General features: G+C 41.0%; 6 protein-coding genes across 9 annotated transcripts; 1 reads left to right on the top strand and 5 right to left on the bottom strand.

Annotated features, from left to right (window-relative positions):
* Positions 1–17561: 17561 nt before the first annotated feature.
* Positions 17562–24157, bottom strand: RSL24D1 (ribosomal L24 domain containing 1). The gene is made up of 6 exons (XM_069025882.1): positions 24036–24157; positions 22076–22189; positions 20460–20532; positions 19696–19759; positions 19180–19265; positions 17562–17969 (listed from the first exon to the last, which is right to left on the bottom strand). Exons 1-6 carry the CDS (start codon positions 24114–24116, stop codon positions 17896–17898), a joined length of 492 nt encoding a protein of 163 aa, XP_068881983.1. The 5' UTR covers positions 24117–24157; the 3' UTR covers positions 17562–17895.
* Positions 24158–27507: 3350 nt separating this feature from the next.
* Positions 27508–58604, bottom strand: RAB27A (RAB27A, member RAS oncogene family). The gene is made up of 7 exons (XM_069025682.1): positions 58489–58604; positions 47908–48025; positions 35262–35435; positions 33616–33701; positions 32882–32985; positions 32056–32179; positions 27508–29859 (listed from the first exon to the last, which is right to left on the bottom strand). The coding sequence occupies exons 3-7, from the start codon at positions 35412–35414 to the stop codon at positions 29661–29663; spliced, it is 666 nt and encodes a 221-aa protein (XP_068881783.1). The 5' UTR covers positions 35415–35435; positions 47908–48025; positions 58489–58604; the 3' UTR covers positions 27508–29660.
* A 2041-nt stretch (positions 58605–60645) lies between these two features.
* PIGB (phosphatidylinositol glycan anchor biosynthesis class B) lies at positions 60646–69717 on the top strand. The gene is made up of 12 exons (XM_069026081.1): positions 60646–60943; positions 61045–61177; positions 61420–61537; positions 62178–62282; positions 62429–62559; positions 63160–63300; positions 63707–63758; positions 64179–64390; positions 65609–65673; positions 67456–67666; positions 68428–68608; positions 69223–69717. Exons 1-12 carry the CDS (start codon positions 60646–60648, stop codon positions 69352–69354), a joined length of 1779 nt encoding a protein of 592 aa, XP_068882182.1. The 3' UTR covers positions 69355–69717.
* CCPG1 (cell cycle progression 1) lies at positions 69706–91489 on the bottom strand. 3 transcript variants are annotated; one of them, XM_069026079.1, is made up of 10 exons: positions 91362–91489; positions 89737–89784; positions 87069–87140; positions 82521–82635; positions 81974–82053; positions 81566–81770; positions 77195–77449; positions 74083–74204; positions 71634–73042; positions 69706–70443 (listed from the first exon to the last, which is right to left on the bottom strand). In XM_069026079.1, the coding sequence occupies exons 3-10, from the start codon at positions 87126–87128 to the stop codon at positions 70266–70268; spliced, it is 2424 nt and encodes an 807-aa protein (XP_068882180.1). In that variant the 5' UTR covers positions 87129–87140; positions 89737–89784; positions 91362–91489; the 3' UTR covers positions 69706–70265. The 3 variants fall into 3 exon arrangements, with proteins under 3 accessions (XP_068882180.1, XP_068882179.1, XP_068882181.1); XM_069026078.1 differs by lacking the exon at positions 89737–89784; XM_069026080.1 differs by lacking the exons at positions 89737–89784; positions 91362–91489 and adding an exon at positions 91203–91222.
* Positions 91490–93297: 1808 nt separating this feature from the next.
* DNAAF4 (dynein axonemal assembly factor 4) lies at positions 93298–101005 on the bottom strand. Of its 2 annotated transcripts, XM_069025942.1 has the most exons (10): positions 100860–100921; positions 100454–100521; positions 100137–100284; positions 99641–99774; positions 98511–98751; positions 97624–97769; positions 96910–97019; positions 96044–96197; positions 94918–95023; positions 93298–93841 (listed from the first exon to the last, which is right to left on the bottom strand). In XM_069025942.1, exons 2-10 carry the CDS (start codon positions 100454–100456, stop codon positions 93732–93734), a joined length of 1152 nt encoding a protein of 383 aa, XP_068882043.1. In that variant the 5' UTR covers positions 100457–100521; positions 100860–100921; the 3' UTR covers positions 93298–93731. The 2 variants fall into 2 exon arrangements, with proteins under 2 accessions (XP_068882043.1, XP_068882044.1); XM_069025943.1 differs by lacking the exon at positions 100454–100521 and having other exon boundaries at positions 100860–101005.
* Positions 101006–106761: 5756 nt separating this feature from the next.
* PYGO1 (pygopus family PHD finger 1) lies at positions 106762–117274 on the bottom strand. Its single transcript, XM_069026074.1, has 3 exons — positions 117154–117274; positions 112659–112744; positions 106762–110886 (listed from the first exon to the last, which is right to left on the bottom strand). The coding sequence occupies exons 1-3, from the start codon at positions 117200–117202 to the stop codon at positions 109765–109767; spliced, it is 1257 nt and encodes a 418-aa protein (XP_068882175.1). The 5' UTR covers positions 117203–117274; the 3' UTR covers positions 106762–109764.
* Between the last annotated feature and the right edge of the window lie 26905 nt (positions 117275–144179).

Below are 144179 nucleotides of genomic sequence, written 5' to 3'. Positions count from 1 at the left end.
CAGCTGCATCAATGCACAAAAGATGCAAACATCTTCCTGAATATATCACAACACTAAGTTCTGATTACTCTGCAATCAAATTCACTTTAAAACCATATTTTAGCTATACATGAGAATAAGACTGTATGTGAAAACTCTCACAGAACTGCAGCTTCCACCACTTTCAATCTCCTCTCCATGGAAATCCTCATTCCTCTCCATTTGTATTCTTCTGCTCATGCTTTTAATGTTACTCTTCCCTTCAACAAGATTATCAACATCTTTTTCCAAGGCAAGATAAATGAGTATGATTGCTCTGTCCCAGACAAGGTCCACCAGCAATCACGCTATCTTTATAATCAAAATCACCAGTCAACCAAAATCTGTTTCCAATGAAATTGCACTTTTCTTTGATAAACCACTTTCTATTATTTTTATCAAGGTTTTCCCTGCTGATGATTTTGGCTGATATGTTTGTAATTGACAACTTGACACAAGTCAGTACCTTTCCCGAATATTAATGACACAGTCTACTCCCTAATCTTTAGAAATGTAATGCTAAAAGCATTATTTTTCCCCTCTCAGCACTCAGAGAGATAGTGTCAAGACTTTTAGACCTGATTTGCAGCTGCAGCAATATTAAAACTAAAGGAGCTTTGCTAAGCCTCACCTTAAGGTGGGCAAATCACACACAATGAGAGGATAACACTGGGCAGCTTTGACCAGCAGGATCAAGCTCCCAAAGATTACTAACTCGCATTTTCCATATTTACCATCAGGTTACATCAATATTCTCTTTCAAGACACAGGAGAAATTTCTTTTTTTCTCTAGTTCCTTGCCTCTTGCAAGCGAGATCACTCCTTACACGGACAGAATTCCTGGGGTCAATAGAAGATTTTACAGAGCATGCGAAACCAGGCGCCACTAAAGACAAAATATCAATATGAGTGGTATTTCTTTATTACCCATTCCCAGTTCCCATTTATCAGAGGACTGGTTATCTCTCCTCCTGTCCTCACTGCAATATACTTTCAGCTGTGTATTGTAAACAAGCAGCCAGGGCATTTTTTAGCTGTGTAATTAGAAGCCATTATTTTCTCTGTTTAATTTCTCTTTCTGTAAAATAGCTCCCAGTCATTAACAGACTGTAGTTATTGCTCTTATTATTGACCCTGCTGTCTAAATACCTATTCACACTTGTTATCCACTCCTGTTTTTTCAAATAAGAACCTTAATGAGGACAAGAATAGTCATTATCCCTACAACTGTGTATTAAATATTTCAAATATTTACAATTCAAATTGTAAGCAGAGAGCGAGCATAGGTTCAGAATCTTTTTTTAAAATACCTCCTTTATGACCCTGTGAAATAATTCAATAGTAATGATATTTTTGCAGTTACTAGAGTGCTGATGTTTTATAACCTCTGACTTACTTATTGCAGAAGGTTTATTTCCTCGGCTTATCTCCAAAATGGCTTTTGGCTGTTCAACAAATTAAAAAGTTGTTGTTTAAAAAAAAACAAAAAAAAAAATCAGCCCTGGTTTAGCACTAGAAATGTGTTCACAACTTTTTTTAAAGGTTGTTATTCCCCTCAACTAAGTATCATTACAATTATATAAAAACTGTATATTTTTTTCTCTGGTAAGCATCTCTTGATTATAAAGATTTCATTATCTTCTGTCTGTCACTATCATGGGGATACAGAAGATCCCAAATAAACAAAAAAGTGACCTCACTACTCTCAGTGTTCATGACTTCCGTCCCAGTTGTCCCTGCTGTGTCAGCCAGAAGAAATGCATCACTTCTCTCCACCCACCAGCACCATCCACCAGTGCCCCCTCTCCATGCTTGCTTTGTTTGCCTGTCCCTTTAGTAAACTTTGCACTTCAGCATTTTACCTTCTGAAAGAGGCTCTGTAGAGCTTGCACTGAACCAGCCTACCAGGCACCATGGCAGGAGGGCAGGTAAGAGCAACCCCACACTGGGAGGTCCTGGGAGGCAAGACCAGCCCAGTAGCTACACACACACCTGATGCACAGAGGCATCTGATCTTCCAGAGAAAAACCAGTTTATTTAGTACGTTCATAGTCTGGATGAGTATGTTGAGCCAGCAATATCAATACTGGATAAATCTAGAGACAGGATTGAATATTTCTCTTCAGTTTTTAAATCAGATATTCCTGGCAAAGAAACCCTTCACCATATGCTGATCTTTAATATAGAGGGGACTGTAACAGTAATATGTTCAAATAACCCAGTTACATTTGTTACAGGTTTTGGACAGCAAATACTAACAAGCAGCATTTTCTGCTTTGCAGACAGCCCTCCAGTATTGGCCTGGGGAACTGAAGAAGTAATTGGATTTATTGTCCACCAGAGCCCACACTGAGAACGTTATAATTAGTTATGAAGATGAAAATGTCTAAACCAGAGTACCATCTTGCACAGGCCTCTGTACAAGAGAGCCAAATCTCCTGAAGGCAGCTCATTTAAAATTTATTCACATTAGCAACACAGATGAAAAGTGCAGACAAAACTGTCAGTGATACCTGGCATATTATCCCATAAATTTACCTCCTCATTTGTAGGAATGGTATCATTTATTTTGGCTACAAGTCACAATTCAATGGAATTACCACTTCGAGACACCATTAAATTCTCCTTTCCTGCCCTTATTTAACCTAAATAGTTCAAATTCTCCTCTATTTTTCCTTCAACAGCAAAGGTTTTTGCTAGAGTCGAACCAGGGCATGGCACAAATATTACCAAAAAAAATTATTAGCTTAAACAGGTACATTTATAGATTCGTTTGTTTTTGTAAAAACGATTTGTACAATTCATTCCAATTCCTAACCTGGACAGCTCTTTGCTGACTCAGAAGCTTGCATTTGCAATGCCTTTCCAACTGATCCCATGCTGAAAATATATCTGTCCGGTATCAAAAACAAACAAACAAAAGCTGCAAAACAATCAACCTGCCTAATTTTATTGAAATTTCTCCACTAAGCTACCCTTGCATCAGCCAGGAACAGTTCTCTCTCTGAGAATTAGAAAGTAAATTCCTGTCTCAGTAACATTGCAAAGATGCCCTCAGTGCCATGCTAAACAACTCAGTAATAATCCAGGAATTTAAAGCACATTAAGCCTCGCTCTGAAGGCTATAATCAAGCAAGACGAGACATCTGATGACTCAGCAAATTAAATTTCCAGAAGGATTTGATTTCATTTACTATATTTACATCAACAGATGAGAAAATCTTAGAAGCCATAACACGGATTAGTGCAGTCTAATGAGGCCCACAACACAGGGGAAATCAAGTCAACAACTTACCTTCTATTTCCCTTATTTCAACCAGTTAATGCATTAATCAGAAAATCAACAGCATTGTTGGCAAAAACCTCTGGGGTTGAACATTTTGCATTGGGTGCACAACAAGTCCCGCAATGTGGCACAGCAAGTCCCACAATGCAGGAATGCAGGGCTTTGAGGCCCTCCTATCCCCACACCTCCAGCAGCTGGCTCAGTGTGTGAGAAAACAGGCTTCTCCCTCCTCGCAGGACAGGCAGCACCCACCAGGCAGGCAGAGAGCACCTGTAGCCATCCCACAAGCCAGGCAGTGAAGAAAGTTAATTTACAGCTTCATTCAGTACCAGAGGTTGCAGAATGGTAGAACTGAGATGAAAAGAAAACAAAAACTCAGGCTTTCATAATTTCTTTCCATTATGTCAGGTAAAAGTGCCAGTTCTTTTACTGCACAAAAGAAATCCCTGATTAAAAACACTCCAGTAAGGGTAGCCAGTACTGAAATTAAAAACATTAGCCAGGAGAGCTTAGGACTTGTGAAAGGCTCCAGCCCAGAAATCTAATCTCTTGCTGTAATGTACCCCAACTGAGTCATAGTCCTGCTTCACAAGGCAGAATCAGAACAATCCCTCTTCCCCAGCCCTCCATGCATGATGATGGGGATGTATCACATTCCTGCAATTATACAGCCCCTGGTCTTGTCCCAGTCCTCGGGTTCTGCAGCATCAGCAGCATTCTCAGAGGACCCAAACTCAGCGTGACAGCTTGCAGGCAGCCTTGTTGCCTGGAGATGGCATCCCCTCCTTCTTGTATCCTAAATAATTTCATTCTATGCCCTATCTACCCACAGTAATTCTAAGGGAACAATAAACCCTCATAGTCCATCTCCAGACTAGCCTTTAATTATGCAGTCACAATTCCTGCAGGGCTCTGCTCTTTAGTGCTGTTGTAGAAGTTTCTAATCCCTTTTTCCGTCCAAGTACACTCATCAAGGCATGGAAAGAATAAAGAAGAACAAGTTCCAATTAAAGCTTGGGGGATTTTTGACCCGACCAAACAGCAGACGTGCTTTGAGCTGCTGGGACTCTTCCCTCCTGTTTCCATTGATGAAATGGAGATCCACATGTGGAGACTGGCCAAGGGAGCACCCAGCAACCTGCTGGTGCAAAATGGTCTGAAGATTGTGTGCATCTAAGAGGCAGGGGTTGCATACACCTAATCTCTTCATCATAAATTCCTTAGTGGCCTATTCTGAATACCAATCAATGGAAAATATGGGAAGGAGTTATTTATATGAGCTTCTCAGGTATCAAACCAAGAAGCTATAGGTTCAGCACACGTTGGGACTTCTGACCCACCAGGCATCCATCAATCACAGCTTCCCCCCAAGAAGTCCACTGCCCTCAGCTCATCCCCAAAGAGCTGTTCCCTGTGTACAACATCAACCACTCCTGGTAGGACTTCAGTGCTGTTAGCAGGCTGTTTGAGAGACACAACCCCTGTCCGACCGATCACCACTCACTGTTCAGCCCCCCACCACTCCCATCCTGTCTGCATAATTAAAAATCTGTCACCTTCTGACTTGTCCAGCAACTGGCAGCTCTCTCAGGATAGTGCTCAGCAGACATAGGGCTTTAACAGATGGCAAGACAATGATGCAGTTCAAAATCTAAATGTGATTCCACATGATCAGAGCAGTGAAGATTTGGTAACAAACTCAATGGAAAACATTACAACTGTGGAATCAATAAGGCATAGCTGAAAAAATAAATTAAACGCATCCTCATACAGTGGGGAGTGGGTGTAGTTTGTTGAAGGACAAAAATAACAGGCTTACTTCTCCAGCTTGTTGCAGTTCCTGTAGGACTACTTCACATGTTTCCCATTTCCCTGCTAATGATGCAGCAAAGCAATATTGATCAGTAAATAGCTCTGCATACAACATACCTAGCACTGAGAATTAAAAGATGTAGTAGATAGATTTCATTCAAGTAGTTATGCTTCACATACCATCAGCTGTTTCTTGTAGAGGTAATGTACCACAGCTAAAAATGAGGACTAAAACAGTCTTAAACACCCTCTCATTTTGCACCTTGCTGCTTTGCTAAAAGTGAAAGCATGCATGAAAAGATTAAGTAATTGGATCATCTATCACCATCAATATCCAGAGAAGACAGGCTGAAACAAAAGACTAGGCAACTTCTGAGATCAAATCAGGATAACGCAAAAGAAAAGCTCAAAAATTAATTTGAAAAGTGCTATCAAGATTTCTTCTCTTATTTATGAGTTTGTTAACTCAAAAGTGTTTAAAATACCAGCATATCACAAACACTGTGCTTCCTTCATATCAACCTGCATGAAATTACGCCTTTGGTTCTTGAATTTTTTGATAACCAACCAGTATACCACATGATGGACAAGTACCTAAACACAATGTGAGGGATTCCCATAGAAAACACTAAAAGTGCATTACATATTTCAGCACTCACACCATTTATCACATCTCTCTGCCTGGAATTAGAAGCAAAGAGCACCACAGTGATTATTTCACATCCAGCTCTGGTGTTTGTTCTGCTGTCTGTCACCATTTGAGAGTGGCACTAAATCATCCAGATCATGCAACTGCAGTAAGAAAGTTATCATCTAGGATTTATGACCTATGCTCCCATAAAATCTTCTGGGCTATACATGAGGTAACTGAGAAAGTTGGCAAATGTAGAGATACAGACAAGTAGAGCACTGTGTCCTTGTACCAAGGGAAAGCCACATCATGCCATTTTAGATAATTTTAGTTTATTCAGGAATATGTTTCCTTGGAATAAAAAATTCAGGTCGACAGCCATGGACTTGGATTTCACTTGAACTCATTTTATATGGAGCTTTCAAAATGCAGCTGAAGTACTGATCCCATGTTACTCTTTCCCAAGATTTTTTATTACAATAGCACCTATGGACTAGGAAAGGATCCGACTCCACCATGCAAGGAGGCAGAGGGCAGGTCTGGCGCGACCTGCTGGGGAAGCTGTGAAGGACAGGGGTGACGGATGGAGCAAACAGCTGCAGGGCAGCAGAAAGTACAAGGGAAACTTCTTATTTATCGAAAGCTGTTGCGCAAGCTCTTACACAACTTGCACAAAAGCTGTTGCAGACGAGGGCTCCCTTGAACGAAGGATGGCCTCAGATACAGTTTGCTTCTTTCTAGCTCAAGGCACAACTTATTCGAGACAGACTGGATGCTATCCTTGTGAAATATTTAGCTCTAATTTCAAGACAGAAAAATAGCAGCAACAAGGAACCCCCATTACACAGAAACCTTGCAGCTAAAGGTATCAAACAGTGTTTCCTCCCCACTCCTTCACACAGGCCCACTGGCTCCATCCAAGATTACTGCTGATCTTCTGGATCTTGAAATTAGTTTATCAAAACTGATGGTGTCCCTAAAGTACTTTAGGGCCATGCACTCTGAAGGATTTGTCTCTTAACTGATCTCCCTGTCCACGTGTGCTCTGTGCTCCCAGGGCACTGGGGTAACATCAAAAAGCTCAAAGACTGAGGCAGGTGAAATAATCTCACTGAAGACCCACACAGAACAGATTACAAAATATTAGAGGGTTAAAAAAATTGTTTAGGTCTGTTTTGACAGAACTTCTTCCACTTCCCCATCACAAAAAATCTAGGACAGTTGATGCTGTAACTTTCCAAGTTTATCAGGTATTGACTTTCTGGAGCTCTTCATCCCTACATCCACCCACACTATCTACAGAACTAAAATTTGTTCTGCAAACTCTAAATCCGTAGAATATAAGTCTTTTCAGGGCACTATTCCCGATGTATCATAAAGGTATTTTCCATCGTCTCCCCAGCAGAAGCCTTAGAATACTATAGAGGAAAAACTACAGAAAAAGATAAATGTGCATGTGATTGAAAAAAAAGAACGGAGTTCTTTGTTAAGTCCCAAATTCAACAATGCACCTACATATGTGCCTAACCTCAGGAAGGGAGAAGGACTTGAGCAGCAAATTCAAGTCTTTGATGAGTTGAGTCCTACACACACACAGATTTCTTCCCTTTTCCTTTCAGAGACGTGACTTTTCTAAAGTTCCATGAGCATCTTCAAGTATTCAGCAGAAAAGGTTCAGATCACAAAACAAGCTGAAATAACATCAGTAAGGTAAAACTTTTGATAATATTTACCTCTGTTTAATTTTCAATGTACACAGAATGCCAAATCCTACTTGCTTTTCATATGCAATTAATCCTACCAAAATCCTTTGGGACTACTTCTGAAAGTAAAATGAGCAGGATTTAGTTTTTAATCCAACAGCAACAGGAAAGGAAAATATGATACAGTGTTTTATCCCCAGCAAAGAACGCTGGCACTAAACCCTCCTGAGTGAGTAAAGCTTCAGTGTGCATTCTGCAGCTAATCTGGCAACAGAGCAATTTTCTGTTTGTAATTTCTATTTTTGCCCAAATTACTATATAGAGACAGATGGCCACACCAAAGGAGGACAGTTCTGGAAAGAAATCTCCCTCCCTGAGGAATACTTCACAAGATCAGTCTGGGGACTGCCAAAGTAAGATCTTTTGCCAGGCAGCTAAATCACAGCACGCTAAACACCCTCAGGTTCTGGCTTCTGCATCACATTCTTACCTCCTAATAAATATAGCGCTGGAGGGAAAAGTGCAAAAAGACATTTCTGTGACTGAATAGGGCTTTGAATGCTAATGACTGGATGTTGAGATTCATTTCAAGTTTTTATCATCCAAGGAAAGCTTTTCTGACTGCATTTTCTGCATCGGTAGGAGTATGCCCTAGGTTACTGATTATCTGGGATCCCATCATCATGTTTTCAAGAAAGATACTTGTTTCTTTCAGGCTGCAACGGCTTAAGCAAATAAAGTTTCTAAAACACAGGTCATACAAATCTGATTTCAGTCAAGGGTTTTAATCCCCCTCATCATTTTCCACTGTATTCTGACACCAATTAACAAGGCCTTCCTTCTTTAAAATGAAAAATGAGGAATTTTGAGAATTATGTATGAAAATACATGTGATAGTATTGCAACCAATATGTTTTTTATTTGAATGCTGAATTTTTCTTCCTCTGAATTTTCAGTATGCAAAAAATGTTTTGGATCAACAATAAATTCAGTTTGAAAACCTTCAGGGTTGTCAGATAAGAGTAATTTTTCAACGGTGAGATGAAATCAAATGCTACTGTGATCAACAAGGTGAAGAGTTGACAGTTTTGATTAACTCAAGTTTCAGAATTAAAAATGGGTTTAGAATAGTGAGAGTCTTCTCACCTTTTCTTACCTTACTTGTTTTGCTTGTCTGCAGACTGAGTAAGACATCACTTCTTTCACGCATTCATACTTGGCTGAGATGCATTCTTCATAATCTTGAGGGCTAAGGAAAAATGTTTTAATTTACATTTTAAAATACCAGATTACATTTCATCCTACAAATCATAAAATCTGCAAGCTTGGAATCCCAAAGTATCTGTGCTAGATCCTCACTGAATAGCTTGGGAACATTTCAGCTCTTTTGTCCCGTGTCCCTAGTGATTATAAATAAAAGGCTTCCAGTGCTAAATTTGGTTGCTTACTAGACTTACACTGCTCTGTTAGGATTTCCAAATTACATATGCAGAGAGAGTTTCTGAAACAGGGCTTCAGGTAAAAATCACAGCTACAAAGTATTACTAGATTTAAGAACGAAAGTATTACCAGCTATTTAACCTCAGCAGAAGAAGCAGAAATAAGTAAGATGACCAACACCCTTCGCAATCACTTGATGAAACAACAGTCAACTTCTTATTTGCATGGGAGCTGCTTTATTCGCAGTCAGGTGCTTGGGGTCAGACCAACTGAGTCAGCCATTGCTTCATAGCACAGAGTTGGACTGGTATCATACTGGCTTCTATTGGGAACTCACATGAACAATTCCCTCAGACTTCCAGGAAACTGTCTCATGACTGAACCTGGCCCTAAAGGCCTTAGTCAGCGACAAAAACCCTACCCAAAAAAAGTAATGGAAAGGATGAATGAAAGGAACTCTGTTTGTTCCAGAGCTGGGAAAGTAAGATTAAAATGACATAAAAAATGTCCTGTAGAATTCTAAGATAAAATTAATTGCTGCAGTAAGCCTCACTTCAGTGCCTTACTATGCATGGAAAAGTTGGAAGAGACAGATGGTACTCCTTGTGATCAGGCAGACCATTTTACAGAGGACTCAGAAAAACTGAGCAACTTGAGTAAAATTACCAAGGGAAACAGAGCCAGGAATAAAACTCAGGTCTGCTGACTTGTAGCTGTCTACTCATCACTTAGCTATTACATGTAATGTGTGGGAAGGGAAACGGCATATTGCATTTAGGATGTCAGAATGTACTCCTACAAAGGTAAATGATTCATAAAACTCCATACCAGTGAACACTTTCCTGCATCTACGATCAACTATGTTTAAACATTTAAGACAATGGGACCACTCACTTTCAAGTAACAGTTCTCAAGAATGAAGAACATTCAAGGTGATTTTCTCTGCCTACTGAGAGTAGCTGATGCCCATCTGTTGAGACCTGTTTTGACAGAATTTAATTCCTTTGCAGGTTTTTTTTTGTGTGTTTATCTTTTTTATAATGCTGTCTATCTCACTTCTCTTAAAAAGCACAGTCCTAATCATGGTACATTCGGGTAGTCATGGACTTGTCTGTTCACTAAAAATTTAGAAAGAGAAAACATAGTGAATGAACTGGCAAATTCTAAATCTATATAAATGTGAACAGTGTAGGTTATTTTCTTTCTGCAAAGCATGCAGGAAAAAGCTAAGGATATTGAAAAACACAGTTACAAAAGAAACCAAAAGAAACCAAAAAAAAAGGAGAAACAGTGCAGACATAAAGGGTGCACCCATCCATATGTTGAATAGTGCAGAAATTTGTCATTGTTTCAATCCCACAAACCAGACAAGAAGAACAGATGTAAGAAGGAGCAACAAAGATGCTCAGAGGCCTTCCTACAGAGCAGGGTAAGAGATCAGGACCCTTTGGTTTAGAAAATAGGTAACTAGAGGTTCACAACACTGCAAACACTGCAAAGAGAATTAGTAATTAAGCTTCTTGAAATACTAGAACTACAGAAAACCCAACAGTGCCAAATCCAAATCACAAAGTTCTTCCTCACAATAACCAATTAAACAGAAGTATTCATAACAGGATCATTGAGAAATGAAAGTATTTCATTTCTCAAATGAAATGGGGGGTACAAAATTAGACTTGATACAGTCATAGAAGACTGGTTCACCGGAAGTTTCCAAAGAAATCCCTAAATTACTGACTGTTTGAATTTAGGAAGATAAACCATGGAAAAGGGCGCTCAGATGATGCTTTGTGATCCATCTCTGACAGGTTCTGCTCTACTGGCCATCACAGGTAGTACAAGGTTAAAGGGACTTTAGATATAAACCAGCATAAAGGTTCCTCTATTTTCGGTCTAAAGGCATTAAGATTTTTAAAAGACATTTCCAGAACTGGAATTAACAGGATTGTCATGAAAAGTAAAAAACTACTAACAGATTTTAGACAAGCCAATGAAACTCTTGTAGTGAAGTAGATTTAAATGACTGCCAAAAACCCCACACAGTCTGGCAGAAGCAGTTTAACAAAAGTTGGCTTATCCTTAGAAAACTGGAAGAATACCTGGTCCTTATATCACCAGGTTCATGTAGATCATTACACATGATACAATAAGAAAATTAATTGAACTGTGCGCAGACCATAATGATTACTAGAAAAGCTTGCAATATTGTTAATTCCTTTGTCTATCAACACAGGAAGCGGACAAATTTGTTATTAGAGGCCTACAGGTCTTTACCCTGCTCAACCACCTTTAGTTTGACCTAAGAATGCCTTCTGTGTTCACAGCTGGATGTTTTTAAGCAGAACCTGAGTTCTGAATATCTGCTGTAGAAATACTTCAAGAGCCAGTAAAAGCAATTTTCAGAAAGCCGTCTCCTTCCTCCTCAAAACAGTTGAATCTACAGAAGCTGTGAAAAGTGAAGAATGCTTCCTGTCACCTTTGTATCACAGCTTTCTGACAGCATCAGTAACAAAATCTGGCACACAATCTCCTCCCAAGTCAATACCAGACTTGGAAATAGACATCTGTGGAAAAAAAGCACAAGTTCTTTAAATGCAGCATCACAGTATTCCCCAGATATCCTGGGGATAATCTGTATGAGGCATCCCAAGCAGTAGCAAGGCTATGCCCTAAAGAAATCTGGATTAAAGCATGCTTTGTGCATAGAACATTCTAAATGTATTCCTAGCTCAAGGTTAAATACTGTTTCTTTCTAAATATCACCCACGAATTAGGATCACATTATGATATCTGTATCTTCTATTTCAAAAGAAAGATTTTCCCCAGTGATCCCCAGAAGCTGGGTACAGCTAATCAAATTAACCTTGAATGACTTTCCATCTGTGCCCAGCACAACTAACCAAACAGAGGAAATAGGAGCAGCCCGGGGGAGCAGCCTAGCTGGTTCTTTCTGACTTCTAAGCACATCAACAGTTTGTTTGGCTTATTAGAAGAAAAAGCTGTCTGTACAGCCAATCCTGAAGACTGCTGGGTTCAGGTCTGCCACCTTTATGTATCAAACTAAACCTGTATGGCCCGTACCACTCTGTCCTCAAGTTTTGTCAGGGAGTACAAAAAGCTGGGAAACACAGGGATTTGAAATGCAATCTCAATTTGCCCAGCGCTAGGAATGGCAGGCAATGGTCGTATGAGAAAACTATTTGGTTATTTCACTGCTCACCCCAAGCAGTTCTGCAGCGTCAATTTCTACAGCGTCAATTTCTGCAGCAAGGTTAAATGAAAAAACACGTCTTTCTGCTAGAGCTTGTGTAAACAGAGATACTGTAACCAACCTCACCTCAACACTAGGGAGAATTTCTGGCAACTTTTCATTTTATCCAGTAATAAGAAATCTTTCAAATTCTCTACTCAGGAATCACTTCAGTCAAATTAATTACCAAAGCAATTCTCTTAATTTTCAAGTTTAGTGCAGAGTGGAGCCTAAAGAAAACAGCTCAATTACCTGCAAACAAGATTTTATTTCATTAGGCAGAGGCGTCTGCCTTGATTCCCAGTGATAATTCGTGAATGCACAATATTGTTGCCTTATAAATAACACATCTATTTCTATTCAGGAGCCTGCTCCCCGCACTGAAACAATGTCACTAATAAATCTCACAGCTTGTAGAGCTAGAGCTGACATCCCCCCTTATTCAGTATATACCTTTATTGCCATACATGTGTATAAGACAAAACGTTATCCAAGTACTTTTTAAAGGTGAAGAAACAGCTATTTAAGAAACAAGAGTGGCTTCATCAAACTAAATATAATATGAAAAGTCTAAGGAGGGGAGGGAGAAGGAAGAGGATAACACACTAAAAACCCCAAAACCAGCAAAGAATGCCTTCCAACACAGCTACCTCCACAAATCCTTGTTCCTACCCCATCTCAAGTAATGCTGCTTGTTAACAGCAGCACATTGTTATTCAGAAGAGATCCTAGTTTAGTGCCATATGTCCAAATCACCGGTCCTGTCTGTGCCGAGATTTAGTAGGAGCAGAGCACGAGGTGCCTGCGCGAACAGACTTACCAGACAAATTATGATGATGATGTGTGAATATCTAATCAGAAGAACTATTTATGAATAACTGGTAGTGTTAAATTCCATTATACAGTCTCTCTTCTTGGCATTTACCAGATCTAACAAACTATTGCCATTTTGTGTTTGTACTCTATGCCGTCAGGAGCCTTTCTTCAAAACAAACTCTGATGGACTTGATCAGAACAAATGTGATAGTCAAAACCAATTTTTAACAAATGCTTTTTAGTTTCAGTTGCTGTCATCTTTTCATATAAAACAAAACCAGATATATAGATGTTTGGGGTTTTTTTTTCAGACTACAAAAGTTGGAAATGTGGATTTTAATAGCAATTTAGTAATTGTCTTTTTCTCATATTTCCTCCTTTCCATTTTTAACCCATCTCTTAGTGATTTCAAGTTAAATGCTGGCTTTTCTTTGAGGAGGAGTTTAACCTCATGCTAACATGTTTTGGCTGCTCCCTCACTTCCAGCTTCAGTTCCTTGTGCCCAGAGCAGGGGTTCCAGCCCTGCCCTGAGTCCCCCGGAGTGCCCTTTATGTGTTTTATCCAGTGTCACTCTCGATGCGTGACTGTCATCGTAACTGTTCAAACCCCAGCTGCTCAGGGAAGGTGTGTGGGGAACTGTCACCCTGGGAAGCCCGTGGCCCCCTCTGAGTGACGCCATCCTTAGAAACAGCATTCATGTAGGTTCTGTGGGATGCCAAGTTCATGAGGGAGGGAGAGCGGTGTCTGTTTCTGTGCTTTGAGCTGTGATTCAGATGTGGGCCCGCACAAGTGGAGGAGCAGTGATGGGGCAGGTCCTGGCAAGGCCCTGTCCCACAGAGTGCAGTCCTGAAGCAAAAGACCCCAAGGCTGCCCCAAAATGGCCCCGGTGCCTCCCGGAGAGCTTGGGAATCCCCTGCAGGCCTGTCCTGTTCCATGTCTTTATGCAGAGTAAGGCCACAAGATACTATTTTTTGCCTTTGGTCAGGGGCTGGTTTTGCAATCCATACTTCTTACTTTGGTTGTCTATGGAGGTTTTCTTCTCAAAGTTTGATCCTGAAGGAATGACTGAAAAAATGGTGGGTTTTGGTTTTGCTTGTTCGTTTTGCTTTTAAGAAAAAATGCAAATTCCTTCTTTCAGGCTTCACTTTCAGTCTTTCCAAGTGCTAATACAGTGTGGGAAAAGTGTAAAAAATTATACAGCCTTCTGTATAACCAAATCATGCTGAGCAGGTGCAGACTTTCTTCATAGGAAATTGGGCCTTCCCATAGTTTTGAGATTTTTCTAGTCAGAGATTTTCCTGATATATTCTTACTTCAGAGTAACAGCATGGTGGAGCCCAGCATACGTACAAGATCTGTCTGTGTGCAACACAAAGAAACGTAAATCAGTTCCACATGTTGACGCGGTCGTAGGTGTCCATGGCTGGAAAAGCAATAGACAGTTGCTAATAGGTCCAAAGGCTTATATCCCAGGAGAAGATATTTCAACCTCCAGGCTGTTCAATTCCTCAATTATTGTTTTGGCCTCAAAAATTCAATCTTCTTTACCAGCCTAACTTATTTATGGGTTGCACTGAATTGCAACCAGAGAGAGCAGAAAGCTGAAATAAATCAACCACTGATAAAATTGTTTAAGCCTTCTTGTTGGTTGTCTGTCTATTTTTAAATCTCAATTTAAAGAGACCATATGCAGAGAAATTTATTTTGTTTTATTCTTTCCAACTTGTTCTTGGGGGAATGATGGCAGGTCCTGCCTTCCCAAGGACTGGGCACAGGTTCAGCCCCACACACAGGAGACAGATAAGGGCTCCCCATTTGCCTATCCCCAAACTCCTCTGGCAAGCCACTATGTGATCTAGAGCTGTTCAAGTGGAAAGAGGAATGCGTTTCCTTTTTCATATTTGGCAGTATTTCCCCATGACCACCAGGATACTGCTCAGTTGCACATTTTCTCTCCAAGTCTTGTAAACAAAATGCAAAATCTAAAGTAATTTTCATCTTAAGCAAGCAAAGAAAGATCTTCACCAAAATGTCTCAAATAACAATTTCCATTAGAAATGTGGTTGGACAGCCACCCTTGTAAAAGAACCACCGCTCTTCTGCAGCTCAGCAGCTCCCCATAAAGATCTCTGCATGCAGTGGGTTATGCAGAGACGTGCAGAATGATCACCAGCCCCACATCATTCCTCAGCTGCAGCTCTTGCCCCCTCACCTTGTGCTCCAGTTGACAGTCAAGAGAATGTGACACCACAGCAATTAAATTTTTAAAAAAATTAAAATCACAAGAGCACCCTCTAAAAAGGTGCTGTAAGCATGTTACTCACGACAAATTTTGTAAACTCAACTACCTTCTACATACTACAAGGCATACACAGCAGGCTGCAAGTCTCTGCCTCCCAGAGAAATGGCTCATCTGGCAGAGCGTTCAGGATTTATGGTTGTAGTGTACTCCCCAAATGGCTCTTCTCAACTGCTGCACAATGACTACTTCACTTACAAACCTGCATAGGAAAGGGTTAATAATTCTACATATACACTTCCATAGAGCACAGAAACCAGTTAATTATTGCAGTTCATTTACAAATAGAACAACTACAGATATTATGTAATATAAATTATTTAAACTCATATGAAGTAAAATAATTTATATAAATACTAATTAACACTCAGTGGTGCTCATCACCTTCTCTGCATTGCGTTATTTCCTTCACTGTTTTTGGAGAAAGTTAAAACTCCGCACTCGCTGAACATCCCATCTTTAAAATTTAGTAAATTGTCTTACGTTACAATGTAAAATGTAAACAAAGTATGTATTCTATCACTATCTGTTAAAACCAGGTGGGGCAGTGCTCTTTATCTCTTCCATGACATCTCTTCCCTGGTAACTCCCTCCAGAGAAATATTTTTTCTGTTAATGGGCTATCAAGCCTCACCGCATGACTCATAAAATTACATCATCCCATTGGGAGATGCTCCGCCCAGGGGGAGGAACCAAGCATTCCTACCTGGATATAATCTGAGGTTTGGACCACCACTCAGCCCTTACCTACTGGATTCCCAGAGGACAAGAGCTACATAACTATCAGTGGACCTTCAGAGGAAGACCAGACCCTTCTACAGGATCACCACTTCAACAGAACCATATCTATCACTTCAGGAGGACTGCAGCCACCATTTAATTGGACTGCTACCACCACCCTGCCCAACAGGGTGTCAGGTCATATCCTGACCCTGTCACTTTAAGCCAGTGTTTCTGTATTATTGCCCTTATCTTAATTTTCCGATTAAATTTTAATTCTGATTTGGAATCTCTCACTGGTTTGCTTTCAAACTAGTACATAAATTTTAAAAATTATACGTAATAAGATTTTTAGATGAAGTATCCCACTTCAAGAAGGACATCAAATACTATAATAAAAAAGGCCATCCGAAAAACATCACATTTCCTGAGCTGAAGTGTAATTAGTACATTTATGTGAGGCTATACAAATCAACATGCTGTGAGTATCTCCCTCCACAAGCCCAAGCATCTTGGTGTACATATAGCACATATACACTGTATTTACACTGTACCATCTTAGTGATTTCAACCCATTGATATACGTTTTCTGGCCAACTTACCATATGCTTTTCAGATGGCATTTACATTACCGTTTATAGGGGAAATACTAATATTGGACACCTAAAATGCTTATCAGCCATCATCTTAACAGCAAATTTTAAATGATAGCAAAATTTTAATGTCATTAAAATAAGGAATTACATTTTTATTACTACAATTCTCACTAAAATACGTCATTCTCTAAGTACCTAAACTCATAAATCAAGAGAGAAAAAATTGAGTACAATGCCTGTTCATGTCACACACTCCCCAATGACCCTTACATAAGTTTAAATATAATTCTTGTCGGAACTACACAATACACACGTAGATGGTAGGTATGAGGGTTTCCAGTGATTGCTATAGTACATATCCAAGTTCGGAAAAGAACCACAAATTATTGTTTTTGAGGGTAACTAGCATGACAAGAAGCCAAATACTATAAACGCCTTTGAAAGTTTTCTTTGATCACACTGTTGCAGACAATTTTAAACTCCGACAGTTTAAAACAGTATTTATATCAGTGCTGACACACTGAATAAATACCACCACAATATGCAAAATACTTGTGATTTAGCAGCATCTTTTCCATCAAAATAATCCTGGGGGTCAGATAAACACAGTCTCAAGTGTGATTTATTGAACATCTCAATCTGCCTGATTAGACATTAGATTTGAATTTTGCTGGGTAAGGATGATGGCAGGGCCAACTCCAGAGTAGGTGATATCACCATTACTATTTTCCAAACCTAGGTCCTGCATCAATGTTAGCTTTGCCAGGTGTCAACTGCAATGGAATTCTGGGGTAGCTGACTTAAAAAGGAGATAAAACAAACACTATATTCTTCAAATTGAAAAATTTTCCCCAGGACAAGAATGAAAATAAGTCTGGACCACACCGGATTGATGAAAATTAATACATCCTGCCCAATCTTGTAATCATTAAGATAGATTTTTATCTGCTTTCACCACTTTGAAAGAACAACAGATAAAGTAAGAAAAGCTCAGGGCCAGCATCTTTTATTATTTATTATTTAAATTACCGTGGAAAAGTTATCCAGAAGAAGTGTAACTTTCCAAGGAACACGTTATCTTAAACAATAATGCTTCATTCTCCATCCTGCTGACAAGGTTTTCTCAAACTACAGAATTTTAAGTACTGCCTAAACTAGTATCCAACCTATTACTTTTCATTAAAAAAATAATTCAAATTGTAAATGACTGCTATTCATTAAAATGTACTTTTCTTCAACTGTAAGCACATTTCTGAATGATGTCAGGTGAGGCAGTAAGGAACTGTTAACTGCTGAAGAGATATAAATAGCAAATAAAAGCACTTTAAGAGTCTTCTTCCATAGGTATATCCTCTTGTAGCTTCTGCACCATTTTGTCCTCCAGCTGTTTTGGTGTACCTTCAAAAAAAAAAAAAATCAAATTCAACATGTTTCTCTAAACCCAAATAACTGTTTTTTCTTGAACAATATATGTGTCTATTACACGTGAAACAGCCTAAATACATTGCTTGAAGAGTTGTTTATGAGCAAACCCAACAAGCTCAAAGGTATTCACTGCTAACCTCCATCACCTCCTAAAACCTGTTTTAGCAGAAAAACTGATGCTGTTTATATGCAAAATCTAAAATGCAGTCAAACCTGTGTTTTCACCTGCTATGACAAACTGATACAGCTGCCAATACCTGGCAGAACCTTGCAAAGGACTATAAAAATTTATTACTTATTACAGATCAATGGCCTTCTCACATTAGTTTTTACATGAAGATTTAAGCCCTCCTAAATGCTGTGTTGGACAGCAAAAACATTAACTCTCAACAAGACGGCCAAAAGAAAAACAAAGAAAAAGAAAAATCCAAGATCTAGATTTGATTTTGCTCTCTGCCCAGTCAGAATTGCAGAGTACCAAAAAGGCAGCTGGCGTTTGACCAACAGATGTACCACACACTACTGTGCATCATTCATTTAACACAAGCAAAGCCAAACACAGAAACAAACACTTGGGTTTATTCTTTTGAATTCAGATCTTTTTTCTTTCCTCAAAAAAAGAAGGGGGGACAGATTAAACCAAAGTTTATATATATCTGGACAAAAATCTAAGAAAAACCACAGAACAGACTTTTAATTAATACCTAATAATGAAGGTAATTTTTATAAAACAAGAGCTAATGGAAACGTTTTTAACTTGTCTTCATTACTTCATTAAGTGTATTTTTCCAAGTAATTAGTTTATTTAAAATGTGACTTTACTGAAAGAACAGTATTTTCATGTAAGTTCTGTTACACTCAGTGAAGTACAAAAAAAGCTGCTCTCACAATTAACTGACAAATTCAAGCAGCAAAGTTGAACTCCTCTGTTTTATATCATTCAGTAGTAGAGCCTGTTGAGTTCAACCAACCAGTTCAAAGGGAAGACTTAGATAAATGTACTGGTTAACAAACATGCAGCTCATGGACCACCACATGTTTAGTGCAATTTAAAACACACAAAATAAGGATGAATGCAGGACTAGATAAATTAATTGTAAGACAAGTGTACAGGATTATTGATCTGTAGAATGAGTCATTCGTCCTAAAACTGTGCAAGCAAACCAGTAAAGCAAATTCTTACCTGCATGGGGAGCACGAAGAAGGTGGATGTTCTGTTTGACTTCTTTGATGTCTTCTGCCTTCTGCAACTCTTTGCTCTTCTTTAATCTGGGAAAGGGGAAAGCTAGATTTAATTACCTTCAAAGAGGAGATGTATGCTTTCATTTTAATGCATGGTATCTCTTGCTAAAGGTATGTATAGTCTGTAAATAACTATGATTATGAGGAAACAAAGATAAAAAATATTTAAAAACCAATTCAAGAAAATACTGGATACAAAATCACAAAAAAAATGCAGCACTGTACCAACTCCTATCAGAAATTTGTTTAAACTTAATACTCTGTACAACAAACAAGTTCTTATAATTGAGTGTCCAAAAGCTACATTTCCTTGGACAGCCAGTAACACAGAGTAGAGCCCACCAAAAGTATTTTACCCCATCCCTTGGATGACTGTGTATACACAAAGCAAATAACTCTTTAAAATTTGATCATCCCATTTCTGAAAAGATTGTCTTAACACAGAAATAATTCTCACCTGTTCATAATAAATCTGGCTTGGCGTTTTTGCTTTATTTCCTCCACTCTCTTCATTGCATCCACTGAAATAAAGCAGAAGTTGTTTTAAATGTGTTTAAATCCCTGCAGCAGAAAATCCATGCTATTTTTGCAAAGCAGCTCTACCAGTACTCCCATAATATGTAAATACCACAGGCAACTCTCACACTATATAGAGGAAGCTATTCTTTCTTCAAAGACCAGGAGGATAAGGGAATATTCTGTGTAGCAACTATGATTACTTGTATTTTACAACTTATCTATGCTTCCACTTTTGTGCCTACACATAATTTCTATTGTTAACCATCACTGCAAAAGACTACTTGAAAACAGATGGAAGTTACCACCTTCTCCTTTGCAGTCCTCCCATTTTATAGCAATTGATTCTATGAAACAAACTGAAGTGGAATTAGCACAAACATAGAAACAACCACATCAATGTAAAAGGCTTGCACTGGGAGCCTCTTCAAAAGCTGGAAAACCACTAAGGGGTTTTGAAGACAGTAATTCAAAATAAAGGACTTCGGGTCCTCTTTTTCTAACCATTTTCTGAAAAAAACCAATCAAATGAAACTCCACACCTGTTTACAACTCAAACCTCCTCCACACATTAAGAATTTGGACACGATTTCAGTAACTTCAAGCACAACCACTAGAAGCTGTCAATACTCAATGTCATCTTTTGAAAACACATTCACGATAAGTAAAAAATCCATCTTTTGTTTTTTTCCTAAAATGACTCACCAGTCTTGTTCCACAACTCTCTCTGGTATTTCACAGGTTCATTCCTACGTTTTTCAAATTCAAATGAATTATCCTGTATCAAGAAAAAGTAAATACAGACTATATGCAGAAGCATATCTATATCAATACATTCTTATTATAGCACTCACTCATTTAACTTCATATTTTATAGGATTTTTTCCCCCTTTTCAGAATCTCTGTTCTTAGATTTGAACAATCATTAGAGATAAATATGAGAAGGAAACCGAGTGTTTGACCTCAAAGTGTCAGGAGCCACAGGGATTTGTCTGAAAAGAACTATTTATCACAACGTCCCTCAGCTATTTTCTATTTAGCAAGACAAAAGAACAGAGAAAACCCATGCAGAATAGGAAATACAGAGTAGATTATACAGCTGGAAGGCAAAATTGAAAACCTGTAGAGTTGAAAGCATTTATTGCTGGACAACTATGTTCTACTCAACAGCTTCTAATTTTGAAATGGCTAAAAAAAAACCAACCCAACCACTATTTCATTTTAAGAATGTTGAAACAGTACGATTTGAAACTGTGAAATATTTCAATTGATAACTCTGGCATTTGGGACAGCTGCCATCCCCCAACTATGTCCCCTCATCCCCATGAGCTGAAGATGAAAAAACAGTTTCCTGACCTCTTTTATGCCAGACATTTAGCTTTATATCAGCTTTATCTGAGGACTTCTCCCTGCCCAGAGGCTGTTTTTTGTTGAGGTAAAGCAGAGTTACACAGCACTAAGTTCATGTACTGGCTTTATTCTTAAAATACATTATGTATCTCAAAATTGGAACATACTGTCACCTATTTAGACATGTATAAAGTAATTCTAAATTCAGTTATTTTCAAAGAGGTAATTCAACATAGCCAGAAACAACTCAAAAGCAAGAAACACCATTACTGAAGATGCTAATTAACCACGGCTTTTCAGAGTCACCTCAAAAAATAAAACCACATTCTTTCCCTTGAAAGATCCACAGAAGGCACTGTTTCAAAACGCTTACTAGATTTTTAATATTCTGTAAAAAAATAGGTAATTACGTCACAGTAATTCTTAAATTATTTAAGGACTGTCCCACAAAAAGTGAATGTTTAATATTTTCACCACTGAAGCAATTTTGGTTTGAAATTGCATTTGAGGTCTCACAATGTTTTGCAAACATTCCTATCTATGCAAAGACTGTTCCTACAAATTGTAAGCTTTTAAAGAGACTTCACAGGTAACTATTTCAGGGGTCTACATAGAGGTACTTGCTGAGGTACCTGGTAACTCGGATTATTTGTGCAGAAATATGACTATATGTACAGAGAGTAGAAGATTTATTAGTAGGAAAAAATGCCTTGGAGTTGGGAGCCACCACGTGTTACCAACAGACACCGGATACACCGGCTTCCATCCCGAAGTGGGAAGATCCAGGTTTTAATCAAGCTGAATGAATAGCTCACTCTCAAGAAACTCTCACATTCTCTTCCACTATCCCTCTTTTCTCGAGCTCATTTCATTAAATGACAATGCTTTAAGCCACCTAGCCCAGCCTGTCTGCCATGGGAAGAGCCATTTTAGTGTGCTAATGTAAAGCATGAGCCAGTTCAGCTTCTTACCACTGTCAGTTCTTTGCCAGCTGCTTTACGGAATGCTTTAGTCCATCTCATCTTTCTGGGATTTCGCTTCTTTTTGAAGTTTCTGTGGCATTTTGATTTGCAGAATCTAAATATCTTAAATAAGAAGGGGGTGATAATAAAGAAAAATCTTAGTCAAATCACATTATTCATGCCCCACTGCAAGTGTGATATCAAACACTAAAGTTACTCTAAAAATACTGCTCATTAGAAATTATATTCATCTTTCAAATGCCAGTATTTTTATAGAAAATACAGCTATTAACAAAAATAATTTCAAGCACTAATATTGTTTTGTCATTATAAAGTCATTTTCACAGCTGCCAGGGATAAGCATGAGTACTTACAATTAAGCTGATTGTAAATAAAATATACCTGAGTTGTGAGACTTATCATCTGCAAAAATAACCATAAAAACAAACCTCTAGTATGAATAAACAATTTTCTACAGCTGCCAGCACTTTTTAGATACAGTACCATCCTGAGAACAACAAAAAATCCTCACACGTCTCATACTGAATGCAACACACACACAAAAACATCTCTTCTCTGGGATGCAGCCTTAGGCCCCAAAGATTATCATGCAGGAGTCCTAAACACATTAGTTAAGTCCTGGACTGAATTTACTGAAAGCAGTTAAAGCATAATGCCAGAAAGTTTTAATTGATCTTTTTCTTTTTTTCCCTATTTTTCTACACATTCTACAGAATGCTAGACTCTTCACTTAAGAGTGGTCAGAATTACATGTTATTCATGAGGTTTTGAATACCCTATTTTCCTACAGCCATACTCTCCTTCCCATCTAAGTCAATTCTAAAGAAAGTTAATAGAAACTTTTAATTAAGGCAATCATCTTCGAATAACTTTTTTTTTACACTCTTCTACCACGTTTTTTCACCTCAATTTAGGCACACCTGCCATTGTATTTTGCCCTTTCATAGATTATCTGTTCACGACTAAGCTGCCACTGTGCTACCTTATCTAAAAACACATCCCCTGTGGCCGTTCTGAGCTCACAGACCAGTGTCAGTGCGCATCCACCCCCAAGCTCTCCGGAGCTGTGACTCATGCGAGCAGCACGGCCCGGCCGGGATCTGTTCTGACGTCTGGGCACGGGAAGGAAGCGATTTGCGCAAGCTGCGCTTCGCACTGGGGGCTCCAAGGCCCCGCAGCATCAATGAGGAGCGCGGCAGAGGCTGGAAAACTATACACAACATTTTGAATACAAACTTGTCAGCCCGGTGCAGAGCCCAGAGTGCCATGCTCCTGCTGTTCTGACAGCCTCAGCTGGGTGAATCACATCAGATCCCGGAGTCACAGCTTTTCCCAGAGCCCCACGAGGGACATGCCGGCCCTCAGCGCCTGCCTGCGGTGTCTGCTCAGAGCCGAGCACCCACCTGCTGCCACCTGAAAATTAAAGGATGAGGATTCTGTGTTCTGCGAAATGTATTATTTCTTACTAAAAACTGAAAGCAAATAATTCAGCCTCCACTCTTGCCGACGGCCATACCAGCTGCCAAATTACTATGTCGCTCTAGGTCCTTATATTTAAATATCAGTAAGACATGAATTTCGCAGATTCACAGAATAGTCAGAGTTGGAACGGACCCACAAGGATTACCGAGTCCAGCTCTTAAGTAAGTGGCCCGTGGAGGGATCGAACCAAAAACCTCGGTGTTCTCAGCACCGTGCTCTGATCAACTACACTCATTTCGGGCTCCCGTCCGCCCACACACACAGGCGGTGCGTGCGGACTGCAGCACGGCCCCGTGCCGACGGCCAGCAGCGACCCCGGCCCGGGACAGAGGCTCTGGCTATGAGCGCTCCGCGTGGGGCGCGGCCGGTGACAGCGATCCCCGCCTCACAGGCCGGGCCGGCACAGGGAACAGCCGTGAGCGCTGCGGGGAGAGCAGCGCCGGCGCCGGTGCCGGTCGGGCGGTACCTTGCAGTCGTTGCGCACAAACATGACGCCGTGTCCCGGGTAGATGGGCCCCGAGCAGAAGTAGCACTTCTCGATGCGCATGGCGGCGGCGGCGCGGGCGGAAGCGCGGCCCAGCTGACCGGAGGCGGTGGCGCGGGGCGGGCCCGGCTCCCGCAGCGCCACCGCGCCCCCTGCCGACCCCGCCGCGCGCCGCGCACCGCGCCCGCCCCCCACCGGCCGTGAGCGGGCCCACACGGGTACAAGGTCCTGATGTATGTTTGTAAAGGAAAAACTGTGTTCCAAGGGCGAGAAATTAACGAATCGGTACTAACATATGGATAGACACAGTAACCCAAGGAAGAGAAAGGGAGTTAGACGTAGATTTTTAAGTCTACAGTTGATTTGCTGTAAAATTCAGGCAACAGTTTTTGTGCTGTTTTCCTATCTGTAAAATCCAGAATCTAAGCAAAATTTGAAGTCCTGTCTAAAACCAATGGCTCTGCACACCATACAGGTACCTATTACTCCTTCTGTTCCCTCTCCTAGAGTTACTTGTTTATTGTGAAAGGTCCTAAATCCTAGGCCCTGTACCTTCCTGAAGTGTTTGGAATTGGAGGTCTTCTCCGTATTCAATTGTAGGATGCTGTCCCAGCTCTGAGTCTGAAATTTCCTCACCACATAAGTCTTTACCACCACAATCCCTGCTTCTCCATTTAAAAGAAATTAACTACCTGAGTATCTGGTGAAAAATCCATGTGCTGAATTGCATGTGCCTCTAAAGCAGTTTTTGCTTTCTGGTTTCTAGAACAACTAAAGAAATGCAGTCAGCTTGGTGCTGTATTAAGAAATACTGGAGGAAGAAACTAAAACTGCTTTAGCACAGTGCAGTCACTTACCTTATCAGCACTAAGGCTGTCTCCAATCTTTCTGAAAACCAGACCTCAGCCACATCTACTGCAGGAGATCCATGCTGGAGCCCAGGACTGTACAGGATGTTAATGACTCACTGCAGGCCAGAGCGCAGGCTCTGTGGCAGTGACAGAGGATGGCAACCCAGGTGATAACAGGAAATACTAAATACACACACAAAATCCAATTTTATGAGGGAAGCTATGAAGACAAGTTTACAACTAGAGGCAAAACCAAATAGTAAACAAGTTTGCTTAGGTCCAGGGCTGTTCTCCTTTTTCAGTTTGATTACTTTGAGTTTCCTGCCTATGCAATTTATTTTCCCCATGGGCTGTATTTATTTCACTTTTCCTGGCAGAGTCCTGTATTGTGAAGTCTTTGGTGGCTTCTACAATTTAAACACTTTGAATTACAGACTGCACCAATATGTCCAACAGAGAGGATGTAAGTGCACAGTGAAAATAAAAGCATTTACCATTACACTTTCACCCACATCTCCTTTTCTCACATCAAAGCACTAATCTCCTCTACAAGCCATTACGTTGTAGATTTGAAGTGCTTGTTCCTGACTAAAAGGTAATATAGATTGAAGGTTTCTGGTGACAGAATCCAGATTAATTATTAAAAAAAAACCAGTATGTACTTCTAACTCCATTAATAGTTATTCACAGAGAAAATTAGGTATCCAGATGAAAAACAGCCTCAGTGGAAGAGGAGATTTTGCAGCAAACCAAGTGGCTCATTTGTTTTTGACACAGATTACTACAGCAAGAATTGTTTCACCAAACATCTCAATACCTTAAGCTCATACACTTAAACTTATACATGTCACAAAACAACATAGCAAAGCTCTGATCAGCAAGTATTTACACATTTGTACAAGTTTCCTAATAGAAGTAAAAGAACTGTCATACATAGTCATATGAAGGAATGAACTGTCAGGAAAATGCACTTGTAGGATCAGCTTCAGAGACATATGATCCCATTAGGTGGAAGACACTTCTGGAGGTCATCTAGAGTAAAGCACTGCTCAAAGCAGAACAAATTAATACCAGGCTCAGGGCCACATCCAGTTTAGTTTTTAGTGTCTTCAAGGATGGAGATTTCATAACCTTCCTCAGCTCCTGTTCCAATTTCTGACCACTCTTATGGTGACAATCTATTCCTACTATTTAATCTTAATTTTCTAGAGAACTTTTCTCTCTTGCCTCTTTCCTATCCCTATGCCCTCTGAGATAGGCTCCACCTTCTGTGTATCCTCCCATGAGAGTTCAAGATAGCAGAAAGGTCTCCCTTAGCTTAAAGCTAAGCAAACTCTGTTCTGTCTCTTCCTACCCTTTGTGCTCCAGCCCTCTGATCCTGATGGCACCTACTAGACTCACTCCAGTGTGTCAATGTCTTTCTTCTACTGAGGTGTCCAAAACAGGGCACAGAACTCTAGGCAGTCTTACAATTACTGAAGATAAGGAAAGACTGACTTTCCCAATCTGCTGCCTTCATTTTACCAGTGCAGCCCTGGATACAGCTGGCCTTCTCTGCCACAGCAGCACTTTTGGCTTCTGGTCAGCCTGCTTTGGAACAGGATGCTTATCCCCTTTTCTGAAAAATATTTTTTCAGCTAGCGCTACTACATAGGGTTATTGCAGCCCAGATGTAATACCCAGTGACACTTGACACTTGCCCTTTTTAAACTTAATGAGGTTTAGTTCAGCTCATTTTCTTGCCTGTCAAGGAACCTCTGAATAGCAGCAATGTCCTCCAGCACATCATAACCTACCTGGTAACAGACACTACTCTTGATGGAAGCAGTTAGTCTGAAAAATGAGGCTACTTACCTTTGTAGAAGCAGTAAAGTTGACAAAATGTATAGTTTGATTCCCTTTGCTCTGAACATGTGACATGTTCAGATGAGCAGCGTCCTGAATGTCTTAGGAACACAGAACTGATGCCTCCATCAGTTTGGGCTTGGGCTCCTCCTGGCATCACCCAGGATTCACCAGGCCCTGTCTGACTGGTTTGGTCAGTGCAAGAGAGGGTCACCAAGAAGCATCTCAGCCACAGCACAGATCTCGGACACGTTTGAACAAAGAAACCTCACAACAAAAAGGGACAGTGCAGGACACAGACTGACATTGAACTGAGACAACAGGAAATGTTACAGTTCAGTTCAACAGTGCTGGCAAAGTTCATATCAGGAATGTTTAACTATTTTATATTATAATAAGAAATCCTGGGACAATCCATCTTAATGGAAATCCTTTCCAAAACTCTGTTCAATTACAGATCAGTGTCTCCATCTGACACTGAATGGAAACAACTTTTCTTGAAATAACAGTTTCTCATCACATAAGAATTCTTGTTTCTTTGTTTTTTAAAACCAGTACTAGTCTAGTAAGAACAGTGTAGTTTACTGTCAAGAACCATCAACTGTGATTTCTCATGAGAGTTTAAAAGGGAACAAAAGTTTTGTCACACAATAATTAAAACAGATAAATCCTATGGCACATTTCAAAGGCTGACATCAAAGCAATTTTATGCAGATCCTCTTTGTAAATAGTTACAAATAATAGGCATGACAAACATGGCAGTTTCAGTATTTAATATTTAATATCCAATTTAAACATAAGTATTCAAAAGGAAATATTTTTACACTATTTCAGTAGTCAGCTCAACAGCTGGTTGCAATAATCCTTAAAGTTTTCAGGAACTGAATGGAGCTATAAGCATGAAAACTCCCATTTTAAGTTAATGCATGACAAAGTTCCACTGCAACCCTCTGAAAAGCAAAGGGTTACATTAAAAAAAATTCAGACACTGAAGTACATTGAAATGTATTGTGTCTTACAGTACAGCTTCTTACTCTACTGGTCAGAGATGTGATGGTAACTTCAAAAGGCACTCTGAATTAAACTACAGTAAGTTCGGTCTACAAGCATTTTAGAAGTGGAGTAGAAAAAACCAACACCCCATACTCATATAAATTGCTTTTATTTCTGTCCTAGCCCCAGAGCAGTCAAATTATATTGCACTTTAAAAATATTCTGTGTAGGCTGTGATAAAAATCTAATATTTACACATGGTGTTTGTTAAAGAACAATGCATTACTGTGGTAAAATATTTTAAGAACCAAATTTTAACACTTATTCTTGGATTAATTAATATAACCAGAAGCTACATCAATATTTTTGTTCTTAGATTCTATTCTAGAAACATTTTTGGTCCTTCCTTCAAAAAATTTGTTATGCTGCAATTCATGTTCATAATTGGTATCAATACTTGCCTGAAATTGCAGTAGTTAGAATATTTAAATAAATAAATACATAATTTCTAAAGAAGCAATAGCTTTGGCGTTCTGTAAACAAGCTGCTGTGGAAGGTCTGTAACAAGACTCAATTTGGCATTTTATGACTTTAATTGGCAATACCTTACATTATACAACCTCTGCCAGAGTAGAAAACAATTTGGTAGGCACATCTTATAAATCAGTCTGGGCAAAACCCCCAAAAATACTGATTGTTTCCTAGGTCATATGAATAAATAAAAATGGTTAGAGTAGCATGATCCACTGAAACCAAAAATTACATTTATGTGATTCTTTGGGGGAGAGGAGGGGGAAGAAAAGTAACTCTATACTTTTTAAAATACAATCTTAAAGGAAATGAGCAAGCCATAAATGACTATATGATAACCAAGACGTACAGGACACAAAGGTTGGCAAAACAAAATGAGCATTATAAATTCATAGAAATACTGATTGCAGGACTAGTATCTTAGCTGCATCTCACCAGAAGACAACAATAATTCATTTTTCTCAATCCAAATTTGAAGAAATATTCTCAATCTGTGTTTGGTAGAACAAATTCAGTGCAAAGCACCAACTCTGATGAAATTTTGCTGACATCTAGGTTGCCCTACATTCCTGTTAAAACATGAGTAGGAACATAAAAGAAACATAACAGATGCACAGTTATGCCATTTACATATAAATTTATGTATATGCATGTTCTAGAAATTCAAATGTCAGGAGGTCTCATCAGCTGCACTGGATATATTTGATATAGTACAGTTGTAGTTTACATGTTCAATTACATGACATGCCCCAAGTGCTCTGTGTACACACCCCTGTGCTTCTCTGGAGCTTTTTATTCCGTACTGAATAGCTTCCCTTTGGTTTTCTGATGGTTTGGGAGATGGTTTAGGAGAGTAAGGAAAAGCTACCCACAGGCTTTTGTAGAAAACACAGGATGTGCTCTTTAAGATTGTTATTAATTGGTGAAATGATTAAATATTTCTGTTTAAAACCAAGAACCAAGTTGGTAATCTTGCTGTTAGGAGACACCAAGAGCTGTCACAATATCTAATCTAAATGCCTACTCTGTGTAGTTAACGGAGACTTCCAAGTGCAATTGAAAACCCTTCAATTCAGAAGCCTACCCTTTCTGGCTGCCCATAGAGATATGTTTCTGAATTTGGTAATGAAAATTCCTTTCCTCTCCTTTCTTCCCAAGGAGAGAATTAGAGGAACATCCAGTGCTAAACCAAATTAAACTTCTGTCCCACCACTAATAAACTGCATACCTTGCAAGTGAAGGTCAATATTGTTTGAGAGGAAGCAAATAAAAATTAGTATCAAGAATATAGCTCATTAAATAACTACACAAAGTGATTCATCCCGAAGTTAAACAGGTAAGCTGCGACTGTACTGTATCATACACATTAAACTTAATTGTAACTGGGCTAACAGCCACATCTGCCTTTTTCTTGCTCCTCATTCAGTTGTTCTGTAGAGCTGTGCCCATTGGAGCGCACCACCCCTTCAGGGATCCAGGATTTATCCACACATCGTTCCATGCGCTTCATAATGAGGTCAAGCAGAGTTTCAATGGCTTTGCTTACATTACTCCCATTTGCTGCACTGGTTTCAAAATACGGTATTCTGCAGAAGACAAAAAATATAAACTTACATCGCACAGTTGTCACTCATGGGAGAAAAAAAACAATGCAGGATTACTGCCACATACTTAGAAATCACACTAAGACTGTCACTGCTACTCCAGAGAAGAGAGACACTGAGTGCTCAGTGGTCTGAAATGCAAAAGAAATTAATGAAGAGGCTGACTGAAGGTAGGGCAGAAGGGCAAGTGTTAAAGGAGTCCACAATTTACAGAGGCACTTGTCAGTATGAGTTCCCAGTGTTGTGCTCCTGAGCTTTGTTTTTTTAAACTCCGTTCCATGCAAGAGATGCAGTTAGTCCAGAGCTCATGTGAATAGAAATCAGTAAGGAGAACACTTGTGCACACAAGGACAAAGTAATTGCAAGAGAAGGAATGCTGCATTTCTCTGCAGGCAAGGCAGTAAATACTCACAGTGTGGTACTCTTATCACTACAGAAGGTGACTTTCTTCTATTGACACCACAACTCTAAACTTTCTTACATAAAAAAAGAAATCTCAGTGCTCAGACCACTTTTTCTTTGTCAAAAGTTTCTGGCACCTTGGTTGCTAACGTACATTGCTTGTTTTCTTTATTGTTGTGGATCAGGATGTTCCACTGTGGGTCCACAGGCTGTGGCCGTCTTGGTTTTGTGCTCCCCACAGCATGATGCTGCAGCAGCTGCATTTGTGTTACCGCCCAGGAAACTGATACTGTCACTTCAGAATTTTAAGTATTTCTTACTTAACTTGCAAGATCTAATGAGTGGCCAAAAGTATCTTACTGTCTCTGTGCAGGTCTCTTGCAATCTGTTTCAAATACACCACATATCAGTACGAGTCCCTTCCACAGAAGGGGATGTTCACTATCTCACACTTTTGTTAACAGAAGACTGTTCACTGCTGCAGGATTTATCTTGCCTCCCCTCAGGAGAAAGTGACTCCTAGCAGCTATCCTGTCTCACCTCTACAGGGCAGAGAACTTTGTAACTGCCTACAGATAGGATGTGATCCACAACCTTGACTTTTAGCTCACTATTCCTAAATTAAGTCGCATTTTCAGACACAAAGATAAATTCTTCATAAATTATTTTCAGAAGTCACATGCAAAGAGATTTAAGATATGGTCACATGCCACCTGCTGCTGTTTAAAACTTATTGCTCCTTCACAAGCAGCTGGTTAAAGTACCAAATGCACTTGCTGTTGTCTGTGTGACATGGACTTCAAAAAAGCATTTTCACAAGAGACAGAAAAAGTGAGAAGGTATTACTGCACTAAACCCATTTCTCTCTCATAGACAGATTTTTTCTGATTTGCCTCCAATGATTTTTCAAGGTCAAGGCAAGCTAATTTGTGCCTAGCAAACATCATTACACAGCAGAAGACCGGCAGAACAAGGCAGTTTCACTGAGGAGCCAGTGTTCACACTATGCCTGTCTTGTGGGATTTACTTTGGAGTAGCTCTACTCTATCCATCCAGACTGAAGGTGGATTACTGGTTGGAGCACATCATTTAACTTTTTAAGTTTTCAGTTGAGAAGGAATCCAGTTCATGAGCTAGAAAATTGTTCCACTACATGAATTAAAAAACACCACAAATGCACCAGATGATTTCCTTCAGAAGTGCCTTTCTGATTCTCAGTGAAATGCAAATGTAATTCAAAGATGAGCACCATGAAAGAGTTAAGGGAGTATAGAAGTACAAATTAATATCTGACAGGAACAAAGATTTCACATACTTCTTTCAGAGACACATGACCTGTGCTTAACCAGGAAGGGGAAGGGCAAGGCTGCCCTGTCTTCCTACTGGTCTGGCTCAGTTTTCAGACTTGCTGGGAGCCTGTGAGAGTGCAGATGCCTCAGCACAGGTAAGAGCAAAGAAGTGACCCCATAATTCACCTGCCTCTCTAGCTAAATTCTGTCTCTTTTCCAGAATGTTTGTGAAAATTTGCTCTGTTTACTGCCAAGCAAAGAAGACTAGCCAATCTCCAGTGCCAGGATTATTGCAATACTAAGTATTTACTTGTAAGCAGTGCAGAAAATATTAATCTCAGACAGAAAAGAAAGATATCATACCAGCCAGTTAAGCATTCTAAAATGCTTATTCTCACAATAACCTTTCAGTATACAGAAAAAAAGCATTACAGAAGATCTCTCATTCTGCTCTAAACACAGCAACAATTGGAAGAAAGTTACTTACCCATATTTTTCTGCAAGTTCCTTAGCCTCCTCTTCCTTCACCATCCTTTGGTCTTCCAGGTCACTCTTGTTTCCACATAACACAATGTCTGGGTTTTCACAATATGCATGCATTTGTAGCTGACCTGGCAGCACCAACATGAAGAGGGGTCACAACTTACTGCCATACATACAGCTCCCTTGGAACACTACCACAAACCAAGCATGTTCCCTCTTAGCTCACAGGACTTCTGCAGTTGCACTGAGGGGCCAGAGAACAGGTGGGTTTCCACTGTCACACACCCAGAGAAAAACCCAGAGAAACAGAAGCCTGACACAGTTAGCACGGAAACTCATGTATTTGCAGCTTAAGGAGTTACACTCACTAAGCATCTACAGTGGGCTGCCAGGAAAGGATCTGCTCCCCTCTACAGATGGATGATGCAGTTTGGGAACACCTTTGCTGAGATATACCAGCCAAGTAACATTTGCCTTCCATTAAGTTTTGCTGACAAAGCTTCAGGTGAGTCAAAATACTTTCACATAGGCTTCCCACACACTTAAATTACTGAACAGCACCAGAGCCAGGGATAGGATATTGTCTCAGCTTGCTTTTATATAGGTTAAGATTCAAGTTCAGTAGGCAAAGCTGAATTTCAGGTGAGCCCTAGAAGCCATCACTAGCAGCTATTACAATTATGAATACAACACTTACATTTTTTTACTGAGAAAGCCATAAAACCCAGTATTTTAAGTTCTATTTCTCAGTGGGACTCCATATTTAGAAACATAACCCCCACTCGCCATTCCACCCACGTAAAGAAAGGAAGGAAAAAAAAAAGCCATACTTATCCAGTTCCTGACATTCAGAAAGCTTTGCTCATTTGTCAGATCAAAGAGTAGAAGAAACCCCATGGCATCTCTGAAGAAAGCAGTTGTCAAGCTACGAAACCTAGACCAGCAAAGTGAAATTAATTTGCTCATCTGACAAGTTACTTTGAAAACATAATTGCATCCAGTCACAGAAGAACTGAGGTAACTTAAGACTGAATTAACCAGAAGAAAATATTCATAGTTGTTTTGCTGAGGCAGGGACTGTGTAAGAAAAATTGCTAACATTACTGTGGCCTAATCAAGGCCTAAAGAGTCAAGGAGACTTGAGTGTGAGAGCTTTAAACAGTCTTCTACTATAAAGCATGCCTTGATCAAGATTCAGAAATTAAAACAATAATGAAATTCTAACTTAGAACAAAAATGTATCCCCTATACACATCAGTCCTTGAATTTAAAACTAAGAACCACAAGAATGCTAGTCTTTTGAGAGGCCAATAGAAAAGAATCCTTTGAGATGCTTTTACGTCTGACTTTCCCAAGACCTCAACATATCTACAGAAACTTAAGGAGAACCTTAAAAAGAAAAGCTTTAAAAGTATCTATATGTGTTGGCTATGAAAAAAAAAATACTAAAAAGCAAGAATTACAGTTTTTGTGTTCTACAGTTGTAAATTAGAGTTTAATGGGTATTCATATGGAACTTTCCATCACTGTTTAAGTAAGTTCACGTTGCCATCTTGAGTCATACCTTTCCTGCCCTGCAGTGTCCCAGAGCTGAAGATGGATCCTCTGCCCTCTGCCACCAACACCATCTGGCCCATTGGGTCTATACACCTGTAAAAGGTAAATTTGCAAGACTCTTACCAGTCCAGCTGCTACGGAACACAGAATAACTGACATTTAAAGTCATTAAATGCAGCAAAAGTAGCACTGCTGATACACAGATCCCAGTTACAACTCAACCCTCTGCTTTGTAAGACAAAAGTAGTATGAGATGCATTTTAATATTGCATCCAATTAAATATTTAAAAACAAGGGTAAGAGTGAAACTGCAAAAACAATACCCAATAGACTATGGACTCCAGACAGATATTAGAGCCATGAGACAAGATTAATTTCAGTATTTTGATTTTCTGGGTTTCTTACTACCTTACATCATATTCAAAATTAAATATGAGAAAGCAACAATGCAATCTGACAATGTATTTGTAGTACTAGCAGAACCTCATTTGCAAACAGAATATACTCAGAGATAATGACTCCTCTACTTAGCTGCCAAAATACTGCTGAAAAATTGCTGAGGGTAGATCTTATCAGATAACAGCTTATAGAGCAGAAATTGGATGATAAAAATAAAAGCTGAAGAGTTTGCTCAGCATGAAAATATAAATAAGGGCATCTATTAGTCTTGGAAGGATCAGATAAAAATAGATTAATTTCTTCGTGTTAGGTCATCTTCTTTACCTTCAAGTGTCATTGTACCTAAGATTACAAGAGTTACAAACGCATCTTTAGACATCCACAAATTCAGCAAGTTTATGTATTATAAGATTCAGGCTCTGAAACCTAAACCTTATTCTGAGTTATCAACTATGTTGATCAAGTAAACCACCATGTTTACAATCTCACAAAAGGAACAATGACTTATTCAAGAGACCAGTTTGGCATTTAACTAAGATATCTAGTCCTTGAACTATTGTGGTGCATATCATGCACCAAAAACCAGTCTGCACAATGCCCATTACACCACCCAGATTTCTGGACACAAGAAATCTCCAGGCTACAATGAAAGACATTTAATATTTGCACACAGCAATAAAAAGCTTGTACCAACTCCATTTCTCAGAGCAGTAAGGACCAGCACCCAATTGGTTATCATACTCTAGTGCTCAGCTTCATATCAAAAGTACATTTGCTTAATTTAATAACAATTCAGGGGTTGAAAAAAAGCAACCTTATATTTCATAATTCTTCTCTGCTAGTGGTGACTGCTTAGGAAGCCAGACCAGCTGCATGTACCATTTCATCCACATGTTTTAAAAAAACTGCATCTTTGTTTAGTTGCCATTTCAGTTCATATCCAGCAAAAACATTTTGCTACGGTTCAGTCCTTCCTTGTGAAAGGAGTTCAACAATAAAATCGCCACTCCAGGTACTGTATGCACAACTCACGGAGTAGACACACTCATCAACACCTGCTGGGCAGAAAGAAGTGGTTTCTTAGAATCAGCTCTTTAACTTTTGGGGAAATGGGTCTGTACGCAGCAATGACAAAAATAGCCATGTCAAATGAGGCCTTTCCCATCACAAAATTAAGCACACAGTAACACTGACTGCTGGCCTACACAGAGATAGACACCATTTTCAAGTAGCACACTCTTTATATGAACTCACCACTCTCTTTTCCCGAAAGTCAATGCCCACCGTTGTGATGAATTTGGAATTAAATTTGCCATCTGTATACTGGTAAAGAAGGCTGGTCTTTCCTACTCCAGAATCACCGAGTGCTAGGAACTTTATGAGGTAATCGTAGTCCCCATCAGACATAGTGAGAATTCAGGAGGCACCCTGAAAAGCAAAGCAAAAAGGAATAGTCAGTCAAGATGTCTGCCAGGACTACCTCTGACAAACGTTTAAAATACAAATCACTACCTGAACTACATAGCAGTGAGTGGTGGGGCCAGTTCTGTGCTCCTTTACACCGACTTCACTTTAAACTCTCAATTACACAAATTACCAATAGCAAATTCAGCTGTGACTGGAAAAGGGCATCTTTAGTTTTATTACATTCCTCTTACTGGAAAGGGAAGGCAACACAATTTTAACTTTGTCAGGCAAGACTGAAAATCAAGGTCAAAGTATTCAAGATATCTGGAACATGAACTGCAGAACTGTTTTTAATCCATATGGAAGCTTGCAAAAGCTACATAATTGTACTAGCAATGCAATACTGGCCACACATTCATTATGGCATTAGTAACATATGAAAAAACGTGATTTTTTTTTTTCCAGACTGTCCACTATATTTAAACAAAAATTACAATAATTTTCTATTAATAGCTATTTTTCAGCCTTGAAAAAGCTTTTTCTTGGTGCTGGGTTTTTTGCTTTGAGGAACAATTTTCAGTTTTTAAAGTTTTTATTGTAAGGCTTGTTCACCATCCAAACTAAATCTTGATCCTGAATTGACATTAAACACACACACACATTTTTTCCATGGCTTATACACATTTAAGAAATTTCCCTCTATTTTTTTAAAAATAATCATATTCTCTATAGTCTGATCTAAGTGCAGGAACAGCTAAAACGCATAACAAAAATCACTGGCAAATTTCACATGTACTAGAAAAGCTGGTGTTAATGCACCAGCACTTTCCCGCTGAGTAGCTACTGAGCCTCTCCTCCCCCAAAACAAACAGTAGAGAGCTGCCTTATGCTGTGTTCAAAGACATGAACATGAAAAGATAAGCCTAAAATAACCACTCTAAAAGCAACAGAAAACTGGAATAAAATTGCCTCTTCTGAAGGACAGAAACAGATGCCAAAACCACAAAAAAAATCAGATTATGAAATAAAATTTTAAAAGAGTAAAATCTGCTGTTTCAACTGTAAGTATTTTTGGAACTACTTGTAGCTTGAACTAGATAAAGTTACTAATTTCAAGTCCAACACTGCAGTAGTTTGCATCAATGGCAAAACACCAATTCATTTCTTGAATATCAACTCACAACTTGAGGTCTGGAACAAACTGTATTTCCAGTGTGTGGGCATCAATTGCCACCATTCAGCTAAAACCGTAACTATCTTTAAAGCTTCACCTTTGTCCTGCTCTTGGTTACAAGTCAGAACTGTGACTAGTTGATGTGGCCATAAGTGGCTTACTAAAAAGCAGACACTGGTCAGATTTACCCCAGATACTCTCCAGCTGAAGAGTCAGTGGAAAGCAGCTGACACTTTTTTTTTCCTTTTTGAAAAGTGTTGAAGTCTCCCTTTCCCAGCCAAGGCATATTTCACATTATGCCATCAATGCCAGTAAAAGCTCACAGGAAAGGGGGTTTAGGTGACAGAGTTCACACTCACTACTACACCACAGCCAGCTAATTTACTTCCTACTGTTGTGTTCTAACCAAAGTTTTGCAGGAGAGTAGAAGACTGAAAGGGAGAACCCTGCAGCAAGAGTTATCAGTGAGCTTATTACAAAATTGCACCACAACTGCAGGACTGCATCCACCATGCAGGTCTGAAGGAGCAGCATATTCAACAGGAAGCCCAAACATTGACATAAGAACATTTTCAGAAGAAACTAAGAACTCTGATCCGTTAGACACATTCACATGTATCAGCAAAAAGAATTTGGGGGGGGGGGTTTCATTTTTTAAATCCTCTCCCCTTTTGGGGAAGGAAAAAAAAGTAAAACCAGATCATCTACCTTGTAGCTCTACAAAGTCTTTCCATTGAAATGTACCAGAAGAAAGGGAAAAATATTTTAAAAAACAGAGCTGGATTTTTCTAAAGACTGCATTTGATTTAGACTTCCATCTCATACATGGTGTTTCCTTTGCCCTCAGATGCTCCCCAGGGGCAAAGAGCTGTGTAAGCTCATCCTCTACTCAAGCACATGTTCTTTCAGTCCCAATATCCCAAAATTAATTGTTGCTTTAAAAGACTTAGATGTAAATCTTAGGGCCAGTATATTACACAAAGACAAGCTTACTTCACACCTTTTACTATGCTGTCCCACCCGCACAGAGGTATTTGCCTTGTCTTGTTGGTTTTCTGTTGGGTCGCTATAGTTGTATAGAACATACTTTTAATAACAAGTACAAATGATGGTGCACCTAATCACTGCTGATTTATCATGCACCCTGTGCAAGACCACACAGAGGAAGGAAGGGCATTGCAGCTCTTCCATGGAGCTGTAGGGAACTGTAACAGTTCAGCTGCACCTTCCACTAGGCAGGACTGCATGAAAGCTCTGGCCAAAACAGAAAGGTCAAGATTAGGCCTCGGGGAAGTAAAACCTAAAGGTATTCCTAGTGTTATATCTGATTTGTAGAGTGTCTGTCGGGACAAAAATGCCACATCATTTGGCCCACTGAAACCTCAATTCTCCCTGTGGCTGGTAAGAAATACAATTTCCAAAGGACTGACAGAGGACAAGGAACCCTTCACAGGAAGGGCTTCTAAAAATGCCTTCCAAAGGATTTACTAGAGAAGGAAATTTTCTCCTTCGGTTTTGAAATGCACACACCCCTCACTGCACCCCATAATGTCAATCTATTATTCAAATATCTCGAGGGAGTGGTTCTTGTGAAACCCTGCACAGTTAACCTATCCTTGGAGACACGTAAAGAGCTATTTTCATAGCAGTTTCAAGCTTTGTCCTCCTCCCTGTACAAATATTTAAAAAGTGATCTCCACCCTCCACTTCTGAGATCTGCAGTCCTAGTGTCCAGACACATCCAGCTTCACATAACAGAAATAAAAATATATTTGTTGCAAAGTATATTCAAGCAAAAACTGCCGCTTAATTTTTAAAAATCATGGCCCTGTTACTAAAACCCCATCCCGTTTTTTTCCTTCCAATTTTGCTTTTTTTTTAATTAGGCTTTAGAGCTTCATACTTTCCAGTCTTTCCTTCCACATTTCTATACCTTGTATATTAGGAGAGTAGGAGGTAGAAAAGGAAGATTCAGAGAAAATTAATTATACAATTAGAATTCACCAGGTCACCAAAAGTAAATCATTCCCAAATCTTGCTTCTAAGAGTAAGAACTCCTTGGTTTAAAAAAAATTCACTGATGGATGCAGTTTTGATCTCCACATCAAGCCCTCCACAGTTTTGCCTGTTGTAAATCCCTCCTGAAATCCCATTCAACTCTGGCTTTGCACTTTGCCTGGTATGCAGATGGACAGGAGCCATGAGCAAGTGCTGGAAAAGCTCCAGTGGCCTCTTCGATGGCTAACAGGACCCCCACAGCCATCATTTGAGCTGTGCTTGTACAGCTGCTGCTCTGGAGTCTCCACACACACACACACACACACACACACACGCACACACACAGAGATCGTGCCTTGTCAAGAAGGGAGTCTCTGCAAATCAAGTGCTCCTCTTGTTCCCTGCATTTCCTAGTCTGAGGTACTTTCACATTACAGACATCAATGTTAACAGGTTCATATTTTTGCCTCTGGGACACAAATATCACAGCACTATTGTGTGACAAAACATTCCAGACTATGGCAGATTTGCTCCTGTATAAATTAAGGAAATTGGCTTGGCATGCAGGATTTCCCCCATGTAGTATGGGAATAGGGAATATGCTTCCTGAACTGGCCCTACACAAAACATGCAAATCCTGTGCTGCTACTGATGGAGAGAAGGATAAAGGAAGAAGGCAACAGAGATGAATAAATAAAAACTCAAGCCAAAAAAACAAAAGCATTGATCTGCAAATAAAAACATGTATACATACACACAGTGTAAAATTCAGGAAATCTGAACATGCCCCTAATCAGACAGTCCTCAAGCACACCAGTTTAAAGTAAGGTATACCACTTACCCCAGACTCTGCAAAATAAATAGCTAGGGCACACTGGAGATAGTACTTCCAGTAGGAGTACTTTTCCAGCACCACCTCCTCAGCACACAGCCAAGAGGCTTACGTGTCACCTGTTTGCATCCACGTTGATGGGTGCTCAGAGATAAAGAGGTGTGCCCACATCTGTGTCTAAGGAGGGTGCTGCCTCACTGCATGGCTGGCAAGCAATTATACAGCTCACATGTCCCTTTTATTCCTAGAGGAAAACAGCATTTTAAAGAGATTTGTGCAAGACCTACCTTGGAGCAGATGTAAAGTTGCTGCAAAATCACCCATACACCTTAAAACAATTCAATTGTTCCTAACAGAGGTTTTCATTCAAATATGCATTAATGATGGAGTATATGGATCACAGCTGTTCAGTTCCATTCATAGCTTTACATCCTTTACCTCAGGTTTGAGGAGAATACAGCAGTCTTTAATGTAAACTGTTCCCTTTCTGTTGAGGCTGCATGCTTGTGATTAGAGTTGACATGGGCATCGGGGGAAAATGAGTCCTAATCCCCCACATACAGAAAAAGAAGATACTGCAGGTCTCTCAGTGGGCAATAACGCATTTGCACAGATTTGATCATTCTGCAAGTGCACATCAGTTCATACTAAAATTTTTTTTCACCCAGGCACTACACAAACTTAAGCTTCAAGAGTGTTTTATGTGCCACTCCATCTGTTCCAGCAGAAAAACTGAGAAAGTGATCTGCAGAGGAATAAGCTCAGTAATCCTGTCACACCAGCATTGCCACCACACTACAGCAAGGCAATAACCACATTCCTGCTCGGTGTGGGCAGAGCACAGTGAATGGCCTCACCCTGCTCTGAGGCTCCAGCAGCACCTGAATGCTTGAAGAACTGGTCAATCAGACACGTGTCAGCTCTGTCCAAACAAGTGACAGAGACTTAAATAATGTTCCTGCTTAGTCAGCACTTTATTAGAAGTGCTGTGCTAAAAGCTGCCAGATCCTCACAAATGTAACAAACATATCATTTATATTTCATAAACTCAAGTAACTGCTGCATTGGGGGAAGAGAACTAATGAATAAGCACTTCACCAAAATGTTCTGAGCTGCACTATTGTTTTTCTTAGGGAAATATATGACCCGGCTTGCTTTAGTTTTGGCCAAAATGACACTTTCTGTGACTGCTGGGGCTTTTCTGTAGCATGAATAAGAAGAAAGAAAATACCCCTTGGTTACTTTCAATTGCTTTACCTGACATTTTACTGTTATGATGTTTTTAGTTTCAGCTGCAGAGAAATTTTAAGGAAGCAGGGTCAATGTCTAAGGAGTGCCTCTTTCTTGGAAAGATCTAACTAACTTTAAGGGTGCTCAAGATATAGAAGAATCTGCAAAATTAGGTACAAAAACACAGGCTGGGAGGCTTTAGCCTCCACTGATGTCACTTTCATTTGGCTGAAGGTGCTCTACAACCATTTTTCAGTATCGCTACAACTGCAGCATTTTGAGAGCATGAACTGATGGGCACACAAAGCACTGTGAGAATAAGCTATAATGGGAGATGCCAGGCACAAAATTATAATCCCACCCAGAAAGGGGGCACAAAAGGGAAGCAACAGGCCTGTAGATGTGGTGAGAACCTTGCACAACAGGCCAGGCAAGGGAGCAGCAGATTCTGGACTTTGTTTCCAGAAAACCAGGAGAAACTAGGAATGGAGAAGCTAGGAAATGAAACAACAGTTAGTTTTGCAACTGCTTTTGCATTTCAGCATCACCAACAAATAGGCAGCTGAATTTCAAAGGTTGTCTCAGTTACATAAATGAATGAAAGGCAGAATGGAACTGGAAAAAAATGAAGAATAAAAGCAGGAATGTTGGAGATGGTTGTCCAGTAGTCCCCATAGGGGAGGATTTTTGTGCAGTGTCAATTTCTGTGCAAAAAGCACAGCACCATCTCTATCCCCTCATCGGTTCCTAACATTTTCATGCTCCATGGTAAGGAAATACTGTAGATAAATAGAGATTTGCAACGCTATGTGATAAAAACAGTTGAACTCTCTCAGAGGACCTGTCACTCTCCTGGGAACAAGAGCTTTTGACTCTCAAGTTACCTCTTTGCACTCTCATCAGAAGCTGCTTTCAAGTTAGAGCAGTGAAGCAAACATCGGTATAAAGTGAATAAACTCCAGAGTAAACTGGGGAAAATAAAGCAAGCATTTTTAATTCCTTTAAGCAGTTCCATACTACTTACTCCATCTTCAACCATTCCCCTCTTCCTCTAATAAATACATTAAGACACAGTGGCTTCCAAGTTAACTGCCATGCTTTTTCACTAACTTATACATAGGAAATGCAGAGCATCCTCCCTAACATGACAATTCTGACCACTTCGGGACCCACCTCCTTCCTCGCAGCCTAACCTTAACATCTGGAACACATCACTGTACTGTACCTACTCTTCCCAGGATCAAGGAATTATGAATGACAGTCCTACACAGATATACACATTTTCCAACTGTTTCAGAAAAACAGGAGCCACAAGGATTTCACCCACAGAGTTGGTTATATTCACAGATGGGAAATATCCAGGAGTTTGACCACTCTCTCATTCAGCAACACTTTCAAAATTCAGAAGGGCGAGAAAAAAGAGCACACTTCTATTTCTGTCCCCAGAAATAGCCACTGAAGGGTAAAGGAGAAGATAATAAGAATCACATAGGATAATAAGAATTGAGTATTTCTTTAAGGAAGGGTTTGGTTTTCCAGGAGATAAAAATCTCCAGCAGATAAGCAAACACATGAAAATGCATAATAAGAGGAATAATTTAAAAAAAAAAAAAGTTAAAAATCTGAAAACTGAAAAAGGAAGCAGTTTCATATGTGCAGGTAGAATATGAATGAAATGGCATCTCAAGGAAAACAAGTGCACGTATTCATGCTAAAGAAAGTGTAAGTTATGCTCTGCCTATATGGGTGATTCAGTAGGCTGCAATACATATTAATCAGGCCAGGTTCTTTGTTTAAGCCCATTAAAGCACACACTGTAAATGGCCAGAGGAAAATATCTGCAACTTCTTTAGAAAAAATATAACAATATGGATATAGATATATTTCTCTTTCAGAAGAGGAAAGTTCTCAGCTACCTTCTACCTTATTTCATAGGCCAGATACCTGGAACACAGAAAATAATTCTCCAAGAGGTCACACTTCCAAGCTTATGAAGGATACCAGATACATCCTGCATTAGAGAGGAATAATCTGGCAAAATAAATTATCCTGATTAGGTCAGTTATAAGTCAATGGAAAAGGTCAGCTACCAGACACCTGAAGATACCTCCTAATCATTGTTAGATAACAGTGAAGACCACATAAATGTGATACAGACTATAAAGCTACGTCTTTTATCTAACATGATGTGGGCAAGCATACAAAGGGGTGAGGCAGGAAAGAACAGCAGGGCAGAATTTAATCCACCTTTTCATTATTTGAATTGGAAAATACATGGGTTGTTGTGGTTTTTTTTGTTGTTGTTTTTTGGGTTTTTTTTTGTAGGGGGTAAACACTTTTCCTTGCTAATCTGGTTGTTGATTGGAAGATACAACAAAAGTTACCTTTTTTTTCAGCAGCCACTGCCATTCTTTAGCATTATGGCTTTTCTGTAAAATTGAGATCTGGCCTAACTACAACAAAACTAACAGGGGTCACAGTATAGAGGATTTCTAACATTCTGTTCTTCTAGTTATTTCTTAGGAAGTTAAATGCTTTCTCATTATTTAGGTGCCATTGAAATATCAAAAAATTTTAACTCCATCAGAATTTTTTTTGAAAGCAGCTAATCACAAGGCATCCTGGCCTTTTGGAGCAGGACTAATGTGTCAGATCATAGTTCCAGCAACCAGTGAAAACATCCTGTTCCCCAGAAAATTCACTGGTTATCAAAGCTACTGACTGAACAACTAAGCCATATTCATTTCTAGTGAGCTGAAAAACTCTACTATCTATGGATATCAGGCATGACATAAGGAGTCATAAAAAGTTACTTGTGAAAATGTTTAATCAGAGGGATTTCTTAAATGAATCTAGCAAAAAAGGACAAAATAAGTTTGTAGTTATCTTTGGGAAAGCAAGGGAAACTGTCATTTAGAACCCTGTCCAGTAACTAGAAAAGGTTATTTCTTCTATTCCTCAAATCCAGCATCCCGGGACAGTCAGAGATGCTAAGCAAGGAAGTGGTACAAATAGACAGAGATGGAAGGATGGATCTAGATGGATAAAACTGAGACTCACAGCTAGCACTCACTTCCCCCAAACTTTTAAATACCATACAGTCTTGACAGAAGCACCCTTGCAGGTGCAGAGCTCACTGGACCTACCTGACATTGTGCTGCCATGGGAAGCCAGTCAGAGCAGTGCAGGCTGGCAGCAAGACACTTGAGCAGGACACTCAGGAGTTTGAGAGGTGGGTGTCAGCTGTGAATAATCTGCTCCTGAGAGGTTTCAAAAAGAAACTGAGCCTTTCATTTCAGAGTCTGTAATAGCTACAGTCTGAGAAAGAGATTTTTCAGCCAGTACTGTCTGAGAGAGAGATTTTCAACCAGTACTGAGCAGGACTTGTTTAATAAGCATGTTTGGAGATAGTGAGCATATGTGACGTATGTTTTATAGATGCAAAGGTTAGAAATAACTTGCTGAGAATACTCTGGCCATAACTTAACACCACGTCTACCTGAAATAGGCTGTATACAATAGGCCACAACCTGTTCTCTTTAGGAAGTTACTAACGTGCGACAGTAAAACAGAAATCTTCACGGAAATCTTCGTGTGACAGCAAGACACAGCCACCTTGGAGCATGCTTGTGTCTCAAAAGTATCACTCAAACTCTTCTAACAAAGCAAAGTTAAATGATGGTTTTTGAGTGGGGTTTTCTTTCAAGAATTGAAAGCCAAGCCCCTACTTCCACCCTATCCTCCATTTGAACAGCTCTGGAACTGCAGCACAAATTAACACTGCCCAAGCCTCCTATTGAGGCCCTGCAGTCTGCCAAAATACTCAGACAGTGCTTTGGCAAAATGTTGGTTTCAATTCGTATCCTAGCACAGCTTTCTAGAGCCTCAGGGAAGGCATAATTCAAAAGAAGCACTGATTAAGCAGGCTGAACTGCTCAACACAAAGCTTCCATTCAAAAAGCCTGCTGTTTTTCAGCCTGAGTTGCCAACAATATTTATCTCACTGCTCAGATCACAATCCCACATTACAGCATGAATTATAGTTAAATCCTGATACACAGCAAAGACTTCTGAGATAAACAGCGCAGCAAACCAGAATTTCTAATCGGTATTATGTAGGAATATATGAGCAAGGAAAGCAAAAAGCAGCACAAGTGTAATGCCACAGTTTGCCCATACCTTTCTTTTTAGTTATTCCCAGACAGAGGCAGGGCCCCAAGATGGCTGTAGAGTAAAACCCCAACTGAAACCTGGCAGCTGTTGCTAGCTTTTCCTACTGCAGATGCCTTCCTAAAGAATTCTTTCATAACATTTCATGCACACAAAGCATCCTCAATTTCACTTGAGCTGACCTACAGTAACAGGCAATTCCCTACCTCTGCCCTCAGAAGTCTTCAATTAAAATTCAGAATGGTTCTGTTTATAGCTAGTAAACGGCTTAGCAGCAGTGAGTTTAAGGAACAACCACCTCTATAACCCAAGTTCCAGAAAAAATACACAAAACTTTTCTATAAAAATAAATTGCCAGTCAGAATGCTCTAATTGACCCAAGCAGTGCAAGTTTCCTGTCAAAAACTGTGTCAGGGCAACACATATGCAGTTATCACACCACAGTGCATACAGACTCTGCTGTCTTGGCTTAACACCAAATAGAAACATTGCCTGCTCATGAAGAACTCAAAAATCTCACACAAACTGGCAAACCAATTTCATGGAACAATTCTACACCATAATTGAGAAAGGCATCAAACCTCTGAAATGAAGAATGGAATATAATGGGTAAGCAATATGAAAGAATCTATTCAGCTATACCCTTCTGAGCATAAGTCACAAGAAACAGATGTATGTAATGGTATTGCCCCCCCAAGAGTTTCTGTATGAAAAGACTCATTAAAGTAGGTGCTGGTGTTTCATCATCTACTAAAAGACTGGCTTTGGCTTGCAGCATTTGGTTTGATTTTAAATCGATGCATGTGATTTACTATAGAAGGAACTAAGAATCCAGTAATGAGATTGCAATAAAACAAATTAAGTATGTGAAAAAAGAAAATCTCAGTTAGCACTGATCAGTACAGCTGCAGTGCCTGTAAAGGAGCTATGCTAACTAACCCACTCACTCCCAGAGAATTTCCTCACCAAGATCCCAGTTCTTCTGTTTATACCAACAGGTGCATCACAATGTATCAAAACTGATTTTTTAAAAAGAAATTGTATCCCTATGACACAGTGTTTAAACAAAATTCAGAAGCAGGAACTACACCGTTTCCTAGTTACGAAGTAAAACATTTTAGACCTAATAAAAGTTACTCCTTTTTCTCCTTCCCATTGTCTAGAGCTTATTTCTCTTCTTCTACTAGGGTACCTTCCAGATCTTTTTCCATTAACTGGTTTTAAGATTTTTTGAGGTCATTCTAAGTTTTCTACAGTTTCAGAATTTTTGTTGGTCTTTTTTTCTAGTTTTTTTTCCTTAAGAAAAAAATTACAATTTCTCTTTAATGCCATTGTTAGTGAAATGCTTAAAGAAGCCCAGCTGAATTAGACTCCCAGTGTGTCTTTACCAGGTTTAATTACCAAGGATATTTGGTTTAAGATGCTGTTGTAAATGAAAGACATGCTGGAAACACGCAAATATACTGAAATTCAATGGGAGTATGGTGAGGGAAAGGGTGGCAGCACCAAATGCTAGCATATTGTTTTGTAGTGTACAAAAGAATCCCAATATTATCAAAATTTAATCATCAGATAACTCAGGCTATTAGAAATCACTGCACTAAAATGTGCTAGAAATAGTTTCTGTAACAAACATTCAAAATGCACATGTAATGCAATAAATGAAATTATTATATAACAGTAAATTACAGTGAAGCAGCTACAACAACCAATCCGTCCACACACCACAGGAAAAACAAAAACAGTAAGCCAAGCATCAATGTTTACAAAACCCTTTTCCCCAGTTATTTTATATAAACTTTTAATACACTGGGGATGTCTATAAGGGAACAGCAAGAAAAGAGACTTGTTGATCTACATTTATGAATTTCTCACTTCTCTCTCATAAACACAAGTCAGCTGGTGATGACCTGGAGGAGAAAAATCATCTTAAAACATTCTAGGCTAGACATCAAATAAAACCCTGGGAAAGCCTCATGACCTTCCCACAGGGGTGGAGGAGAATACTGTTTTCTGTTCTCTGAACAACTCCTCCTTGGTTATTTACAGTCTACAAAAACTGGACTTTTGATCCATGATTAAAAAAATGCTGGCAAACACGTGGCTAGAAAGGATGCCCAATTACAAAAGCGTGCTTGGGGTGGCATGGCATGACTCAGTCAGATGTGTCAGCCATATATTCTGAGTTTCTTCCAAAGGAGATACAAAACACAGTAATAACAGCCCATTTTCATATTGCTTTTACCATAATTAAAGATTCAAGTCATTACTATATGATTGAACAAGGAATGTGAACTAGATGAGCTCAGAGTTCCTTGCTATTCAATTTCTTTTGATAATTAAAAATAACAGACTGTGCAGCACACCATTTTCATTCCTTTTATCATCCCTTTAGCGAACACAGTAACAAACATGTTGGTGCACAATGCAGTTAAAAACCTCACTATTCTAAAGGACTACTTTATTCAGTGTAGTTTATCTTTAAATGCTAACGGGAACACATGAAGAAATAGAGGGGAAGAAAGTTCAAGCACTGCAACATTTAAAAATACTGAGTTACTTTGTTCAGCATTCTGAACCTTATTTGCACAGCCCACTTTACTATCAGGGGTCCAACTCCTCCTTCCAACTGCAGAACAAGCTTGACTTAACACAGAAGAAAATGCAAGCTGATGACTTGGGACCAGAACGGGCACCTTATGGCTACTGGATCTGGACACTGGTCACTGCAGTCATTCTATTTTGTTAATAAACTTACCCTGGTTTGTCTCTAAATCTGACTGATTTATTTGTGAAAAGCAATTACTTAATACATACCACAAGAGCCGCAATTTTGTCATTTAACCCCAAAGCCTATGTGTTACATGAGCCAAGCGTACACCCCGGCTTTACTTTTCCCTCTAGAACATGAGGATGCAGCAGTGCTGAACTCTCTCTCAAAATCAGAGTATTCAGGCAGCTTGTTAAAGTCCAGCAACATTGTTTCAAAGCTCTTAACGGAGGAACAGCTGGCACACGACAGTCAGCTCAAGGAAAACAATGTAATAAATCTCATGAAAATAAATGGAAAAGAAAAAGGGTTTACATACCTATGTTTGACAGCTGTGAATGGATCTGTAGTTTTCCAAGTGTGCTTCAGTGACGAGTTTCCTGACACAGCTCAGATCTCTTGAATACCATAGTCAGGCACAAAGAGCCATTTCTCATCTACAGGAAACATCAGCAAAGAGAGAAAATAAAACCAAAACAGCGTAGTTCAGACCAATAGCTCTAACATTCACAGGACATGGGAAGCTGCCAACCCCACACAACCACCCTCCCCACCTAATTACATTCAGCTGCTTGTCATGTGGTCTTGCTGACCGATCAAGTGATCTCTTTTCCCCCTTTTAAAAGTAAGCAAAGTAGCTAACTATATCTCCCTAAACCAGGTAACACACCTTGAGCTTTTGCATAAACTACTGACCCTCCTCCTTGTCATAGGGAGAGGAAGTTGCAGTGTGTGAATGCAACTTTTTCTAAGTATACAAAAAAAAAAAAAAAAATACAGCAAACACAATAGCCTACTCCACTGAAACACAGCAAGCACCAAAGTTCCCCAGACTGGTTTTATTTCCCACCTTTACGGACAGCAGAAAAAGTTAGTGATAACAAAATCGGCACAGATACCAGAGAGAGACCATGTGAGAGGGAGCTGGAAGGATTTGGGAGGACAGTGGCAGCTGTACCGTAGGACCTTGTAGGCATCTGTGTCCAGTCCTTTCTGCTGAACCACTTCTGATGGCAACAAGCTCCAAGAGATCGGAGTGATGATATTGCCAGAAACTTTCTGAAACACTATTGCTAAACCTGCAAGCTCCTGTCCCTGCACAATCCTAAGAGACACATGCAGACATTTTAAACGACTCCAAGAAAATAAAGCTACTGTTTTAACATGTAAACCAACTCTTCAATGAGTCAGTTTCCAAGGGCCTGTTAACACAGGCCCCTAAGATGCAGAATTCACATGTCTGCACCGAGGCACTCGCTGGATGGAGGGTCCTGCACTGGATCCAAGAGCTGAGACAGGATCTTCACAGCCCCCTGCAGTCCCACGAAACCTCTTCCCCTCTCAGACACCCCTGACATTACAGATGCTCACAGGAGAGGACTGAAAGGTGTGGACAAAGCAAGTTTTGCACTCACCATGTAAGATTTAGCAGATGTGAGCTTTTGCAGACAAGTGTCCTTGCACAATCCTTTCTTGTCTCAGTTTCTTTCCTCAAGCTGCTTCAAGAGCAGCAAAGAAAGGAAATTAAGGTGGTGTCTAAAACTAGTCTCCAATCTTATAATTTAAGAAGTGCTGCAGACAGGCTGCTACAAACTTTTAACATATGGATTCATCTACCAATAACAAAGACAGCTCCACATGCTTCTTAACTCACTTGTTTCAGTGTTCAACTATCTCGCCTCTCGTGAATCGAGGCAATTTTTATTTTCCTTGCCCTGGTGAACACCTAAGTTTTGTTATACAGAGCTGGAACACTTTTTATGCCCTGCCTTAGCTTTTTCCCAGAATTAACTAAGATCTATTTCTTTGACATTTAGTTACAGGTTGTAATTTTTAAAACTCTACCTCTTCTTGGTTCAATCCAATCTTCTATAAATTTCACCAGTTTTAGAGGAATATAAAGGACCCTTTTTTGCTCCTACATGCAATTAAAAAACAGAATTGCACTCAATTTTCAGCAACATTCACATTTTTAATCTTTAACTGCTTGCTTCCCTGATCAATACTGGTACATTTGCTTAACTGTGAAGAAATATTCAGACCACAAGCACCCTAGAATTTCTGGTAACTGCTCCAGAGTGCAGAAGGAGGAACAGGATAAGAAGTGTTGACAGACAAAGCAGCAACTTGTCTGCCATGTTGCAAACAGCCCTGGGGGGTGACTACACACACTGAGCACAAACGGTCTGTCTGGAAGTCTCAACCAGCAATGTAAATGGAGTTCAGACTCCTCCACAAAGTCACATGTTTGCCATCTTTAATGGAAAAACAATTCATAAATAACCCCCAGACTTCAGTGTTTTATTTCAGGATGAAATGAGGCTGCTCAACTTGCCTCTTACCAACTTGGTGTGAGGAACACCAACTAATTTTTCCTTCCCTCCTCCCAGACAAGGGTTTTATCCAAAACAGGAAGACCTTGCCAGAAAGGTACAGCTGAAATAAAGAGGTTTTCTTGAGGGTGAAGTTATGTTGATTTCAAACTGGAGATTTATAAACTGGGAAGACATCAATGTTTGGTTATTTATAGTCTCTGTTTTTAAACAAACACGTCAGCAGCCTCTCAGCAAATGCTGCACAGGCAGCTGAGCCAGCCCTGCTGTGGTGGCAGGAAGCAAAAGCAAACCAAGCAGCAGCAGCTGGAACAGGAACCACTGCAGGCAGCCCAAGGTGAGCCTTCCTCCCACTGCTACCCCAATCCAAGGGGGTTATAAGAGCTTGGACATCTTCTCAGTTTATGTAGGGGATCAAAATTACACCAGTAAAGTTCTGAAACTGTGAAAAGCAGTTTTGAAGCTCCAGCTCTACAAAGGAATAACCATCTATTTAGTTATTCAATATTCCTGATGTTTTTACAAGTTCTATGAACAGGTTGTATGAACAAAGTTATCTGAATGCATGGAATTCATGGTCTACTTGTAAAAATTTTCTATGCTTTGCAGGCCCAGGAATTTAAGAGGAAACTTGAGGAGTTAAACACAGTGAACAGTGTGGAGCATTCTTCATTACAAGCATCAGAATATTTGCCTTCATACACTCCATGCCCCTGAGAAAATTTGCAGGTGTCCAAACTGTCCTGTAGCAGATGTTTCTTCTGTAAGAAAAATGCTGATTGCTACCTGCCCGCAGAAATAAAGACATCTGCCACTGGAGAGAGGAATAGGAGAAGTGGATCTAGTAACAGCCCATTTCAGATAATGCTACAGAACACATCCCTGTTTCCAAAGCCAAGAGCTGTGCCTAACATCAATGTCATCTGCCCCTGCTCTGCAGTAACATGTCAATACCTCAGGACAGAACTCAAAAGACCTGAAAGGAGGAGATAAATTCCATATAAAGGATTTTTTCAGGGAAGAAAAGAAAAAAAAAAAAAAAAGAAACGACAACCCATACTCACAAAATCAGCTTTCACACCAGAGCTCCAGAACTGTAATAGCTGAACTTTGCCAGGACCAAATCATGAAATATCCCCTCAGTGATTAAAATAAAAGTAGGTCAGGCAGGCCTTTCTGCTACCCAAAGGCACACCTGCTAAATATTTAATAATATTACAGATTAAAGTAAAACTTTCATTATGTTCTTTCAACTGTAAGCCAATCTAGGCAATTTTAGTAATGGTGACAGAGCTTTCTTTCAGCATTGCAAGAGATAAAATATCAGTATATTTAAGGTCTGTAGCATTTCACCCGGAAAAGAGGTTCTTTAAAATAATCTGCTCCAAGAGAGGCTCTAGATAACTACCTTTCAAGAATTACCAGGGTCTCTTCAACAATAAAAAGTTAACAGTAAAATAATCAACAAATGAAAAGCATCAGCTTTGCTTTCACAGAACATCACACTGCCTAAAGACAGGAATCCTTTGCAGCAGCTGGGCACTCAAGATCAGCACTTTGAGAAACTTCAGACCAAACTCTGTCATCAGAAAAAAAATCAAAAGATTGCTTCCCAAAATAAGATTTATATATGGTTATATTTGGCCTCAGAAAAGATTAGTAAAATTATCCCAAACAAGCGACTTTAATTGATCTGTCAGTTCTGTTCAACCGCAGAATTTCTGCCTCTACATCACTTTCTGTTAATGCCCACATAGGCACAATCTATCCCAAGGCAAAGCCAAGCATAGATACCTACTCCAGATCTGAATCAGAAGGGGAAGGAAAGAACCTTTTAATACCTGAACCAGGTTCTCTCTTATTACAGGTCTGAAATATCAGAAAGAAAATTGTATTAAAAAATACTATTGTACAAGTCCTTGTATAAGATGTTAAAACACCAAGAAATGGTGAAAACAGGTTTATTTAAAATGGCAATAAAATGTGTATGAATAAACATGAGTATTTGTTCTTACTGAAATGAGCAAATGTGATCATTTTGCATGTAGGAAATGGTATTTTGGCAACATTCGCACTACTCAAATTACATAATCTGTACTCAAAAGAACATTTAATCTAAAGATGGATGGATTATTTGACATGCTACAGCTCTTCTGTGAGACTATGTTGGTTCCCATTTGGTAAGACTTATGAAGTGCGTGCCTGACTGCATGAGGAGAGCACCTAGAGCAGTACTGCATGAGACACCAGTGGCCCTGCGTTGGGTGAGAAGCTGTAAAAGTACACCAATAATCTGATGTCTCTATCTTCAGCCTGAAGAGCTACAAATCTCATTTTAGATCAATGATCTTTATCTACTTTAAAGGGTTGATGACTAAGTGAACTTTTTAAATTAAAAAACATAGTAGCTTTGCAGGAAGCTTCTGTCCCAATTTAAAGGAACATGTGCACTACAGCTACCTAAGAAAGGATTTTCAAGGTTTTACTATCCTATATTAATACAGCTTTGAAAGTGTCTGTCATATTTTTATTCACACTAAAGCTTGATTGATATGTGTTTATTCTTAGCACTACCTGATCCAACATGTTATTTGAAAACCAATCTCAGCAGAGCTGGGTTTTCTTTCCAGCACAAGAAGACCTTGTTCACATCTTTTCTGAATCTACTTAATACGGGAAGCGGTTCTTCATTCTCCTCACAAGCTGACAACAGTGCCTTTTACACTTTAAATCTGCCCTCAGGAGGAAAAATGGAAAGGTTAGTTATGTGAAATATGTGACAGACAGAGAAGTCTGCTGCTTCTGAGCTACAGCAGAGTATTGCTTCTGCAGTGTATTGTTCTTTGATCTTCCATGCAATGAAGCACATGAAACCAAATTAAACACCTGTGATGCCTATTTTTTTCTACCATTTCTTAAAGCATGAACACCATTAACATTACAGCTCCTTCATATTCCTAGTTATTCAGTGACTCCCCGGGTTAACTAACCTGACTGGTCGATCTGCCTTCCTTCAGGGTGTGCAGGAAGAATGAGTGGGCTTGGAAAGGTGGTGATTCTGCAGTACACTACCAAAGTAGGCCTTTCGGTTCCATTGGCCCCATTCCAGTCCCTGTGTGACTCCCAATTACTAAAAGTGCTACTGCTCCCATTCTGCATGCTCCCACAGGATGCTAGGCTGAAGAAAAATTCCCTAAGGCTCAACACACCACACTGGAGATTACGAATGCAATAATGACTTCTTGGAACAAAGCTCCAAATTTGCAATGCAAAAAACAAAGCTGAAATGAGGACATGCCTCTTAGCCTGGTTTCCTAAGGAAACAAAGCTCATTAGAGAAGGGCAGAGACACTGAATTTCTGTTATTTCTGCCTTCTCCCCCAACATTTGAATCTGCTGATCAGCTTTAACATTCCTTTAGAGAGGGGAAGAAGCCACATAGATCTGAACTTTCTCTATACTTTGTGAAAAAATGGCAAGCTGGGTAAAGGGATGAGTGGGATGCTGCCTCCCCTGAAAGCTAGCAGTTAGAGTTTCCAGTTCTGCAAGGGAAACCCACCAGCTGCCCAGGTCGTACCTGCTGCAGCACATACTGTGACAGTCATTCAATATTACATGTGCTTTCAAGCTGAATTTAAAAGACACCATCTATTTTAAAAAGCAAATCTACTATTAAAAAGTGAATGGAATAAAACCAGTGGAGTTTTGCTGAATTAGCAGTCCAGATTGAGGGGGGCAGGGGGGGCTGGGGGTGCTGTCTCATGTTTTAAAACCTACTAAAAAGCATGATTCTACTTTTGCAGCACGTTCTTTTCACAGACCTTCCAAAGCCTGCTCTGCAGCTCCTCATGACACACAGCAGAATCTCAGGCCCTGTAGGCTATATCCAAACAGACAATTCTAGAAAACTATCAAATAAAGATTTATAGTCACCTCTTCCATTTCACAGATAAAGAACATTTTAAAAACTACTACTTTACCAGCTCCAACTTGAGTCTACATTTATCCAAACTAAAATTATGAGAATTTTGCTATTAAATTCAGAAGAAACACAATCAAATCAGACAGTACTATCTCCAAACTCTGTTAACACCATCTCTGTACAGAGATGTCTATCCTGACACCGTTCCAAGAAAAAAATACGGAAAAAATTAATTATTAGTCAGACAGTTCATGCCCCAACAGAAAAGACCTGTCAAGTTGAATCAATGTTAGAGGAGAAAGTCAGTGGAGCATGTGCAGTTATGTGCACAGGATCTGATAGTGCTGCATGAGAAAGACTCTGTTGGAAACGGATGATACCAGCAGGGCTAGAACTAACCTGATACCTGTATTTTGGGTCATATTCTGTCACATATAAAGTTTGGTTTAGAACAAAACTAGCGGGGATGGGGGAGGAGGAATTATGATTAGCCTCTGCAATAAAAAAAAAACCAAAACAAGCCACCATAAAAAGACCCCAATTATCCTGCTTTTTGCTATAATTCACATTCTGAATGTTATTAGGCTTCCAAGCAGACTTGGAAAGCACCAGCCATTGGCAATAACTGTAGCAGCAATTCACCTCATGCAAACCTTGCATAAAACAGTTTCACAGCACAAGTAATCCCACAACTGTGAGCCTTGAGTGATTCCCTGAAATTCTCAAAATGCACCACCACTCCATGACAGTCACAAAATTACCAGCAGGGATCTCCAGGAGGAAGCTAATTTCCCTCAGCAACTACCAATATAAAATACTGTACTAGCAAGACTGGTGGAGACACAAGAGAAAAAACAGAAAACTTGCATTTTTTATTCATAGAAATGAATAAAGTTTTCTTTTCCCCCTACCCAACATACATGCTTTATTGGTCCTTATCACTACTAGCAGCCTTCAGTCTAGTCCAAGTATTTCCTCTCCCCAGTGATGTTACTGGAAAGAATTGTTTTCTTCCTTTCAGTTCACAGAGCAACCATTTTCCTTACCATCTTTGGGTGATAAGAGAACCAAATGAAATATTCCACAGTTAGGAAGATAATGAGCCAGGCCTTAAGACAGACTGGGCTGACTTTGGACAACAGCACTTCTCCAGAGAACCTTCATCACCTTCTAATGACACATGCTTAATAGAAGTATTATAAAAATTGTGCAACAGTTGTTTTCAATTTTGCTTTGCATTCTGCTGTTTCTAATTCAAACCTGAAAGGGGCTTACATACTTGAAAGCCTATCCTTTCCAACAAAATAAACTGCTCTTATAAGAGGCATTGCTTCTACTCTTGGAGCTCAATTTACCTGAAAGTATTACTCCAGATTCAGAGTTTTTATCCACTTTGCTATTTATTCCTTTATCCTGTTATCACCTTTCAAACCAATAGCTCTGCACAGCTGCAAAACTGGAATCACAAACTCCAAAGTTAATTTGGAATCAGCTGCATAATTTACTTGATGGGTGTAGCACTGTCCTTACACCCATACAGTGTTTTATTTGCATATAAAATATCATAAAATATTTCAGCAAGGTGTACTCCTTAAAGTCCTTTCATTCACATATCACATTGACACAGAGAATTATTGCAGAAGTGCAAATTAATTTTCAAAATACCCTTCACAAGTAAATTTTTTTTCAAAATACCCTTCACATAAATTTGACTTTCAATTTAAAAACATTGCTCACATATATAACAACTTCTTTTGTCTACTGCAAACCACAGATTTCTGGAAAATTTTTACTCCTGCTAAATTTGTATCTTCACTGGTGTTTTCTGCCCCTTAGCTACCTTATTACCAGTCTTCACATTGTCTTCTGGAAGTGCCTTTTTCTGACACGCTTTATTCTTACCCATTTCTCATCAGTAAAAGTATCAGACATAGGGAAAGAAAACAGTATGAGAAATGGGTTTGCAAACTCAGGAAAATATCACTGCACTGGTTTACATTTTGATATCATCCTCAGGGCCATAGAAGCAAGGACATTTGCCTGGAAGAACTTGTTAGGTCAGCTCCAGAGTGCTGAAATGTGCCAAAATGTCAAAAAGATTCCACCACCCAGTATATGCAAAACTGTCAAACACACCCCAAAGCATCCTCAGCCCTTTGAAGCCACACCAACACCAGAGGAAAAAAGTATGCTAGTTATATGCCATATTTTAATCTATATGCCATAAGGCTTATTAGACTGTAAAATAAATCACAGGCACTGAGACTACTTATTACTATAAATCAAAAGTAAATTCTGCTGTTTTATGTATGAAAACACAACAACGAAAGGCTGTTCCAGGAAAGAAAGTCAGGGCTAGGACTTATTCACAAAGCTCCACCGGAGATAAAAGGATCATTAAATCATTAAGTGATCTCAGCTGATTTAACATGGTTCAAGTTAGTCCTGCCTCCTGACAGGGATGCAGTTCTGACTAAGAAGAGAATAAAAGAAATGAGGAAAAGAAATCTCATAACCAGATGCTATACCCAGAGGAAGACTGATTTGGAATATATTTGTATGAATAGAAAAAAAAAGTGTTTCTGCTATAGAAAGCTGCCTTTTAAGTAAGAATTTATCAAACCATGCTGTACTTACACAACTTTTTTGCCATGTTTGAAGCCAGTGTTGTAAACTCAGATTGTATTTGCAGCACTGGGTGGTATCTACAAAACGGAGCAAAAGCAAGCTCCAGAGCACTATATATGCCAAGCCCAGAAAATGTTTATCTACAAATACCTAAGTAACCCTTTGCAGGACCAATCACAAGCTCAGAGTACAATAATGCTGCTTTAATACAGAAGGGAATATTTGATGATTAATTATTTAAATCATGAGTTTAAAACATTTTAAATGCAACTTAATTATTTGCTGGGACATCAACGGGGAAAAAGAGCTGTCATTCTTTATATTCCACCTCTAGTGCCAATTTTGCCTGTTTCTTTAAATTAATTTCTAACTACCTCCGTTGACTGTGACAGACTGATCTTAGTAATGGTGTTGATCTGCTAGATTATGCTGAAAGCTGACAGACCTATCACTGGTCATTTAGCAGCACAGTAGACACCTGGCAGAAAAGCACAACCAAGAATTCAAAGGCACACAGGGGTTACTGCACGTAATACTTATTTCTGTAAACGTCAGAAGCTATTTAAGAATTCCTTTATCTCACCATATCTTCTCTTTGAAAGAAAAGGAAATGTGTAACCAAGTGATAAAATAATGTGTTCCCATGTTTAACAATAGCGATAAAACAAACTTACAGTCTGGTTTTAGACATCTGGTCGCTGATGAGAAATTTTGTTAACTGTGAAAATAAACCAGTGTAAGTTGTAGAACACCCTCTCTCCCCAACTCCTTTGTGCAAGAAATGTTAAATTAGAACCCTGAACAAGAAACACATGAACATGCTGTTCTTTTTTCCATCTTTTTAACTTATGCTTTTGAGACATCCATTTAGCATCACAAATTCTATTCCTACATTTACCTAACATTTAAAACGCATATGGTAGTATATGCTTTTCCCTTGCTGGAAAATACTTGGAACACCCACAAAATTAGTAAAAAGTCTGTGACAAGAAAGAACGGCTGAGAGAAGATGTCTGTGTAAGATTAAGTTTCCAAGAAACCGCAGGCAGAATAGATTTCGTAGAGTTTCAAAGAAAAACCTGTAAGTATAGTAATACATCACCTTGCAGAACTAACTCCAAACACGTATGTGTTATCCTGATGAAAATCTCCTAAGCACCATCCATGAGGGAAGTTAGAGGAGTCATACAATCAGAAAGCTCAAAATATTCCTGATGCACCTCTAAGAGATAAAAATTGAGTGGCTTTGACAGTTCTAAGCATGTCCTTTATACTTTGCTAGCACCATTAAAAATACCACTTATATATCAATATACTCTAGTTACTTACAGAGCTAGGAAAATCAATAGGTGTTTCAGATAGATTTAGCTTTTTTTAGAGCCAAGGTCATCTAAGTGTAAATTCAACCCAAGCATTGCAAATCAGGCTGAAGGGCCCTTCTGAGCCTTCTTAGCAAGAAGCCTCCCTCAGACAAACATGCACTGTTCAAAAAGGAGCAACAGGTCTGTGGATACTCACATACAAGATTTAAGTCCTGGCTAAGCAGATATAACATTATTATAGCGCTTTCACAATAATTTACCATTTTTAAAGCCTTTTCTAAAAATTTAAACCAGACATGCAATCGCCTTCTCCTCTGTAAAAAGAAACGCACGCCTAAAGCGGTGGGAAAATTGCAGGTACTACAGCTGCTGCGCGGGAAGGCCCGAGTGGGGTTATTTGTTCGCATTCAGGGCAGCAACTGTGAAGGGAAGCACATGAGGGGCAGTTCAAAGGCCGAGGCTCCGAACATCTCGCTTCGATCTCCCGAGTGAGGCCCCTTTGTTAAAGCCCGGGTCGCTGTTTTGGAGGCGCGGGCCGAGTGATGGGGCGGCAGCACCCCGAATTCCCTGCCCGAAACACCGTCTTGGAGCTCTGATCAAGCCCTCTGCCGGCCCGGCCCGGCCGAGCCGAGCCGAGCCGAGCCGAGCCGAGCCACCCCGGCTCGCTGCCCTGCTCGCCTCCCCTGCCGCGTTACCTGCTCGCCTCCCGGCCGCCGGCACTCCCTAAGCCGCGTCCCGCCGCACCTGCCCTTTTTTGGTCTCCGACCGTGTCTTTTCCGTCAAGGCAACATCACTTCCCGTAAAGCCCGAGGTGGGGGCGGGTTGGGCGGCGCCGCCCCGGCGTGTCCCGGCCCCGCCGCAGCCACCTGGGCGGGGTGAGCGCAGCCCAAGGGCAGCACCGCGCGGTGCTCAGCGGCATTAAGCGGGCTGACTCTTCAGCTCTTCGTTCCTCACCTCTCTGAAAGATCCTGCGCCATAAAGTAAGAATTCATGAGAGGCGAAACAGGTTTTACGGCGAAAATGTGCCGTGCCTGGTTAATGCGCACCACTGTGGGTTTAATGAGTTCTTCCTGCCGCCTGCTGGCTGCCTGCCCTCCCCCGCAAGGGAAGAGTCCTCTTCACTCTCAGCAGCTGCACAATAAACGCTTTCAATCAAGCAGTTTCAAGAATTCAGCAAGCTGTCTTAAGCTGAGTTGCGTCAATAACCCTTTCCACCTGCATCACTTCAGACATCCTCTTTCTTTAGACTTTTCTAATTCAACTGCCATCTTTATGGACAATTCCAGTAGTTATATTTACAAAGGAAGTGCCTACTAGACCTGAACTACACCTCTTAAAAATAAGCTTTTCAATACATAGTGGTATTGTAAAGGAAGCTGTTGGAGTCACTGCAGTAGTTCAGTGTCTGCACTGAACTTTTGCGGCAATTTGTGGCATTTCCTCATAGAATCATGGAATAGTTTGGGTTGGAAGGGACCTTAAAGACCATCTAGTTCCAACCCCCTGTCATAGGCAGGGACACCTTCCACCAGACCAGGCTGCTCCAAGCCCCATCCAGCCTGGCCTTGGACACTTCCAGGGATGGGGCATCCACAGCTTCTTTGGGCAACCTGTACCAGAGCCTACCACCCTCACTGTAAAAAATTGCTTCCTAATATCTAATCTAAACCTGCCCTCTTTCAGTTTAAAGCCACTGCCCATGTAATATTATGTCCAAACAGCATTTACTGCACTCAACTGCACCTCCTAGTCCACCTTCTATTGCTATCCTCCCATCTCAGCTTCCATACCACTGCCTCCAGCTATCACATTGTTGGCTTAAATTACAAAGACACCCAGACAACAGGTTTCTTCCCACATTCTGTCCAAACAAGATTCTGTGTTAAAACCAAAACCTGACATAAGTTTGTCCCAAGATCTCCTGGGTTTGGCTTCTTTTTAGATTTACTGAAGTCTTGACATATCTACTGATCTGGTTTCCCCAAGTCTCAGATGCTGTTCTGTTGACTAATCCACACCTATTCCAAGAGCCATGCTGTCATCCTGAGTTACGCACCGAGGCTCTTCTCCAAGTACAACCCATTTTTCAGGCAGACTTATTTATTAAATATCCACTGTAACCTCACTCTGTCAGGAATGAAAGCTGTGCGTATGCACATGTGGTACGTGTGTGTGTACCTATGGCCAGGTCTGACTGTAAGCTAAGGATGAAAAAGCTGGGTGCAGTTCCTCTCTCAACCATTTGCACAACTGCTTTCCCAACTGAGCTGATGTATTAAGAACTGAAACCGTGAGAAGCAGAGAAAAATTGCATTTATCACTTGGAGGATCAGATCAGAGGCAATCCAAGAAAACCCATGGAGCATAACCACACAGGAGCAGCTTTCTTCTTCGAGTTTCCTGATGTTATATAAATTTAGATGTGAAATAGACTTTCAAACATTCAGAATGTCATACATAATTCAACATTCACGTCCCAAAGTCTGGTACCAAACACACAGGCACGCAGCTGCAGCTCCAGCCGGCGAGTGGCTCCAGCCCGTGGCCGGGCTGCAGAGGCGGCTCGGGAGGGACGGTCCCGGCAGGTGACGGTCGCGCCGGCTCCGAGCGGCTCCATCGCCCCCGACGGACGGGGTGTGCGAGGGCCGGGCTGCGAGGCGGTGCCTTGGAACGGCGACGCACGACTCCCTCAGGGCCTCTTGTCGGGCGCGGCGTCCGGCGGCGGCGCGGCGGGGTCGGCGGAGCCGTGCGGGGCCACGGGCGGCTGGAAGAGCGGCCAGTAGATGTAGAGCCCGCTGGCCACGCCGAGCGCCACGGCCACGGCCACGTGCTGCAGCGGCAGCCGCCCCCTCATGCCGGTAGGCAGCGCTGCCGTGCTCACGGACACGCGTGGGGCGCGCACAGCACGAGGCGAGCGCGCACGGACGGCGCGGACCCGGCACGGCTTAGGACCGCGCCCCAGGCCTCCGGCTCGCTACAGGGACCGGACGGAAGTGCCGGCGCTGTCCCGCCCCCCGCGGTCGCGCATGCCCCGGCGGGTGGAGGCGGCCGCGGCACTGTGGGAGCGTATGCCGGAGGTGGTGCGCCTCCGCAAGCGGCGGTCGGTGCTGTACAGCTCGGCCGGCGGGGCCGTCGCGCAGCGAGGCGCCGGTAAGCGGGGCCGGGCCGGGCCGGGCCGGGTCGGGTCGGGTCGGGTCGGGTCGGGGGGCAGCCAGCGAGGGACCCGTGACGGACCAGCCTCGCCCCTGCAGGTGCTGCCGCGCCAGCGCCGCTGCTGGCGCTCGCCCTGGCGCTGCGGACGCTCAATTGCTTCCTCGTTCAGACGAGCTTCGTCCCGGACGAGTACTGGCAATCGCTGGAGGTGGCGCATCGCATGGTCTTCAAATATCCTTCGCTTGCCGCGGCCCCCGCGCCCTCTTATCGCTGCCCGCGGGCCGGAGGGGACGCGGCCCCCGCGGTGCCATAGGCGGGGGAGCGCTCGGGTACGGCTTTCCATGTAAGTTGTTGGCTTGACCAGCAACAAACACCCCACCGTTCTGGCCCAAGCGGACAGAAGGTCTCGACCGAGATGTCTCGGGTGAAACTTTTCGTTTCAGTTGGTCATGATCTGTCCTTAATATTCATAATTATGGTTACCTGACTTGGGAATGGACAAGCAGCTTAAGGGGCTACTCGTACCCACTGATCTTTGCAAGCATCTACAAAGCATTACAGCTGCTGGCTAAGGATAATGTTCAGCTGCTGGTGAGTATAATCAAAAAATGCGCATCTGCTACTAAAATTCAATTTTAAAGCCTTGTATTTAAATACAGTGTATTTTTATTTTTGTCCAGGTAAAATGCAAAGCCTTGAGTCTGGCAATTAGAGATACGTGAGCACAGAGACCCCACTGACTTTGCATGGAGGCAGAACTCATTCATAGATCTCCAGTCACAGCGCTGATGCCTGTGACTGCAGAGGATTGATTATTCTTGCCTCCATCAATGTCTTGGAGTTTCATACTGATTGTGTTTGTAGCTACATCATAACTGTCCAGTGGTTCAGTTTTCCAAAGTGTTTAGCAATGTATATTTGTACTAAACTCACAACAACTAACTAACAACAGCTCCTTTTGATTTCTATTGGAGATGAATGGCAGATAATTCTACTTGCCATCTCTGAACACTTTCAGTTGAACTTTAGACATTCTTTTTTTTGGCAGAAATACTATCCTTACCCAAGGATCTTACTATTTCATTTGTTAAATTATAAAAGACTATAAAGAATATTCACTAATTCACTCTTTTCTTACCTGAACAGTCATTCAGTAATTCAGTAGTGATCTCCTAAAACTTGGAATTTAACTTGGTTTGTTCCAAGTACAGTTTTCTCTCTGCTTACACAGATCTGGGTCCCTAGGCTTGCACAGGCAATGCTGGCTGCTTTTGCTGATGTGAAGCTTTACTCACTAGTGCAGCACCTTGAAAATTCAGAAACAGCAAAGTTTGTGGTGAGTCACAGCCTTTATAAAATTATGCATGTTAATAAACACTGGTTCTGCAGTGTAAATAAGAGCAAAATTATAAGTCACACCTTGATGAATTACCATCTTCATTTAGGAACTTGTTTTAATGAGTTGTTCATAATTATTTTCAGTTCTTCTGCCAGCTCTGTTCCTGGTTTACATGGTACTCCTGTACCAGAACTCTAACAAACACCATGGAGACTATTCTTACCATTTTTGCTCTTTCCTACTATCCGATAAAAGGTTCCAAGATGGGGAACAGGTGAGAAACTTTTTCCTAGCAGTACTGATGATTTTTGGTTTGGGATGACACCAATCTACTGATACTGTTTAAAATGATAACTTTTTTCTTAACATGTAAGGCAACCAAAGCCCCCTCATTCATGTAGCAAGAGTTCTGTCTCATGGAAGGAACACTCTGGTATTCCCTCTAAATAATTTTTTAAGGTTATGTTATAGCTGGTATGTAAAATTAACTATTCCCCAGTTTCCTCATGCAGAGTGTGACTTTGTGGGAAGCTTTATTTTAAACTTTAAAGGACTGGAATATGTAGTAACTAGGGAAAAGATAATAAAAGCTTTTTTGGGGTCAGATATAGGTGAATTTGTGGTCACAGTTTTCTTTACCACTCACTATTTTAAAGTACGTGCCTCTAGAGAGCAACTCCATTGCTAACAAAGCAATTCTAGAGTTGCAGCCTTCCAAGCAAAACAGGGTTTCTGCACCCAGAGAATAAAAGTTACTTCCAGTATGAAAAAGTTTTGGCCAGAGACATGACAGTTGTTGAAATGTCACTGTCTCCAAAAGAATTGACCAGACCTTTTGATAAGCTTCTGGGTTTTTTATGTTTCTTCCTTCTAGCTGTAAATATTTAGCTTTGGTAGCACTTGCAATTGTTGTTCGTCCCACTGCTGTTATCCCGTGGATGCCTCTGGTCTTCAGTCATTTTTTGCAAGAACAGAGAAAAGCAGACCTTATCCTACAGAAGTGTATTCCAGTTGGGTAAGTTCTTTCTGAATTTAACTGGGACTGTGCACAGCTACATCTTAAGATTGGTTTTACCACTGCAAAGACAGACAAGCCAAAAAAGCTGATATCATGTAAATAAAAAAGAGAACAAATAGAGTCCTTTTGCAGAAGTTTAAGGAAGTGGCATGTTTTTTTTAAACTGTTATATGTGCTGCAAAAAAGCACTAGGAAAGATTTCATGATGGTGAGATATGAGCAGCATTCCAGTTTAATCTGGGATTGTGTCAAGGATACCAGGTGATGGCAAATAGCCACTGTACAAGGGCCATGAGTATGGATAATCTTAAAAATACTAGGAATAGGAGTTTTGGCAGCTATCTGGAGAAGATACAAAAGCAATTCAGGCAATATCAGTGCAACGAACTTTCCATTTTTGCAGATTGGTCACAGTAGGAACCTCTTTAATAATTGACCGTGTGTTTTTTGGTGAGGTAAGCTGTTTTAAACTTGACTTATTAGAAGAAGGTTGGGGTTTAGTATTTTAGCATTGATGGACGTTTCAGACTTCTCTGACTTTTCTTGTTTCTGTGACAGTGTCTGGCCTGTGATCTCTAACTATATCCTAAGCCACAAACCTTTCAACACTGACTTCTCATTTATTTCAAATGATGGAATGCTACATCAATCAGTCTGCTCAGTCCTCAACAGTTATCAGCAAACTACAAATCTACACACTTCTGTGATAATTGCTGAATACAGGAAATCCATGATGAGTCTTAGTGGAAAAAAAAAAACCTGAAGTAGGAGTAAAAATGTATCATTTAAGGCCAGCGATGACTGTAGTTCAGTGCAGCTGTTGGTTTTGACTTCGGATTTGTGTTTAACTCCCTCCTCCCCCCCCAATCTCCCAGTGGGTACTGGTTCAGCTGAACTTCTTGAAATTCAACGTGCTGCAGAATTTGGCAACGTTTTACGGCTCTCATCCTTGGCATTGGTACTTCACTCAGGGACTCCCAGTCATCTTGGGTCCCCATCTGCCTTTCTTTATTCATGGCTGTGTGCTGGCACCAAGAAGGTACCGCATCTTTCTACTGGCAGTGATTTGGACTGTGCTGGTGTACAGGTAATCCCTCCTAAGTAGAACTACTGCCTCTCACTGGTTGTGTTCTTTGCAAAGCTCATGTCCCCTCCAGAACAAAGCAGCATAGTATTCAGGTTAAGTGATAGAAAACTTGAAACTATTCAAATGCTCCAAGAAATGCAGTCAGTTACAAAACTGTTTCTAGAATTTTGTGTAATACTGCTTCTTGTATTGGCACCAATATGTATCCTTAGGAACTAATCAGACCTTTAAAGAATAAAATAATTCATCATGAAACGCAGTGGAAATTGAAAGAAAAAATCCCCAAACCAACACTCAAGCAGGTGTTTAAGCAAAACCAAAACTAGTTAGAAAACTGTGTTCACTAAAGGCCTGTTAATGAAAACACCATTTCATTTGGTTCTTTAAGGCATCCCCAGTAAGGTGAGAGGTTCTTAGACCTCTAAAACTTACTCCATTCACAAGTTTACACACAGCTCTTAACTATCATAAGGCTGTATGTCTCATTTTAAGCTCAGAAGTATAAGAAAAGGTAAGTTTTTTCTAAAGCATCAGAATTAACTGTAGATTAAACAGGAGAGACACTTTCAGACAAGAAAAAATACAGCAAATAAATAAATACAAAGCAGTAAATACTACTATACTCAAGTAGTAATAGACTACAGCAAAACAGCAGCAAGACCAGAAATGCCATTTCTTCTTACACTCCAGCTCAAAACTGGAAGTAGCTCTATTGGCTTTAGGGTTTTTTTACCTTCCTTAGTCATTTGATTCCCAGGACATGAGTGTTGCAATAATCCCCAAAAAAGCCCCAAAAGTTGGCATGGGAAATTGTGTAATGTTGTATTAGCAGGGGTGACTGTTAAATTTGCTAGATACAAATGGGCACGTGAATTTTAGCTTTTCATCCACACTATTTATTGTGTCTTATTACAGAAAACAGATTGGTGAAGTACTGGCTAAATTACATCTAGTTGTCAAAGAACCAGACCACTTAATTGTAGTAGCCAGGAATTTTTTCCAGTACTTGGTTTAAACTGACAAAATAATCTTAATTTGAATATACTTACTATGTTCTAAAAAAGTGACAACTTGGATTTTTATTCTTAACTGCTTCAATACCAAAAGCTTCTTAATACATGCACCTGCTCTTCGAGTCCTCTGTGCTCCTAAACACATTTTGTCAACAGAACTGAAGCATTTAACTTTTGTGATGTAGCAGTGTATGTTTTATTACAGCACACTGAGCCATAAGGAATTCAGGTTCATCTACCCAGTACTGCCATTCTGCATGATTTTTTGTGGTAAGCATTGGTTTCAAATGTCTTGCAACCTTATCTGGATATAACTTTTACCCAGAGAGAGACTGTTAATGGTTAGTGTAGGTATTTGACAAAGGATTCTTAGAATTAGCCTAGCCTTTTCTTACAGCTAGTTAAAAAGAGAAAGAAAAAACACGAGGAGCGAGTGACCATAGCACAGATAGAGAATCCTTAGCATGGATGAAAGCCTTCCTGCAAAAACATGACAACTGTGTCAGTGACTCCTAACTTTTCAGCATTGCCCCCTTAGAATGAATCTTTTTCCTTGGCTCCTTTGTAGTATTCCTCCACACAGTACTTTCAAATATGCCTGACAAATGCCTTTAATTATGCAAGAAAAAAATTAAACTACTCTTTTCAGATGTTACAAAGATTCAGATGTTATAAATAAGGATTAAAACTTCTGGAACATGAAGCTGTATAGCTTCAGTTTAAATACAAGTTCAAAACTGATGAATCACTGAACACTAGTTTTCTTTAACCTTTTTTGCTAGTCTAAACAAAAGTACATCTTATTTCAATAATTTTGCTCTCTGCTAATCAAATACGTAATGTCTTGGCATAGTTCACTAGCAGCAGGATGAACCCGTTCTACCTTACATGCAGAAATATTCCAATTAAACAACAAAAAATACTGAATATCCCTCAGCTTTCATGTCTGTAAGGGAATGAGGTCATCTATACAATTATCAATTCATTATCATTCAGTTGGACACTTAAAAAACTACAGAAGTTACTTCTGATAACTCCATGGTTACGAAGAGTCCTCAATTGCTCAAAACATTATAAAATAAAAGCAGAAAAAAAACCCCCACATAAATTTCAAAGTAATTTCCAAGCACACAAACATAAGCCAAGTGTGTTTCACAAAAGCAGTAAAAAAAATGCCCATAATAGAATGTTACCAATTTTATTTAAACCACAAACTAATTTGTGGACTTCATCCAAGATACAATTTGGCAGAACTGACCAACTGAAGACTAATTTAATTTGCTTGTTACTGATTTCTGGAACATGCCTTGTAGCTTGTTTTCTGTAATTCAGTACAGGTGTCACAAAGCTACATAAAATATTTTTCTCATGATACTGACAAGCACATGACTTGAAAAGGGTTTTCAGACTGGCTGCAACATGAAGCTGGTGTCTGTGCCACGTTCATTGTCTGTGCCATCTTCATCTAAGGGGCTTCTCCAACGATCTCCCCCGAGAAGAAATGCCTTTTCCCATTATTAGCTCCTTCAAGAAAAGTGCGGGAAAGCGGCGGTGATTGGAGATGGGAAAAAAGCGGAGGAATACGCTCTTTCAAGGCCAGAAGCTCAAACTTTAACAACAGTAAAGGAATGCTGTAGTTTTCAGCATTTTGGAGAAAAAGAATACCACAGCCATGCATGTGTAGTTACCATTTATTCTGGCTCTACCTGGACATGCATGAATCAGAACACATCAGTAAGTTGCCATATATCATTCATCCAAACTATTGAATGGACTGTTTTTCACTAGAAGAAATTAAAGAGACAAAGCACTTCATATTTCTGTATTTCAGGAGACAGATAGGGGCTTAAGATTTACCCTGTTAAATCCAAAAATTAAAAGGGCCAAGTCTAACCTTTGAATTTCCATTCAAAGAGTAAAAACTCAACACTGTAGTAAAGTATCTCAAAGCAAAGTATTGTTATTGACTGAGTAATGGTTTCCACTATATTAGGGTACTTTCAAAAATCTGTGAATTGTTTATCTCCCAAACTTACTGAAATGTTTTTATAGGATATTCTTTGAAACACCTGAAAGCATGGAAGAAATTTGCAGCAAGTTTCCTGCTCTTATCCAATTTACTTCCAGCCCTCTACACAGGCTTGGTTCACCAGCGAGGCACTCTGGATGTTATGAGTCACATCCAGCAGCTCTGCAATAACCCTCACCAGTCAAAAGCTTTTGTCTTCATCCTGATGCCGTGCCATTCTACTCCATTTTACAGGTATTAATAGAGTTAATAGTGCACTACATTAAAATCCAAACACTTAATCATAAATCAAGATTTCTTTTTTCCAAGGCTTAATAAATTGAGGTAGATAAATGTATACAGGAAGAGTTTTGATTTTTCATACAGTTAATACAAAGTGAATAGGGGACATAAGCCAAATGCTTATAGCACAGAATAAAATTCAGTATCTAAGCTTTATTCATTTTTGTAAAATAGCTTTGTATGAGGATATGCAGTAAGTCTAACAACTTCAAGTATGTCACACTGCTTCATTATGGTAACATTTGTAGCAGAACTAAACACTAATTGTTACAATCAAAATGTATTAATTTTACCTTTACTTCTGCTGCTAGGCAGTAAAGAAATGTAATTACAACATAGAGTGACTGAGGTCACGGCAAAAGGTTTGCAGTAGATCCTGGCAACTAAACAAAACGTTAAAGCAGATATAAATAGTGAAGCTGATATGGAAAAGTACCTTTTTAAGAAACCAATGTTCTGCAGATGCTATTTTTATTAAGATAAATGTATTTTCTGTTAACTGCTAACAACAGCGTCCCAGCAGTTTGGAGCTGAATGTGCTTGTTCTACATTGCTTTCATATGAAGTACTGAAGGGAAGAAACTACTACTGTGAGGGAAAAAATTTAATCTATTTTGGTTTTGGCTGAGGTATCTTTTAAAGTGATGAGTCATTTCAAATCTCTGATACTGGTCAGTTTATCACAAAATGTGTGGTTTTGGTTTTCTCCCTAGTCATGTTCACTGTCCTCTAAAAATGAGATTCCTTCAGTGTCCCCCAAACCTAACTGGCAACGAGAGCTACGTTGATGAAGCAGATGTGTTTTATTCTAACCCACTTGGCTGGCTGTGTAAGGAGTTTGACAATGATACGTTATTACCCAGTCACTTGATCCTCTTCAGTGTGCTAGAACAGGTATGGTAACTGCAAGATGAAACAAACTACTTCTGAGGATAAGTTACAAAATAAATTAGGGAAGAGTGATAGTTAAAATCTTTGAAAATTGTTGTCCACAACTTTTTAAACACAGCTTATATTAAAATTGAAGCCTCTAGTCTGTAATAAGAGTATTGATATGTTACAGTGGGGATAACATTGATATCGTTCCAGTAATATATATTTAATGTTTACATATGCCCTCTCCTCTGTGCAAATTCTACGCACCGCAAAGTAATGTTTTATGGAATTCTTCTCAATCTATATTAAAACAAATGTGCCATCTGTTCCCAGGAACTGCACTTTAAAGTAAGGAACAATGAAAAGCAAAACCACCTGCAGTCACAGTACCTTTTAACCCCTCAAATCTTTAACGAAGATCCATGCACTCAAACAACGGTGGCTGGTGAATATCCACACCGGACAGAATCAAACAGGATAGGTACTTCTTTTTCTAGCAGGCTTTCCTAAAATAAAGGATAAAGCTTCCCAGGGACAGTTGAATTGATGGTTTTCAGGAGACTTTGGAACACTATTGTTATGCTTCCAGCTGTATTTTCTTACTGTGGAAATTAATTTATGTTCATTTACAGGAAATATCACCATTTCTAGCTTTAAGGGGCTATGAGAAAACAGTCACTGTCTTTCATACTCATGTACCTCAAGGACGAGTTGGAAGCCACATCTACATCTACAGGAGAAAAACTGAAATGAATCATCCCTGAAGATCAGTGTCTAAGACCTGAGACCTAATGAGATCAGTTTTGCATAGCAGTAGCTATACTTAGAAGACCTCGTACTGCAGAAAGGAGAGAGCAGTGAGCCTGAAGCTGGGGAAGTCAAATCAGAAGTCCCATTAGGCAGCCAGTGGCTGCCTGGAAACACATAACCCTCCTCCTGAAGGCAACTTCAGTAGCAGTAGGGCAGGGTGGGGTTGCTGATCTTCCTTACAACACTAGAAAACATTGGGAAGACCAAAGTTACCATATGAATACTTAAGCAATAAAATACAGACAAGGGTGGACCATTTTTATGGAACTGTACAGCAGTGCTAAGTTTGTTTTATAAATAAAGACTTTTACCCACAATGTCTCTTTATTTTTCTTCTACAATATGCAGATATGCAAGACATTTCAAGTGTTTAAATCAGCACACTGATTAGAATGTAGCACAGCAAATTCTTCACAATTCAACAGGCTCTTGAACCCCCCAAAGACAGGAAGCAAATATAAGGTTACAAAACACTAGCAAATACATTACCATGATGTAGACCTATTTTTTGAAGGATGAGATGAAGTTAGTATATCAAACATTGGAGTTAGTAGTTGGTACATTATGCATGGCTCAAGCTTTAACTACTCTAATGGAATGCAATTAAGCATATTTTTCATACACAGGTCATTGCATGCCTAGTTTCTGCAACAATACTGCTGGCACCCAAACTATCTTCACTTCCAAAGAACAGTTAAAGCAACGGTACAGAATATGCAAATTAGAAAGCCTGACTTCTGCCTGTTAACAAAAATATGTAAAAATCAAATTATTCAGAAAAAACCTTGCATCTCACTGCTTTGTTGAAAAACTATCCGTTTCCAGAGAGTATGTGAATTTTAATCTTATTTTTAAAATAAATTACTTAATATTTCGGATCAAAGGGTAGTTGCCCCAATTCTATTTCAAGATTTGCCATGTGTCTTCCATTAGTGCGACCATGTTTATGCCATTTACCTTCTCTTTTATTACGGTGTTGGTACTTCTGAGCTTGTTTTTCGTGTCTGGAATTTTCAGTTTGTGTAAAAAGTCTTTTAGGTCGACTGCAAGGAGTAAACAAAAGCTTATTACTACTAAAAGCATTTTGAAACACAATTACATTTTCAAGTACAGCTTTTAACATGCTGAGGGTTCAGGGAAAACAAAATTAGTATTAAGGAGTCCTTTAGCTTGTAAGAAAAATAGGGGAGGCATTTGTTTGTTTAAATCATCAATAAGATGGTGTATATAAAAGAAATGCTTTCTAAAAATAAAAATGCAGCTGCTGTCACAAACGTCTGTATAACTATCAGTAAAAGAATTTGAAATGGTTTTTCTGCAATCTGAAATTCTCACAAATTAGATATTTAAAAATAAAGTTCATTTAACAGTAAATTAGGAAGATGGGACTATAAATAAAATCATAAACCTTATGTGTTTGCCAAAACCATATTAAAAAGGATACTGGATAGCTGTTAATAGGACTGTCACCCTCATGGTTCAGTTTTCAATAGGAGAAAGTGCTACCTCACGTAATATTTAGTAACCCTAAAGTAGTTAATACTTCAGACTTCCAGCTGCAGTAAAAGGTATGAAATGATAAATAATGCAAGTGTAAATCTGTAAAGACCTGAGAACACCTTTAGATCCAGGAAAGGAACATAGGAAACAATCCACACCAAGGGCCATTGTAAGCAAGTCTGAACAAAATTTAGGTAGGGTCAGGATCTGAACTAAAGCCTGCTGTGTGATGAGCTCTGCTCTGGGCATACAGACTGACCCAATATTACACTGATCTACAGGAGAGTAGTGAAATGTATATGCCAGAACAGGACTCGGAGACACCTCAAATATACTAAAAACCTCATTCAGCAAAGAACAACAAGGAAGTCCTAGTTAATTCTCCAAGAGAGTTGTTCATTCCATCAGATGGGCAATCAGAGCTGTTCAGTCTAAGGAAATCCTACTGGCAGTTACAGTTTTCTAAAGAACCCAGCAGAAACATCAGATTGTGCTATGTACACACACAAAATTTATATAAAACGTACTACAGATCCACTTTATATAACACAATCTAATATTGCCATTAAGTCCTTCAGAAATTCTTTTAGCATATGTGAGTGTATATATATCTACACACACACACATACATACGCACACCTGCTCAAAGACCATCCATTACAACAAGGACATTAGTTGTCTTTACGAAAACCACTTCTTTGTGTTACCAAGTTCAGGAAACGTGGAAACAAACCTGGGTCCATACTGGGGTGAATTATCATGATGGAAGTAGTATCCGTAGACATATTTGTCCAAATCCTCAAAAACCTTTTCATTATTACTTTGGTATTCCTTCATATCTTCCAGGTAATCCTTGACATCATTAACAAAATCAGTGAACAGCATCTGGTCGTGTATAAATAATCCATTATGAAAAAACTTATTGATGAAATTTTCTAGTTCTCTCCAATGATGAAAGTTATGTACAACTTGCTGCAAATACTTTCTCATTAGCCGATTAAATTCATCCACCCTGATGGGATCCGAAACTCTATTAAAGAGACCAATGAATTCTTGATGAGCGCATTCAAAAATACCAGAGCAGCCCTTTAGGGCAAACTGACGTTTTCTGTTACACAAATGATCATTGAGACATTTCTGGGAATTCGAATCTTTTTCAAATGCTGTAAAATGATGTTTTCTTCCATTTCTGGATTCTTTTGGCATGTGAGGTCCCCTGTAATGCATGTGCTTCAGATTCTCGTAGGAGTTATGGTCTCGGTAAAAAGTTCGAGCTTTCTTGCTTGCCTCATATCTTTTATCACTCGATGACTTCTCCTTTTCATCAAAGATGTTTTTTGTGGTATCTTTGAAGTGTCTGAACGTAGACTTTACAGAATCAGAGAATTTTTTCAAGTTTTCTTTCACTGCTTCTTTAGCCTGCTTAATCTTTTCTTTATGGTGTCTTACAAACTCTTTTGTGGAATTTTTCATAGCGTCAAAAGTTTCTTTAACTGAACCAAAAAACGTCTCCTTTGATTTCTTTCTACTCTTACTTTGCCCTTTAGCACCTTTCTTTTGTCCATTTTCATTAATTTCTTCTTTTTCAGTTTGGTCTTTTGCTTCAACATACAGCTTCTCCCATAAGTCAGAGCGTTGTTGCTCAAAGTTTAGCTTTTTTTCTAGTTCTACCAGTCTTCCTCGCAGAATTTCTATTTCTTTATTTTCTCTTAATGTCTCATCATCATCAGTAGCACTGTCAGGTGTTTGACGAGAACTTAACTGTTCTAGTTCTTTTTTCAGAGCTTCTGTAACATGACGTTCTTTGTCCAGTTCTCGTCTTAACATCTGTGCCTCTGCAAAGAGTGTTTCCTTTTGCCTGAGAAAATTGCTGTTTCTTTGCTTTTCTTCTTCCAAATGCTCCCTTAGTTTCTGATTTTCTATTACAATAGATTCAGTGCTACTACCTTTATCTTCTAAGTTTCTAATTTGTTGTCTTAGCTTCCTTAATTCTTCCTGAAGTGAGGCCAAAGCTTTTTCTTCCTTCTCTAGAGATTCTCTTAAGTGCTGATTTTCTGCAGCAAGACGTTTTTTTTGAGAATCAAAGGATTTCTTCTCCACCTCAGTAAAGGTCAAACATGTGGCAAGATCTCCCTTGAGTGACTAAAAGAAACAAAAAGAAAATAAGCAAAAATACTACAATGAGAATTGAAATACTAGCTAGAAAGATGAAAAACCAAGGTAGTCCAAACAGAGCTCACTTGTCATTTTGGACGCAGTAAAACATGCACAGCAAGATGCAAAAATAGAGCTGGTTTGTTTATCTCAGTTCAGTTTGTTTATCACACACTTTCTTGGCAACAAAGACCATGTGAGAAACTCCCCCTTCCAGCCAGAGGTCATCACCCCTCACTTGAATTGATTTAACTAGCTAAAGGATAGTCAGTTGGGTACATGAACTGCAGCATCTTAAAAGGAAATCAAAATGTGCATGTTTGCTGTTGATTTATGTTCAGCAAACTGGATTTACAGATCACAAAAATAAATTAGCAGAAGCAAAGGTATTTAGCAGTTGGGGCAGAAATTCACACGCTGATTTTGAACCAAATTTGTTGCTAAAAACACATGTTCATGTAACTATATACTAAACAAAAAAGGAGCTCCCCAGTCTGTTGGCATCACTGCTCTAGAGCATACTGAATTAATACTGAATTACGTACAAATGCTGCTAACAGCCACATAAAAGAAACCTAAAAAAAAAGACACACAAAGCACTCCCTAATCTTCTCTCTGGATGATGTATCAGTAAAAAATGAGAAGTACAGGTTAAGTATTTAAAAAATTAATAACCACTGATAATTTAGAAAGCAAGTTCACAAAACCTGTAGGTTCAACATGTTTTTACAAGCATTTTCTATTTCAGCTGTCTTCATCAATGACAACCCAGCATTATATCACAAGGAAACAGTCTCCGTGTCCAGATAACTCCTAGACTACAGATATAAAACCCAGTATGTTTAAACACGTTCCAAGAGCAAATTCAATCAACATAAATCTTTGTCAAGAATTCAGGGGAAAGTTCTCTGAAAGAACTTACTAAAGAAAAAAATTTCATGGATTTGTGTGAGAAATTAATTTCACTTTGTGTAAAGTACACACATAATGATAGAATTATGCAATGACTTCCAGCTAAGCTCACCTACCCCCACTTTGTGGTGCACTTGATCTCCACGCTCTTGTTGGCACCGGTAAAGGTCATCTTTCATATCTTTTAATTCACGTGTCTTTGTCACCAGCTGCTGCCGTTTCTGGATCTGCACTGTACCTACAAAGATAAAAAAGTTTCTTTCGATAGACTAACTTACAGTAAGCAGTTAGAAGAACAGAGGAATCTAAATATCATCTTCATTCTCTCTGCAAATTCAAAAGCCTTCCTACCTTGCCATTTCTGCCTAGTCCTTACCAGTAACAATTTAGCTGTAGCAAAATTGTTTCTTCCAACGATAAACAATTTCCCAGACCCAAAAATTTGCTGCTATACTGTTTTTTCATTAATAAAAATAAAGCAACTTTGGAACACTACATAGAAATAAGTTAGATCCAAACCAACAAAAGTTATGCAAGAAAGAATATGTGTGACTTCTTTGTAATTTTTTTAGTAACATGCAAGTCAACCAGGATAAAAGGGAGGCTGTTGGTCCATGCTTTATCCACTTCAGAACTACAACCTTGGCTGTTAATTGAAGTTACACGAGTAAGAGGGTTTTAGCACAGTATTTAAATTTTCATGCAGAAATACAATCATTACGCACTGCTCGCAAAGCAGCAAGTACTGCTGGCCCTGTCTTGTCCTTCTTATCCATAAGCAAAGGCTGCAGAGTAAGCAAATATCCTGTTTTTCAATTGTCAGACAAAGGCTGAGACACCCTGGTTTTCAGAAAAAGTATCTTCGCTGCACTAGACACCGATTCTTTTTGTCAAGAACAGCTTCTTGACTGGTACTTCCTTAACTATACACCTGGTCTCTAAATTCTAATGCTGATGTAGTTTTTATGTATTTGCTTTTAAGATTCCCTTGAATCAACTCTAGAGAAGAAGGCAACAGCAATTTTTAGGTATTTCTTTCAAGACCAATGGAGCATATTCAGAGTTCTATTCCTGTATTTAAAGGCAGGAGAAGATGTATTGTTAAACAGAAGAAATACTATAAATACACTTACAGTGATGAATGTTTTGTGCTTTTTTAATTTTTATTTAATCTATTGTCAAGTGCGACCTTCAAAAAAGACAGTTGTATATTACACCAAGTTGAACTTCAATAGTTCAATTCACCTAAGGGATGGCAATGTTTTTACAGCAACAATTTTAAGTCTGCAAAGTCCTAGTAAACACTTACTGGAACCATAGATCCCTTCATAAATGAAGTATACTGACAGTAAATTTGGTTTTAGTATTTATCTTTTATAGATACTTTTGAGGAAGCCCATTGATCCTAACAATCTAAAGCCTGCATCTGAAAAATCATCATTTAGTGTTAAGGGTTCATGTTAGGTAGAACCTGAATTACAGAAAAACACTTAAAGCTCTCTTTCTCTCCTTATTAAAAATCATAATTTAGGTAGAGTAAGCAAAAATTACATTTAGCAACACTGAAGATGAACATACTGAGGTGCCCTTCCTCAGTAACTGGTTTGTGTTTCCAGCTGGTACTCTTAAGTCACAGTATCCTTCAGATTCTTTAAGTAACCAATCCAAATCCCTAGCATTATAGCCATAGTTCCCCTTCCGGTTTCTGGTTAAAGAAAAAAATTAAATATCTTAATGTCCATAAGGAGACATTTTTCTGGCAAGGACTTTCTACCCTAATTTAAGCTTTACCTGTTAACCTGAAAAGTTTGCCCTCTTTCAGTTCTCCTTCCTAGAGCATCATAGAGCCAGTTAATTCAGTTTAATACTGACTAGGATACACTTACTGATTCAAATCTAATCCTAGTTGCTTTCCACATCTCTAAAAGGCTTAAGGGCGTCCTGAAACTCTAGCTAAAAGAAAAACACTATCCTGATATTGACCCAAAGAAAGTAATTTTATAAAAAGTAACCCTTTCCAATCCTCTTACACGACAATTAGCCTAAAATTAGAAGATTGCTGTGGGAAACATTCATTCCAGGCGGAATCACAAAAATACGAAGTAGTCCTCTAGGAAGACGAACTTTTGTCTGCAAGTTTGTGTTAAAAAAAAAACCAAACAAATTTAAGGAAGACAGAAAGCAGGACTTGATTTCCTTTCTAGTGGTAGAAAGGTAAGTGATCACATAACCATGAAAAACTTTCACCTGAAGAAGCAAAAACTAAAGCTACAGAGTTGCCTTCTTTCTGCTGAAAATGCTGCCATCTGTCAGCAGTGATGACAATTTTTATTTAGAAGTACAGATTCAATGAATGAACAAGTGAAATCCTTAATAAATGTATTATCCTTGGTCCATGTTCAGAGTGGTTTTTTTTCATCCACAGATCTCCAAGTTCTTTAAAAGGATTGTATTATCATTAACACCAACCTAAACACAGTGCAGTGATTAACAACTGAAATCTCAAGTTCCCACAACAAGCATACAGACTGGTCTAGTCATTGTGTTCCTCTATGCCTCCAGCATGCCAATGTTCACCAACCAGTTTCCACACCAACTCCTACTACCTGCTGTAGCTGCTAGACAAAAGTGTTTGCGTGACTGGACTAGTCGTTCCTATAATCCCACATACATCAGCAATTCTTGAGACTTGATTTATTATTTTATTTTCATAATGTAAGTACGCATACATATATGGATGTGTGTGTACACATACACACGCGTGATTTAAAAAGTAAATCTGAATGCAAGCACAGTACATCACTCACAGCTCTTACCTTCAGGTTTACCTAAGAACAAAAAAACAATTGGGATCAAGTGAAAATTAATATAAATCTCAAAAGAAGTGCCAAAATTTAAATCCCTAACAATTAGTCAACACCAAATCCAAAGGGAATGATACTCCCCATCTCCAACTAAATCGCATTTTATAAAGGCATATTTTCATATAAAACTAGAGCTACTCAGGAAAAATTACTATTTACCACATTACTATAAGAAGCAGTGTATATTAAATACAGTTGCACTGCTGAAGGACCTCCCTCTATTACCAATAAAGCAGCAGTTGCTTTCTCCCATTTTTAGGTTTAGGTAGTTAGCAGAGAACACGGAAAAATATTGGACTCACAATAGAACAGCATTTGTTAAGCAAGATGTGGACTCTGTGTGTTCTGCTTTCTCTGAACTCACCATAGAAGTGTCCGAAGCCCATGCTGATGGCAATCACCAGTGCCAGGATGATGCACCTGTTCAGGCCACTGCTGAACTGGCGCTTGTGCTGCTCCTCCCTGGGCGGCTCCGGCTCGGGCTCCGCCGGCAGCCCCCCCTTGGGCTCGGAGATCGACACCCCGTGCTTCCTCGGGCGCCGTTTACGCACTGTGAGGCTGGACTGGCTGCTGGTTTCATCACTGCTGGACTCATCAGGGCTGGCCTGAGATGAGAAAACTGAAAAGCAACATACACCAGTGCTTAAAATGCATTAATTATTGTGTTAAAGAGCAAATTGAGTATCAAAATCCATAGTATTTATGTAAAATAGATTTGGCGTTTATCTTTGAGAACATTAATAAAACAAAACTAAAATTCTCAATGTTATCGTTTATGCTGGAAATTACGAGAAATACGTGATCTCCAAAGTTAAAAATCAACTTTTTTAAAAGTAAATGATAGAAAATTAAGAAATCATCACCAAAAAACTGTACGGCACTTCCCCATACCTTATCATTCACTCATTACGAAGTGTTTCAGTCAATCCTGCCTCCTAAAGCATCTACATGTACTGCCTCTGAAAATTCTTGTGAAGTAGAAAGATTAAGAATTCAGTTTTCCTTCTCTTGCAGCTATTAGAACTGAAATATTTAATAACAAAAGAGCAACATAAAGGCTTGCTAAAAGAAGGCCTCCTAGAAGACAGGCATGGTTTTGTTATATACTCTCAAAAAACTTCATTCTGTGACCTACATGCAGCCTCAGACAAAATTCCACTGAAGTTACATTAATGTAGCTATTAGAAATATTCAAAATCAAGATACAAATTTGTTTAAATATGCAATTTTGTTTCCTTTTAATATCTACCATATACTATCTATTAACATCTTTACCCACCTTTCAAAAAAAGCCATTTTCAACCACTACTGCACAGGAAAAGAACCACTGAAGTGCTTCTCCGTTCTTTCCCAACACTCTTCTATTACCTGACTGAAGTTTAGGTAAATTGAATTGGACAAGATTTGAGATAAGAACAAATTCTAACCTTAAGAAAATATCTTTCACAGAATTTTTGCAAAATGGTATTTATTATACCATTTGTATGTTCATGTTCCAATGGCCTAAGAGCCACATACTCTAACCAGGAAAATAACAACAGAGCTGTAATTGCTTGTTTCTATTTGTACAAATGTTTGCTGCACATTCTGTAAATAAATTTATATAATCCAGTATATAAGTAATTATTATTTAATCTCCCTCCTTTAAAAGAATAATTTTCAAGTGCAAGGTAAATATCAAGCAGAAGCAGCAGTAGGGTGGAAAAGTAGCTTTCAAGTATCTACATTCTCTACCTAATTCACATGTCTGGATAGATTCAATGTGATCAGCGAAGCCCCCAGACACGACAAAGTGCTCCTGGCTTGGACACTAAATTTGCTGCTCACAATCACAAAATGCTAGTGCCCCTCCTAGAAATACAGTTGCCCATTCTCATATCAGACATCATTACTCAAAATGTAAAAATATAGAGTGACTGTCCTTGAACAGTTCACAACTGAAAAATCATCTGTTTGAGGAAAGCCATGCACACATCACTGAACAGACAAGAATGCCTAGCAGTGCTAGGTATTACCTATAAAATGCATTACCACTTAAGATGCTTCACTTAAAATAAATTACAACTTGATAGAAGTGATTGCATCAAGCCCAGAAAAGATTATCAATTAGTATCTGGAACACGTCTAATTTGTAACTCCATGGACAAGCAGCATGTCAGATTATGAAAGACAACTTCCTCCCTTAATAAAAAACTCCCTTTTAGTCAATTGGTCAAATCAGACCAACCGAGCAGACTTTGCAATAAAGACAAATCACTTAAACAGCGACTTAGACATGCAGACATTTAAATGAATTGATACAGCTTAGTAGAGAAGGACACTATTTTAATCATTTAAGCAGATGCATGCTTCCCCAATCTTGGAAAACAAAGGCAAGTTTTCAGAATGCATTCCTAAAATGCAGAGGTCAGACATTATAGAGAAATATATAGGACAAACTTAGTAAGAGGTGTTACTCTTGCTCATCTGCGGGTTTTTTTAGGGTTTTTCAACAACCAAAGAAGCTAACAGACATGGAATACAAAAGTGGTTAAGGAACAAGCTGCTTCCAGCTGAATGGGAAAATTCTTTGATATACACGGGACAACAAAGAATAGGAAAGGAGAAAAGAAAGACAATCAAAAAGAAAAATGCTGTAAGACACTTAGAGCCATTCATAAGCACTTACTGGCAAGCTGTCAACAATTATAGCAATTACACTTTCAGGCAAGAATGACACTACCTTACAGCTGCTGTAAGAATTCAGTACAAAGCTGTACTCTAACAGTACCAGGATGGAAAGGACTACAAAGGAAACAAAGTGTGACCACAATAGCAGTCCAAAATTCTAGCTTCTGCTGTGATTTTGTAGCGTCAGAGCTACACTAGAAACCAGATGAAGCCAGTTAAGAACATGATTTTCCTTGACATTTCTGCACAGACACAGCTCAGATACAGTTCACTGCAGCATATGGGCACTTCTGCTGGCTGAACGTCATTCACGAAAGCAGTATTAAAACATCTCTGTTTGCATGATGAAGACTGCCTAAACAGGAATTGGTTTGCAAATCAAAGTGGCAGAAAATCCTTGTAGAACATTTTAGTATCTAAACTAGGAAGAATCTGAGGCTCATCGTTTTCCAACACAAAAGAAAACTCAACAGGAAGTGGATGGCAAAGATTTCTGTTGCCACATTTTGCCACTGCTAAAACTTTGGCATTTAAACTAATTGCAAAAGTACTCCCGACATTTTCCGCAATACTTGATCAACAGAATGCACAGTACTAAAAGTCATGCTGAAATCAGCTTAAGTTAGAAGGAAGAAATTCTTTTTGCCAGTCACACATAGGCTTGGAATCCAACAAGAACCATCCATTTAAACAATCAAGCACACACATTAAAATGTATTACAAACCTTACTGATGTCTGTTCCAAATCTACATGCAAGGTTAACATCTTTTTAAAGAAGCACATAAAACACTGACAGCTTAGCCAAGTTCTTCAGTGAGGATTGGCTTTCATCATCTGTCGAGAATATGACTACTACAAGATCAAGTCAGATTGCTACTAAAAATTGTAAGAACACTCCATGCAAGCCATAAGCAATCAGCTTTGCACAAGCTGATCAAATTTAATCACACCACCTTGGAAAGGAAGACTGTGAGACACATGCTCTTTCACCTCATTTCCCCATCCCCTTACACAACCAGGAATCTTCCACAGCTTCTCCAGCCAACTGACTTTTGTGCACAAAAACATAGAGGGGAAAAAAAGGCACTTTTAGAACTCATCCCTACAAGAAAAAAAAGTCAAGTCAACTAAATCTTAACTTAAAAATTAAGTCAGATCCCTCAGAAGACTTAAAGAAGGCAACATCTTTGTTACAAATCTTCACTGGTTATAATTAGATGCTAAGCTGTCACTTTCTGTTTCCAATGGATACTGTACAGACACATGAACATTTAACGATGCTGTATGCTACTTCTAGGATAAAACAGTATTTTAGGTAAAATCCTGCCTGTGTAATAAACTTAATTTGAAAGGTAAAAATTAGCAATACAAAGGTGTCACAGAGAATAAAGAGAACAGAAAAGATTACAAAAAAGCAGCAAAAAACAATTATAGAGGAGGACTAGAGAACTAGAGAAGAGCAACAAAACAGGAAGTTTTTTGTTTGGATTTGTCGGGGTTTTGTTTATTGCTTTTCATTGGACAAATATTCATATCCTTCCTCCTGAATATGATGCATTGCTTATTTCAGCCAAGTACTGGGTGTATCTTAAATATATAAATACATACTACATAGCTATGAGGGTGGTACAAAGTTTTTGAAGTTATACTGCTTAGTCCTCAAGGTGCCAAAGATCAATTTTCTCCCACTTGCTAGTCATTTTTGCCAACTCTATATAAAGCCCAAAAAATGCCAAGAGAAAACCAACAATTATTCTATGAACTAAGAGTAATTTTAATTCTCCAAGATATGCTACAAATTAACTTTCTAATTAAAATAGTGAACACTTAATGTGAGAGATTGTTTTCAAATTAAAAAATTGCAGACATATATTTGGACAAAATTGTGGAGTTAGGGCACCTAGATTTTTCTAGAGACTGCAAATACTTGGACATGTACTCAACAAGACCGTTATTTTTTTTCCTCTCTCCACAAAAAAGAAGGCTCCCTAAGCAGAGATTGGTTTGGTTTTTTTTCCTGGTGACATTTTTGCACACAGTTGCTTAGGAATTTATTGCTCTTACCAGTTTCCACATGGGAAAATGCATATTGACTGCTAGAGGAGGAACCCATGTTAAAATCCTCTGGACTCTGAGCTTCACCATCAGCTGGAGCTTCCTCCTGACTCTGAGTTTCTTCTGGTTTTGGAGCTTCAAGTGTAACAATGTCAGAATCATCGCTAATAGTTCCAATGCAGGACCCATCATCAGGAATTTTTTCTTTGTTTCCCTAAGGAAAGGGACAATATGAGAATTATTCAGACACATAAAACATAAAGTAATTAAAACAAACAAACAAAAACCCAAGAATTGTTAGAACTTTAAGAAAGGAAAAAATTGTGTCTTTATTTTAATGCCTTCAAAACATTTCTTGCCATTGATGGATGGGGCTTATGGAAGCTTCTGAATAATGTAATCTGTAATGTAATTTACCTCTGCAACTGTCTGAGTTTGCTCAAAACCAGATAGAGTATTATCTACTGCTGGGATCTCTTCATCATTGTTGCACTGAGCTAAATGAATAAAAAGATGAAAAAAACAAGCAAACAAACATGGGATTAAAACCAGTAACCACAAATTATGCCCACGTCCATATAATATTAAAATACAGCGTCACAATGTTATTTTTTAGGAGTACAAGCATTGACAGTTCCTTCCAAATTACTCTTATTTGATCTATGACATTACTAGGGAATACTTCTTTTATCAATAACACTTCTATAAACTATCTTCCAGCAACACCAGTGCACACCGTTCTATAACACATCTAAAGTATGGACAAAATGAAAGATATTCTACTAATTTCACATATTTCAGGAAAAAATACTCTTATAAAGTTGATGATTGAATATTTTCCATAACACTGATGAAGCAAATACTCTGACAGAGGTCCACAAAATATATGAAATACTAATTTTGTGCCAATGCCATAACAAATATTTACTTGTTTCATGAAACTGCTCCTCTTTTAATATCTTACCCTGCAAATCAATTGCTTGCTCCTCTTCTTGCAAAGAAACATATTCTTCTGAAACAAACTCATGGTTATCATTTGTGTTTCCATTTTCTGAAGTCACTGTCTCTATGTCAGAACCCTGAAAGTGAAGAGTTTAAATGGACATTACAGTTATTGGGGTTTCCAACAGTAAAAGCAGGAAGAAAGGGTTACAAAGAAAACAATATTAGTATAACAAAAACAGAACCTTTAAAACTGAAGACAACTTCGATCAAAGAAAAGCAAGTGAACACCAAGTAATTAACTAGAGTGAAACGAGTGTTAGTGTGTAATACTCATGACGGAGGTTAAAAAAAGTCAGAGGAGGACAATTCTAGGGGGAAGAAATGATGGCAATTTAGGCATTAATTAAAAACTACACCAAGTATTTTAAATAACTCTTTTTATTATCTTTGTTAGACCTGTTTATTAAATGGTATTTAGAGAAACAGAGGAGGTTTTGAATATGGGATCTAATTCTTGCTCCCAGGTCCATCTATTGTATGCAAATACACACACCCTCCCAAAAATATAACTTTCAAGCATACCAACATGAGTTCAAATAAATACTATTCCCAGGAAAAACTATATATAACTTTTCTCCATATCAGTTCCTGACAGAAAATTTGCAAGGCTGTTTATATAGTACATCTCTGACATCTCAAAAACAAATCTTTGAAAAAACTCTACACTGGATTTCTGTCCTTAATTCAGAAGGGACCCCTAGGTATTAGTCAGCTGCCAGTCAGCAACAACACCAGAGCACAACAGGAACTGCAGATAAACAATGCCAGGAGACTGCAGGGTACTAAAGGCAAGCAATATGCTTGACAATTCTAAATATTTAATATTTATATTGTAATTTTTGTTTAAAAGAACTGATTGGGCATCATTAAGGCTATTAGCAAACTATAAACACCCAAAACATAACTGAAAAATGCTAAGTGACTCTGATCCATAAATAACTTGAGCTGTTTTTGTAAACAGAGATAGTTATTTTTGCAACAGCAGGTGTGAAATTACAGTAGCAGCAGTACTTCCAGATCAGTTTCCCTGGATGTCTCATTTCAGGACTCAAGCAAACATGTATGCTTTTGTTTTTAAGAGGAGCCTGTACCTCAGGTAGATGCCTCAAAAAGAATTGCGTAAGATACATTCTATAATCATGCCACAAAGTTGTGTTTCTTTTTAAAAGGCTTCAAAAATTAACTGCTTTGGTAAGCTGTTAAATACTTTGTATCTTTTTCTCTTTTTAAACACCTTGTATCTTTTTTCCTTTGACTACAAAAGTATCACAATTTTAATTTCAAGTGTTTAGCAGAAGTTCACCTTTCATTAATAAGTAACTTATTAAAATCTGAGTGGAATCTCAGGAAAGAAAATATGAAGTTATTTGGGGTTTTTGGCTTGATTGGGTTTTATAGATAGGTATACAGATTTATTATGTGACAATTGTTCTCTGGTGTGATAGAGCCACTACTGTAGTTTCTTAAATTGTGAAGAAGAAAAAGAATAACAAAGTTTCAGTTTGCCCAAGCTCCACAGGAAAAAAAATTCAGGAGCATGGCTTAAAACAAGTCTACAATTTTAGCTAAAATCCCAAGAAAACGGGCTAGCTGAGTGTGGGGTATGCCCAGCCCCTGCCCTGGAGGGATCTCTGCTGAGATAAGAAATTTTGCAATCGCCCCAGCAGGACGCCCTGGAAAGGCAACCACTTCTTTGGTCACAGCGAGAAAAGACAGACCCACAAGCCTTTAGGAGACACTATGCAGATCCTTTGTAACCCATTGGTCTTCATCCATCCCCTGTATCCCTATAAAAGCTAAGGCCTCTGCCCCTGTTCAGGCACCAGTTATTACAGCTGGTGATGGGGTCAGTAGCTCTGACCCAGGAAAAGGTGACCGGTCCGGTCCTGAAAGGAATCGCCTTCCCAAGGCCCAGTGTCTTCCCTCAGCTGCTGGCCAGGAGGGTCCTTGCAGAGACTGTCAGCTCTTTAGTGATTATCAGCTCGTGATTCCAGCTCAGCTCTGCAGGGCAGCCTCCAGGCCAAGACAGACCAGAGAGAGAGACGAGAGGCTCATGTGGCTGGTTCCGCACGGAGGTAGCTTTATTGTTGGTCCCCTCCAGCAAAGGGGAGAGCCAGAGACGAGAACCCTCTCTGACAGGGGCAGAGGTAAGCCATCCTTTTCTCAAAAACACACAGTCAGGTGTGAATGCATGAACTCTCTGATTCACTTCATCAGATGCTGGACCTCCCTCACTATTCCATTTCAGCAATAGCAAGAGGTCAAGAAAAGATATTATCACCTCCCTACCTTCCTACACAAAATTAGCAAGTCCTTTCTTAGTAGTCCAACAACGCACAGCGCTGCTTCTCTGTCCACAGCACACACTGAGTCCAGCACACACAGCTGCCAGCTCCCTGCAGTCACAGCCTGGACAACAGCCACTTCTTTCCCCCCTTAACTCACTGGAAAACAAATGCAGAAACGGATTCCACTGTGCCATCATCCATACAGTCACAACAATATGTGAGAAAATAGTACTGCAGTACTCCAAATTTGTCTAACCCCTAGTTCTACCCCTTTCCTGAACACCCAAATCAATTCACTGAAGTACACAGAAGTCCATGTCCCCCCTCCCTGGGTTACAGCTGTGTGAAGGTTACCTGGCCATCCCATCCATTCTACTTTCTTCATGCTCAGATTCAAAGCTGTCCTGCCAGAAGAATGCTAACAATGGCAGCTCTTAAACACCAGTGTTTCTCCCTTTTTATTTCACTGAATCAGGGATAAATAACTGGGAACACAGAATCTCTGTGTCATCGAAATCTGTTCTGCTTTGGCTAGACAAATCCCAGCCACCCTATAATCTTGTGTTATGGTAACTTATTTAGACTGCATAATTCATTTGCAGTTACAGTGTAAAATAACCATCCCAAGAATGAAAATAAAGTCGGTACTTCACAGCTGAATAACTCAACTGCTGAACTCAACTTCTAAATCCTTTCACTTTTATCTGAACTCCATGAATCCAGCACCCTGTACACTCTTGCAGCCCACTTGGCCTTGAGGAATGGAGTGCATGAGTCTTCTGTTTCTTTTGGTGACAAGGCTTCCAACTTGTCATCCAGCCAAAAACAAGGAAAAAAAGTTTGAATCATCTCTTAAATACCACCTTGCAGCCAAGAGAAATGAAAGCATGGCCCAATATTTATAAACATGAAACTGTATCTCTTGCACTTGTGACACAGAACTATTGAAACATGAGTACAGTCGCAAGTTTGTAATAATTTGGTTCTGAGTTACCCATTTTCATTACAATCTGCAAAACAAGGGAGTGTGCAGTGAAGGACAACTGATCACTATGCATGATCTTTAGCCATTTTTTCCTGCTTTCCTCCTCTGAAAGAAACATGTCAACTACTGTTCCTTGAAATTTTTTCTGGGGCAGGCAACAAGTAGATGCAGGCAATACCTAAGTGTCATTCCGTGAAAACTGTCAACCCGTTTGTCCTGAGGATTCTGGCTCAATAGCCTCCTCAGTTTACAAGATAATGCTAAATACTTAAGAACCAAACCAAATGAGCAAACCAACTCAACCATCCTACACTCACACATCAGCCAAGATCTGAAGAGATAGAAAAATCCTCAGGACTAAAGGAGGAAAGGATACTGGACACCCACTCTACCAGGTAGGGCCTCGCAGAAGTTCTGAGGAACTCAGGCCCACCTTGTTCACTGTGGCGAGGGGAAGATAAAACATTCACCTTATCTAGATTAATGTGTCTACACCTGAGCAGGCTGTTGAAGGCACCATTACAATCACCACAGTCAGTGGAGTCATTTGATCAAACCTAAGTGCTGACCTTGACATAAGACTCCTGCTCTCCAGACTCCACTGACTGCATTGATTTCATCCATACAATGCAAACTTTGAAACCAACATCAGATCCAGACACCTAACCTGTTATAGTCATGGAATGTACACTTGTCCCTTTCCTAGTTTTCTGCAAGGAAGACTATTTAAGGACAGAGGGCTGTTCCTGAACAGCTGCTGCTGAAACTAGGATCAGATACCTCAGTGGTAGAAAAAACTTGGGGAAATGACGGAATCATTCCCTTCTGCACAAGATATTTTTCCTGCCCATTATTGCAAACTTTGTTTGTTTTGGTGAGGGTACAGATTTATAAGGAAAAGAAGAAATATATTAGCAACAACAGTTACACAGAATCTTAATGTTTTCAGGCAGGATGGAACAGAGGAATGCATGCCACTAAAATTCTACCAACTCTTCAAAGTAAAACCTTTGCAGAAAAAGAATTATTTTAAATATCAAAATTTATACCAACTATAGTAAAAGTATACATTTCTTAAAATAGTAGTTTTATGATTTACTTGTAAGTTTCTCTTCTATATTCTCTGTTGGTATGCAAGATCCACACAAAACAAGAATTACTAAGCTGAAATAATATTTTACTGCATATAGATAGCCTTAAACTGACAGAATTTTACTAATGTGAAACTGGGTACCTCATGATTGATGACAGTCCAGCCGCAAGATGAATCACTGTCACTGGAATTTTCAGACATTTTCAAAGCACACTGCAAGTAAAAGCAGACTCTTTCAATATGCAAGACACACAATTTCACCACTCTATTGAAAAGAAAAATAAACAGAAGAATGCAAATCATGATGCTACAGAACAATACACTAACACACAAACTGTTAATCTGGAATTGAGAAAAAAAAAAACAGAATAAAAGTTGAGAAAGAAAATATATTCTTTTGTACTTATTTCCTATTATCTTTTTTTGTACTTGGAACAAATACAGCTTTGCTAGGTACATACCTATTTCAGCCAGCCAAAAAGCTCTTAGACTAGCTAGACACACACACACACACACACAAGGTAAGTCAATAAATCAATAATCAAAGTTAAACAATGATGCTATAGACAAATTTTAAGATGATTCACAATTCAGTACATGAAATAATTTCTGTTTTGTTGTATGCATAGAAACCACAGTTTATTCAAGAAAAACACTGTGCGCAAAAACAGTGCTTCCTGCTTCTTTCGCTCCTTTCAAATACACCGATTCTGAGGAAAATTGAGAGAGTACCTGGCAACTACAAAAACAGAATGAAAATAACCCAAAGTATAAATTTTATTTGTTACAATACTACCAGCTGACTGGTGGCCACTTTCAGAAGAGAACTGTCCAGCTGCAGTTGCCTGTTTATCTTTTCTCCTTTTTATCAGGAATTTACCAGGAATACAGAGTATTCATTATCCCCGCATATTCAGATCAATTTTTCAAGTCCTTAACTAGCAGAAAGACTTTATAGAGAAGTTTAATATATTTCCCGTTCCTTGAAATAAAAATATATCAAGTTGCTATATAAGTAAATTTATTATGGATTCACCTTGGTTGAAAAAATTGTCCCAAAACGGAACAATTTCCAATTGATTGCATGCTATATTATGCATCAACATAATAAAACAGCCAAAGAAATCATGTTCAATAAAGCTTTTATCATAGAATTTCAGACACCTGCTTTATTTCCCATTTAGTTAATTCCAGTAAGAACACAGAGGAAAGCACCTATGCATTTAAATTTACTAACTCTCTACTTAATCCTGTCTTTACTCCCCATTTCTTAACACAGAAAGTATACGTAAAACTTTGAAAGAGAACATCTAAATACACCAGTGTGGCTAGAAATTGGCACAACAAAATATAAAACTTCCAATTCCATTTAGCTTTCTCATAAAACACAGTAAACATGTGTCTCATATCTCTGCATTATGGTAGTTATTGCATGCTTTTCTAAAATAAAACCTTTTTCTCATCAACTTCAACGAATATATTTACAGTTCCTCTGTAAAAAAAAGGCAATGGTGACAATCACAACAGTTTAAGCACAAATATTCACTATCAACTTGGGTATCAAACTTAGAGAGAAACTGAACTTCTATTTTTTTATAAAGCCCTACTTTGAATATAGTTGTCATTTTCCTGTAGATATTTTTCTTCCTTCATTACTGCTTTTCCTGGAATCTCAACCAGGGAATGTCAGGTTGGGAGGGGGTGGGAAGAAGTCTATTTTGGTTTGATTTGTTTGGTTTTTTTAAATCACACTGCATATGAGGATCAATTTATTTTTTAATCTTGATTTATTTTTAAATCATACTTCTTCAATCATCAAAACAATAAATGCCCAAATGGCAAAGACTAAGTTCCAGAGTTTACATGTGACAATGACATCTGCTTACTGTCATTAATTATTCTGACTTTGACCAGGCATCCAGCAGCAGCAGCAGCATTCCTTTCACAGGAAGGTAACTACCAGCACCAGAACTCATCACCTGTGAGAAACATCACTGGCTACATTGCAAAATCTGAAATGAATTCCTAAAAGACAACTTCAGGGCACCAGTACAGTTTGATACAAGTGCACCTACAGATTTTGAAAGCCCAAATTGTAACAGCAGACTCTGTGCTGGACATTGCAACATCTCTCTTCCTCCAGCTAACTCAGCATTTCACCCTGGGCCCTGGCTAACTCAACAGAAACACCATCCCTCTCTCCAGCCACTCAACAGACTGAGAGGTAACTGAGCACTGCGTAAACCCAACTGTATGTTCCGTTCTGAACATACAGCCATGGGTTTGGGTTGCACATAAACATGTGTCTTCCCCTCCCAAACAAAAGCTTCAGGACCTATGTGGGTACCAACATCATCAAAATACATTAAAAAAGCAGAGAAACAAGCAGACAATCAATCATCATTTTCTATTACTTGCTTGTCTTGATACATGGCCGGGAGTAAAAGTTATTTATTTTTTATTCAACCAGACTATTACACTAATAATGAATATTTAGTTGCATTCAGGTGACAAATCACAGAAATTAAAAAAAATTCAGTATTAAGAAAAATAATGGAATAAAAAAAAATTACAAGAACACCAAGGTTTATGGTTAGAACTGCTAAATTTAGCCAAATTGTGACTGATACATAGATAGTTTGGCATCAGACTGAAGGGCATCTCTACAGTAAATGTATTCCTCTAGGTACATTCAGCAAACACGCATGTGTAAAAGAGTTATCAAAATTAATAGTAAAAGAGTAATCAAAACTAATAACTTAGTTCTCAAAGATCAAAAAGACCTAAAAAGTTTTAATTTAAAAATTACCTAGGTACAACGTTCCTAAACTTCAATCATCAGCTGAACAGCTTATTTCTGTAAAAGATTAATAAAACGCACATAATCATAACAAAACCCAAGGTCAAACTCAATCCCTTAAGTACACTGAAATACAGACGGCTAATTTGAACCCAGCGGCTAAACTGACCCACTCACACAATCTTCTCCACTAAGAACCAGCAGGCTTTTCCAACCAGCCTAAAGGAGCTGGAAATGTTGGCACTGTCCTCCTGAATATAACTTTTTTTTAAAAATTGTTTTCAGCAGGAATTAAAAAGTCATAAAGCCTTCAAACTTCCTAACAAATCGAGATGACATGAATGGGTTCTAGTTCAATAACAGCAGGGATAACTGGAGGACACACTAGAGTGTTACACATCTCCTGCACGTCAGGCCAAGCCAGAAGGAAGGACTGGGGGAAAAAAAACCAGTCAAAACCACACCCCGTGGTGCACTGGTTCTGTATGCTCACTACATATCTTCATTGCCACTACTGACATCACCTTTTTAATTTCTGTCTAGACAAAAAAAATATCCATTATGTTCAGAGTTTGATTTGTATGTATTTGGGGAAGGAAGGCAGGAATTCAAAAGCGTGAACTGTTTTCCTATCCTTAGTGAAATGTGAAGCAGACGTATAAGGTGTAAAAGCTTACAGACATATGTATTGTTGATAACATAATACCAAGTTATCCCAGATATGTATATAAAAATAAATCTGAGATACCACATCCTATTTATCCACAGTGAAGCAGAATAAATACCAGTCTCAAAAAGAACCACTCCAGTCTAAACAAACCCTTGAGTTCTATCCTCTAAAAAGAGGATTTCCTAGACTAAAAAAAAAAACAACCTTCAATAAGCATTAACAAAGATGAGTAACAGGTGCCAACAGGAATATGAGTATGTTCTACAGAGTTTGCTGTGCTGTCATTCCAAGTAAAAACTCTCAGTTCTCTTCTACAGTCGATTCTTTGTTGCACAACAGAAATAAAAACAGGTTAAGTGCTATTACACTTCAGGGTTCTCATGGACGTTTATTATTTCTACTAAGTGGTAATTTCTTCCTCTAAGTAACATTCTTCCCTAAGAATATATTTAGCAACCCAAATTGAATACAGAACATTCCCCTGTTACGAAGGAAAGACAAACGTGGCTTCTAAAAGCCAGACTCTCCCAAGGATGGGCATTCCCTGCTCAGTCCCTACTCCTTGTCTCGCGCAGGTGTTCCTGGAGCGCACCTGAACCAGAGCGCGGCTCGGCGCCAGCGCAGTTGAAGCGCCAGGACACTATGAAACAGAACACCTTGCATCAGCCGGCGAGGCAGCGGTAGATAATGACAGAGAAGGAAGTTGGCAAACGCCAGCGGCCGGGGCCGGCACGGCGGACCACCGCCCGGATCCCGCTCGCCCCCCCCCCAGAGTAGCACTGCCGCTCCGCGCGGCCCCGCTCACCCGCTCCGTGCACCAGGAGCGTCCGCCCCGGCCCCGGCGCCCCAGGCTCTGCCCCGCTCCGGGCGGCCCCTCCCCGCGGCGGCCGCCGCGCCCCCCGGAGCTCCCTGCGGCTGGGCCGGGGCAGGGCGGCCACCCCCGCGAGCCGGTCCCGCCGCCTACCTGAGCGCGGCCCCCGCGGGGACCGGCACGGACGAGGGGCCGCGGCCGCAGCCGCCGGTGACGCCGTCACAAACAACCCGGCCCGGCGCCTGCGCGCGGGGCGGCGCCGCAGCACCCTGGCGAGCGTAGTCCGCGGCCCGGCGGCCACAGCGCCTAGAGCGGCCCGGGAACCGCAGCGCCCGGGGGACCACAATGCCCAGCCCACCCCGCGGCCCGCCCGCCCCGGGCACCGCCATGGCAACGCCGCGCTGCCGAGCTCGGGCCGAGCGGCCCCGCGGCCCTGGCGCTCTTTGTGCCGGGTGGAGGCTGCTCAGAGGCCCCTTCAGCGCGGGGAGCGTTGTGCTGGTGTAATCAGGGGAGAGCCGGGCACAGGGGCAGCCAGCTCTGAGGAGACGCGCTCCGTTACATGGCAGTAACGCTTGTACTAAGGGAAAGGAAAAAACAAACAACCACCACCCACACCTTCACCCCCCCCCAAAAGCCAACCAACCAACCAAAAAGCCCCACCAAAGAACACTCCAGAACATGCCCCTCTCCCCCAAAAAACCCCAAAGGTGCTGTATATGGAGGACAAATCTTTGATTCTTCTAGTCTGAGGTGGAAAAACCTCTGATGACTGGGAATTAACTAGTTTGGAAAGTCTCCCCAAAGCACAGGCCATGCTGCTTCAGGAGAAACTGTCCCAACAGCCACTCGGACTGGGGGTAAGGCAGCTCCTACCCCCACCCACGCTCCTAGACCACATCTCATCAACAGGCATTGTACCAACAGAGCAGGTCCAAAATCCCAGAGATTTAGACCCCAACAGTGCTCTGACACTGGATCAAAAAATAAATGGGAGATGACAACAACAGACCTCAATTAATAAAGTCAATGTCTTACTCAAATTTTATCTAAGGTAGCAACTTAAATGTCGGCTTCATGCCTTACATGACTGAGAAACAAACAAAAAAGCCCTCACTGCGCCTCTGAAGAACAGCAGGTTGTAACTGGCTCACTCAGCAGCACTAAGGGAGGTACAGAACAAGAAGTATTTGTCATATGATAACTCACTCCCTGCAGAGGAATAAAAATAGAAATAAAAATAAAAATAGAAATAAAAATAGAAATAAAAATAAAAATAGAAATAAAAATAAAAATAAAAATAAAAATAAAAATAAAAATGCATGTGAACATGAGTGAGGAAGCACAGTCACCTGGACATTTCTTTAGGGCTCCATTTGTCATATTCCTGTATCTTAGAAAAAAAGGTCAAAACTAAATCAAATCACCCAGTCTCACTCTATTCTTATTCTCATTCATATTTTTATTATCCATACTAATTATTTCTGCCACACATATTAAGGTATTTTCTATGCTCAAGATTATCACTAGTGTAGAAATTGATGTAAATCTCAAATTTTACCATCCTTCATAGTCATTATGAGTCAAATTATCACTGTCCAGTTTACTAAATATGGTCAAAGTGTTAAGTTCCTCACTCTCCACCCTGCATGTATTTCAATACACATCTTGAGCAATATTTGCTCTGACCACAAACAGTTAAACTTGAAATCCTTTTCCCTGTTAGTTGAAAGGTGACTAAAATGGGTTGAATAAGAGGTACTTTTCTCCCATTGGCAGTGCCTCTCGTCCTTAGCCCTCACGTCCCCTCCGTAATTATAGAAAACAGCCATATCTGTACGTATAGCATTACACTCAGCTGAGGCACTCAAACTGCTGCACTGCCCTCCTTCCAGCTGCTATAAAAAAGGTATTTTCAGCCCCCTCCAGTGCAATGCAGTAGTTATCTGTAGGAAAACAGGGCAGCAGCTACCCCAGACATTTCTGACTCACCTCAGCACTTCTCTCAAGGCTCAAAGTAAAACATCTGGAAGCAATGCCTGCCACCTTCTCCCTGTTCCAACACTATAAAATTCACACATAATAACACATATCTGCATAATAAATACTTTATTATAAAGACAGAAATCAGTCATAAATGGTATTCAGGAAAGAGACTGATGTAGAAAATTCAGAAGTCTGCTAAAACTGCTATTGAAAGAAGTGTAGTTGAAATGGTCCCAGTTTGGAAAGAACATTTAACAAAAAGGAACCACTTCAAGTCAAGGGTTTCAGATTGTCAGAGTAATACAGATGCTTAAAAAAAAAAAAAAAAGACAACTTTGTATCAAAACTATGTAAAATATATCTAATCATGTTTATAATACTATACTTTCCAATAATAGTAATTACTATATCCAATCTTTTACCAATTTTTAAGTTCCAAGTGAAGCAGAAAAATGTCTAGATAACACACACTGAAGAGAAATAAGATTCCTTCTGGTGTCCTCAAAGGCATCAAAGAATTTCTTTATGTTCTTTCTTTAATTAAAAACTTTGCATTGTTTCTTGAATTAGATGTCGAATCTTCTCAGCATCTTTTTCTATATTTTTATTTTTAGGATCAATCTTGAGAGCTGCTTCATAATCCCGGAGACCTAATATAGATACATTAATAAGAATATCAATCAATAATGCAAGAGCATCCTCTTTAGCAACTAACAGGAAATAACTACTCCCCAGTCATATGCATAAAGTATTGATCTTGAAGTTCTTTCTTAAGATGGAATGAGAATGACATTAAGTTTAACTTTGTCAGTAAATAATTTATATTTTGTTTATCTTATTTCACAAAACATTTTAGTGGAAACACTCTACTACATAAACATTTTCAGGTTTTGAAACATGAAAACAGAGCCTCTTCACTCACGTACATATACACCTATATATATGTGTGTGCATGAGGGGACTGTTCTAAAGTGTTCTACAGAAGAGAGAAAATGATACTGTGTGAAAATAAGAAAAAAACAAAAGACATGAACTGTGAGAACAAGAGTTTGGGGGGGAAAATAACAGATCATGTGTACAAGAAGTAAAATCATGCTTAAGTCTTTTTTATCAAGTTTCGAAGTGCAAATGAAGCCTAAAGGGATGACCAAGTGATGCCTAAGTAGAAAAAGGTAAACAACGGCCAAAGCTTAGTATTTCAACACTGACACTTTGAATATTCTTCAATTTCTATTATCAGCTTTCACTTGGAAATTTGCTTTACAAAACTCATCTGAAGCTCTTGAGGAACTCAACAGGGACACTGTAAATTCAGGTATTTTCGCACAAAGGACATGTACTTGATGAATCGTACCTCTCAGCAGTATGGGTTTCTTACCTCATTTTACAAAGATGTTACAAAGCACTTCACAAGTATTTTAGAAATATTTCAGGTTTTTTTCATTTCTTCAGTGGAAAAACTCCTTAAATTAGGAGTGCAGTCCATTTCCTCCAACTTATAAAGATTTTTCTAGTGGAATTACAATTATCGAGTAAATTAAAAAAAAAAAAAAAACTACTAAAGAATGTGGTGTAAGGTTCATAACAAACAGACACAGATTGTATAGGCCTTCTTCAAAGTCACTCCTGAAAACATAAAGGTGTGAACAGCCTCATTGAGCTAAACAGAGTTATGTGTATGTCACTATAAATTCCTGTGCATGTTTTCATAGAACGAAGGCCTCACCTTCAGTGTATAATTCCAGCTGACAAAATGCTGTTCCACGTCTCACATGGGCTTTCACTCGAGCGTTCTCGTTATCAGGAACAGGTGGTGTCAACAGTTCTAGTGCCTTTACAAAGGAGAACACCCAAAAGTATTTATAAGTAGATTTTCAATAATTTGGGGTTTTTTTCTAATTTATAAACACTTCTCTCACCTAATTACTGTTATTATACAGTAACATAGTAACTATTCAAACAGAAAAAGAAAATAGCTATTCAAATTTAATTATAATGGCTTATGAATCTGGTCATTAAGATTTGTATCCATCACCCCGGTTTGCCAACTACAGTTACATTGCCATGGCTAAAAAGTGACAAATACCATGCTAAATGTTTATTGCAGTCAAATAATGTATTCTGTTTTCATATATCATATTACATACCATGCTATCAAAAAAAAAAAAAGGTAGTACTAAAAAAGTACATGTGTTTTAGTAGTAGTTACCAGAAAGAACAGAAACAAAACCAAAACAAACCCCAAATTTCAAGACTCAAGTACGTATTAGCTCAAAAGAAGATAAATATTGGAAAAATTTTCCAGACTATTCTGGTGCCATTTGAGATCATTCCTCTCCTTGCACAATAACAGCTGCTAAAACATCAGGACAATACAGCCCTTCTTTAAAAATGTTTGGTTTGTTGGAAGTTTTTTAAGGTATCCTGCTCATCATCACCACTTTTTTTTTCCTTCCAACCAAATGAAGCACACCACAACATAACAGAAAATGTTTGTGTATACTTTGGTTTTGTTTTTCTCTGCTCCAAGTTGTGGGTTTTTTCAAGTGTACATATTGCCACAATATTGTTATCTTTAAAGAAACATACTAGCCAACATATGGCCATTTGTCACAAACGTATGGAAACCTGGTTTAGGTTTTATTTTATTGTCATTTTGTTTTAAATTTCTGTAAGTTCATTAATCACTATCAAATTTTAATATTTCACCATGGCTTCATTATATCAAGTTTGAATTTTAAAATTTTGAATTGCACTAGTATGTATTTACAGATCTGCTTAAAACAGAACCATCACAGTAATAAATCAAATTAATCTGTAAGGTGACAGCCTGAGGTCCTGGATTTTTATACCTTAGAGGAATCTTCGATAGCTTTGTGTAAATTTCTCAGTTTAAGGTGGCAAGCGGCACGGTTCAGGTACAGCAGGGGAAGTTTATTGTTCAGCCTCACTGCGAGATTATACGCGTTTACAGCCCCAAGGTAGTTTCCCATTGCAAACATTTTGCTAAGTATTAAACGAGAAGTGAAACATGCACTTTAAAGAAGGGCATAAATACAAAATAAACACCTACTTATTGTTAACTCATTTTCAAAAATTTGAATTTTTAGCGTATTTTCCTTTGAAATGCCCCTTTATAGACTTTTCTGAGAACGACATAGCTGAAGTTCAGTGCACCTTGACGCTGACAATATAGCTGAGATACACAACAAAAATAGTCACTGCTTACAAGCAATGAAGAACTGTAGGAGTGGACACATTTATTTAGACACAGGATTAATTTTGAAAGCTTTGTATATCTGATTATGATTGCCTAATCAAACCTTTCTGTATAGCACAGCTATATAAATAAACCAATATTTGTATCAAATTCCTAAAGCTTGTTTTAGACAGATGTTTAACCTCTCACTAAAACAGTACAAATGAAATTAAATCCACCTAGGTATGATAGTGCATTGCCTCAACTGTCTTCAAAGATGAATACGCATAGTGTGTTTACAATGATTTTGTTCATCAAGAGCTTCAACAATTGCATCTCATGATTTATCAGATTCTGACCCCATAAGTTGTCAATAAAATCTCTAGTACGACTGCCATGACTACTCTAGATGGTCACCATCTGCGTCTAGGATAAACAGAATATACCAAAACTAAACAGCAGACAAACACCATATAACTAATTAATTTTTAACACATCTTCAAGCGGAATGCAACTTACTTTCCTTTGTCCTTTAACCAATCTGTATTCTTCTCCTCTTCTTTTAAATCTTCCAGCTCAGATAAATCAGAATTTATTCTTCTTCGAGCTTCTGCTTGTTTATGTAGCCACTGTAAATACAAAACGTGCAAGTATTACTTCTGAAGCAAAAATGCAAATCCAGAAAAGGATTTTATTTTCATATCTTCACTCATATTTATCCAAAGAATTCTATTGACCACATATTTTGGACAGAGGGAAATATTTAATAGTATGCAATACGAAAAACTTCAAAGTGTCCCCGAATATTTTATTACCAAGAGAAGTCAGGTTACCACATCCCTAATACATTTTTGTTTACTTGTTTGTTTTGATCTTTCAAAATTACTTTGTGTTCATTGAATTGAGCTCAAAAGAGCTAACTGTGAGCTTCTTTTAAGACAGAACTTAAAGAATCTTAAATACAAGAGTTAAGATATTTCAAATTTTGTACTTCAAGGAATTAAATAAATATTGCTGCCTTTTCTCCCCCTCCCAAAAAAGCAACAAGTTATTTATTAATCTGCACAACCACATGGTGAAGATAATTTTTATATAAAATTGTTTCTTTATATCTTTTTTTTAAATAAAACAGTCTTCCTTGAAAAATAAGGATATTGCACAGGTAACATTCCTTGGCACAGATACCATTTTTTTCAATCTTCTGAATACACAATAAATAATTCCCCACCTTACCTCCTCCTCCTCTGCAACACGAGATTCTCGCAGAGCTGTGGGAAAAACTCGTGGTGTAAAGCTGACTTTAATTGTAGCCGCAGCTCGGGGAGCTGATAACTGTTCTTCCTGTAAATTCTGTGAAAATATACTACAGGAACCATGACCTATGAAGAGAGTTAGAGCACTGGAAATGAAAAATGAAGCAAAAGACTTCTCTGATTTTCTACCAAAGTCCAAAGTACATCTGATTTAGAAATGTGGCATATTAGAATTAAACCTTTAATAGCTTGAGAAAAGTTTAGACTTGTTCTTTTGAAGGGAAGGTTCAAAGAATGCTTCTTCTTAGTGTAGCCAGTAAATAAATGGAATGAAACAGCATCTGTCACAAATTAAGTTAAGCTCCTCTTACACCTCTCTGTTGCTTGTGTGATGCTGTGACAGGGCAACAATGAGAGCTAAAACTAGCCTATCAAAGCAAACAAACAAAAAATTAAATGTCTTCTGTCAATTTAGTTGCCTGAATTGCCGTGGAGCCAAGACATAGGACAGAGAGAGCAAAGGGAGATTGAATGTTTTTATGAAATTCAGCAGTTAGGTAACTTTGGGTAACAGGAACCCCACTCCCAGAAAGCCCGCATTACACTATCAGAAAGGCTCTCTGATTTACTTTTCTAAAGCTTAGAACAAAAACCCACCCTTGTATTTCCAAAGACTTAATCAAGAGCTAAGAACTCATGTGCTTTAGCTCAATAAATTGCCTGCAAATAACTATTTTAAAATAACTGCGAACTACAAGAACTGGTTCAGTAAGGTGGAGACAAAGATAAAGGATGCATTAGAAACATCTAGGAATAAAGTTATACCTACACTTTAAAGAATTATAAAGTACAGTTCGATTATACAACCTTTTGTGGATTTGAGTCTGATCTTAGAAGTTCCTTCATTGGGAATCCTACTTTTGTTCATTTTTTCATTTTTTCTCTCTTTTAATGGCTTTATTTCTTGATGTAATTCCTCTTTTTTTTGTACGCTCTTGTATTTATCAGCATATTTTTGTTGGTTTTTCCAGAACTCCAACTCTTTAGCGACCTTCTGCCGCTCCTTTTCTTTCAGATCTTCAATTCTTTTCCTTTCTGCTTCCTCTAGCTATTTGAACAAAAAAGCCCTATGAGATACATAACATCTGATAATACTAACATGACTAAGTTCAAGTTACCATTATTTTCCCAGTTTCATATCCCAAGCATAGTGTAACCAATAATGTGACCATACAAGCAGAGTTAATTAAGATGTTTAAAAATGACCGTGAGAGTAAAGATTTCTGATTAGCTTTTAGAAATCTCATTTTTTCAACTATTTTACTAATAACCCTAAGGTACAATCCAGGAACACTCAGAAATAAGTTTAACTTCTAAACAGTGAAAATCCTAGCCATGTTCCAATGTACATCTCTGGAGTATAGAGACATGCAAAATATATGCGATCATTTTAATACACTGTTTCTTATTTCTCCTCTTCTCCTTGAGATTATTACACATGCAGAATAGGTACAACATTGCTACTAAGACAGTCACTAACTGTAGCTCATTTTGGTCCATATTGCATATACAATCCTAAAATTTTATTGCATGCTTCAGAGAAATACTTTGAACACAAGTGAAGTGACCAGACTTTTAACATACATAAAAATTTTGAGAACGTATCTTAAAATGTACATAAAAAGCAGAATAACAGAGATACAAACACACAAAACACGAAAAACAGGAAGTCTGATATAAAATACAACAACAAATAAATAATTTTTTTCTAAATCAGTGTTTTTCATATTGCTAAAGGTCTAAACACCTGCAAAGGCCACAAAAGACCTTTATTTGGTAATAAATACATTTTAAGTGCAAAGAAATAACAAGGGTCACCACCACTATATTAAAAATTGGTAGTTCTTGTATTTTTTAAGGTACATTTAACAAAGCATCTGCCAGATTAGTTGGTAGTTGTTTACATGTATGTCTTGTAGAGGTCTTTCTAAACCTACCTTCATTGTGGCCTCCAAAGCATACTTTTTGTGTTCCTGTTTTGTAATTTTTTTTGTTTCTGTCTCCTCTTTTGCCTTTTCTTGGGCTTTTAGAACAGCATTCTCTCTCAGATATTGTAGTTTTTCCTTGCCAGCTTAAAAGAATAAACTGTTTTAGTCACTTAGGCCTGGAGTTCTACTGGTATGTATCATGTTAATGAAAACACGATTTCTTCTGCTAATTTGGCAAAATGCAACACGGTTAAAATTCCACAAAGCAGTGTCTACCAAGCCCATGTCTAGAAGAGAAAAATTAGGATTTGCTTACACACAAAATGTTTTACAAGAAATACTGTTTTATTTCATACATGCTAGAATCAGTAGGTGTTCTTTGTTCTCACATACTTTGTATTTTGAATAATGAACAACAAGGTTGAACCAAGCAGATATCGACCAGCAGAAGTTTCACTGTATGGGTTCCTTACATGCAGGCTTATTTTTAGAGTAGAGAACTTACCGTCTGCTAGAGTTAGGGAATCCCACATGGCCGGTTCTTTTTTATACAAGGTGAAGAAAATGTTTCCATTTCCAATCTTTGCTGTGCTATTTGTGTCATCAATGGGAGCATATAAAATGGCTTCAAATAAAAAGGGAGGGATGCTTACCTATAAAAATATAATTTGTACTAATATTTACTATTTTAAATTAAGTCTCACATATTCAAAACAGCACAAGCATATGGTAAACCTCAAGAAACAGATACTATTGACAGAACTAATCTGCCTTGTATCCACTGTGGAGGTTTGCGGAGGCCCAAAAAAGGTGCTTCCTTACCATTAACGGTGAGGCGTCACAAAGTAATATATTTTATTAACGAGATTTAAAAAGTTGGTTCTTCAGCACTGCAACAGAAGCCGTGGATTTCAAATTTAGAAATATTATTCACAGTATAAGCAAAGGTATTAATTCAGTCAATTTGTGAGAGTAAAGGCAGCTGGCACCTCGAGTAGCAAGAGCATTAGTAGGGAATGAGCAGTGGTAAAGCCATTATCTGCCGCAGGACGGGCGTTTAACAGCCTGCAGCACAGAGAGGGAGATTATAAAAGATAAAGGGTTATGAACTTCAAGAGTTGCCACGGTGTACGGCGTGCGTGCTTTTGAGCAGGGTTACGCAGTAACCCCGCGGCCGCGGCCCTGCGCGGCAGGAGGCCCATGAGGCGAGTGGGGCGCGGTCGCCCACCTTCAGGTACTGCTCGCTGCAGAAGATGTTGGCGGGGGTGGCCCGGGCGCCGCGCAAGGGCAGCGAGAGGTACACGGCGGTGAGGGTCTGGCGCCAGCTGTGCTCCCGCAGCCACACCGGCATCGCCGCGACCGCAGGAGCTCCCCGGGGCCGCTGCCCGGCCTCAGCCGCCGCGGCCCCGCGGCGCACGCCGGGAGCTGTAGTCCCGAAGGGCCTGAAGGCCGCGGGCCCGGCTCTGGCTGTCAGCGCACACAGCTCAGCACAGCAGGAAGGAATGCAGCTCGTGTCATCCACATACTTTTCTACAGAAAGACAAAGTGCTGGCACTGTAGGATTTCTGGCAAAAAACTATCAAAAGTTGAGGACGGATTTGATCGATACACAGAACCACAGAATGGCTCAGGTTGGAAGGAACCACAGCGGGTCCATCCAGTCCAGCCTCCCTGTTCAAGTAGGGTCATCCGAGAGCACGTGGCAAAGGATTGTGTCCAGATGGTTCTGGAATATTTCCAGTGAGGAAGACTCCACAGCCTCTCTGGGCAGCCTGTACCCACACAGAAGTTCTTCCTCAGTCCAGGTGGAACTTCCTGAGCATCAGTTTCTGCCTGTTGCCTCTTGTTCTGTTGCTCAGAACCACTGAGAAGAGCCTGGCTCCATCCTCTGGCACCTCCCTTCAGACATTTATACACATTGGTGAGGTTCCCTCCCAGTCACCTCTTCTTGAGGCTAAACAGGCCCAGCTCCTTCAGCCTGTCCTTGTAAGAGAGATTCTCCAGACCCTTGATCAATTTGGTAGCTCTCTGCTGGACCTGCTCCAGGAGCTCCATGTCTCCTGTCCTGAGGGGCCCGGAACTGCACACGATACTCCACGTGTGGCCTCACCACGGCTCAGCAGAGGGGCAGGATCACCTTCCTTAACCTACTCAGGCAATGCTGGCACTGAAACTTCCACGTGTCCCGTAAAAATAACTGGGTCATACTGGCAGCCCCATGCTATTGCTGAGCAATATTGTCTGTTGTACTGTCTCTGCCAAAAACTCAGGAGGTAATTTGCACATTACCACTCCACGTTTCTCAAACAAACTGTAACACTGTATCTGCCAAAATAAAGTCTAGCATATTGAAAGCAACCGCTTCTGGAGAATATGGCCTGAAAGATGAGCCAAACACAGCTGGATAAAAATGCATGTATGTTTGAGTTCCTCAAAAGTACACAATTAGCTAGAACAATTAGGAAAAATCTAGAACCAAAAAGTGTAGTTTTCCCTCTTTCTTTTAAAATATGACCAAGAATAATGGAGTTTAACATGGCACACATTAGCTAGGATTTCTGATGTGCATCACTGAAGATTTAATTTCTATGTTAAGATTTAATTTTTATGTTCTATTACTTATAACACACAGCAATATTCAAATAGTAGAGGTTACTTTTAAGTACTGTATATATATATATATATATATTAAACTGGGTATCACAGAGATTTAAAATCTTTTCAGAGCAAGAAATCCATCATAACTCGTATGATTTCTGGGTTATTCTTCACCCTCGCTCACCCACATCAATATCATCTGGAAGAATCCTTGCACAGACTGGAATATGAGAATTGAATGAAATTCTTCTTTCCAAGAACATTCAAAGTACATAGCAGCAGCAGATGGAATGCTTGTAATGTATCAGTAACTCAAAATCTCTTACCACTCCAGAATGAAGCTCTAGTGAGCCAGAACGCATCCTTCAGTTATGGAGAGTTCATTCACGGATGGTAAAGCGCAGGTCTTCTGCCTTGGTCACCCAGGTGTAATTTTTAGTTTAATCACAGAGAATACACTGAAATGAAGCACCTTAGTATTTATTCCTGCTAGAAGGACTACACCTTGCATACATGCTTTACAAAATGGGGGATAGTTATGGTTACCAGTATTTGGTCTTCTCAAATTACACAAAAGAGCTCCAATACATCAACCATAAAGTCTATTTACTTAAAAGCTACATCTGCAATGCAAAGCTTGTAGGAGACAGTAAACATCACTGACACATTTTTATGTCAAAGTAGCAGATTTAGCTGCTAGAGGACACAAAAGAGACTCAGCAAGGTCTTGGATCAACCTTAAAAGTTTTGAATTGATATGTGGTGCAGAAACACCACCTCTGTCCCACATACTCCACACCACAGCCTTACCTGTGAGTAAGCACTCTCACTGTGACACACTCGCAAAATAAACAAGAGACACCCATGCATAATGGTTCTTCTGCTGGCACTAACTTTATCGGTCAAAAGTTTGCAGTGCAAGAAGATAAATTTTTCCATTGAAAATCTGATTCCTAAATTCCATCTCCTGTGATATGAAGGATGCAGATTTATGTTCCAGACAAACCTTAATAATATTAATATTCTGGACCTTCCAGCTGCCTATATACACATATATCTGTTCCGGGGTTATTTCACTTCTAATGGCTTCAGAAGTTTGAATATATGTGAGAAAAAAAAAATCCTTTAAAGAGCTTACATTTTCTTATCTTTAATTATTAACCTTTTTTCCTCCCATCCCTTCTAAATTCTCTCTCATTTCTCTCACCCCTCCATATCTTTTACAAATAGCAGAAACATTTTATGAGACTCTGTTTATTCCAACTAACTGTTTCACATACGTGAAATGGCTTGGGACCATCTATATCAGTTACTTTTAAAAATTATTGGTAAGGCAGTGATGTGGTATGTGTTTGTTCTGGTATTTTAATTAACAGGAAGAGCTTAGTAATTTTATAAATTTGAATAAATAATTCTTTGTATAATCATTTCCCAAGTACAGAAAGTTATTAAAAAAACATCTATTCAGGAAAAATGGTGCTTGAGCCTTCCCTCCCATCCTGCAAGGAAAGAATTGGGGCTGAAGGCACAGGACCTCTTCCCATCTGCTTTGAAGTTATTGCTGATTAACACCTTTACAGAACAGCAGAGCTCTCCAAGAGAGGCAGGAGCTGTATTTTCTGATCCATATGACCTCATGCTGCTCCTTGCAGGATTACACCTAATCCAAATGCATTCTCAAAGACGGAACATTAGAAGAGTCCATCTAGGCATTACATCATCTTCATAAAGTCAACAGGCAACTTCCCCTCAAAAATTATCTTTATTTTAAAAGAAACTGAAACCAGACAACAGAAAGCAACAAAGTTACATACAGTGCTGGACAAAGTCTACCATATACATGTTTCAAGAACACTTGAATCAGATTCTGATGTATGTTCTTCTAAAAGGTAAAAATATCATATCATTATTAACAAAAAAAATAATTAAATGTCAACAATCTTAATCAGCTTATATTTTGCATTGTTTGGATGGCAGTAGATTGGTAACTTGTCTTTTTCTACTCACTTTTAACTCTAAAAGGAGAATGTGGACAAAAATTTCCCAGTTAGAAGGCCCACAGCGCCTGCTCTAAAGGCCACAAACACAAACTTGGAGGAAAGACCACGTTTTAAATAAAAATCCCTAATAACTTTATATCATTTCACATTTCAGAAAAAAAAAATAACAAGAAAGAAAAAAAAAAGGAAAGAAAGAAGAAGTACATTAAGAGCTTGCCCTCCTTATATGGAAGTCCAGGTTTAGGCCATTCTGTAAAGGAAAAGATGAGTGTCTAGGAACAGACAGGACATCTCTCATAACTCCAATCCCAAACTGTCTTCAGTACAGCAGTTCCTGAAATACAGTACACCAATCTCCAAGTAAAACGGTGGGATTGGATCAAAAAATTATTTTGAGACCGTTTGTTTGAACGTGAAAAGGAAAATTAATCACGTATGGTAAACAATGCAGAAATAGGTATTCCCTGTGGTGTTGGGATAAGCCATTTCTAAACCAGGAGACTAATAAGGGTGACACTGAAAACCTTAAGCTAGAGGCAGCACCTCTAAGGGCCTGAACACCACTCACAACTAATTACCTCAGAACTGATGACACACAGCACTAGGCCATTAAAGGGACCTTTCTTTTCTTCTACATAAAGCATAAGTTATCACCTCCATATAAAGAAGTGAATGTGCATAACTCAAGATGTAGTGTAGGATAGTTATATTGCCTTGAAGAGTTCTGCTAAGTACACTTAGTTTCCAATTTTAGGGAAGAGTTTATTCTAACATAGAAAGCTTCTGACAAAACTTAGCAACTGCAGAACAACTTTAAAATACATCCAGTTCTACATCCTCCTGCATATATCTAATCTCATCCAACAGACAAAACAGTTATATGCCTTCTAAACAGAACAAAAAAATCATATGTTCTGTAAAACAAGTAAAGAGCGTTAGAATAGAATTTTCACACCCAAGAGCTGATTACCAAATGTTCACCCATTTATCAGTGGATAATATTAAGAAATTCACATTAAGTAAGGGCAACAAGATGATAATGCATATCAGTGCTGTGTGTTCTGAAAGGTACTCAGTTTTAATTATCATGAATGGCTACCATCTATCATACCTCATTCTATGCAAGATACCACACCAGCTACCAATCCGTAAACAATAATATTTCACATACTTCATAGAGTAGCTTAAAACACATCATGGTATGAAATAATTTGTATTACATAGTAATTTAATCCCTGGCCACAGGGTTAATGTTGGACAAAGTCTGGAAACTTTTCCAATTTGAATTACATACATTAACTTTGTCACACACCACAGCACTAATGCATGTATTACTTCAGACATGCTCTAATTTAAAATCAAAACAAAAAAGTTGTTGCAAAAATACATGTCACCAATGTGGAACACATTCAAGATTGTATAAAAAGTACTGAACTGATATCCCAAAACAGGTATATTTAAGCAGTACATAAGGAAAGATTAGTTTTAATATGAAACAGTCATTTAAGTCACATACAACATGATAAGAAGCATGACTTCCTTTTTTTAAAATGCTACACCAATACTTTTACTGACAGGTAATGTTTATTTATAAAATGAAAGGGATATATTTAATGCAGATGCGTTACTGTATTAAGTTGGAATAAAGACAAATGTTAAAAAGGTGCTACAGTTTAACACCACCAATTTTGTAAAAATCTCAAACCATAAAAGCACTTCACTTGCAAATATCTCAGGCCCCAAACTGCAAACACTTTAAAACATTCTTGACTGTGTGCATGCAGTTTCACTGACTTCATTAATTCTCCCATGCTTGAAATAAAGCCTGAAAAATGTTATTACAAAACTGGTTCTTAGATTAAAAACTTCAGAGGTCATAAAGTATAATCTTCTTTAAGCGGCCCCCAAAATTATATTTTTGTTTTAAGTAGAGCAAACTTCATTACTTTGCTCTAGCTTCTTTCATCTGAAGATCTCAAATAATAACTAGGCCTCTAAACAACCTTTGGAAGTAAGCATCAGGTCCATCTTCTGAAAGAAGAGACAGGCACAAAGAGTCAACCTGCTTGTTTCAAGTTGCAGAAGGAATGACTAAACCAGCAAGAAACAGAATCTTTGCTACCTGCCCTCTAGTCTGTATACAGCACTGTCACTTACATGTTTCCTGATTTAAAATTGGTCACTAGCAGAGAAGTACACAGTACCAGTACCAAAGGACAGTAAAATCCAATTTATACCTATTTATTTCAGCCTAGGGGGAAAAAAAATTTGGGAGCAATAAAAGGCTGCATTTCTGTCCATGACCAGAAACTATTTGAAAAGGACACAGGCATTTCCCATAAAAATGTTAAGGTTTGCAAGATTTACAAAATCTTTGCAATATTTTTGGTGTGCAGCACCAGTACAGTCTAAATCACCAGTAATGAAAGAAGCGCATGAGAGTTCAATACAAATTGTTTCATAGAGAGTATTACAAAAAAACTCACCTACTCTAGTAAGCCCTCCCACCCATCCTCCCTCCCACCCATCATCTAGAACTAACTTCTAATGCTAATCAGCTGACATTTTCCTAGTACCTTACTAATTAAACATGACTGCTGTTTTTCCTGTGCATACTTGAACTACTACTAGTCAATACATGCAGAGAAAACCAAAATATAACTGCTGTCTAGATAAAAAGTTCAAGTATGCCAAGAGCATATCAGTAGGGCAAGCATATTGGCTGGATGACTTCTGGAGATCCTTGTCAGTCATATCTCTAGGATCAGTGCGCTAACAAGCGTGGGGTGGGTTTTTAATTTGTTTTTATTTGATATAATTGACATTTGCTAATGCCTTGAGCTTACAGGTTAACAAATGCAGAAAATTTACCAGGTTACAAACCCAGTATAGTACCAGTTTAGAAAAACCTAAAATAAATTGTTAGAATAAGTTTCACAAATAAACAATTTAAGGCCTTATAAAATGATATTCCAGTTGATTTTAAGTTTTTAAGAACACCCTATTTAAATACTAATATCCTGATTAACTTCATGTTGGGTCGAGGAAGAGATTAAGAAATACATGGCTATTTTAAATACAATGTCCGTTCCAAAATGTTAAAACATTAATTGGACTTCTGAGAACAAGTGCCCCAAAAATCTTCTCACAAGAGGCATGGGATGTGGGAGTGGGAAAGGTAACAATATCATCACTGGAGCTTTTGCTGAATTTTCACTGAGCAAGATTTTTATTTCATTTACATTACTGTAGGTGTGGACCAGCTCCATTACATTCACAGTGCAAATTGTTGCAGAGATTAAACCGATTCCCAGAGGAACTAATCTATCTAAACAAGGTTTGGTTTAATCGCTACTTCAGGTACCAAAAGCAAATTCAAACAGTCTGTCAGTCATTAGGAAAACTACTGAAGAATAAATCTCTAACAGAGGTTGTTGCTTGTTTGTTTTTTTGTTGTCGGTTTTAAAATCACACCTCTAACACAACAAGATTAAGTCTAGTTAATGTAATAAATTAAAGCTACTAGGGATTAAAACAGAAGCTCTGGATCTATCTTACACTTTACATCTCCATACAAGAAAATTCTCAAGATATGAAATATGTCACTTACACTTTAGACATCATTTTCTTTTTCCTGAAGAGAGGCAAGCCAAAAAAAAAAAAAAAAAGGCAATACTGCACTTACACAGCAAAACTTTTCACTTTTAAAATAAAAGTGAAAAGTGTGCGTAGATCCGCACAGTATCTTCCAGGAATGTACCACAGTAGAGCCCATTTAAAATCAAACATCACGGTGAACTATCAAACAGGCCTTACTTTCATTCATTAGCATGGCTTACCATAAAAACTACCTCTTTATTAGATGACTGTATTCTCTATAAACTCCTATATCCCTCATCATCACATACCTGAAAAATTTATCACATTAAGGAACTATGACTAGTACCTGTGAGCTTGACATATGATTTAATTGCTGTTTAAAGACTGTTTCCAGAGCAGTGGTACATATTACAAGCAGAAGCTGTTATTACAGTGCCTCTTTTTATTAATTCAAACCAATATTTCTCTCTAAAGAAACTTTTTCAGTTGCGCATGCAACTGTATCGCACTGCTAAGGCTGAACTGTTCAAGGCTAGATGCTTCCCGACACTCAAAAAAGAAGGGGAGTTATTTTTGAGATCAAGAATAAGATCAAATTAGCCTTATTAAAATAGAATTTCTTAGCATCACACAAGAAGCTCTAGTGCCATTCGTACTTGTCAGTAGGATATCAGGTTTAGCAAAGGAGCTAAACTTCCGACTACTTAGTTCTGATGTGAGCAAAACTCACCTGATATTGCAGCTGTATTTTTTTTCTTCAGCTTAGATTTCCCACTCCCTCACTGAAAGACTGGCAGAGGCAGTGGTGGGAATTTAGTTTTAAGACTTTGCTAGCCAAATTATAATGCAATTCAGAGCCTGTGCAGAGCACACTCCATTGCCTTGCCCCCTCCTTCATGCCAAGTGGACTGTGTAAGCTCAGGGTGACTGAGCAGGCTGTAGCTGACAGCCCTAGAAGCTGGCCAGGACTTTCCGTGCACTAGTTCATTCACAGGTCTCAGGCAGCACTGAGGCAGGAGACTGGAACCATCAGCGAGAAAGAATGAGAGAGAGGTGCATGACTGCACAACCGTGACAGATGCACAGACTGTATCCCAAGGTGTGCCCTCAAGATAAAAGAATTAAGGTTATATGTGCAACCCTAGTTTTGGCATTCTCTAGATTTAAAGCAGTGGACTTCATAAACTCGATCTGTTCTTTTTCCAATTTAATCCTAGTTTGCAACAATTTCCAAATAATGCAAGACCTAGCGAGAGCCTTCAGCAAGTAATTGCTGAGAAGTCAAAAGACATTATTGCCTTTTCAAGGAAACAGAAATGTGTAATAGTTAGCAGGTTTCATTGTGTTACTAAGCAGGAATTCATGATTTTTGAATGGCACATTAATGCTTTCCTTCAAAAGTAGGAAAAAGCATATACAAAATTCTCTTTATTTACCCTAAAATAACAACTATTAGTACTGCACATTCCTCCATGTCATCTCCACTATATTCAGAGAAAGGCTAGCAAGAACATCAATAACAGACATTCACGCCAAAAGAAAAAAAGAAAGTAATGAGTACTTGCAAATATAGTACCATTAAAACCAAGCACTAGATGCTAGTGTTAGTTAAAACATTAATACACACTAGCAAATTAGGGCTATTCATACAGGCACATTTTTCCTTCAATAATATTGTCAGCGCTCACCCTACTTCCGATCAGTTGTCAGTTACAGTTTAATCAGAAATAAAAAAATATTCCATCCTGTAAAACATTTGGACACATAAAACTTAAGAGTACAAAAGCTGAGATGAAAGTTTATGAATGAAAACAAATTACGGAAAAAAAGATGACAGCAATCAAACACAACTGATTGTCTGCAGAAAGTGAAGTACCCAATTTGTAACTGAATTTTCGTAGCAAGTATTTCCTCCACCAGCATCCATTCAGGCTGTCAGCCTTCTGTGTTCAGTGCAGGCGGTCCCGCAGTCTCTCTCGTGCGCATTAACTGCACGTCCTTGTCAGCCATGCAGGTGTCACAGCCCCACACTGCCGATGCCTCTGCTGTGAGAAGGCCATAGGCTGACTCTGTCATGCCTGTACAGATCCGATGGAACCATTTTTGACAAGAGGCTTCACACAGGATGGCGTCCTGGTCATCATTGACCTCGTGTGTACAAATTCCACACGGATAGACTGGTTCAGAGGACGAGTGCCCATGACGACTGGGATGGAGGGGTGTTTTGCTGCTCTTTTCAGAGTTGCATCCTTCAGCAGTACCTCGAGGCTGGCGGGACTTGGTTTGAGTCCCATTTGAGTGGCCAGCATTGGTGTTATCAGCACTATTAGAATGGCTGTTATCCTGATCTACCACACTGTTTCGAGTAACATTCTTCAGGTCACTGTTACCTTGACTTACAATGTCCTCTGTCCTGTGATGATGCTGATGAGCAGCAGTGTTCTGGCTGGATGCTTTGCTTGCACCTTGACTAAAGTCTTGCTTTTGTGCCGATGATTTTGTCTGGTTGTATGCATTTGGTGGAGGAACAAAAGAATGGTTTGACTCTAGCTGAGAATTCGGAAAATTTGGATTGTTTCCAGGACCAAAGTTAGTTGGCACATCCGGGTGAGGTATCTGACCAGAATGGCCAAAGTTCTCCCCAGGATTTGGCCTGAAATGCTGAGCAGGTATATTGACATTTTGATTTATCTGACCACTGCTATAAGGTGGTTGATTCCCAAAACCCGGGTTCTCGTGTGGACCAAAGCTGAAAGAATGGGGTCGACTAAAACCCATGCCAACAGGGTTTTGAGGAAGAGGATGTGGTTGGTTTCTGAGGGAGTAAGAAGCACCATACGGTGAGGACACTCTGGGCAGTACGTGAGGTGGCATTCTGAAAGTATTATAGCCTCCAAAGCCAGGATAACCGGGATTACTGAAATACGGATTTCCTGAAGGAAGTGGTTTATAAGACACAGTATTATAGTTGTCATCAAATGGATTTGCAGCTACAAGGTGGTCAGAGCTTGGGTTCGGTGGTGGAGCGTATTCAGATGGAGGAGGAAATGATGACCCCTACAAATATTTTAAATACAACATTTTAATTAGTTTTAGTATTTCCCTGCAAGACAGACCAACCACAAAGGTCCGGGATTAGCAATACAACCGCTGAAAGAACTGTTCGGCTGTTGTGTAAAACTCACCCAATGTACCCTGGCAGGCTGTCTGAAATTTCAGTACAGAGGCAGGAGAGGAGCTTGGGCTCCAGACAATTTTGTGATTTATAGTAGTCTCAGTGTTCTAAAAAAATTGCAGTTGAAAATACGACTTGATCTGTGACTTCTATTTCATAATCTTTTATAAAAGACAAGCAACAATGCGGAAATCCAGTTGTCACAAACCCATACACAAAGTATTTCCAAACATCGAAGAGCAGATTTGAAGCATTTCCCTAACTTCATTTTGGGTTCATGTTACTGAATATACATCTCTCAAGACACCCCACTTCTATGAGGATATACAAACCTAATGGTACTCTAACTCTAAAAAAGGCATACAGAATATAGGAGTCAGCAGACTGGTATTTTCTGTAGTCTGTGGAATACTCTATGCCGTACATTTCTATACCAAACAGAGGTATCCCTTACGAGCATTCAGCGATTGTGGACAGTCTGCAAAGCACAGTCAGTAGGTACGAAATACAAGGATTATGCTCTGGTTACAGAGCATAATCGAGTGTTTAATGGAGCCCAGAGTCCGTTTAAATGTCACCACTGAAGTTATACAATTGAAATTCATTCTAGGCTAGCCTGTAGGGCACATCTACTGGGTTCACCCTCATGCTAACCGTGCTCACAGAAAGCATTTCCTCCTAAGTGCTAATAAACTAAGACTTAAAATTTATTAAAAAAAGAAAAAAAAATTGCTGCAGTGCAAATTTTGAACCTGGTCAGAAGGAATGGAAGCTAATCTGCATGTCCTCTAGAGTTATTACCATTCTAGAACACAAGGAAACTCCACCAAGAAAGACGTGTGAAACCTTGTAAAGTAACTGAATATTTCTCAGAGCAGGTTTCACCGTGACTACTTTAAAACAAAACAAAAATGAAGAAAACAGTTCCACATCTCAATGGACTCTGCATAGGCCTAAGAGAAAGTGATTGTTATGCCTACATAAATAAAATTATTCCCACTGGGCAGTACCAAATTAACAGATACTCTCACTCAAAGCTGAATGAACACACAAAGGAAAACTCTGCACTACAGATATCCAATTGCTTAAGATGTTTTGTATCGAGGCTTTCTTTTCTGGAAAGAAAAACTGCATAGAAATGTCAAACTGCAGGGATTCACTGGAAAGGAGCTGTACCTGCCTCAAAGCTTTTGCTTGAAAATCACTTGGGCAGTATGCCAAGAGTTTGGTCAAAGCATTAACAAACTGTACTGATTCATTAGCCCACAAACCTACACATACAGGAATAAAAGTAGGGAGAGAAGCAGTCTCATGGCAACTACTCCCGCTGTACAGATTTCTACCAATGGCTACAAAGTCATTAAAAAAAAGTCTGTCTCAGAATCAAATCCATATGGTAAAAATACAAGTTTTTGCAGTCTCACTGTGCTCTTCTCTTTATATATCTTTGGCAACTTATGGAGATTAAAATAACTTTGGTGCAAATAACTAGCATTAGGAAGATTTCAACTTCACAGTAAAACCAAAATATTCGGTATGTAGCTGCTATTTGTGACAACCAACTGATATTCCAAACAATGAGAGATAGTCACGCCAGCAAACAACATTTGAGTGCACTACTTAGGAGAATTCAAAAGAAGCAAGGGGAATTTACCTGTGTATTTGCTTTGCGCTTTTTCTTATCGGGGCTTCCAAGCTGAACTCCTGGTCCTCCTAACCCATCCAATCCACTGTCACCACCTACAAGATGTCAATCAATGCAATAATGCATTAGTTTTCTTACAGACTGTATTGTAAGTTTGCCAGTAACTGCCATAGCAACAGATATCTGTTACAAATACTGAACTCGGATTGACTCTGGTGCCTTATGTTGCAATTGCTTAAGGAGCACGCATGTGGAGATAAGCTAACAATCTCTCCTATACCCCTGTCTGCTATCACTTCAGTGTCCCATTCTGCTCATTTCCATTGGAATAAACATTTCCATTTATTTTATTTTCATCTGTTCCTTGGTTCTTAACATCTCCACGTCACCAGTTAGAAGTATTTCTTCTTTTTATAACTCATTAAACTTTCAAAAGAACTGCATAAGGCCGTGCCTAAGACTCCCCTCTTATTGAACTTACACAGACACAGTGTTTATCAAACTCAGTGTAGCAATATACAATGGAGTGTTATAATCCCCCGTGAAGGAAAAGCAAACAGTAGTCGATCTGTGAATAAAAACCACTGAGAACCTGCCACGTTGTTTAGACGAACCTCCAGTGTATCAGATCTAAATTTCACTAAATCCAAGACTTGATCGAACAAAAAGACACCTGCTGAAAATAAGAGGGGCTCTAAGTGAACCAGCCCACCTCTGCAGAAACCTCATAGAATGACTGAGCAAGGCTGTTTTGGCACAAAAAGAAGTAAGGAATGTTCATTTCACTAGTTATTCAATCAGACTTGACCCTGAGCAATACAAAGAAATATCTGTACTTCACCTGGGATTCCTCTTCACCCCTCACAAGAGTGGGACAAGCTCTCAAAGTCGTATAAACTGCGGCTTTCATTTTTAAGACCCTAGTTAGACCATAGATGAAGAACATATCTAGCACACTCATTATTATCCCAGTCAGTCCATCTTCATGGGGCTCAAGCGAAATTTCCATGATAGGGGAATGCAAAGAAATCCCTGAGCTGAAGTATGTAGAAGCATTTTCACGTTGACGAGAGCAACACACGCTGAAGTACTAACAGCATTACATTAAGAAACTATATTAATTCCTTTTTTTCTCAGGGCCATTAAGATATTGCTCTTTTATGTAACTATATAGTAACAGCATAGAACTGTAAGCAGACAATCCAACCAAAAAATTTTACTGTTGTTTGTTTAAAATTCATATTCAGAATATGAGTCAAACTTTATCAAGATGCAAGCATCCAGCTGAACACACAGGTCTTCATCACCAAAGACAACCTGGAGATAACTGTGAATTATCAACAGTATTATGTAAAGTGGCACAACGTATCACATGATACTGCTCTGTGTTAGATAAGTGTTCCCAGCAGACAGGTAAACTGGCTTTAGGACTGTTCAGCAACACAGTCTCTTCTCACAGGGAAGCAGCAGACCTACTGTACACAGACCAAAAGCTATTTCAAATACTCCTGATCCAAGGAGGCCTGACAAATTCTCACTCCTAGCACTTCCTTCCTCCCTGCCTCCTTTTTTTGGAGGTTTCGGGGAATTTACTGGTCCTACTTCAAGTAAGAATCCAGTTCTGCCTCTCCTTCAATGAGTTCCCTTTGGTTTCAGCTGAAACTGTTGAAATTTGATTTCATTTTTCATTGCACATAAGGAAGATACATGGATATCCCAGATCAACACCCATCAAATTTTAAGTCTGAATTTCAAAGACAAGGGCACGATGTCACAATCAAGTTCTTAAAATAAACTCATGCTTGCACACAGCATATTGTGGTCTAAGCTACCATCAGAGAAACTAGGGAAAAGTCTCTTTAAAAAAAAGAGAATTTTTGCCTTGATTTAGAATATAAAATCCTGCATATACTTAGTGTGCTATGAAGCATTGCCACTGCATTACCTGTAGATACTAAATGATCACGGCCTAAAGTTTTACATAAAGAATGATGGCAAATTTCCCTTAAATTTCAACTCTATAAATCACCTTCTTGATAATCTATTTTCTCAAAACTGTTCCTGCACTTTCTATCAGCTTTTTCTCCAGCATTCCTAAATTCAGTGTAAGATTGGACCGCAAACACTAATCTTCACAACAGCATAAAATACACTCCTCTTTGTGTCTCTGTACTCTTAAAACATAAATGGCATTAATTGCTGATAGCAAAATATTACAAATATCCAGATTTCTTTTAATAAATTCAACAACTAGCAGCACAGACATCAGTAAATTTGTGATCAAGTAGAATACTGAAGGTCATACACAAGTGCTGGTTTACAGTCGCTGAAGTTAAAACTTTATAAAGCTACGTATAAATTCTCTCTCTGGGATATCAGTCTTCAAAAGCATAAGCATATAAACATTAGAATTCCAGTGACAAGTTCCAGCAATTTCTACCTGAATTACTTTCGTGGGCGAAGCCATTCACATGCCTCAGTTTACAGAAGGGAGTCCTGTGTCTGGAAAGGCACAAAGCTTTTGTATTTTCAGTTCCCACTGTGTGAGGCCAATGATTTAATTCAGCCCTAAGAATTTATATTTTCCCTGTGGGTTCTATAATGATTTAATTTATATATGAAAGGAAACAGAACGTTAGTCCTAGCATACCTCCAAAAAGAGTGAATAAGGCTCATTTTCATGCAGCCAAAAGAAACTTTCCACAAAGTCACTTTTGGTACCTACCACACAGACTTTCATTAAAGGGGCACCGAGCATTTTGGAACGCTGCACTAATGAAAAATTATTCATTGTCCGAGACTAATTTTTCAGGCAAAAATACAATCCTTTTGACTGGGACATCATCTATCTCATGTGGACCTAAATATAAAAATATTTATCTGATAACTATTCCCCCATTAAACTACAGCTAAAATTAATTTCAGCCATTCACATTTGGGCAAAGGAGAAGAGATAAGCCTCATATTCTCTTTTACTTCATACATACACAAGACGGACATTTTCAGCGCGAGTCAGGAGAACTGCAAGTTGTAGTTTTGTTTGCACATTATGGGATTTTGACTTAGCACCTAATTTATGCCATACTTAACATACTACAAATACAGTATGGAATATTTTCATATTCACTGACAAATCTCTGTCTAGGTTTTTAGAGGGTGGATGCCAGAGTCTTTTTAAACGGTGCTTTATCTCAGTAAGAATGCTTTCCCAACAAACATAAATGACTGAAAAAACTTTTCATTATAGACAGAGAACTAAAAATAGTCTCATTTCAACCGGGTTTGGTGACCCTGTTCTGAGGCTCTGACACTGTAAACAGTTTTGATACTAAGCTGTAATCGGGTGGAACTCGGCGCGTAACTCCAGCACGCGAAGCCATATATGCTTAAATATTTGCAGAATCGGGGCTTGAGAGTGGAGGAGTCTAATGAATCCCAGTCTCCTTTGTAACACTGCCGTGTGTTTTCATTCTCTCATTTTCAAGGTTGCAATCCAGCTGTTACTATAACAGTTTCTGAAAAGCAACCTGTAAATCAATGACAACGTGCACCGTGGAATCTGCACCTTTTCCCACTTATCCAACCAGAAAAAAAGCTTAAAACGTCAAGAACAATAGAATTTCAGGGGCAAAACAGGAGGCAAAAAACCGAGAAGCACTAAATTGCAAATTTTATAATTTTGCCACGATTTTCACCCAACTCAGTCACCCACCCTACTGTCTTTGATTATTTCATTCAGAAATAATTCTGTGTCTAAGGCATTTCTGTGTCTAAGGACCATAACGACACAACTATCGCTACGCAGGCTGATGTGCCACTGCCATTAAAGTCAGCTACACTGCCGAAGTCGACGGAGACACTGCATTTCTACCCTTCTCCCTACATCTTTCAAAGAAACGCATACTTCGAACCTTACCAGAGCCAAACACCAGTGTTATTAGTAAAGAATAATATTTCGATTTTTTTTTTTTCTCCCGGAAAGGGAAAGACAAAACCCCAACTAGACTCAAGCACATAGCCAGGACTGGCGGCAGAAAAGCGAACACTCAAGTGTAATTTATGGGCTCTGCATCAGCACGAACTCGGACATGTGGCAGTGCCGCCGTATTCCCTTGCACCAGCAGTATGCTCGCTGCATACTAATGCGCTGCACATCCCCAGACACACAAGAGACAGGACCGCACACCGCCCTCCCCTGCGGGGCACACCTGCGCGCACAGCGAGCCCCGGGGCTGCTTTTCAAGGCCCGGAGGCTGCGGGAGCCCGCGGGGCCCGGCCGGGCCCCACCGAGCAAACTTCGAGCGGCCCCCGCGCCGCCGGCCCCGCCGCAGCCGCAGGGAGGGACGGCAGCGGGGGCGGCCCGGCCCGCGCTGCGCGGCGAGGGGAGCCCGGCGGGAAGCGGCGGCGCGGGCGGTGCGCGCATCCCGCGGCTCGGCCAGCGCTCCGCACAGGAGCCAGGCCCCGGCGGCGGCCACCCCCGGGCCCGGCCCGGCCCTTGCCGTACCTCGGGATCTCTTCAGCGCGATGGGGTCCTTCTCCTGTTCCGCTGACATTACAGACAGCAGCGCATGGCTCCCAGGGCACCAGGAATCGGGGCTCTTTGATGCTGCTGCCGCCGCCGCCGCCGGCCCGCACCCCGCCCCCTCCGCCCCCGCCTCCTCCGCCGCCGCCCCCGCCCGCTGCTGCCGTAGCCGCCGCCGCCCCAGCAGCGGAGCTACGAGACTTTGCAAAGTTTGGGCGCGGGAGGGCTCCGCTGCAGCACGGGGGGGGGGGGGGCCAGGCTAGGCGGGGTCCGGCGAGCGGAGCGCCGCTGCCTGGGGGCCCCCCTGGGATCCGCGGAGCGCCGAGCCGCGCCGGACAGGGCCCCCGCAGGATGCGGGCAGCCGCCTCGCCCGGCCCCCGCCGCCGGGGCTGCCGGGCCCCGCGCAGCGCCCCCGCCGGACACGGCGCCGCTCAGCGCGCCGAGCACCCCTTGCCCGCCGGCTCCCGGGCGCGCAGGGGCGGCAGCTCCCGCGGGGCGCTCCGCGGCGCTCCCCCTGCTCCCGCCATGAGCGCGGCGGGACTGCCGCGGCCCCGGCCGCGCCGCCGCTCGGAACAAAGGCGCCGCGCTGGGGCGGCTCCGCCGGCGCCACCACCCTCCGCTCGGCCACCGCCGGGGCTCGTTCCGGCCGCGGGACGGCCCCGGCGCTGGCCGGGGCCGACAGTGCCCCTGAGCGCAGGGACCGCGGCGGGAGCAGCCTCGGCCGCCGTGCGGGGAGTCGCTGGCCGGGACCGGCTCTCGGCCGCCAGTGGTTCCACGGCGCGGCTCCGGTGCGGCACGTGCCTCACGCCTGCTTCCCGCCTCCGGGCTGCGACTCCCGTTCTCCAAGCCCACGCGGGCGGGTGTCTGAATAGCTGGAGTACCACGCTCCGGCGGCTGCCGGGCAGGCGGGAGGACCTTCCTCAGGGAGGGTCTCCCCGCACAAAGGCGTCACCCGCCAGCCGAGTCTCTGGCCTGGGGGTACCGCACAAACCACTGGGCCCAGCTGGTGCCCTCGCAGCGTCGGTTAACCCTGCGGAACCCTTGGAAACACACGGCGACAGATGAATCGCTGCCCGTGTCGCTGTAATTTTGCGCACACGCATTCTGCCTCAGTTTCCCGTCGTCTGAAGTGGCTGCGTTTTAGAGGTGTTACATATGGAGTTCTTGATCTAGATCAAAATTGTTAATCAACTGCATTAAAAGTACCATTTGAATAAAGATTTATTCTCCCGTAAGCGGGATAAAAAAAATGCCCAGCTGTACAGCATGCACACCTGACTTCACAATACCTGTTAGTGCTATGTACCTTCTTGTTAGATAGATAGTTGGTACTCTTGGTACTCTTTGGAAGACTTTTTCTGAGGGGAAAAAGTTACATTCATATGAAGGTTAAGATATTGGTATGACTCTTAGTTAGGCATGCAAAATGCAAAAGTAAAGTGGAGAAAGTAATGTCATTTTCTGCCCTTCCCTAGACATCATTTTTATTTGTCCACAGTCTCTTACTTTGCAGCGATCCCAGATACGCATGCCTCGAAGTACAGCGCACCGCCAGTATTCTCATGGGACATGCTGCTTGATTTTGTGTAATCTTACTGAGGAGAAGTAGAGCCTGTTATTAGCAAGGTGGGTGTGAGCTTGTCTGTATTTGGAGGAAGATGCACCTTATCTATGAAGAGATTTGCCTTTTCTGTGACAGAGCTTGCTGCAGGCCCAACTGATTCTCCCAGGGCTGCACAAGCTTTGTGCACTGCTGCCGTGTAATGGCATGTAGACTGTAATTACGAATGCGCAGATTGATGTCACTGAGCCTATAAAGGTTCCTGCGGGGAGATTGTCTGCATCAGAAATGTGAGCTGGGAATTCAGATTTAACCCAGTGCTCTAGTTGCAAAAAATTATGTCTGTTGCGCTGTTCATCCAAATTCAGCTTTTAACTGGCTCAGGTCGTTCGTGAGCAATCTGTGAGAATCCTGTTGGACTAACTTTACACTTCTAAACTCTCACTGGAAATAGCTGATGTGGTGTGTGAAAGGAACTAATTCACTGGCTCAAGTGCCTGCTACACCAGCATCCCAAATATTCCCCAAAAATCTACAGAAGTTCTCATTACAACACACTATTCACCGCCTGATAAGCCTCACTGCTCATTGGTTGTCCTTAAAGTTACTCCAACATTTCTTCCTCCCAAAATCTGGCATTAATTAAGAAGGCTTAGGGGTAGCCAGTTCACAACCCTCCAACACCTAAGTGGAAGTTACCAGGAAAAGAGACAAAGCCCTTCACAGTGGAGTGTGACAGAAAAATGAGACCCACAATTTGAAATGAGCTTCCAGCTAGGCAAAACCCAGAATAGCCTGGCCCAAGTTCAGCATTAAACTTGCTTTGTGCAAAAGGCTGGACTCAAAGTCAAGACCTCCAAAGTCCTTTTGAACTGTAATGATTCTGTCATTCTGAAATAATTTTCTTCTTTTTAACAGTAACCAACCACACAGAAAGCTCTTCCTCCCTGCCAGAGTACTCAGCTGTGAACAAATACTGTCATTCAGTATAACTCGTCCTGACTGTTAAAAGGGTGGCTTTGGTGAGATAACAATAACTTCAACCATGTGACTGATCAGACCTAAAAATGTTATTAAGTATAGAGGAGCTGGTTTGATAACTTCTAAGTTCTTTCCCTTCTGAATTCCAATTAAAAACAAGGCTACTAAAAGAGTCTTTCTGTACAAAATACCAGAAGGCAAAGGAAGTTTTTTTACTAATTGTTGTAGTAGCGTCTGAACATTCAACACCGCTTAACAGTTTTAGGAGAGAAAAATCAGCCAGTCTTGGAACCATAACAGATTTTTATAGCATTTTTTCCACGCGTATTTACTGCATATCTCAGGAGCAGAGAGTAGCAGAGCATAGAAGCCCATTTTGACAACATACAAATGTATGCAAATGTGCTAGCAGTAAAAAAACCACCTTAGAGAACTCTACTGATGTTTAAGGAATTCAGAAAAGGAAAAAGTGAAAATTTCATTCTATTTGATTTTACAGGGGCCAAGATACTATCTCAGAGGAATAAAATCAGTAAAGAAAAAAGCATGACATCAAAAGAAAAAAAGCCAGAAACTGGCTAACTATGTAACTCTGCCACTTCCAGTACCAGGGGAAAATACAGATGTTTTTCTCTCATGTAAGCTATGTATGTTCAAAAATACAGAAAGTTCTCCGATACACACAGAGCTTTACTCTGATTTACGAGCTAGTTGCAGAAGATTTTCCACACAGACAGAAATCAGCCCCTGTGCAATTGACACAGACCTGGGAGACCAGCAGGCTCCTGCAGAAGGGCAGTGCCAAAGTACAGCATCTCAGAGCACCTGGGCAGGTTTTCTGGCACATGGACACACAAGTCAAGCAGCCAGTAGTCTCTTCCACCCAGAGAGAAAGTGCTGAGCTGGAAAAAAGGGACACATTTAAGGAAATTTGGATTGCAATAGTCTTAACTTGTAACAGTATTGCAGCATCAGTAGATTTGATTCCTCCACTTGCTCTGAGGGGAAATAAAACAATAATTCATTTTTCTAAAAGGCCTTTTTTCATGTTCTACAAATTTAAGTGCTAATTCTACAACCTCGTACATGTTTCACAGCACCACTGTTTATCAAGGCTGGAGGGAGTTTGTGTCAGGCCTGAGACAACACTAAAAATCTGGGTTTGTTGTTCTGCTGGAGTTACACCTCTCCTCCAGATTCATTTGTTCTCCTCCTTTACGCCTCCCTTTGTTGGTAGTAAACTGAACACACGTGCACGTTTACAAGTTACACTGAGATGTGCTTTTCAGGCCTTTTTAACCTGGCTGGTTATGCAGCTGATACTACTCTGGGAAAGTGTGTCAAATGGGTCTCTTCTGGGTCTGTCAGATGGAGAGCATAGAGCATCTCCCCCAATCTGAGGGGTTGTAACTCTAACTGAAACAGTTTGAGCACAAGTCATTGAAGCCATTACAGTGCAAACTGCTCTGCCTGCCAGTGAATGCTACATCTGTTCTGGTGACATAAACCAGGCCTCACCAGCCCGCATCGGTTTCATTTCTGCTTTTAATCAGCAAAAATTAGGACTGTCTAAACTTCTGCACTAGCCACTCAGCCACATAATATAAACTACAAAACAAAATCTAATTAATCATTTATTCATGTCTCAATTTCAATCTGAAATGAATACAACACTGTAGGAAAAAAGTGCAAAATATATTGGTTTATGACTTGATCCATGAAGGAATGTAAGATTTTTTTTTCTGTAGCCCATTGCATTAGTTTTCTTCTATATGACAGAAGTCTGAGAATGATCATGCCTTTGTCTAATCACATTGCAAATCATTGGCTGATGAAACACATTTTTCTAAGCTTTGCAAGACATGTTATTAGTGAACTGATCAAAAAAGGTCTGAGATGTACAAAGGGCACTCTAGTGTCATATCTATACTGGAACAAAATTTTTTAAGTTCAAAGCAAGCTCATAGTTATGAAACCTAGTGAGAATAATTGATGTACGGGTTTTTTTTTGTGCTCATTAATTTTTTCAGCTTGCATCTAAAACGTGTATGCTCAAGTATCTCAGAAAAAAAGCAGCTTCAATGCACGCAGACACTCTTGCCAACAACACACAACTTATAAAGTGTTAAAATCTACAAATTTCCAATAGTTTTAAACTATAAAATTCTATATCCAATGTATAAAATTAGTACCTAAAAAATTAAAATATAAAGATGATATTGATTACCCAGGAACTTAAGTTTAATTATTGTATTTACATCTACATATACACCAAGGAACAAATGTTTTCACAAGAAATCCAGTGCATGTGTGTGTATATATATGCATTAAAAAACCTCATTTGATCTTCAAGTCACCACGATAGATACAACCTCTGTGATAAGTAAAAGGAAACTTTCTGTTTGCCATGTTAACTGCAATATAATACATTTTAGAAAGGGACAAATACACTTTTAAGAAACTTCTGTAGGCTTCTATGCAAACTGGACTTCTGCCTACTCAGAGGTGGTCTCCTGTTGAGCAACGAATGGTGAAATGGGGACACTTTGTGGGGAAAGGAAAGAAATGCAATTTCTTTGCTCTTTCTGGATCATCATCTTGAATCCTTTGAATTTCCCTTTTATCATGGTCTGATGAAAAGAGAGGGAAGCATTTAATTTCTGCACTTTGCTTTCAAAATGCACAATGAAAGAAAACATATCACAAACATTGTTAGAAAATGCAGCAAAAAAACTCCACTATGAAATTTCTTCTCTCATCCTTTGAGAGGAGATAAATCCAACTTAGCTCCCTCTTTCATTTATTGTGCCACTAAAGTAGGGAAGAACACAAGAACAGATAACTAAATATGCCTAAGTACACCGTGACCTAGTTACATAGATGCTGCGCTCATCCATTACATCTGAGAGGAGCTTCCCTAATCCCCAGGCTAAAATTCACATGAAATCCAGGATTTCAAGAAAAGGATGTAGAATTATTTTAAATACTTGCACTATCTGCCTGAAAACACCAAACTGGATTAAATTACTTGGCATGTATTATGTCTGGTGGGGACAACTTCAAATCTGAAATTTTGTGGCAGAGGTTTTAGGATGCTATATGGCTGTTCCTCTGGGGATCCTCTCATTTACTTATCTGCTGCTGCAGGGCTGTGCTCTAAGTTTCGGCCCAACTGAGCTACAAAAAAGAAACATCATCATAAACTCTTAAAACCTTGTTGAATGCTAAACTGAGTTGCAGAGTGCTCCTATTAAAAGGCTCTTTCCAGCCATCCTAACTATAAATGGCAACCTTCTCCCTTGGGCTGAAACCTCTAAACCCCAGGCTATGGCAGCACCCAGCAGTGCTGGGTACCGGGGTCCCATCCCTGGCCAGTGCTCAACAGCTCAGCATGGATGTGACCTCTGAGCCTCTCCCAGCACAGATTCAGTCCTGGGGACTGACTGGGACTGTCAGCTGTGCTACAATGGCTGTCCCTCAATGATTTTATCTTACCCTGGGTACATCACAAGGAAGCAGTGTAGAAAAAAAATGAGGGTGCTCTCCTCTTTAATATAGCCATTTTCCTGAAAAGTGTTTTAAAAGGCAGAATTCTTCCTACTATGAACTAGAGGTTGTCTTGCTTTTGATTTAGCAGAAGAATTGTAGCTGAAATACTTAGAGCTCAGGCCTGGAGTTTACTTATCCTTTGAAGCTGGAAATGTTGATCTCAGGGGATTCATTCTGCCTTGACTGCAAGTTTTGTGTAAAGCAAAGCCAAATTGTTTTATTTGGTAGAGACCGAGCAAGCTGTTACTGACTTTTAAATATTCAAGATCTATTCCAAAGCTGGACAGTTGCTAACAGGAATAATTTTAAAGGAATTCTTTTTTTAGTATTATTATTATTTTACAGTCTGTGCTGTAAACTACCTGACTTCCAACTTCAGTTACATAACCTGTCATAAAAAAAGGCTATATGCAAGTAGTTCGGTGGCATTGTTTTAGGCTATTACGTCTGTAAACTGCAAAAAGCGAGGACGCAGCATTGATTGACCTCTGTCACTCAACCCCTGGTGATAGCTTTCAGCAAACCAGAGGCTTAATCTCCTAGACCAGCACACCAAAATGCAACTTATTAAAAGGCTCTGGTGAGGTGCAGTGCATGAGACACTTTCCCTGCTCTCATGTGGCACAATCGCCTGGCAGCCTAGCCAGAAATCTGCTGCTTTACTAATGAAAATCTTTTTTTCCCAGTGTATTGCCATGCAGATAAAAGGAAATTCAAAACCATTTTATTAGCATGAGCTCTGGGGCATCCAGCTAAGTCCTAGTTTCAATAGCCTGAGTTCAGAAATACCAAAGTAACTCAGCTTCAAAATAGGAGAATACCAAGTCCCAAATTACCAAAGTAATCCAGTTTTACAATATCAGAAAACCAAGTTTCAAAATAGCAAAGTAACCCAGCTACAAAATATCAGAATACCAAGTTCCAAAATACCAAAATAATTCCATTTCAAAATACCAGAATATTAAGTTCCAAAATATCAAAATGTCCCAATTTCAAAATATCAAATTCCAAAATACCAATATTCAGGTGTCTTATATGGGCAGGATTCCCAGAAAGATTCCCAAAAGAATGCATTATTATCAAAATGGGATCTGTGTTACCACAAAGGATATTTTCTGTTCTAAAAAGCTTTCCCCCAATGACCAGCAATACTTGTATTTATTTTGATCACTTAGCCAGATGTAATAAGAATTTTACTTTAAAAGCCAACACTTGTAGCAGTTTTCTGCTTAGTTCTTGTCTGTGAGAAGCGGCATTTGGGCAGGAGAGCTGCAGTCAGGAGCAAAGGATGGAGTAATCTGCTCCCTGGATGGACAGGGAAAGACTGAGTAGCAGGCAAAGGGAGTATTTATAAACTATATCAATATTTCACGGAAATTCGGGGTAGACCAGCGATGGGGAGCTCGGGTTCTGTCAGGGCCTGTCAGGATTAGCCATAAAAAACCCAGCCAAACCCTCGTCCCCTCAAGGGATGTGTCAAACAGTTCCACAGAAACACAATTCAGTAATGATTGCAGAGGAAAAATTACCTGTAATTGCTTATGATCTGAGGGAAATTTCGTCAGTAATTACAAAGCTAGGACATAGGGAATTTTGGAGGCAGAATCCCAATTTTGGCCACGGGCACCCAGACGAGAAGGCCTGTTCTTTTCCACAGAAAGGAAAGCCCAGCACCCCACTGTTTCAGGGACAGACAATGGCCCATGTATGGGAGGGAACAACCGGCAGGACCTTTCTTCACCTCACCCTCCGCTCCAAGGCACAGCAGGTCCAGGCATGACCAGCTGCCTTCAGAGGGTTACCTGGGCACACCTGCACAGGGAGCTACTAGTTCAGAGGGGCTGATGAAGGTATCCCGAGTGTCCCTCCAGGAACAACAGTTGGAGCATCCTAGCAGGAGCTAGGGAGCAGCCAGATGCACCTGGGCAGCTGAGCATGCCAGGCAGCATGTGGGGTACCATGGGGAAACTTTCAACTTTCCCCTTTTATCTTGTCAGTCCCTCCCCAGAGCCCCCAGAAAAGAGAGGTATTATTAGGAGAAAAGGGGCTTAAATTGAGGGGAAAAACTTCCTTTTCCATAATTGTCTCTATCAAAATTGAGGGGGAATCCCCTTCCCCTACAATTTTAATAGTATCATTTGAAGGAAACCCCACCCCTTCTATGCTGTTAGGGGTATCAATTGACAGCAAATCCCCATTTTCCATTATTTTCTAATTTAAATGGAAAGGGAAAACCTTAACTGTGCTATTTTATGGGTTTGAATTAAGGGTAACTCCTGCATTTTCATCATCCAAATGTGTAAATGGAGGGGGAAGCCCAGTTGTCCCCCCTTTTTAAGGGATCGAGCTGAGGGAAAAATTACTCTTTCTATATCATTTGAGAGATTTAAAGTAAGGAAACCCCTTCTTTTCCAAATATTTTAGGGGATTAAATTAAAGGGGAGAAGCCATTTATTTGCCATCATATTAGCTTAAGTGGAGGTAAACATCCCATTTCCTAATTTTAGGGGTTCAGTTAAAGGAAGTGCTCCCTTTTTCAGCATTTTAAGGGTTTAAATTTGCATTTCAGGGCACTTCTACCCATGCCCCGGTACCAAATATCTCATGGGGGAGCAAGCCCAGCACATACATAACCTTAACAGCACCCAGGAGTCAATTAGTTTTCTTATTTTTATTTATAATGTATGTATCCTTAATTAGAGGTCCCAATAAGAGCTTCACCATTCATATAATTACTATTCTTCTCCACCCTACTTAGTCACATGTGAAGTACTACTTACTAATCACTAAGGAACAACTGTGCAAATTAACAGCTAGTTATCCCACTTAGCTATCTACACTGCCAAAATACAAAGTTTTATTTCTTACCTGGTCTCTGCCCTTTTGCTTGATGTAGCTGTAGTAAAAAAGAAGGTATTATCAACTCCCTGAAGAGCTTTTTTCTCTCTCCAGCCCTTTACTCACTTTGAACTTAAATCAGAGGAGCCAAGCAGCTACAGCTCCTTTGACAGCTTTTATAAGTTGTGATAATTACCTCCTCCCTTTTCTGGGGCATGATGGGAATGAGAGGCGGACCCGGCCAGGGGTATATTAACCCCAGCCTTTGCCAAAGGGATTCATTTCCTCCCTGGGATTGAGTGGGGTGGGAGATCTCCTCTCATTTCAATGAAGGGGGCCTTTCAGCTTATATCAGGGTTCCTTCCCCCCCCCCCCCCCCCCCCCCCGCCAGTAGGTGCTTTTGGCCTCTAAAGCGACAGCAGTTTTGAAGACATTGTGAAGAAGATAGTGTTGAACACAGGGAGTATTTAGGCTCATAATTTTGGCTTGAGTGTTCAGGGGTGGTAAGGTGCTTTTCTAATTGCAGCTTTTCTTCTTGTTTTTTTTTCTTTAGGAGCATTGTAACTTCCAGGTTGTATTGAGTATGAAGCTTCAAATTTTTTTAGTGCCTTCATGGTGTCGTAAAAGGGACCTTGCCCATATCAAAGATGATATCCAAAATTGTGGCTTCCAATAGGTAAGTTATGGATTGCAGCTGGGAGAGTGTGAGCAGGGTAGCTGGCTTAAGAGGTGCCAGAAGGGGTTTTGAAGGCCATAGGGTGGGAAAAAGTGTCTATTTGGGGCTACCTAAGGCTTTTTCCCAAGCATAGCAGATACATTTATACATCTTAAAGCACACAAATGCATCCACTGCACTCACAGAAATACCATATAACTTTGCCCCTTGCTGTCTCATGTGTCTATTGGAATAATGGCCACAGCTTTTGATTCTGGGTGAAGCCAGAGACCCGAGGACCTGGATGTGCTTAGGAGGTGGTGAGTAGCCAAATTGTGGGCATTTGGCCTATATGCCACTACATTTGTGCATTGATCTTGATTTTTTTTTTTTATTGTAGCTGACTTTGAGGCTAACCTGGCTATTATGGGGCCTTCTGAGATGACTGAGGAGGACTCATTTCACATCCAATGTGGATTCATATTGCCAGTCATCCGAAAGATAAGTCAGGGGCTATGACCTGGAGATGGGATGGCAGCAGGGTAGTGAGTTGGAAATTCCTGGGAAAAACTTAATAATTAGTGCAAGGGTAAGGGATGCTCTCTAAGGGGCCTCTTAGGACAGCTAAAGGGAGAGGCTCCACATTTGATTGCAACTGTAGGGTATGCAGTGCAGAGCAGTTCCAGTCTGTGTTGTGTTGTCTGGTGTGTTGTGTTGTCTAGCATGTCTTCAGGATCCCTTGGATCAGATATGTCTGCCTTTTATCCTCAAGGACCTTATGGCAGGTGTCAGCCATCATCGCTAGGTTCTTGAACATCTGTACTTCTCGGCATGTCACCGATATCACCATTCTCTTACTGATGGGCTCAGCCGTGTCTCAGAATTGCATCTCAGAAGTATTGAGTCAGATGTCTTTTGAGGCCTCATTCCTGGCTGTATTGCCATACATCCTTTCCATCCATGAGTTGTAATGTCCTGGGGCTTATAACATTGTAAGGATACAGGGAGCATTCTGAACATAGCATTGTTTTGCAGCCGTCTTGATCATCATGACTGACAGTTCTTATAATAGGTCGCTCTATTATAGTCTTTTCTTCTGCTCCTTAGAGCCACTTCTGTCTACTGTCACTATGCCATCGGTCATCTCTTTTGGCGTCATCTCGGTCCTCACCGTCATTCTTCTCTCCGAGAGCTTTATCATCTTTGCATCCCACTGTTTGTAGCATAATGTGTTGTTTGAGTTTGTGTTTAGCCTGGAACTGCTCTGCCCTGTGGAATAGACTGGGGGGTAGGTGGAATAGAAAGAAGACTTTATGGGTAACCTTTACCTTTGTGTAACCACCCAAGCCACACCTCAGATGGAGCAACCACGGCTGGTCTGTGCGGGGTTCGGCGGGAGTGGTATGGTGGTGTCTCGCAGTTTTCTAGTCCTTTGTCTTAATGCATGCTGTTGTCAGATCCTAGGCGGTTTGCTTTGAGAAATGAGAACCTGGGAAAGGTTAAACTTGCCCTGTGTGTGTCCAAGTGACTTTGACAAATAATTCTTTTGCAGAGGGATAGGATGTAAACCCACTACAAATGGTGGAGGCCAGAGGAGCACGGCGATGAGGCGGGTCAGCACCCAACCTCCTAGCGAAGGCCTGACTTTCGGCTCTATGTTTACTTCATTGTTTGGCATTTTGTTTCATTTTGAAGAGGTGAAGTGCTTGTCACGGCCGGGTGTCAGCACCGGGGAGATCGTGAGCCAGCCGGGTACCAGTAACAGAGGTAAGTATCGATTCCACCACAGACCTAGATGCTACCAGAGGTGTTGTACTAGTCATAAAACCATAAGCATCCTTTGGGTTTTTTTGTGTTTTACAGGTGGTCCACAGCATTCAAACCACTATTCTAAAATGACAGAGACCCTTACAGACAGAGATCACGGTCAACTGGTTTCAGATGGAAACTACCACGGCCAACACAATGCTTTCGGACCCTACATATCGATACCTGCCTTTTCCTTTTGTTTTGCCCCTTCTCTGCTGGGAAGGTCAGGTAACCATTCTGCTTTTCAGGGAAGGTGCAAATGGTGGTTGGGGTGTAGTTTGGCCTCTAGATGATATTCCTAGATTGACACAAGATGGCTGGAGCTGTTAAGTTATCATGCAGCCCTTTAACTTTTGTCATCACTTTCTTTCAGATGCAGACAGATTAAATCTGTGGCAGAGCGCCCCATACCGGGTGAGAGGGCTTGCACAGGAAGGTCAGTCACCATTTGTCTTTGCAGGGCAAGTGTAAATGGTGACTGTGTTCCAGCATTGTTCTTTGTCTTTATTTTTAGGAGGTAAAGCTAGATCTCAGCAGTCAAGGTCAAGTGAGCAAGGTAAGCAGTGACCAATAGAAAGAAAAAGTTGTTATTCCTTGGGTGGCAAGTTCTGGTACAGCTCTAAGCATCCATTGTCATTTGTGTGTTTTAGGGGGTTAGCTTGTATTATGCTGAACCCCTCACCGACTGGCTGATGTACCCGGCTTGCTGCCTTCATGAGCCTTCCCAAAGCATTATGGGACTCTACGATGGAGCCTTTGCCTTTTCCATTCAAAGATACCGTCCGGGCAGACTTTGGCAACGGCCGAGAAGTTGGGGCGAGTCAGGGAGGGAGGGGGGAGGAGCGAGGGTCTGCTCAAGTCTCAGCAATGCCACATCGCCTTGTCTCCTCTTAACCCAGGTATACCCTACGATGACAGTGCCAGCCTGGGAGCACAGCCAAAGCGTGTGGCCCCAGGACCCCGGGCTTCTTAGGAGATGGTGAGTAGTGGAATTGTTGGGTTTTGGCTAATGTGCCACTAAGTTCAAGCCTTGATATTTGGTTTTCTTTATTGTAGCTAAGAGACAACAGGCCGGCAATGGCAGGAGCTTCCTGGATGGCAAGGTGGCCCTCTTTTGCACCCGAAGAGGATTCACATCCCTGGATGTCTGAGAGATAAGTCAACGGGATGAAAGTGGGGTGTTGGGTAGGGGGTTGCCGGGAGGGATTTTTGAGTCAGCTTTGGAGATGGGGCTACCCACAAAGGGGCCCCTTAGGCCACATAAAGGGAAAGTCTCACTTTTGATCACAGTGCCGGGGTGTGCAGGGCAGAGCAGTCCCAGTGCATGTTGTGTCACTTGTCTATTGTGTGTTCTGTGTCTTTTGGGCATCTTGTGTCTCATGTCTTTTGTCTTAGCCCTTTGATGTGCTTGCGGTCATTCTTCTCGCCGAGAGTCTTTTCTTCTCGTTGTGTCCCCTCCTTTGTCATCTGCTGCATGTGAATCCTGCATGGGATTTGGCCTGGAGCTGCTCTGCCCTACTGCCCAGTCTGGCCTATAGGTGTAATAGGGCAAGGCTTGGGGACTTGGAATTTGTTCTGTAGGGTGTAGTTTGGCCTCTAGAAGATATTCCTAGATTGACACAGGATGCCTGGAGCTGTGAAGTTCTCATGCAGCACTTTGACTTTTGTCATCACTTTCTTTCAGACGCAGATGGATTAAATCGGTGGCAGAGCGCCCCACACCGGGTGAGGGGATTCCCGCAGGAAGGTCAGTCACCATTTGTCTTTGCAAGGCAAGTGTGAATGGTGACTGTGTTCCAGCATTGTTCTTTGTCTTTATTTTTAGGAGGTAAAGCTAGATCTCAGCAGTCAAGGTTAAGTGAGCGAGGTAAGCAGTGACTGGTAGACAGAATGACTTGTTATTGCTTGGGTATCAATTTCTGGTGCATCCATTGTTATTTGTGTGCGTTAGGGGGTCCACTTGTATTATGCTGAACCTCCTCACCAACCGGCCGACAGACCCAGTTTGCTGTCCTTGTGAACCCTCCGGAAGCATTACAGGACTCTGCAATGAAGTCTTTACATTTTCCATTCGAAGCTACCATCCTGCTGCCTTTGGCAACAGCCAAGGAGTTGCGGCAAGTTGGGGATGGAGGAAGGAGGATTGAGGGTCCGCTCAAGTTTCAGCTATGCCACATCACCTTGTCTCCTCTTAACCCCAGTATACCCTGCAATGATGGCGTCAACCTCGGAGTGTGGCTGAAGTGTGCGGCCCGAGAACCCTGGCCTACATAGGAGACGGTGAGTGGCAGAATTGTCGGGTTCTGGCTGAGGTGCCACTAACTTTGTGCACTCTTGTTTGGTTTGGTTTTGGTTATTGTAGCTGGCTAAGAGAATAGCCCGGTGATGGCAGGAGCTTCCTGGACGGTGAGGCCGCCTTCTTTTATGCCGGAGGTAGATTTGCATCCCTGGATGTCTAAGAGGTAAGTTGAGGGGGTGGAAGCAGAGTGTCGGGAGGGAACACTGAGCCAGCTTCAGAGATGGGGATGTCTAAGAAGGGGCCCCTTAGGCCCCATAAAGGGAAAGTATCACTTTTGATTAAAACACTTATGTGTGCAGAGCAGTCCTGGTGCATGTCATGTCACTTGTCTGTTGTGCGTTCTGTCTTTTGGGCATCTTGTGTCTCATGTATTCAGTCTTAGCCCTTCAATGTGCTTGCAGTCATTCTTCTTGCCGAGAGTTTTCTCTCCTTGTTGCGTCCCCTCGTTTGTCATCTCCTGTGTCACGGGTGCCTGCACGGGTTTGGCCCAGAGCTGCTCTGCCCTGCTGCATAGCCTGGCCCATAGGTGTAATAGGACAGGGCCCCAGGACTTGAGATTTGTTATGTAGGGTGTAGTTTGACCTCAAGATGTTATTCCTAGATTGACACAGGATGCCTGGAGCTGTGAAGTTATCATGCAGCCCTTTGACTTTTGACATCACTTTCTTTCAGATACAGATGGGTTAAATCCATGGCAGAGCGCCCCCCCACCAGTTGAGGGGGTTCCCGCAGGAAGGTCAGTCACTGTTTGTGTTTGCTCGGCAAGTGTAAATGGTGGCAATGTTCCAGCATTGTTCTTTGCCTTTGTTTTTAGGAGGTAAAGCCAGATCTCAGCGGTCAAAGTGAAGTGAGTGAGGTAAGCAGTGACCAGTGGAAAGAAAAAGTTGTTATTCCTTGGATGCCAAGTTCTGGTACACCTCTAAGCGTCCACAATCATTTGTGTGTTTTAGGTGGTCCACTTGTATTATGCTGAAGCACCTCCATGACCGGCCAAGGGACCCAGTCTGCCACCCTTGTGAGCCCTTCAGAAGTGTTATGGGACTCTGCGATGGAGCCTTTACCTTTTCCATTCAAAGGTGCTGTCCAGGCACCCTTTGGCAATGGCCGGGTGGTTGTGGTGAGTCAGGGAGGGAGGAAGAGTGAGGGTCTGCTCAAGTTTCAGTAATGCCACATCACCTTGTCTCCTCTTAACCCAGGAATACGTGGTGATGATGGCGTCGGCCTCGGAGCACAGCCAAAGCATGCGGCCCGAGAACCCTGGTCTTCTTAGGGATGGTGAGTGGTGGAATTGTTGGGTTCTGGCCGAGGTGTCACTAAGTTCGTGCACTGATGTTTGGTTTGGTTTTCTTTATTGTAGCTGACGGAGAGAACAGCCTGGCGATAGCAGGAGCTTCCTGGATGGCGAAGTGGCCTTTTTTTGTGCCCGAGGAGGATTTGCTTCCCTGCACGTCCAAGAGATAAGTCGAGGGGGTGAAAGCTGAGTGTCGGGTCGGGGCCTGCCGGGAGGGAATATTGAGTCTGCTTCAGAGATGGGGATGTCTAAGAAGGGGCCCCTTAGGCCCCATGAAAGGAAAGCCTCACTTTTGATCACAAGGCCAAGGTGCGCAGGGCAGAGCAGACGCAGTGCATGTCATGTCACTTGTCTATTGTGCGCCCTGTCTCTTTTGGGCATCTCATGTCTTCTGTCTTAGCTCTTCAATGTGCTTGCAGTCATTCTTCTCACTGAGAGTTTTCTCTCCTCATTCCTTCACCTCGTTTGTGATCTGCTGTGTCACAGGTGCCTGCATGGGTTTGGTCTGGAGCTGCTCTGCCCTGCTGCACAGTCTGGCATATAGTTGTAATAGGACAGGGCCCCAGGACTTGAGATTTGTTATGTAGGGTGTAGTTTGGCCTCAAGATGATATTCCTAGATTGACACAGGATGGCTGGAGCTGTTAAGTTATCATGCAGCACTTTAACTTTTGTCATCACTTTCTTTTAGATGCAGACAGGTTAAATCTGTGGCAGAGCGCCCCATACCAGGTTGAGGGGGATTCCTGCAGGAAGGTGAGTCACCGTTTGTGTTTGCGGGGCAAGTGTAATTGGTGGCTATGTTCCAGCATTGTTCTTTGTCTTTATTTTTAGGAGGTAAAGCTGGATAGCAGCAGTCAAGGTCAAGTGAGCGTGGTAAGCGGTGACCGGTGGAAAGAAAAAGTTGTTATTCCTTGGGTGTCAAGTTCTGGTAGAGCTCCAAGCATCCGTTGTCATTTGTGTGTTTCAGGTGGTCTGCTTGTGTTCTCCGAACCTCCATGACCGGCAGACCCGGCTTGCCACCCTTGTGAGCCCTCTGAAAGTATTATGGGACTCTTTGATCAAGCCTTCACCTTTTCCATTCAAAGGGTCTTTCTGAGCAGCCTTTAGCAATGGCTGGGGAGCTGCAGCATGTCAGGGAGGGAGGAGGAATGAGGGTCCACTCAAGTCTCAGCAATGCTATATCACCTTGTCTCCTCCTAATCCAGGTATACCCTGCAATGACAGTGTCAGCCTTGGAGCACGGCCGAAGTGTGCAGCCCGTGGACCCTGGCCCTATTAGGAGACAGTGAGTAGCAGAATTGTCGGGTTTTGGCTGAGGTGCCACTAAGCTAATGTACTGATGTTGGGTTTGAGTTTTTTTTTTTGTAGCTGACTGAGAGAGAACAGCCCAGTGACGGCAGGAGCTTCCAGGACAGCAAGGTGGCCTTCTTTTGCGCCCAAGGCAGATTCACATCCCCAGGAGTCTGAGAGAAGTTGAGGCTTGTGACCCACAGAGGAGGTGACATCAGGTTGTTGAGTTGGGACTCGCCAGGAGGTATTTTTGAGTCCGATTTGGAGGTGGGGATACCCAAGAAGGGGCCCCTTAGGCCAACATAAAGGGAAAACCTTGCTTTTGATCACAATGCCAAAGTATGCAGGGCAGAGCAGTCCTGGTGCATGTCACTTGTCTAGTGTGTGTTCACTGTCATTTGGCCATCTCGTGTCACAGGTCTTTTGCCTTAGTCCTCTAAGATGCTTATTGCAAATGCTGGGCATTATTCTTAGCATCTCTGTTCTTGGTGTTCCTCAGTGTAGTGCCAATACCATTGATCCTTTGACTCTTGAGCTTGGAGCTGCATCAGAATCGCATCTCTTTGGAAATGTTGAGTCAGGTGTCTTTTCAGGTCTTGTTCTGAGCTGCATCGACAGCTATGCACCACAACAATCCACTAAAGGGGATGAGGACTTGTGAAAATGCAAGATAGCTAGGGGATTCTGCCCGTACAACTCGGGCATCCATTTTTGCGGTTCTTGGATAAAGCCTTTGTGTTACCATCCTCTTCTGCCAGGATTCTTGGAGCCCTGTCGGTCTCACCTAAGTCATCTCATTCCTCATTTGCTCGGTCCTTCTGATCATCTAGCCCAGAGTTTTCTCTCCTTGTTGTGTCCCCTTGTTTGTCATCTCCTGTGTCACGGGTGCCTGAATGGGTTTGGCCCAGAGCTGCTCTGCCCTGCTGCATCCTCTGGTGTATGGGTGTAATAGAACAAGGCCTGTGGACTTGAAATTTGTGATGTACGGTGTAGTTTGACCTCTAGATGGTATTCTGTGATTGACAGAAGATGGCTGGAGCTGTTAGGTTATCCTGCAGCACTTTGAATGTTGTTCTCAGTTTCTTTCCGATGCAGACGGATTAAGTCCGTGGCTGAGCGCCCCCATACCAGTTAAGGGGGTTCCCACAGGAAGGTCAGTCACTGTTTGTGTTTCCTCAGCAAGTGTAACTGGTGGCTTTGTTACAGCATTGTTCTTTGTCTTTGTTCTTAGGAGGTAAAGCCAGATCTCAGCAGTCAAGGTCAAGTGAATGAGGTAAGAAGTCACTGGTGGTAAGAACCACTTGTGATTCCTTGGGTGCTAAGTTCTGGTACAGCTCTAAGCATCTGTTGTCATTTGTGTGTTTCAGGCAGTCCCCTTGTATTACGCCGAACTCCTCACCGCCTGGCTGACGGACCCGGCTCGCCGCCCTTGTGAGTCCTCTGCAAGTATCATGGGATTCTGCGATGAAGCCTTTACCTTTTCCATGTGAAGGTACCATCCGGGTAGCCTTCGGCAACGGCCGAGGAGTTGCGGCAAGTCAGGGAGGGAGGAGGAGTGAGGGTCCACTCAAGATTCAGCAATGCTGCATCACCTCATCTCCTCTTAACTCAGGTATACCCTACGATGATGGTGTTGGCCTTGGGGCGTGGCCAAAGCATGTGGCCCGAGGACCCCGGCCTTCTTAGGAGACGGTGAGTAGTGGAATTGTTGGGGTTTGGCCAATATGCCACGAAGCTCCTGTCCGGATGTTTGGTTTTCTTTATTGTAGCCGACTAAGCGACACCAGCCTGGCGATGGCAGGAGCTTCCAGGATGGTGAGGCGGTCTTCTTTTGCGTCCCAGGTGGATTCACATCTCAGGACGTCCGAGAGATAAGTCAAGGGGATGAAAGCGGAGGATTGAGTCGGGGCTCGCTGGGAGGGATTTTTGCGTCAGCTTTGGAGATGGGGATACCCAAGAAGGGGCGCCTTAGCCCGCATAATGGGAAAGTCTCACATTTGATCATAATGCTGAGGTGCGCAGGGCAGAGCAATCCAAGTGCATGTTGCATCACTTGTCTATTGTACATGCTGTGTCTTTTGGGCATCTTGTATCGCAGGTCTTTTGCCGTAGCCCTTCAATGTGCTTGCAGTCATGCTTTCCACCATGAGTTCTCTCTCCTCGTTGCATGCCCCTGTTTGTCATCACCTGTGTCATGGGTGCCTGCATGGGTTTGGCTCAGAGCTGCTCTGCCCTGCACCATACTCTAGCATATAGGTAAAATAGAACACGGCTTGGGGCCTTTGAATGTGTAATGTAGGATGTAGTTTGTCCTCTAGATGATATTCCTAGATTGTCACAAGATGGCTGGAGCTGTGAAGTTCTCATGCAGCACTTTGACTTTTGTCATCACTTTCTTGCAGATGCAGACAGATTAAATCCATGGCAGAACAGCCCATACCGGGTGAGGGGTTTCCTGCAGGAAGGTGAGTCACCGTTTGTGTTTGCGGGGCGTCACTGGTGGCTGTGTTACAGCATTGTTCTTTGTCTTTGTTCTTAGGAGGTAAAGCCAGATCTCAGCAGTCAAAGTCAAGTTAGTGAGGTAAGTGGTGACCAGTGTACTGAACTGGTTGTTACTGTTTCAGTGCCATGTTCTGGCACTCTAAGCTTTAAGCATCCATTGTCATTTGTGTGCTTTAGGCAGTCCCCTTTTATTATGCTGAAACTCCTTGCCAACTGGCTGATGGACCTGGCTCGCCGCTGTCATTAGCCCTCCGGAAGCATTACAGGACTCTGTGACGAAGCCTTTACCTTTTCCATTTGAATGTGCCATCCGGGTTGCCTTCGGCAACGGCCGGGTAGTTGCAGTGAGTTGCGGAGGGAGGGAGGAGCGAGGGCCCACTCAAGTTTCGGCAATGCCGCATCACCTCGTCTCCTCTTAACCCAGGTATACCCTGTGACGATGACAATGTCGTTGGCCTCAGAGCGTGGCCAAAGCATGCGGCCTGAGGACCCCAGCCTTGTTAGGAGACGGTGAGTGGCAGAATTGACAGGTTTTGGCTGAGGTGCCACTAAGTTCATGCACTGATGTTTGTCTGGTTTTCTTTATTGTAGCTGACTAAGAGAGAACCAGCCCGGTGAAGGCACGAGCTTCCTGCATGGTGATGCAGCCTTCTTTTGCACCCGAGGCAGTTTGACATGCCCAGACATCCAAGAGATAAGTTGAGACCTGTGACCCACAGTAGGGGGGAAAGCGAGGTGTTGAGTTGGGACTCACCAGGAGGTATTTTTGAGTCAGATTTGGAGGTGGGGATACCCAAGAAGGGACCCCTTAGGACCTATAAAGCAAAATTTTTGCTTTTGATCACAGTGCCGAGGTGTGCAGGGCAGAGCAGGCCTGGTATGTGTCATGTTTCTCTTGTGCGTTCTCTGTCTTTGGTGCATCTTGTGTTGCAGGTCTTTTGCCTTAGTCCTCTGAGATGCTTATTGCAAATGCTGGGCATTATTCTTAGCATCTCTGTTCTTGGTGCTCCTCAGTGGGGTGCCGATACCATTGATCCTTTGACTCGTGAGCTTGGAGGTGCATCAGGATCACGTCTCTCTTCAGCAATGTTGAGTCGGGTGTCTTTTCAGGTCTTGTTCTGAGCTGCATTGTCAGCTGTGCACTGCAGTGATCCATTATAGAGGATGAAGGCTTGTAAGAATGTGAAGATAGCTAGAGGATTCCACCCGTCCAATTCTCGGGCATCCATCTTTGTGGTTCTTGGAATAAGTCCTTCTGTCATCATCCTCTTCTGCCAGGGTTCTTGCAGCCTCGTTGGCTCACCGTTGGTCTCGCCACGGTCATCTCATTCCTCATTTGCTCGGTCCTTGTGATCATCTAGCCTAGAGTTTTCTCTCCTTGTTGTGTCCCCTTGTTTGTCATCTTCTGTGTCACGGGTGCCTGAGTGGGTTTGGCCCAGAGCTGCTCTTCCCTGATGCATACTGTGGAGTATGGGTGTAATAGGACAAGGCCTGGGGATGTGGAATTTGTGGTGTAGGTTGTAGTTTGGCCTCAAGATGGTATTCCTAGACTGATACAGGATGGCTGGAGCTGTGAAGTTCTAATGCAGCTCTTTGACTTTTGTCATCACTTTCTTGCAGATGCAGACAGATTAAATCCATGCCAGAGCGCCCTATACCGTGTGAGAGGGTTCCCACAGGAAGGTCGGTCACTGTTTGTGTTTCCTCAGCAAGTGTAACTGGTGGCTTTGTTACAGCATTGTTCTTTGTCTTTGTTCTTAGGAGGTAAAGCCAGATCTCGGCAGTCAAAGTCAAGTGAATGAGGTAAGAAGTCACTGGTGGAAAGAACCACTTGGTATTCCTTGGGTGTCAAGTTCTGGTACAGCTCTAAGCATCCACTGTCATTTGTGTGTTTCAGGCAGTCCCCTTGTATTACACGGAAACCCCTCACCGACTGGCTGATGGACCTGGCTCGCTGCCCTCGTGAGTCCTCTGCAAGTATCATGGGACTCTGTGATGAAGCCTTTACCTTTTCCATGCGAAGGTACCATCCGGGTAGCCTTCGGCAACGGCCGAGGAGTTGCAGCATGTCGGGGAGGGAGGAGGAACAAGGGTCCACTCAAGTTTCAGCAATGCTGCATAACCTCGTCTCCACTCAACCCAGGTATACCCTGCGATGATGGCGTCGGCCTTGGAGCGCGGCCAGAGCGTGCGGCCTGAGGACCCGGGCTCTCTTAGTAGACGGTGAGTAGTGGAATTGTTGGGTTTTGGCTGACATGCCACTAAGCTCATATACTGATGTTTGGTTGTCTTTATTGTAGCTGACTGAGAGACAACAGCCTGGCAATGGCAGGAGCTTCTGGGCCGGCGAGAGGCCGTCTTCTTTTGCGCCCCAGGAAGATTCACATCCCCAGATGTCCGAGAGATAAGTTGAGGGATATGACCCACGGAGGGAATGAAAGCGGGGTGTCGGGCCGGGGCTTGCTGGGAGGGAGTTTTGAGTCAGCTTTGGAGATGGGGATGTCCAAGAAGGGGCCCCTTAGCCCGCATAATGGGAAAGCCTCACATTTGATGGCAATGCTGAGGTGCGCAGGGCAGAGCAATCGCAGTGCATGTTGCGTCACTTGTCTATTGTGCATGCCGTGTCTTTTGGGCATCTTGTGTCACAGGTCTTTTGCCTTAGCCCTTTGATGTGCTTGCAGTCATGCTTTTTGCCGAGAGTTCTCTCTCCTCATTGCATCCCCTCTTTTGTCGTCTCCTGTGTCACGGGTGCCTGCATGGAATGGCCCAGAACTGCTCTGCCCTGCTGCATACTCTGGCATATAGGTGTAATAGAACAAGGCCCAAGGCCTTTAAATCCATAATGTATGGTGTAGTCTGGCCTCTAGATGATATTCCTAGGTTGTCACAAGATGGCTGGAGCTGTGAAGTTCTCATGCAGCCCTTTGACTTTTGTCATCACTTTCTTGCAGATGCAGACAGATTAAATCCGTGGCAGAGCGCCCCATACCAGGTGAGGGGGTTTCCTGCAGGAAGGTCAGTCACCGTTTGTTTGCGGGGCAAGTGTAATTGGTGGCTGTGTTACAGCATCGTTCTTTGTCTTTGTTTTTAGGAGGTAATGCCAGATCTCAGCAGTCAAAGTCGAGTTAGTGAGGTAAGTGGTGACCGGTGTACTGAACTGGTTGTTATTGTTTTGATGCCAAGTTCTGTCCCTCTAAGCTTTAAGCATCCATTGTCATTTGTGTGCTTTAGGCAGTCCCCATGTATTATGGTGAAATTCCTTGCCAACTGGCTGATGGACCTGGCTCGCCGCTGTCGTTAGCCCGCCGGAAGTATTACAGGACTCTGTGACGCCGCCTTTACCTTTTCCATTTGAACGTGCCGTCCGGGTTGCCTTCGGCAACGGCCGGGGAGTTGCAGTGAGTTGCGGAGGGAGGGAGGAGCGAGGGCCCACTCAAGTTTCGGCAATGCCGCATCACCTCGTCTCCTCTTAACCCAGGTATACTCTGTGACGATGACGATGGCGTTGGCCTCAGAGCGTGGCCAAAGCGTGCGGCCTGAGGACCCCAGCCTTGTTAGGAGACGGTGAGTGGCAGAATTGACAGGTTTTGGCTGAGGTGCCACTAAGTTCATGCACTGATGTTTGTCTGGTTTTCTTTATTGTAGCTGACTAAGAGAGAACCAGCCCGGTGAAGGCACGAGCTTCCTGCATGGTGATGCAGCCTTCTTTTGCACCCGAGGCAGTTTGACATGCCCAGACATCCAAGAGATAAGTTGAGACCTGTGACCCACAGTAGGGGGGAAAGCGAGGTGTTGAGTTGGGACTCACCAGGAGGTATTTTTGAGTCAGATTTGGAGGTGGGGATACCCAAGAAGGGACCCCTTAGGACCTATAAAGCAAAATTTTTGCTTTTGATCACAGTGCCGAGGTGTGCAGGGCAGAGCAGGCCTGGTATGTGTCATGTTTCTCTTGTGCGTTCTCTGTCTTTGGTGCATCTTGTGTTGCAGGTCTTTTGCCTTAGTCCTCTGAGATGCTTATTGCAAATGCTGGGCATTATTCTTAGCATCTCTGTTCTTGGTGCTCCTCAGTGGGGTGCCGATACCATTGATCCTTTGACTCGTGAGCTTGGAGGTGCATCAGGATCACGTCTCTCTTCAGCAATGTTGAGTCGGGTGTCTTTTCAGGTCTTGTTCTGAGCTGCATTGTCAGCTGTGCACTGCAGTGATCCATTATAGAGGATGAAGGCTTGTAAGAATGTGAAGATAGCTAGAGGATTCCACCCGTCCAATTCTCGGGCATCCATCTTTGTGGTTCTTGGAATAAGTCCTTCTGTCATCATCCTCTTCTGCCAGGGTTCTTGCAGCCTCGTTGGCTCACCGTTGGTCTCGCCACGGTCATCTCATTCCTCATTTGCTCGGTCCTTGTGATCATCTAGCCTAGAGTTTTCTCTCCTTGTTGTGTCCCCTTGTTTGTCATCTTCTGTGTCACGGGTGCCTGAGTGGGTTTGGCCCAGAGCTGCTCTTCCCTGATGCATACTGTGGAGTATGGGTGTAATAGGACAAGGCCTGGGGATGTGGAATTTGTGGTGTAGGTTGTAGTTTGGCCTCAAGATGGTATTCCTAGACTGATACAGGATGGCTGGAGCTGTGAAGTTCTAATGCAGCTCTTTGACTTTTGTCATCACTTTCTTGCAGATGCAGACAGATTAAATCCATGCCAGAGCGCCCTATACCGGGTGAGAGGGTTCCCACAGGAAGGTCGGTCACTGTTTGTGTTTCCTCAGCAAGTGTAACTGGTGGCTTTGTTACAGCATTGTTCTTTGTCTTTGTTCTTAGGAGGTAAAGCCAGATCTCGGCAGTCAAAGTCAAGTGAATGAGGTAAGAAGTCACTGGTGGAAAGAACCACTTGGTATTCCTTGGGTGTCAAGTTCTGGTACAGCTCTAAGCATCCACTGTCATTTGTGTGTTTCAGGCGGTCCCCTTGTATTACACGGAAACCCCTCACCGACTGGCTGATGGACCTGGCTCGCTGCCCTCGTGAGTCCTCTGCAAGTATCGTGGGACTCTGTGATGAAGCCTTTACCTTTTCCATGCGAAGGTACCATCCGGGTAGCCTTCGGCAACGGCCGAGGAGTTGCAGCATGTCGGGGAGGGAGGAGGAACAAGGGTCCACTCAAGTTTCAGCAATGCTGCATAACCTCGTCTCCACTCAACCCAGGTATACCCTGCGATGATGGCGTCGGCCTTGGAGCGCGGCCAGAGCGTGCGGCCTGAGGACCCGGGCTCTCTTAGTAGACGGTGAGTAGTGGAATTGTTGGGTTTTGGCTGACATGCCACTAAGCTCATATACTGATGTTTGGTTGTCTTTATTGTAGCTGACTGAGAGACAACAGCCTGGCAATGGCAGGAGCTTCTGGGCCGGCGAGAGGCCGTCTTCTTTTGCGCCCCAGGAAGATTCACATCCCCAGATGTCCGAGAGATAAGTTGAGGGATATGACCCACGGAGGGAATGAAAGCGGGGTGTCGGGCCGGGGCTTGCTGGGAGGGAGTTTTGAGTCAGCTTTGGAGATGGGGATGTCCAAGAAGGGGCCCCTTAGCCCGCATAATGGGAAAGCCTCACATTTGATGGCAATGCTGAGGTGCGCAGGGCAGAGCAATCGCAGTGCATGTTGCGTCACTTGTCTATTGTGCATGCCGTGTCTTTTGGGCATCTTGTGTCACAGGTCTTTTGCCTTAGCCCTTTGATGTGCTTGCAGTCATGCTTTTTGCCGAGAGTTCTCTCTCCTCATTGCATCCCCTCTTTTGTCGTCTCCTGTGTCACGGGTGCCTGCATGGAATGGCCCAGAACTGCTCTGCCCTGCTGCATACTCTGGCATATAGGTGTAATAGAACAAGGCCCAAGGCCTTTAAATCCATAATGTATGGTGTAGTCTGGCCTCTAGATGATATTCCTAGGTTGTCACAAGATGGCTGGAGCTGTGAAGTTCTCATGCAGCCCTTTGACTTTTGTCATCACTTTCTTGCAGATGCAGACAGATTAAATCCGTGGCAGAGCGCCCCATACCAGGTGAGGGGGTTTCCTGCAGGAAGGTCAGTCACCGTTTGTTTGCGGGGCAAGTGTAATTGGTGGCTGTGTTACAGCATCGTTCTTTGTCTTTGTTTTTAGGAGGTAATGCCAGATCTCAGCAGTCAAAGTCGAGTTAGTGAGGTAAGTGGTGACCGGTGTACTGAACTGGTTGTTATTGTTTTGATGCCAAGTTCTGTCCCTCTAAGCTTTAAGCATCCATTGTCATTTGTGTGCTTTAGGCAGTCCCCATGTATTATGGTGAAATTCCTTGCCAACTGGCTGATGGACCTGGCTCGCCGCTGTCGTTAGCCCGCCGGAAGTATTACAGGACTCTGTGACGCCGCCTTTACCTTTTCCATTTGAACGTGCCGTCCGGGTTGCCTTCGGCAACGGCCGGGGAGTTGCAGTGAGTTGCGGAGGGAGGGAGGAGCGAGGGCCCACTCAAGTTTCGGCAATGCCGCATCACCTCGTCTCCTCTTAACCCAGGTATACTCTGTGACGATGACGATGGCGTTGGCCTCAGAGCGTGGCCAAAGCGTGCGGCCTGAGGACCCCAGCCTTGTTAGGAGACGGTGAGTGGCAGAATTGACAGGTTTTGGCTGAGGTGCCACTAAGTTCATGCACTGATGTTTGTCTGGTTTTCTTTATTGTAGCTGACTAAGAGAGAACCAGCCCGGTGAAGGCACGAGCTTCCTGCATGGTGATGCAGCCTTCTTTTGCACCCGAGGCAGTTTGACATGCCCAGACATCCAAGAGATAAGTTGAGACCTGTGACCCACAGTAGGGGGGAAAGCGAGGTGTTGAGTTGGGACTCACCAGGAGGTATTTTTGAGTCAGATTTGGAGGTGGGGATACCCAAGAAGGGACCCCTTAGGACCTATAAAGCAAAATTTTTGCTTTTGATCACAGTGCCGAGGTGTGCAGGGCAGAGCAGGCCTGGTATGTGTCATGTTTCTCTTGTGCGTTCTCTGTCTTTGGTGCATCTTGTGTTGCAGGTCTTTTGCCTTAGTCCTCTGAGATGCTTATTGCAAATGCTGGGCATTATTCTTAGCATCTCTGTTCTTGGTGCTCCTCAGTGGGGTGCCGATACCATTGATCCTTTGACTCGTGAGCTTGGAGGTGCATCAGGATCACGTCTCTCTTCAGCAATGTTGAGTCGGGTGTCTTTTCAGGTCTTGTTCTGAGCTGCATTGTCAGCTGTGCACTGCAGTGATCCATTATAGAGGATGAAGGCTTGTAAGAATGTGAAGATAGCTAGAGGATTCCACCCGTCCAATTCTCGGGCATCCATCTTTGTGGTTCTTGGAATAAGTCCTTCTGTCATCATCCTCTTCTGCCAGGGTTCTTGCAGCCTCGTTGGCTCACCGTTGGTCTCGCCACGGTCATCTCATTCCTCATTTGCTCGGTCCTTGTGATCATCTAGCCTAGAGTTTTCTCTCCTTGTTGTGTCCCCTTGTTTGTCATCTTCTGTGTCACGGGTGCCTGAGTGGGTTTGGCCCAGAGCTGCTCTTCCCTGATGCATACTGTGGAGTATGGGTGTAATAGGACAAGGCCTGGGGATGTGGAATTTGTGGTGTAGGTTGTAGTTTGGCCTCAAGATGGTATTCCTAGACTGATACAGGATGGCTGGAGCTGTGAAGTTCTAATGCAGCTCTTTGACTTTTGTCATCACTTTCTTGCAGATGCAGACAGATTAAATCCATGCCAGAGCGCCCTATACCGTGTGAGAGGGTTCCCACAGGAAGGTCGGTCACTGTTTGTGTTTCCTCAGCAAGTGTAACTGGTGGCTTTGTTACAGCATTGTTCTTTGTCTTTGTTCTTAGGAGGTAAAGCCAGATCTCGGCAGTCAAAGTCAAGTGAATGAGGTAAGAAGTCACTGGTGGAAAGAACCACTTGGTATTCCTTGGGTGTCAAGTTCTGGTACAGCTCTAAGCATCCACTGTCATTTGTGTGTTTCAGGCGGTCCCCTTGTATTACACGGAAACCCCTCACCGACTGGCTGATGGACCTGGCTCGCTGCCCTCGTGAGTCCTCTGCAAGTATCATGGGACTCTGTGATGAAGCCTTTACCTTTTCCATGCGAAGGTACCATCCGGGTAGCCTTCGGCAACGGCCGAGGAGTTGCAGCATGTCGGGGAGGGAGGAGGAACAAGGGTCCACTCAAGTTTCAGCAATGCTGCATAAC

The sequence above is a fragment of the Aphelocoma coerulescens genome, chromosome 10, assembly GCF_041296385.1.
Source record: "Aphelocoma coerulescens isolate FSJ_1873_10779 chromosome 10, UR_Acoe_1.0, whole genome shotgun sequence".
NCBI lineage: Eukaryota > Metazoa > Chordata > Aves > Passeriformes > Corvidae > Aphelocoma > Aphelocoma coerulescens.
Note: the sequence above shows the minus strand (reverse complement) of the source record. Positions and strands in the feature narration are given on the sequence as shown.

Coding starts and splice junctions, on each gene's coding strand:
- DNAAF4 (XM_069025943.1), bottom strand. CDS start 100,982: ATGCCGGTGTGGCTGCGGGAGCACAGCTGGCGCCAGACCCTCACCGCC. Junction 99,775..100,136: donor TTCCCTAACTCTAGCAGACG/GTAAGTTCTCTA, acceptor TATTCTTTTAAG/CTGGCAAGGAAAAACTACAA. Junction 96,198..96,909: donor TGGTTAAAGGACAAAGGAAA/GTAAGTTGCATT, acceptor TTTAATACTTAG/CAAAATGTTTGCAATGGGAA.
- PIGB (XM_069026081.1), top strand. CDS start 60,646: ATGCCGGTAGGCAGCGCTGCCGTGCTCACGGACACGCGTGGGGCGCGC. Junction 61,178..61,419: donor GCGCATCGCATGGTCTTCAA/ATATCCTTCGCT, acceptor TAATATTCATAA/TTATGGTTACCTGACTTGGG. Junction 64,391..65,608: donor TGGACTGTGCTGGTGTACAG/GTAATCCCTCCT, acceptor GTTTTATTACAG/CACACTGAGCCATAAGGAAT.
- RAB27A (XM_069025682.1), bottom strand. CDS start 35,414: ATGTCTGATGGGGACTACGATTACCTCATAAAGTTCCTAGCACTCGGT. Junction 33,702..35,261: donor ACTTTCGGGAAAAGAGAGTG/GTGAGTTCATAT, acceptor TACCTTTTACAG/GTGTATAGACCCAATGGGCC. Junction 29,860..32,055: donor GAACTTGCAGAAAAATATGG/GTAAGTAACTTT, acceptor TGTCTTCTGCAG/AATACCGTATTTTGAAACCA.
- PYGO1 (XM_069026074.1), bottom strand. CDS start 117,202: ATGTCAGCGGAACAGGAGAAGGACCCCATCGCGCTGAAGAGATCCCGA. Junction 112,745..117,153: donor CGCGCTGAAGAGATCCCGAG/GTACGGCAAGGG, acceptor GACATCTTGTAG/GTGGTGACAGTGGATTGGAT. Junction 110,887..112,658: donor AGCGCAAAGCAAATACACAG/GTAAATTCCCCT, acceptor AAATATTTGTAG/GGGTCATCATTTCCTCCTCC.
- CCPG1 (XM_069026079.1), bottom strand. CDS start 87,128: ATGTCTGAAAATTCCAGTGACAGTGATTCATCTTGCGGCTGGACTGTC. Junction 82,054..82,520: donor GCAAGCAATTGATTTGCAGG/GTAAGATATTAA, acceptor TTATTCATTTAG/CTCAGTGCAACAATGATGAA. Junction 74,205..77,194: donor GGGCTTCGGACACTTCTATG/GTGAGTTCAGAG, acceptor TTATCTTTGTAG/GTACAGTGCAGATCCAGAAA.
- RSL24D1 (XM_069025882.1), bottom strand. CDS start 24,116: ATGCGCATCGAGAAGTGCTACTTCTGCTCGGGGCCCATCTACCCGGGA. Junction 22,190..24,035: donor TTGTGCGCAACGACTGCAAG/GTACCGCCCGAC, acceptor TTCTTATTTAAG/ATATTTAGATTCTGCAAATC. Junction 19,266..19,695: donor GCCAGATTTATTATGAACAG/GTGAGAATTATT, acceptor CCCCTTTCCCAG/ATTAAAGAAGAGCAAAGAGT.